At 33.5% G+C, this 138,994-nt stretch overlaps 1 protein-coding gene across 6 annotated transcripts; it reads right to left on the bottom strand.

Annotated features, from left to right (window-relative positions):
• Positions 1-24,145: 24,145 nt before the first annotated feature.
• Positions 24,146-98,938, bottom strand: LOC142334236 (uncharacterized). Of its 6 annotated transcripts, none has more exons than XR_012758806.1 (8): positions 98,574-98,938; positions 91,274-91,423; positions 83,302-83,573; positions 73,117-73,263; positions 60,356-60,496; positions 48,784-48,977; positions 35,847-36,013; positions 24,146-26,322 (listed from the first exon to the last, which is right to left on the bottom strand). XR_012758806.1 is itself a non-coding variant. In XM_075382097.1 (7 exons), exons 1-6 carry the CDS (start codon positions 98,706-98,708, stop codon positions 48,806-48,808), a joined length of 1,017 nt encoding a protein of 338 aa, XP_075238212.1. In that variant the 5' UTR covers positions 98,709-98,938; the 3' UTR covers positions 41,451-42,647; positions 48,784-48,805. The 6 variants fall into 6 exon arrangements, 2 of the variants coding, with proteins under 2 accessions (XP_075238212.1, XP_075238213.1); XR_012758805.1 differs by having other exon boundaries at positions 24,147-26,322; positions 35,847-35,977; XR_012758807.1 differs by lacking the exons at positions 24,146-26,322; positions 35,847-36,013 and adding exons at positions 41,451-41,621; positions 41,765-42,647.
• Between the last annotated feature and the right edge of the window lie 40,056 nt (positions 98,939-138,994).

Below are 138,994 nucleotides of genomic sequence, written 5' to 3'. Positions count from 1 at the left end.
TTATTTTTGTGCTGAACATCTTCTCTAATACTGTTAGTAACAAGGTTTGTTTTTGAAAAACTGAATTCTTATAAAAAAAACACAGGTTTCTTAGTTTCACCTTTATTAAATTTTATTATTTCTTGTTACACAGTTTGGAAAGTTGCTATGTACTGGAATTATGGAAGTGTAATGATAAAACTTTCTTAATTATTACTTTATATTTTTATTTCATTATTTTATAGAAATGGATATTTACAGTAACTGGAATACTTTATAAAAGGGTTGAAAATGACCTCCTCCAACTTCAGTTCAACATTGCACATGTTTCAATTTGTTTTCAAACATTTCAACCAGCTGATGTGCTGAAATGTCTTGTACATATGCTGTTATTATGGTTTTTAGTTCGTCAATCATGTGTGGTCTGTTGTGATACACCCATTGCTACCCCCATTGAAAGTAATTTGGGGATGTCAGACTGGGGAATCATGCAGGCTACAAACTCCTTGAAATGATTTGTTCACTAAAGACATTTCATAACACCAGACGTTTCACCAAAGATATTTCATAAAAAAGTCACTGACCTATTAGCTATGGCGCCATCTTTTTGGAACCAACCGTGATTGATTTCCACTTCTGTTAACTGACTAACTCCAATTTTAACTTTGTATAAAGATTGTGTAATTCATGGAGGTTGTCATGCACAGTTGTGTATTTTGTAATTTAACATATCTTCCTGGATGAAACCATTCTCTCTATCTGTAAAAAAATGTAATGGTTGAGGATAACTATGGAATTTTGTTCAATAAAAATGTTTAAACTATTGACAGTAATTTAGTCTTTTGGCATGATCTATAGGTTTCAGACTTGAACACAGATTACATGTAGAGAAAAAGTTTCAGTTGTTTTCTTACAGCTTTATGTGCGGTATCTTGCTGCTTTGCTAACTTGCACACTGATTGTGATGGACTTTCAGCCATAGCATCCCCAAAATATCAGCAGCTTCTATTTGAAAGTTTAGATGGTCTTTCACTTCAATCAGCATCTTCAGCAGACCCTGTTCCCCAAAATGTTTCAGTAAGAATTCAAATGCATTGCGGTGAGAAACAGGAATAACTGGTAACTTTCCACAAAACTTGTGTTTCACTAAATCAGTATTCTTGTCACATTCATGAAAAACATGTTCAGCAAGAAAAATGTGTTTCTCTACCGAAAGAACCATTATGTTTCTCACTACAATTTATTTATTTATTTTAACAGCGCAGTGGCGTAATATCAACAGTACTCTGCAGAGATGCTAAGGCATCTGTGCACAGTGTGGCGTGTAATTTTATATGTACCAGTAAACGTGTAGTCTTGAACAGACTCAGGCCAACCACTCCTGAGATGTCTGGTTAATTGAAACCCAACCACCAAAGAACACAGCTTTTACAAGGACTCGAACCTTTGAACTCTCAACTTTGAGAATCAGCTGACATTGGGATAAGAGTTTAACCACTAGACTAACTCAGCGGATTAATTCAATTGATTCCAATAAATGAAATGAAACAAAGCATGTTCAATCACAACTCAACAACTGACATCCTTAGTTTATTACTGAACAACGCACAACAAACCTACAGGGTAACCAACCTAACGCTTAAAGACCACAATTCATCTCGTAATTCTTAATCATCCTGCACAGTGATGTTCTGAACGCCTGCATAATATTATTGTTCAGAATAGATTTTGTTTAGGTTGATCACCAATTGCATAAAAATTTGCATTAGCTATTTTTCATTATCTGTCGTAGTACTTTTATGATACTCTTTAATTTGCATTATTCCTTTAATTTGCATCCATTGGTTTTTGACATTTTTTATTAACAGTCCTTTCACCCTTACTGTTTAATATACAGGGGATTTTTGTAAAATGGTGGGCTAGCTATACTTTTTCAGATTCTACTTGTAAAACTAAATAAAAATATTCTTAGGAAAAATAGCAATTTCTCCTTTGTTCTCACCGTCACCATTTTGTTATTTTTATATAAAATTGTTAACTGTTTATTTTAAAAAAAAGTGCATGTAATGTTCTACAACAATTAACGTAAGATTATCACAGGTAGTTGTTTTATTTTTTTAATTATTAGGTCTATTATTGTGAGAAAATTATTACTTAATTGAATTGAATGTAAAGTGTAAAAATGAAAACAGACAAAATTGCAACATCAGTTTTCTGCCATAACTCGGCTATTTGTTAACAGATTTTAAAAAATAAAATGTCATTTTGGTCAAAATAAAAGGCTTAATATTTTAGCAAGCACATGCATTTTGATAAAACTTATATTCATGGAGATATAAAAATAAAAATGGAGATTGAAAAATAAAAATGGCCGCTATTTTATAATTTGCAAAGATAGTCCTGATTTTTTTTCTAATTTTAAAACTGTATTACAAAGACACTTACAAAATATTAATGTGATTCCTCTATCTGAACGAGATATAAATTTTTATATAAAAATAACAAAATGGCAGACAGGGGGAAAACGAAGGAGAAATTGCCATTTTTCCTAAGGATATTTTTTTTTAGTGTTACAAGTAAAATCCAAAAAAGTATAGCCAGCCCACCATTCTAGAAACACTCTATATATTATTAATATATTATTGCCTTGATATATTTATGTTTATAATGATTCAGTTCTCCAATATTTTTCTGTTCTTTTTTTTTTAACTCATAAGCTGATGGGAGTTCATTACTGCAGCTTTCACAAGTACTAAAATCATCATCAACATTGAAATCACAAAATAATAATTATAAACTGAAGAAAAACTAAAAATAGTGAAAACTTAAAAATTTGTTAATCTCAGATGTAACAATTATATCAGTTAGCATGTAGTAGTTAAGTTAAACACACAGCTGGTTAGATTTCTGGTGTTTAATTTGAAATAGATATCAACATGAAATTTTGTAGCATATATTAACAAGAAGAACAAGAAAATTAGTTTATATGATAAAGAATATCTGTACACTCATGCCTTTCCTGCACCCAGTTCCTCAACTGTTTTTAAATAATTCAACTTCATATTCAGGTAATTTATACTATTAGTATAATTATATATGATATATGTACAACCACACATATATCGGGTTGCTGAAAAATAACTTACAACCCCCTGCAGCTTTTTTATAATTGAGATAACTGGTTGTGGTTTGCAGCATTCTTCCTTGTACTTAGCGGCTCCTTCATACACTCTTTGATTTTTGGCTGGCAGAAGGTGGGGAGGCAATCAAATATTTCAAATGGGACCAATGGTCATTTATTATGTTATTTTATTGTGATGAGGAAAATGAAACAATTAAAACTAAATTCTGATCGCCGAATCCAAGATAGCAGCCAACAATATGTTTGTTTCAAATAACTAGAACTACAGCTCTCCTTTAATTTTTTTTATTTGAAATATCCCAGTTCTTTCTTTAGTAATCTTTTTCAATAAGAGAGGTCAACACAGTAAGCCTCAATTTAGAGTATTCGGCCTTCAAGTCGGTGAAGAGCAGCAGGGGCAGCTCAAAAATATTAAATGGGACATATGATCATGTGATAAATTATTTTAAATGTCTTTGCAAGATAAGCAAAATGGTGTCAGAAAAATTAAATTGTGATTATTTAAATCAAAATTGCAACCACAAGTGTCATTACGTTAATTAAAAATTGAAAAATTTATACTTTTTTTAACTAAACTTGTGTTGAAGAATTTTATTTAAGTAAATAACAATTTGCAATTTAACTACTTTTTCATGTGTAATTAATTCTATATTTTATTCAAAAAAAGTTCTATAATTTCATGAATTATAAATACTACATAATAAAATTATTCCAGTTAAAAAATATTATTGCTTCTCATCTCATATTAAATTTTCAAACTGCCCTCCCTGTTCCTCCATGCAGTAATACAAACAGAATCTTCTCTCACACTGTGAAAAGTCGGTGGTGAAATTTCTCTACATTCTATCTCAATGTGTTCTCTTAGTTCTTCGATTTAAGTTGGCTGTGAGCTAAAAATGGTTTTATTTTAAATACTCCCACTGGAAGAAATCAAGGGGATTCAGATCAGGTTTGGCTGGCCATTCAGTGCTACCATGTGACCTACCCAACGATTAGGAAACTGTTTGTTCAAGTTACAAGCATAGGGTGGAGGAACACCATCTAACTGGTGCTCCAGTGAATTTGGAAAAACACATCTTTTCTCATGAATAAAGTTTTTTGTTCATTTGGTCTACAACTATCTCATTTGAATTGTTGAGAGCTGGAATTATCAGCTCATTCAGAAAAGCATAGTTCATTTGTGTAGTGTGTAGCAGTTCATCTAGTGTGTACCAGTGAGGGTTTTCTTGTGACTAGTATCTGCTTTTATGTTTTTAATAGCCCCATTTAAAGTAAATGCTTCATCAGTGAACAATAATTTGAAGTAATAAATAGTTCTTGCTGTTAATCACTCAGATTTCACTGAACTAATTGTAATTATTAAATTTTATATGGGTGGTATTTATGTTTTTTAATACTTTTTGCACCATCTAGATAAATTATTATTTCGTTAATTGTTCTTGCTGATTGTTGATCATTAACAGAAATTTTTCCTAATATTCCTTCTTCAATAACTTCATCTGTATTGGGTCGGCCAGATTTTTTATCATCTAAAAAAATATCAGTGCGTTGAAATCTTTCTATTAAGTTTGTGACTGCTTTCCTGGAAATTTGATGATTAGGATGCCGCACATTAAATACATAAGCATTATATATTAGCAATATATAATGCTATACATTAGCAATACATTTTGAATATATTTATTTCTCCAAATAAAAATACTGCTTCTATCCTTTCTTGAATTGAAAAAAAAATTGGTTTTTACCCAATTGTTATTTCGTAGGTTATGGTTTTTTAACTAAGTTAAAAAACAAAACAAGGTTATATAAGTCCTGTTAAACTTTTTCATCTAACTTCCTTTTTTTTTAATTTTGATCTTTTTAATTTTTTGACCTTTGTAATTTAAAATCTTTTCAGCTTACTAATACAAAAATACAAGCCTTCATCCAAAAATAACATTAATGCAGTTACAACATCTGTATGCTACTTATCACAAAATAAACAGTGAATATAAATTTCAAAAAAGTAGCTTAATTTTTTTTTTAATGTTTATTAGTTGTTGACATTGCCAACTTATGAAATAAAAATTACTCTCTTAAAAGTTTCTTATTAAATGAAATTTTAATGTTATAAAGTGAGTTAATTAATTATTTTTAAATTCAATATTGTAAGTTTTAATTATTTAAGAAGTATTTGAAAAATTGTAATAATTTTTTTTAATTTTTAATTAATGTAATGACATTTGTGGTTGTCATTTTGGTTTAGTCAGAATTTAATTTGTTTGATGTCAAGTATCTTGCATAACAAAGATCTTTGAGTTATCACATCACCATATGTCTCATTTAAAATTTTTGAGCTTCCCACCCTCCTGAAAGCCAACTATTCTAAATTGGGGATTACTGAGTTAGCCTCTCTTATCAGAAAAGATTTCCAAAGAGAAAACTGGGATACTTCAAGTAACAGAAAAATTAAAGGGGAGCGAGCATACAACTTAAGTTCTAGATATCTGAAACAAATACATTGTTGGCTGCCATTTTGGACTGGGCGATCAGTATTTACTTTTAATGATATTATTTTTCTCATTTCACCAAACTCTTTAAAATTATATATCAAATGATCATTGGTCCCATTTGAAATTTTTGAGTTGCATACATACATTGGAGGCAACTACTAATAAAAAAATGTATGTTAATTGAAGTAGCCCCTTGGTACAAAGAAGAATTTTGCAAACCGCATCCAGTTATCTCAATTATAAAAAAAAGTTCAAGGGGTGTGTAAGTTACTTTTCAGCCACCCATATATATTTTATACTTTATTTGAAAGATACTTAAGAGTTAAAGAGTCCTAAGATACAATGTAATAGTCTTTTACATTGCAAATTATAGATTTAAAACTTATGAAAGAAAAATTGCAATTAAATAGACTAAAGTACGTGTAACAGTAGGTTTAAATTAAAAGTAGTTCTTTATTGAATATTTGTAGGGGGAAATAGGAGTTACTAATCAGTACCTCGTTTTGATAAAGACTGTTTAAAGAGAGAAAAAATTATTTGCTACTATTACCTTTAGTCTGATGTAAATGCTATTGCCAGATGAATTTTTCAGTGCCCATTAATAAGAATACTTTCATTTCTGTTCTCTTTGAAAACTGTTTAATTAAGAAGTACATTTATTTTTCAGTATAATTATTCTTCCATTCACAAAGTATAATATACTAACTGTTTGCTAATGTATTTTTGCTTATAACTCAACAGCAGAACTTTTAAATCAAAACATTAAATATATATATATTTTGTGACTCAGGTTTTATTTAAAAAATATTGAAAAATTGCTACATAAACAAAAAAAATGTACCATATAGGTTTGTAATCTGTTCATTAAAAAAAAAAAAAAAAAAAAAAAAAAAAAAAATTAACTTTAATTTACTTTCATTAATCTACCTAAATACCTAAGATAAAGAATCCAATAGCTATTGTGTCAGTGTTAAGATAACATTTTAGCATTCTTCGCACAGATCTTTTGCATCTGGTGCCAAGTCAAAATATACTGTAAAATTCATTGTGCTTAGCAGGTATGTACTGTATAATCTTTTGAATGTCTAAGTTTTTTACTGTTTATGGGACCTTACTTGTAATGAATCTTTTCATTTGGCAATAAAACATTTCCATTACTTATAAATAAATAAAAAATAGCTTTACCCAAGATATTAATTATTTTGAAGCTTGCATATTTTATTCTCTGCCAAATACATTAAATGCCTGACTGAAAAATGAATCTTTTAATGTTTTTTAACAGATTTTTTATGGAAAAAAATTCCTCCTTGCAACTTTTAACTACAGCAAATATTGACTGCAAGGCAAAAATCTGTGCCTTTTACTGGATAATATTCATCTATAACATTGAAACAAATTATCATAATCATATTTATAAAAACTCTGATCAAAATGCTCTTCCTCCTTTAATGAACACAGACTCATTAAAAACATGAAGCTTTTGTTCCTGATTCAGGTATGTAATTGTTTAAAACAAGGCAGACTGTTCAGGACCTCTGTGTACTACTCCCACATTTCATGTATTAAATATAATACATCCATAATTATCAACAAATAAACATGAAATACACAGCTCCAATTTTGTACAAGTGCAAGTAAAATATTTCCTGTGTAGATAATAACAGGAGTGGCAAATTACGTGTGTCGTTGAATACTGTTTTGACTATATCATTCTATTCGATTGGCTTAATTTAACAATTTCATTCTTTTTATTGTAGAAAGTTCTTGGTCTGTATATTTGCACTAATAACTAGCCAACTGCAGATCCTCTGACATTTTCATTTACCCATAACCAACTTTACTTTTACATTTAATTCTTTACTAGTGGAGTATATAGTGACTTGAAGGAGCAGGCCAAAGCAATAGTCATTGTTTTCATGGAAATTTTTCAGGTAATATTCATATTTCATCTCCTCTTTAAGTTGTATTTTTTTTTTTTTAAAGATCATGATTTATTTTTATTTTCACAAGGGTAAAAAGATTAGAAACAAAATACAATCTAAGATGCCTGATGACATGCTGACACATTCAGTATTTTTCATAGCATAGTATTTAAACATAGAATATCTTTCTTTACTTATTTTATCTTTTGATTGCCCTGTTTCTTTCTACATCTCATCTTTCCATTAATTCTATGAAGAATGTGTTTTGTTTGTGTATGGTTTTGCCATTATAATAATGATATTATATGATCTTTTTCTTCTAATGAAAAAACTAATCTGCATCCGTCATTTATTTTTTATTTTTTTTTTTAAGGCGAAAAACGGTTGGACGTTATCATCGCCCGTAAAATAAATAAATAAATAAAAGTAATTAAAATTGTTACATAAAATTAAAACTTAAAACTCCTATCACAGGAAACAAAATCCGGAATGGGTGTAAAAGGCCCATTCTCGGATAACAAAAACACTAACATGCAACTTAAAACTACGTTAAAAACTATCATATTAAAAATAAATAAAACTTAAAACTAAAAAGAAATAAAACTTAAAACTATTATGTTTGAAGTCTTACAACTAATATCACAAAAATCTTACAACTAATATCACAGACGAATTTAAAAAACATAACAAAAAAAAAATTCCGATAGGGAGTGTAAACGGCTCGCTACTCGGATAACAAAAACAATACATAGGACAATATATACAATTACAAAACAATACATACTAATTAAATTTTTTGTATTAACCCTGTACTACGCAAAAACAGAAACGTCCGGTTTAAAACCTCTTTATCATTACACAAGATACCACGGATGTTTCTGGGTAGTTTAAATTTACGACGCAATGCCGCATAACATATGCAGTCCACGAGTATGTGGCGCACAGTCACGCGGCAGTTGCATCGTGCGCATAGAGCTGGTTGTCCTCTTGTCAGGTACTCGTGTGTCCTATCCGCAATCGACAGAGAACTACTTCCTCACGCCGGGGTTTTCTGTATGAGGAGTCCCATGGTAACACAGAATCTTTAATCTGACGGAGTTTATTATCAATGGTAGCCGTCCAATCACCTTGCCACCTTGTTCTTAATAATTGTTTTACATAGTTAATGAAATCAGAAGTAGCAACTCGGGTGGTGAAAGGAGGCTGGCTACATGCTTCTTTGGCAGCGGAATCTGCAAGATCATTACCTGGAATCCCTACGTGGCTAGGGACCCAGCAAAAACTTAATTCTGTGTTGTGATTATTCAACTCGGCGATTGCGTTGTAAATTTCAATGATGATAGGATGTTTGGAATAAAAGTTTTTTAAGGCTTGGAAAGCACTACACGAGTCACTGCAAATAAGAATTTTTCTATATTTAGGGTTAATGATGTTTAGAGCCTTATTTATAGCGTATAGTTCAGCGGTAAACACACTCGTAATACCGGGTAGACCAAACATATAAGTTCTTTCATTGACAGCAAATGCACACCCAACTGTATCGTTTTGTTTCGATCCATCAGTGTATACAACCGCGTCTGGTTTCATCTTGGAGAGAACACACTGAAACATTTGCTGAAAGACAATGGATGGTGTTGATTGTTTATTGTATGTAGTCAGGTCAAAATTAAAATTTATGAGGTTTATTCTCCATGGAGGATATGAGCAAGGATACATAGGAAAGAATGATGGTGTGCCAACATTTATATGCTGCAGCAGGCGCCAGGTGCAGTACGCCGTGGATGATCCTCATACTTTCCTAGATTAGGATTTCTAAAGACTGAGTCAAGAACCGGGTGATTTGGCTGTCCTCTGAGACGAGCAAAATAAGATAAGATCTAGTCTCGTCTATCCTAAAGTGATGGTTCACCACAGTCTACAAGTAAGCTTGCGACAGGACTTGATCTAAACGCGCCTGTGGCAAGCCGAAGGAAAGCATGATGTACACTATCCAGCATTTTAAGCATGGTTTGAAGAGTAGGCGACACAACCATAATCTAAACGGGAGCGAACAAAGGAATAGTAAAAACGTATCATACATGATCTATCGGCTCCCCAGTTGGTGTTAGTAAGGACTCGCATCATATCTAGAATTTTGGAACATTTTGTTTTCAATTCTTTTAAATGTTTGACCCAAGTAATACGGCCATCAAAAAATAAACCTAAAAACTTGACGTAAGTAGAGATAGAAATAGTCTCTCCGTTCAGAAATATTTGCGGAATAGAAGGGTTTCGTAGCCGAGAAAAACTACACATTTTGTTTTTGCGGATGAAAATGTGAAACCACTAATCCTGGACCAAGCTTCAAGGTGAGATATAGTGTTCTGCAGTAGTCTCTCTGCTGTAGGTGCTGAACGGCTTGCAATGTAGATAGCAAAGTCGTCAGCAAATAGAGAGCATGAGACAGGAGCGTGCACACATTTGGTAATATCGTTTATGGCTACAGAAAATAAGGTGGCACTTAATACACTACCTTGGGGCACTCCATTCTCCAAGATGACACTATCTGAGAGCGAATCATCCACACGAACACGAGCCGTTCGGTGATTTAAGAATCCCCGGATAAAAGCAAGCATATTGCCCTTGATTCCCCATTCTTTGAGAGTGTTAAGAATACCACGTCGCCAGGCTGTGTCATACGCCTTTTTTATATCGAAGAAGATAGCGACGAGGTGCTGCCGATTTAGGAAAGCGTTTTGTATGGCTGTTTCTAGTGACACTAAATGGTCAATAGAAGATCGTCCTTGTCGAAACCCACACTGTTCTGGAGATAGAAAGCCATGTTTCTCCAAGTACCATGTAAGGCTGCGGTTTACCATTTTCTCCATTATTTTACAGAAAACGCTTGTTAATGAAATAGGGCGGTAGCTTGAGGGGTTCGTTTGGTCTTTACCAGGTTTTAGTACTGGTATAATAAATGCTTCTGACCAGCCGGGTGGGAAGACTTGTTCGGAGAATAAACCGTTGAAAATATTCAAAAGTTGTTGTAGTGCCGAATTAGGAAGGTGTGAAAGCATGGAAAGGCGAATGTTGTCCGGTCCAGGGGAAGTGTCCCGTGAATTTTTAAGTGCATGTAACAATTCTTTAAATACGAATGGAGTGTTAAATTCACCAACCGAATCACCAATGTTTAACGATAATACTTCTATTTGTATCTTGTACCGTTGAAAATCGTTATTATATGATGAGGTGAGAGACACCGAGCGGAAAGATTTTGCTAGACTATTTGCCACTTCCGAGGATGATGAAAGGAGTTCTCCTTCATCAATAAGACCGAGAATAGATTGTTTCGGTGATCCGAAAATTGCACCGAATTTTCTTCCATACAGTAGACGTGGGAGTAGTGCGTGAGATAGTGCTCACATATTTCGTCCATGAATTCCTCTTAGCGTCCAAGAATACTCGACGGCACACCGCTCTAGCCCTGCGGTATAAATTTAGATGTTCTGTTGTAGGCCTACGATTAAATTTTCGTAGTGCCTGCCGTCGATTCCTAATAGCATTTTTACAATCATCGTTCCACCATGGAACGAAAGGACGTCTAGGATTACCCTATGTTTGTGGGATATATCTGTTTTTTTTTTGTTTTTTTTGAGGGCGAAAAACGCTTGTGCGTTATCATCGCCCGGATCCTTTTTTTATATAGAAAATTAAATGTTTTAAAACTATTCTAAATGATGAATAAAACTTATAACTAATATCGAAGGTAAAAACTAATATAAGATCAAAGTAAATAGAATTTTACAAAGTCCAAGATGGGTGTAAAGGGTCCATTCTTGGATAACAAAAGACTAAAAAAAAACTAAAAACCATAAAAGATCTAATATAAAACTGTTGGCATTCTCAAGTATCATGGACGTAAAAGAAGAATATTGGTCGAGGATGTTCGCTCCATCGTCATACTGAGATTGGAATGCTTTATGGTATCCGTTCCAATCTGCCAACCCATGCTTTTTCAGCTAAGTTTCAATCGAGGCAAGAGTTGTGTTTCCTAGGTCCTGAGTTGTGTTTCAGTTTATGCGGCAATCAGCACTGCCAAGTCATCAGCAAAAGCTATGCTCTGCGTCTGCAGAGGTAGTCAAAGACGATGTTCCAAAGGAGGGGCCCAAAACAGATCCCTGTGGGACCCCCCATACATCTCAAATCGCAGCCCACCCTCGAGTATGTGAACATGAACACACCTGTTCTTAAGATAGTCGCTAATCTACTTGAGCAGGTAGTTGCTAATTCCTGTTTCCACTAGCACCACCATTATGGCTGCCATAATGGTGTTCGAAGGATCTGAACCAAAAGCATTCTTGAATTCAAGGATAACCAGGGTCGGTATTTTCCTGATCCTCCATGTGTCACTCCTAGACTCGGTCGCCCAGTTTACTACGCTTGATAAGGCCTGTATGGCAGATCTGCCCTTCACAAAGTTATTCTGGTTCGGGTGGATGCCCGCGCCCACACTTAGCTCCTCCACAATTCTTGCAGCCAATATTCTTTCGACCGCCTTGGCCTTATTGTTTAAAAGGCATAGCGGCCGAAACTCTTTCGGGGAATCCTCCTTCCTTGTCTTAGAAAGAAAGACAAGGCGCGCCTCCTTCCAACAGGTGGGAAACGTCCCACCCTCCAGTTCCTGATTGACCGTGTTCATCATATCCCATGGTCTCTGGGAAGTTAGGCCCTTCAAAGCTAACGCCGGGATCCCGTCAGGGCCGGGGCTCTTGTCAGTACGAAGTCTGTTTACTGCTGGGGTAATTTCCTCCACTGTGAAACGTCATCTCCCGAAGTCGGAGGGACCTCGATGAATTGCTCGATGAATTTCAGCCCGACTCTCTGACAGCAATGGTAGACGCCTACCAAATCTCTCCATGACGACCCCGACAGGGAGTCTTATTCTTTAAGACTTAGGGGGTTGGCAACCCCACGAGCCTAGACTCTGCAGCTTTTCTTCCCACTAAACGCTAAACTGTAGAATACTTCACAATATACACAAATACTACACCAAGAACACTACATGAATTATAACATATACATTTACACAACAACATCCAACACAACTTTCTCTTTCATTTACACTCGATGGTGTTGCGACATCTTACGAAACGCAACCGTAACCTAAGGTGAGAACTATCGTGCCGATGGGTGAATGGCTCTACGTAGTGAGTCTCGAACGATGTCCTCTGGGCACCAGAGCAAACCCAGTTGTATTCAGCTAAAGGGCAGATTGTGATGGATATCATAAAGCCTTCCAATCACAATATGACTGACGTCGGTACGAACATCCTTGAGCAATGTTCCTCTTTTACGTCCATGATACTTGAAACTGCCAGCAGATATATCCCACAAGCAAATGGTAAACCTAAACGTTCTTCCGTTCCATGGTGGAATGATGATTGCAAATGTACTATTAAGAGTCGACGGCGGGCACTACGCAAATTCAATAATAGACCTACACTGAACATCTAAATTTGTACCGCAGGGCTAGAGCGGTATGCCATCGGGTCTTCTTGAACGCTAAGAGGAATTCATGGACGAAATATGTGAACACCATCTCACATACTACTCCCACGTCTACTGTGTGGAAAAAATCCATGCAGTTTTCGGATCGCCAAGGCGATCTATTCTCGGTCTCATCGATGAAGGAGAACTCTTTTCATCATCTTCGGTTGTAGCAAATACTTTAGCAAAATTATTCCGCTCGGTGTCTCTCATTTCATCATATAGTAACGACTTTCAGAGGTACAAAGCACAAATAGAAATATTGGCGTTAGACGTTGGTGAATTGAACACTCCATTCCTATTTAAAGAATTGTTGCACGCACTTAAGAACTCACGTGACACTTCCCCTGGACCAGACAACGTTCGCCGCCTTTGTATGCTTTCACACCTTCCTAACTCAGCACTACAACATCTTTTGGATATTTACAATGGTTTATTCTCCGAACAAGTCTTTCCGCCCAGCAGGTCAGAGGCATTTATTATACCAGTACTAAAGCCTGGTAAAGACAAACCCGATTCCTCAAGCTACCGCCCTATTTCTTTAACAACCGTGTTGTGTAAAATAATGGAGAGAATGGTAAACCGCAGGCTTACATGGTACTTGGAGAAACATGGCCTTCTTTCTTCGGAACAGTGTGGTTTCCGACAAGGACGATCTTCCATTGACCAGTCAATGGAAACAGCCCAACAAAACGCCTTTCTCAACCGTCAACACCTCGTTGCTATCTTCTTTGATATTTAAAAAAGGCGTACGACAAAGCCTGGTGACGTGCTATTCGTAACACCCTCAAGAGATGGGGAATCAAGGGCAATATGCTTGCTTTTATCCGGGGATTCTTAAATCACCGAACGTTTCGTGTTCGTGTAGGCGATTCACTTTCAGACAGTGTCGTTTCGGAAAATGGAGTACTTCAAGGTAGTGTATTAAGTGCCACCTTGTTTTCTGTAGCCATAAATAGCATTACCACTTGTGTACAGGCTCCTGTCTCATGTTCTCTATTCGTTGACGATTTTGTTATTTACATTGCTACAGAACACTATATTTCGCCTTGAGGCTTGATCCAGAACTACTGATTTCACATTTTCATCCGACAAAACGAAATGTGTAGTCTTTTCTCAACTACGGAACCCTTCTATTCCGCAGGTTTTTCTGAACAGAGAGCTTATTGCTGTCTCTCCTTACGTCAATTTTCTAGGTTTACTTTTTGATAGCTGTTTTAATTGGGTCAAACATATAAAGGAATTGAGGACAAAATGTTTCAAACTTTTGGATATGATGCGGGTCCTTAGTAACACCAATTGGGGAGCCGAGCGGTCATGTACATCATGCTTTTCTTCGGCTTGCTACAGGTGCATTTAGATCCGCAAGCTTACTTGTAGACTGCGGCGAGCCATCACTTTGGTATAGACGAAACCAGCTTTTGTTATCTTATTTTGCCCGTCTGAAATGACAGCCGAATCACCTGACTTTTGGGCCAGTTCTTAGGAATCCTAATTTAAGGAAGTATGAGGACCTTCCACGCTGTACTGCGCCTGTAGGTGTCCGTACCCGACGTCTGCTGCAACATATAAATATTGACACTCCCTCGTTCTTTCTGTCATGTCCGTGCTCATATCCTCCGTGGAGAATAAACCTTGTAAATTTTACATTTGACCTTACAACATACGATAAACAATCAACACCACCTACTGTTTTCCGGAAAATGTTTCAGTATATTCTCACCAAGACGAACCCAGACGTGGTGATATACACTGATGGGTCAAAACAAGGATATACACTGTTTAGCCAACCTGGTATTACGAGTGTGTTCACCGCTGAACTACTCGCTATAAATAAGGCTCTAAATATCGTTAACCCTAAATATAGAAACATTTGCAGTGACTCGTGTGATGCTCTTCAGGCGTTAGAAAACTTTTATTCCAAACATCCTGTCGTCATTGAAATTTACGATGCAATCGCTGAGTTAGGTAATCGCAACACGAAGTAAGTTTTTGCTGGGTCCCTAGCCACACAGGGATTCTAGGTAACGAAATAGCATATTATGCTGCCAAAGAAGCGTGTATTCAACCTCCTTTCACCAGCCGAGTTACTACCTTTGATTTTATTAATCGTGTAAAACAATCACTGAGAGGAAGGTGGCAAAGGGACTGGGCGATTACCGTCGATAATAAACTCCGACGGATTAAAGATTCAGTGTTTCCATGGGGCTCTTCTTGCAGAAAATCTCGACGTGAGGAAGTGGTCCTCTGCCGGTTACGGTTAGGACATACGAGGATCACACACGAATACCTAATGTCAGGAGAGGCCCCACCCCTATGCACACGATGCAACTGCCGCATGACTGTGCACCACATTCTCATGGACTGCATATGTTTTGTGGCGTTGCGTCGTCAGTTTAATATACCTAGAAACATTTTGGAATTTTGGACCGAATGTTTCTCTTTTTGTATAGTACCAGGTTACTGCAAAGAGTTTAATATTATCATATATATTTATGCTAGAAGAGTTGTTAATTTTTAACCTTTACTTTCAATTTTGATTTTTTTGGTTCTATGTCTTTAATATTAACCGAGAAGGGAGCCTTTTGCACAACCCATCGGAATTAAATAAGTTTTATATCGTTTCTTTATTCGATTATTTTAACTTTTATATTTTAAAGACTTCGTCTGCGGTATTAGTTTTGAGTTTATTTTACCTTCTTGACTCTTGTTTTAATAAATTGTTATTATATGATTAATAATAATTATACGACTTTTAAGTTTTATTATTTTGGAGTTATTTTCCCCTTTTATTAATAAAATTCCGGAGTATGATAACGCCCAGGCGTTTTTCGCCTACAAAAAAAAAAAAATCATGACGATTTGGTAGGCTTGTCCCCATAGATCGTTATCTAGATCTTCGCATAAATCATGTCATGTTTGGCGCTTGACGAGCTTAATCTCATAATTAGGGGCATTTCTGCAGTCCCTGTAGTGACGAGCAGCCTTCTCTTGGTCCTCACTACCCTTCGACGTAGCCTCTGCAATGTTCTTGCATCGTTGTAACTCGCTGCGAATTTGCGCCACCCACGGCGTCCACCAATAAACTGTCCTGTGACTCCGACGATTTCTAATTACTAAGAAAATCTCGTGTTTGACGACTGCTTGTCGGGTATCGGGTCTTAACTGGGGTACTTCTCTCAGTTTATCTCTCACATTTTTGATCACGATGTCCGCCTGATGTTTCGTCAATCTTCTTGGACCATTATCCCTAACCCTGAAGAATGAATCCTTTATCTCTAAGAGTGTGGTGAAATGATCTCTAGCTGAATCATCGGGCTATATTCTCCAAGTACATGTGTCCATGTAGCGACTGTCAAGAACAGTTAAATCCCGGATGGATTCATGTCCTCTAGCCGCGTAAGTGGCTGTCCCATCGTTGACACAGGAAAGCGCCATCTGGCGTATTAAGTCAGTAAGACCTCACCCCGTCTGTTTGTATAGCCGCTGCCTGCCTCAACGACTTTGCAATTGAAGTCCCCCATCAAGAGTTGCCCCAGCCAAGACGTCCTGGAGCCGGTCCGTGAAGCCTTCGAAACTAGCGGAGTCATAATTTGGTAATATATAGGCTGTTATGAGCACCACCCCAGTGGTCTCAATCAAAATTAGGCCGTCCCCTCTCTCGAAGAGTCGCCATCCTATTCTTCCTCTGACAGCCATTATGGCTACATCGCACCTCTTATTTATGCACCTCCCCTCACCAACCGCCTTATTTGGTTTAGTGGTCACAACGAAATTCACGCCTGGCGTGAAATTTCGTTGTCATAAATTTGGCGTGAAATTTATGACGCCTGGCGATCTCTTCCACCATATTGTGCGAAAGGGGACTTCTGTTGGTATTAGCTAGTACCAGCCTGATCATTTTGTGGATGCTTGGCACCCTAGGCCTCCAGTACGTTGTGTACTAATCTTGGTTTTCTCCGTAACATTGGCGCTAATGTAGCCATCTTTGCCGCATTTAAAGCCGGTGTTGCTCCTATCCGGACCATCACAGTGAGCTGCCTTATGCCCCACGGCCCAACATTTTAGCATCTATCGGAAAAAGTGCTGAGGGCGACTCGACAGGAGACCCTGCCGAACTTGAGCTTACCAGACTTGCACAAATAATCAGCTGCATTAGGTGGCACCAACAGCATGGCAGCCTTCGTGCTTCCGTACGCTGATCTAACAGTTAGTCCATGAAACTGTTCAAACTCCAGTCCCATGGCTGATCCATAAGCCTCTAGTATCTCGGCCTTAGTGGAAACAGCACCACAATATCTTTGATACAAGGCTTTTTACTCGCCCTCTGCTCATGCAGGTGACTTTCATCCCTGCGATTCCATCCGCTATTCTTTTTTAGAGTATCACAGGCCCTTGCCCCTCGTCCTTGACTCTAATGAGTACCTCTGCGGCCTGACATTTCCTTAAAGACAGTATCGAGAAGACCACCGCGGACACCGTCCTTCACCTGCTTAAGCAAGTCTGCAAAGGTTCTATTCTGTGTACTGACTGCGACGGTTTTTATGAAGGTGCTGGACCTTCTCAGTCGACTTCGACCTCAAAGGACTTTGCTCAAAATAAACCCCCATCTTGAGGCTTTTTCTTCTCTCGGCATATTCCAGAAGTTTTCTTAGATGAATACCCAATTTGTCTTCTGCCGCCTCAAAGACCAGTTTGTTGTTAAGTCCGAAGATTCTGCCTATGCCTTCAGATATAGGCAGAATTGTGTCTATGGCACAAACTGCAACTGAGCCTCGAACAGTTTGGGGACCGTATCCTAAATAGCTCCTAGAGCTTGCCTAACAGCGTGAGTGAACTAAGCGCGGTGCCATATACCACCGGCTTACGTATCCCAATCATTCACTTGTCATATATTTGCTAAAATGGGTAGGGGCACTCCGTCAACTACTAAAAATATATATGACATCCATAAATTAAAGTTTATTTCGTCTAGACAGCAATTCGCTGCCACGCTTGGGTCACTGAATGCCAGCAAGTACCTGTCCGTATTAAAGCGCTTGAAGCCTTAATTAGCTGGTGGTTAGCCATTTATATTTCTAGGTTAGCTTCCCACTGTAGTGTTGTAGGAGTCTTTTTCCTTAGGTAAACTACTGATGTCGGTTGAACAAAGCAATCGCAACAAGGAACTCCACACGGTCCGACAATGTAGCTCTCGCCACATTGACTCGCCGGCTTGTAAGTGGCCAATTTTCCTCTTGACCTCTAAGTTCCAGGGTGGCCCGGTCTCTAGTTTCCGCAAGAGCAGGGCAGTCGAACATCAGGTGTTCATTTGACTGGACCTCCCCGTAGACGCACAGCTCATCAACTGCCATCCGGAACCGAAACAGATATTGGTCTAAGTTAGTGATGTTGGCGAGCACCTAGGCACCCGTTGCTCTTAAAAACGGTCTCGAGGAATACCATCCCCCAGATCCTGTATAAACTTATACAAGGACTTATCTTCCCTTAGTCGTGTGGTGTTCCATTTCAGCTACCATGCTTCCATCGCGAGGCTCTGCAGCCTCTCCCGCAGGCGGGAGGTGAGCAACTGATCAAAATTTAGATCCGGTGCGTTGTGATCCCCGTTCCGGTTCGGGACTGGTCCGGCTCGAAATCGCATCCCAAATACCTCAGCCTCCCTGCCTCTTCGCAACTTCCACATAGCCGCCCGAACTTTCACCACTAAATCGATTGGGAGAGCCTTTCCCAATACGGTGGTAGCCTCGCAGGAAGTTGTTTAAAAACACCAGTGCATACTGTTAAGGCTCCGCGCTGGGCACTCGTTAAATTCTGAATAACTACTCTATTTCTGTCCAACCTATGCGCCCAAACGGACGCAGCATATGAAGCCATACTCTTGAAGAGACCTCGGTACACCATGTACAAATGACGGCCCTACAGCCCGTAATCCTTCCGAGCAATCCTCCTAAGCTTGTGTATCACAGAGACGGCGTCCACCGCTACTTGCCTAATGTGGTTATTTGCTATTTAGCAAAAACAGAAACTCCTCATCAAACAAAACACCTTGGTACTTATGAAAAACACCTAGGTACCTACGTCAATCCAACCCTCCGCGATCGACAAAGCCGCCTGCGCCCGGTCTTCTAACTGCGGTCGTGAATTACCACGAACTAACAGGAGATAGTCATCGGCGAAAGCGTGGGCCGTGGCTCCTTCCGGGAATGTCAGTCCCAGAAATCCGTCAAATACCAGGTTACACAGCAGGGGACCGAGAAAGGAACCCTGCGGACTTCCCCTGGTGACGGACGTTTCCATAGCCATGTGCGCATCTCTAAACAGAGACGTAAGGTTAGACATATAGTCACGCACTACGGCCTGCAGGGCTACAGGAACATTACGGTGTTCCAACTCATAAAGAACGGAAACATTTGGATATGCAATACTGCTTTTATGGTTTGAATTGAAAGGCTATGATTAGGTATGCTCATTTTTTTATTTTTAACTTAATACTTGATGCATGCTACATGTGGAGCCCAGGATTTATCTTGGTCTACATTTTACACGTTCTACTTTTTTTTTTAGGGTCACTAACAAACATTCCAACTGCAGCTTCTGCCATGTAATTAAAAACGTTATATATAATTTCTTTCTTTTGGCGCCGATTGTCTTTTCCACGTAAATTGGACATAATATTCAAAATAATAAAATCAATTCACTGCCATAAGGATAAAGCCGTCAAAATTTGACTAATTTAATGACGAATAAATTACTTTAAAAATTTCACTTAAGACTTAAAATTTCACAACTACTTCCATGAAGTAGTTGAAATCTTAAATAACTGCGGCCCGGTCTTCTAGCTGCGGTCGTGAATTACCACGAACAGGAGACAGTCATCGGCGAAAGCGTGGGCTGAGACTCCTTTCGGGAATGTCAGTCCCAGAAATCCGTCAAATACCAGGTTGTACAGCAGGGGACCGAGAACGGAACCCTGCGGGCTTCCGCTGGTGACGGACGTTTCCACAGCCATGGTGGATGATAACCTTACTCTTTGGATACACACAATTAACTGGGTAAGTTTTAACTTCAAATACAGTATAAATTAGAACGGAATCATTTACAAAAACAAGTTAGTTTCTGAATGAATCAGGAACAGTTTGCATAAATAGAGGTTTAATTTGTATGTTTAGAATGATACATCGTTCTATTATTTACACAAACCTGAATAAGGAAATTTTTCTTATGCATGACTCATAGTCTACGCTAGCGTACGGTTGTTCGCCACTCTCACAACCAAGGGCGAAGAACGTAGCATAGTAGACATCAATAGCAGCGTAGTAGGTGGACATCAATCTTGTGCGTGTTTGGCTTGGATATTTTATACAGTTATAAAACAATAAATAAATGCATTTAGGCCTAAACAGTAATCAATAACAGCCGATTAGTCTGCATAATGTTGTATAACATATCTACATCAGTATCTAAATAAATACTTTTACTTTTTAAAAGCTTTTATTTTTAGTCTTAAAAAAAAATACAAAAAAATTATTTTTTACTTTTTAGAGGGGTTTTCTAATTTGTTTCCTTTTTTATTAATGTTAATATTAATATTAAATAAAAGCTTTTTTAAAAAATAATTTTTTATATGTAATCAGATATATTTTTGTAATTTTGTTTGTTTTTTGTATTTTTTTTAAGACTAAAAATAAAAGCTTTTAAAAAGTACAAATATTTATTTTTACACATCGAAGTTACATACATGTACCAAATTTCAATCATTTCATACGATAGTTCATGAGAAATGAAAATTTTCAACTACATGCATGAATTTAGCGAAGGAGTAGCGCGTGGGGGTGAGTCATATCAAATTCTGATACCGTAGTGCTATATTGTCATCGAAGTTATATACGTGTACCAAATTTCATTGATTTTCATACGATAGATCAAAAGATATAGCAGTTGCAAGATTTGATTGTTCCTAAAGCAAGTTAAATAAAAGCTTTTAAAAAGAAATAGACTATTAATTTAATAATATATAAACTCAGGATTAAATAGTAACTAATAAATATAAGACGTGAATTTGTTCATTGATTGGAATAAACAATAGTCGTACCGTATACAAACTGTCTTTAATCCAGTAGTATTATAAACCCGTGCTCCTTAGGCAGCAATTTTATTCATCAGATCTGTGCCAATTCGGATTGGACAAGCTATATACATATCTTTTTTAAATTTAACATTATTTTACCATGCTATTATTGTTTATTTACATAACACATTGTGAAGACACAAATAAACATTGGTTACATTTTCTTCTTTTTTCTATAACACTCATTCATAAATAGTACTACATTTTGTAATAAATTTTTATTCTTTCACTATTGTACTTAAAAAAATGCATTCTTCTGTAAAAAAATAATTTTTATTTTAAAATTAGGTTTTTATTATCAGTTGAGAAAAAATATTGTGTTGTTAGAAACTGCAATAATATGTACAACAATGGCTTTTTGTTTTTCATCTGTACACAGCAAGTGTGTCATATAATCTACATGACTTAAATTTCTGTACACAAGCACATAACACATAACATATACACAAGAAAATTAACAAATATATTATTTCCAATTATGGTTCAATATTTTAAAAATACAAAGTTTTTATTTTCAAATTTAATTAATGTATGTGTCAGAAAAATTTTCTCCATTCCATTTAATCAGGTATTTATTATCGCTATTATTTTTATAGGTTGCTGGCTGACAAAGTTGTTTTGCATTAGTTATTAAATGGCAGTAAAAAAGCTTGTCAGTTATCCTGATTAGTGTTAATAAATTACAATAAGTGAGCTTAAAAAGCTTGCTTTTTAAAATAAAATTCTTCCTAAGGCTTCCTAGTGATTAAAAACTTCTTTGTTAATGCACTTTTAAGTGAAATGATATTTTGTTTATATTTCATTTAATTTGAAGTTGAATACATACTAATCATCTAACTTCAAAATACTACACTCGTTTGTTTTATAAAGAAAATTATCCTTTTATTTCTTTGATAATTCATCCAACAGCTTTTACGTATTAAAACTAACAGAAAATATTCTGAAAATAATTTTTCACGAATATTTGATTATTTATTAATTTTTTTTTTTATTACATGTTAAGTTTAATATATATTCTGCACATAAAAATAGAAAAAAAATCTATATTTCTAAACCATATACTTCAAGTTTGTTTGTTGGTAACCTCAACAATTACTTGACTGACATAAAAAATTGCAGCATAATTTTAAATCTGTTTAAAGTACTTTATTATAATATACTCATTATTATTATTTTTTTAAAATATATATAGATAATTTAGTGTCAAAACAGTTTTATCACACTTCACCAAATTTTGGACCAGAAGCAATCATCACCAGGAGTTGAAAAGATTTTGTCATAATCCTGATGTCCCAAGCCCTCAGTAAAATAATTTACATGTTGCTTTATCTAAGCCATTTAAAAAAATGGTTTACTTTTTACCTTCAGAAAATGTTAAAAAATGGTGTCAACAGAATTTGACCACCTTGTCTCCCAAAAGCCTCTAGATATCAAATGACATTTGAAATACTGTAGTATTCCTCCTTATATTTTTTAAAATGTGTACCATTATCAGAAAAAATGTATAAATCTCAAAGTGGGCTCTTAACTGCCACTCTCTCTATTAATATACATTAATAAATATTTGCCATATTTATTTTCTTTTTCAAAATGTGATTTAGAAAACATATTTTGCAAATAATGTATTTCTTTTTAAGAAAAACAATAAATATAATATTGCATTATATTTATTGCAATATCATTAATTTTCAGGTTCTGTTGTATCTTTCCACCCTCCTAAACTAGCCAAAATTGGAATAGTGGAATATCTGAACTTTTTCTTCAAAATCCTTTAAAAAAAAGGTCATGCAGGAGAACAAGTCATGCATTCTTGACTCAAAGTGGCTCAATCTTGCTGCTTACTAGCCACTTCAAATATACTTGCTCTTAAAAGGCCTCTAGGTCACTTTAATTTTATTTAAATTAAAAGATTGGGTAATCAAAATCCTCATTTTCAATGTCTCGTTCCTTTGAGGCCGGTAAAGACTTAGTTACCTTACCAGTTGCATAGATATTCTACAAGTTATAGAATGTATTTTCCGAGAACAGTAATTATTAATTGTGAGTGACAGTAATGTATGACCACCACCAAATACTTTTATAATTTTAATAATAAGACAGTCCCTCAATGGGGTTTTCATCTTCCTCCACAACTTTTCATATCCTTCATACCTTCTTTCCTGGTTGGGTGAAATAAAAATTCAGTCACCTCATTGCACTGGCTCTACTTTGAATCATCCTTGGTCTATTTTCTTATGGGCAGTCTGGAGGTTGAAAAAATCTTAAACTAAAAATGGAGGGCTATGAAATAAAGCTAATCTTTCTACTTCTAAATCTAAAACAACCCAAGATCTCTGCTATTAGAAGTCGTAAATTGTTTAAAATGTTGGTTTAAGTATTTTCTATTCTTTTCTGTTTAGTAGAGAAATGTTTGCAAGTAAACTCAGTTGTAAAGTAAATCTTGTATTCACTATAATTGTTAATGGTACAGATCTCTTAATTTTTGGCGATTAGTGTTTGGATAAAATATTTTAACCTTAGAAAATTTGAGTAACAACAATTTTTGAAAATTTCTGAAACTTGAGACAAATGTTATATAATATAAGTCTGCTTAAAATATTCCAAAATCATTACTTAAATCAACATGCATGTAAACAATATCGACAATCTTTTATATCAACATATGCATTACTTAGAAAATTAAGAAATTTATTAAATTTTCTTTTCACATTAATATAAATAATTTCTAAGTGCTTGTATTTTGTGTGCCATTGTACATAGATTTTAAATATTATTCTCACAAAAAATTTATAAAGTCAAATTTATATGAATACAATTTTTGTTAAATGTAGCAGCAATCATTTAAATACTTAGAAAATAATGTAAGCTGAAAATTAAGATAAAATCATAAAATTTCTTTTTGCTAATAAAGGGAGATAAGGATAACAAGATCATACTCATCATAAAGTTTCGTTAAGGTATTTTAAGGAGTGAGTGTTTTAAAAGTAAGAATAAACCTATTCTCCTAAATGAATTTTATTTTTTTTTTTAAGTAGAACAAATTGTGAAAAAGGTAAGTTTGAATATTACAATACTTCAATTTTTGTAATTTTGAGGAGATAAGAGTAGACATCCACAGACAAGAAATTCTCAACCACTGGGACATTATTATATATTTTAATATTTGGTATTAATGAAGTAGGCGACCTACCACTGTAGTTAATTAGTTCTTAAATGGCGCCACAGAAGTGCTATATTGAAATAAGAAAATAAATAAATAAAATTATAAATGTAATCTAATCAATCTGATTTCAGTAATTAATTCTTATTTCAGTATAGAGTTTCAGTTGCGCTATCAAAAAGCTAACCAACTAACTACGTACAGAAGTAGATCACCTAATATTTTTCTTATGGTAGGAACATTTAAACACAGATTAGTAATAGTGCAATATTTCAAATTTTGTTCGTTGAAGGGCTTGGGGTGCTAAAGCCCAATGAGGTAAGGCATAAAACATGAGGTTATTTTAAAATAAAACTGTTCATGCACAGTCTTGATAACTGCGGTGGGGTAGGATGCCAACAGACTTTGAGAGACAAGTGGCAAATGGAACACCTTTATTTTTTTTTGTAATGTAAAATCATTTTGAAATACTGTTTGAATTATTATGATATTTCAGGTTTTGTTAACTGAGGGGCATTAGGGCAAATGAAATTAAACCCTTGTGACATGATTGTGTGAATCTCTTCTACATGTTTTAAATTTGTTGTAGGTACAAACATTTTCTAAAAAGAAACTTTGAATATCATAATACTTGATTTTTTTAATTGGGGGCTAAACATGGATATCAGATAGGGTACCTGAATTTCTCTTTACTAGTATGGTATTCCTATTTTTCTCAATCTAAATACATTTTTAGCTTTACATGAATTAAGGAGGGAACTTTAAAAGAGCAAAGGAATTTTACATACTGCTTCTATGGTTTATGAGATTATGATAGAATTTCATAAATCATGGTTGTCTTTTTATTTGTGGAGAATAACAAAAATTGCTATTTTAAAAGCATAATCTTTCATGTATTTACAATTTACTTTTTCATAAAATTTAAGAGTACTTCTAAACTATGATTGTTTTTTTATTTTCAAAGAAATTTTTGATCAGTGTTTAGTCAATTGACAAGACAGATTAGTCTGAGGAAAACTTTACATAAGTTTTGAAAATGTAATTAATATTTATCTTAAATCACTACACACAGTGCAAATGATATATTTCCACACACATTACACTGTTTAGTAAATGTACTCATATTAGCTGACGACTACAATTATGAACATACACAAGCAAGCAGAACATGAAAATGGCTACAGATCTGTGTTCAGAAAGAATACTTTACATAAAATATAAATAAAAAACACATAATTTATAATTGCAGAAAAATATAATGATGACTGAATACTGCAAATCATCTCATAAACTATGACATAAATTTAAACTCAAATTTTAAAAACAGCGCATTAAAGCCATGAACTCAGCATGCTTAACAATATGGAAGTTATTAACTCATTAAATTTAACACATCACATATATTATTTTTGAACACAATATTAAACAACAGATAAAAGTATATATTTTACAACCCACTGAAGTTTTCTAACTTCTACATTGTCATTGTTTATCACTGATTACCACTGTTGAAGGTACATCATAGTTCTGAATAGAACTTATGGAAGCATATTCACACATATATAACAATTTTTAATAGAATTTTTGGAGAAATTTAATTAAGTTGTTTATTTTATTTAATTTTTAAGTAGTAATTAAATTAAGATTCTATGCTGCTTATGTAAAAAGTATGTATACTTAATTTAACATACAAATTTTGTGAATATGCCACTAAAAATAGATATTTTTAAGTACAATTTGGGTTTTGATTATATGAAAATTTTATTTGCTTAAAATATTTAGAAGGTAATGTAAAAATAATATTTTTTTAGTTCATTTTATCATGAAAAATCATCAAAAAGAATGTTTTCTGGTTTTTATCTAACCATATTCACTCCTTGACTCCTTTGAATTGTAAAATTGTGCAGAGCACAAAATATAGAGATTTTCAAGGCTGACTTACTCCAATCATTTTACTTGCCAGCACTTCAAATCTGTAATTAAAATCATAATGACACCTGTTATAATAAAAGATAATAATGTAATAATCAATACAAAATAAAAGCACAAGAATAATTGTGTAATAATTATATCTTCAAATATTTTTAAGCTATAATTTGATATTCACTTCTATTTTGGGTACTTAAGTATTAGCCCGTTGTCCGATAAATTGTAAACTTTTGGGTTATTGTTAATATCACCCGATATAACCATTTTAATATTTATAAATATAAATATTTATTTATTTTATAAATATAATTTAATCAAACTTAACCTACGCATGCTAGATTAATTAATAGTTATGTTTTGAGTATTTAAATAATAAATTCAGTAATTATTGCAATTATTCATTATTTAAATAATTAAAACATTACTGTTAGTTGAGGTTAGTGAGCGAAGCAAACGCAGGTTAAGTTTGCTTAATTTATATCTATAATCAGAAGCAATATTGCTTATATTTTTAATAAGTAAAATATGTCAGTGTAACTTTGAAGAATTTTCAATTATGGTCAACAGGCTAATACATAAGTACTTATTTTGTAAACATCTGTAATACAGAGATGATCTTTGTAAATAATTCTTATTTTAACAAGAACTAATTTTTTCAGATTCGATGCCTTTCTCAAGCAGAGAGATCTACCACTTTGAACACCTCGCAGTCTTCATCTCTTCATTCCAGAACAAGTGACATTGTTCCAAAAGTTCCTGATGAACTTTCTGTTTATCCTGAATCTGCTGTACAATCTCTGAATCACCGTCATCTTTCAAATAAGGGGCTTCAAATTCATTCAAAACAACTTCTCAAAAATGTGCATTTTAATACCTACCTACAGACATCAAACTTTTCAACATCTTCACTAAAAGCTAAAGAAAGTATTCCGGGATCAGATTATGCAGCAGCTACCTTTATAAAATGTGGAGAAGAAGAGAGAAAACGAATTAAAATAACCAGGTGTCCAGTTTTGCCACCATGCCTAAAGTTTGTTCAACCACCAGGCAGAAAAAAAACTTATGATGTAGATAAAATTAGATGTGGTCGAATATGTATGCCATGTTGTCCATTAGCAAGATATCCACCACTGTGTTTTGATATAAAACCAAAATCTGTGTGTAACAGAAAGCCAAACCCAAGACCATCTTATTCAGAATGTGCAAAAGACTGTATTAAGATGAGAAGCGTTTGTGATTGTTGCAGCATAAAACCCCCTCCCTGTAGACTTTTACCGGAGATATTAGATGAATGCAAATAAAATTAATTAATGATGGATAAAACAAAAAAATTCACATTACTAATTTCCCTGACTTATTTTTAAATCTTTCCTCAACAATTAAAAATACCCACTTCCCTTCCTAATAAGATTTTATCACTGGTTCTTATATCAGATATATTTCCTAAACTATGACTGTACTTTGCCAAGTATAATTTATATTTCTAGACATACATTCTACTATGTAGTCATTTTCAAAAACTAATAAATAAAAAGGATAAAACTAAGAGGTTATTCTAAAGTGAATTAATTGGATATTTATAAAACTTTTCTCACATAGAATCACATTCATTATTAAATAAAAAACGTTTTACCACATATTTTCATGTTTTTTTTTTTTTTTTTTTGTAATATGCAGTGAGTAATTTTGCAATACTATTATTATTAAATTAAATTATTATAAATTTAAATTATTATAATTAAATTAAATTATTAGTATTTGGTGATCAATAATTTACTTGTCATTACATGACAAACACTTAACAATTTAATTTAAGTGATATAAATGCGAAATATCAATTTAATATTCCAGAGATTCAAAGTATCTTCTTCACTTATCCATTCTGATATTTGTGTTATCATATGAACAGATGTTCAGTACTTTCTGGCAAATCAACAGCATGGTAACAAGATAATAGAATAATTTTTTTCACATAATTTTTCTGTCACACTGACATAAACTTCTTGGTCATTCATTATTAATACTATTCTTGCATTCTCATCTTGTGTCAATATGCTGCATTTTTCTGACATATTTTTCAATCTTTCCTCACTAGTTTACACCAAATCCAAACTGAAACTACCAGTTTCTTCTTCTAATGCTTTCAGTATGGTTTTGTATAAAGATTGGTAGTTTACACCAAATCCAAACTGAAACTATGGTTTTGTATAAAGATTGGTAGTTTACACCAAATCCAAACTGAAACTACCAATTTCCTCTCCTAATGGTTTTGTATAAAGATGGGTTAAAATTATATTTTATTACCGGTTCTTTATCAGATGTGGTTTTCTAAACTATAGTTTAGAAAACTATAGTATGTATAGTATATATAGTATATATATTATATATAGTATATATATTTTGCTTAGTTTAATTTGTACTTTTATAAATACACTACACCATATTAAATCATTTTCAAAAACTAATAAATACAAAGGATAAAACTTGAGAGTGAAGAGTAATTCTGCAAGTGAATTAATTTTATATTTATAAAATTATCGCCCACAGAACTTACCTCTTTCCTTACCTTTCATTCATTATTTTTCATTCATTTGTGATTGACATTGTTAGTTCACATTCAGGGTAATAAAAATCAATAAAGATTAGATTGGGCAAAAATTGAAATTTGTTGTGCAGTATAACTGCAGGATTGACATCATAACAGTAAAAAGAGAAATATTTTCCCTGATATTGTTTTGAAAGTTATTCATTGCCTATCTTTGCCTTAACATAGTTCTAGAACCAACCCAGATTGAAAGTAGAAATATCACTTTGTGATGAATAAGTCTGATTATATTTCTGAAATCTGAGTGTCTATTTTACTTAGAGAAACAGAAAGGATGATACAATTTAGTAAAATGTATTAACAAATGCAGTAATTTTTCTTGATAAGATGACATATACCTTTAATCGGCTGTATTCCTTATCTACTGAAAGGGCTACTAATATTCAATCCAGAATCACTCTTTAATTGGCCTCTCTACTGACACCCATCTAACAAGGTCTCATGACTATAAAAGAAAGCTGTAATGAAAGTTTGTTCAAACACCAGACCAAAAAGAGACTTATAAATGTAGATAAAATTAGAAATAGTCGCATATGTATGCCATGCTGTCCATTAACAAGATACCTACCACTGTGTTTTGATATAAAACTGTGCGTAGCAGAAAACCAAACCTCATGATGTTATAAACAAATACATACTCTACATTATTTATATATTTGTTTTATGCTTTATATGTCTTCGCAAATCAGCTGATTTCAAAGTCAACAGTTCCAACGTTCAAGTCCTAGTAAAGGTAATTACTTTTATACGAATTTGAATATTAGATTGCGGATACCCCGGTGTTCTTTGGTGATTAGGTTTTAAAACCATACAACTCAGAAATGGTTGATCTGTGACGATACAAGACTACACTTTCACTTACACTCGTACATATCATCCTCATTTATCCTCTGAAGTAATATCTGACAGTGATACCCGGAGGCTTTACAGAGGAAAAGGGGGTACATGAGTTTAAAATTTTACACCTACAAAAACACACTTTGCAAACTATGTAAACAAATTGTACCAGCTCTTTAAACTGGAAATTAGCTATCTGTGTCTTTATACTTTACTTTTAAAAGTAGTTGAAAAATTAAAAAAATAAATTAAATTTAATTTTAATTAAAAATTAAAATTAAACTTAGTGAAGGAAATAAATTGCCAACAAGAATAATATTTGGAGAAAATGTTAATAGTAGCAAGTTTAACCTTAATTTGTTTTTTAACAATATTTTTTCCTGCAGTATTATGTACTTGTGGGTATACACAGAATGTTTCTAAAATGGTGGGCTGGCTATACTTTTACTTAACACCTAAAAAAAATCCTTAGGAAAAATGGCAATTTCTCCTTCGTTATCCCACTGTCCATAATTTTTTTTATTTTTATATAAAAGCAGATCTCAAGTTAAGATTTTTTTTTGTCTTCAGTCATTTGACTGGTTTGATGCAGCAGATCTCAAGTTAAGATTTTTTTTTGTCTTCAGTCATTTGACTGGTTTGATGCAGCTTTCCAAGATTCCCTATCTATTGCTAGTCGTTTAATTTCGGTATACCCCCTACATCCTACATCCCTAACAATTTGTTTTACATATTCCAAATGTTGCCTGCATGCACAATTTTTTCCTTCTACCTGTCCAATATTAAAGCGACTATTCCAGAATGCTATGATACCTATAAGTCTGTCTCTTATTTTAACTATATTTTTCCAAATGCTTCTTTCTTCATCAATTAGCCACAACACCTCTTCATTTGTCACTTTATCCGCCCATCTGATTTTTAACATTTTCCTATAGCACCACATTTCAACCACATAGCACCACATCTTTTCTTCTCAGGGACTCCAATCATCCAAGTTTCACTTCCATATAAAGCGACGCTCCAAACATATACTTTCAAAAATCTTTTCCTGACATTTAAATTAATTTTTGATTTAAACAAATTATATTTCTGACTGAAGGCTCATTTCACCTGTGCAATTTGGCATTTTATATCCCTCCTGCTTCGTCCATCTTTAGTAATTCTACTTCCCAAATAACAAAACTTTTCTACCTCCATAATCTTTTCTCCTCCTATTTTCACATTCAGTGGTCCATCTTTGTTATTTCTACTACATTTCATTACTTTTGTTTTGTTCTTGTTTATTTTCATGCGATAGTTCTTGCATAGGACTTAATCTATGCCGTTCATTGTTTCTTCTAAATCCTTTTTATTCTGGGCTAGAATTACTATATCAGCAAATCGTAGCATCTTTATCTTTTCACCTTGTACTGTTACTCCGAATCTAAATTGTTCTTTAACATCATTAACTGCTAGTTCCATGTAAAGATTAAAAAGTAACGGAGATAGGGAACATCCTTGTCGGACTCCCTTTCTTATTACGGCTTCTTTCTAACATGGCCGCCATTTTGTAATTTGCAAAGGTATTAAGTCCTGATTTTTTGCTAATTTTAAATGTTTTTTAATTTTAAAATGTTTGCTAATTTTAAATGTGATTCATCTATCCGAACTTGAGATATAAATTATTATATAAAAATTTAAAAAAAGCGGACAGAAGGAGAACAAAGGAGAAATTGCCATTTTCCTAACGATATTTTTTGTTTAGGTGTTTTTTTAAATGAATATTATGTTTCTTTCAATCAGTTTTGATACAACTTTTTTTAAATCAGAAATTTGAGAAATAAAGACAAGGCATTGCTTGTACCACTTTCACAATGTCTTTTTTCATTTCATAGGCTTATCCCCATGTTCCTCAATGAAGTTTCTGGCACCTAACGTTCTGATAACAGCATCTAACTCAAAAACATTAAACCACTATTATGAAATCTTATGATATTTTCTAATCAGATTATGTTCTGCTGTTCATTTAAAATGTTGTGTTTGTAAAATTTCATACTCATGTGTGTTGGGATCTAGATATTTAAGTGGTACGTATTGTTACATGATTACTAAAAATGGGCTAGATTTAACATAAGAATAAAATAAAAGTCAAAATAAAAAAATAAAATAATTAATGAGCAAACAAAAATGTATTTTGTTTTAACAGAAATGGCAGTCTGCTTGAAGAACTTAACATAAACATCTTCCCTATAATTAAAATATGTCTTGTGTAGAACAATGATTACCACAAATTCATATCTACAAATAACAAAAGGAAAGGAGCTGGAACTTAACTGAAAAAAAGAGAGAATAAATTGTCTTTTTCAGGGCAGAATTAATGTTAAGTTCCAGTCAAGATAAGAATCAACCTTGAGAACAGTTATGAGTCATTAGTGCTGCTATTAAATTTCCATTGAAATTTAATGAGAGGTCATGATGAGGGTGCACTTTATTATGTTTTTATGGAATGATAAACAGAAATTTGGAATTAAAACAGAAATGAAACAAAAAGCATTAAAAGTAGAATCAGTGTCTTTAGCAGGACACAAGCAGGTTATTTATAACATTTGCATTTCTAGTCTACAATAACCAAATAACATACAGATACTTTGGATTAAAATAATCCAATTGTTAATTTTTTGGGCTGGTTTATAGACAATATATGATCTCTTAATGTAATTTTAAAATTTACTGTTTTAAAGAAAACAAAATGCCTTGCAATAATTGAGAAATAAAAGTAATTATTTTCTCAACAATTAGGAAATTTAAAATAATTTAGTATACAAGATTATATAGTACACAAAATTTAAGTCACAAAGAATTTAATTTTACCATCACTGAAGAAAAACTCTCAATCTTTAATTGAAAATTTTCATCATCCTGTTAATTTTTCAAACTAAAAGTTAAAAAGTAGATTGCATTAAACATTATTTTCAATATCAAACATTCACAACAGGGAATAGGGTTTCTGCAAGATATTTTTGAATTAATTTTATTTATAGCACATTACATTTTAAAGTAAAATGGAAAGTCTGAATAAGACTAATCTAAATAAGATTGTGTCTTCTTAAAACAATGAAAAGGACTTGGCTGTTTTTTTTTCTAAAACAAATTCTTAAGATTCCAGACAATGTCCAAACTTTTTCTATTATGAGTGTGACAGCCAAGCATTTAGCACATGAGCTACATAGCATTTATTTCCTGGAAGGTTATAATTCAACAGTCATGAAAGCTTTGAAAAGAAATATCCGAAGGATTAAGAAGAATATGGAAATTGGTACTGCTTCCTCTTACACAAAGCCCATAAAGAAATAAAAGATATACATGGAATTCTGGTGTCATAATATATTATTCTCTGGAAGAAAGATGCCAGTAGGATTGATTGTGACTGCTATTCTCACAGTCATAACTAATCAAGGAGTGCTGTCTTCTCTGTCATAATTTTCTACTGCCACATATTTTTGGTTTGTATCCCTAATCCTTGCCAAAAACACTTTCCCTTCTTAGATTTTTTTGCTCAAACTATTAGTCTTTCACCCGATATTCCTAATAATGCTATCTCCTATTTTCAAAAGTAGTTGTGAAACTATTTTTTGAAGGATGATTTTTTTTTAAGTATGTTATTATTTTTTAAGTATTATTAAAGAAAAACTGCAGTTCATCAATCTCTGAGGAATTTTATAAATCCTGTGGCCAAATTATATTGTATAAAAACATTACTTTTTAGTTTCAATCTTTGTAACTAAATTTACTTTAACTATCAGAAGCATCAGAGTCTATGGTGCTGTTGTTTTTCACTGTTTTATCAGTTGACATATTTCTGGTGTTCGATAAAATGTGTTAAAATTGAAGATTATTTAGATATATTTTATGCAAGTTTTATCATTTTTAAGTTTATAAATACATATAAGTTAGTGGTTGAATATTTGTCCATTTTGTTTATGTACAGAATAACATAGTACTCTTGAATGTTAGGAAAAATTATACATACATGTGACAAGAGCAATGCCAAATGACTGGTGTAATTCATATCAAATTAAATAAACCAAACATATTAGTGAATATAATATATATATTATGTAGGAAACAACAGCCAATACCAAAGTGTAAAACTAAAGTGTCACTGTAGATTTATGCCATTTTACCTATACAGTTAAAAAGCATTAAGTGAACTTGTTTTCTATGACATTTGCTTGAGCAAATACATAAAGAACGGTGATATGTTTTTATACAAGACATACTCATTATTATTAGCTGATTTTGTTGTTGTCCAAGTGAAAGCTGACTACTCTGTCGAAATGCTTATTATTGGGCTAAAAGTGAAAATACCAATTATGCCAATCTCCATGGTGGAATGGAAGAGTCTCGCTCGACCTTTCACCTGGCTTAAAACCTAATCTGGCATGTTATTTTTCATCTGCTACAAAATTTACCATGCACAGCGCCATGTGGTGAATTATTCATTAAAAAAAAAAAAAAATAGTTTTTTTAAGATGAATGACAAGTCCAGGATCATGCACAAGGATGTTTGTGTCATCCTGGTGGTTAAAGAATAAACCACTGAATCGTAATCCCAAAGTACATATTTTTATAAAAAAATAAATATATTAAATTTAGATTTGAAACAAATGTGGATTGTTTTTTCTTTCTTCAAAATAGGCAAAATGTATTATACATCATGTCTAAAATTATTTCTTCATAGCAGCTGACAAGAGAGAGTGCAGATAAATTTTTTTTTATAAACAAACTGAAAAATAAAAGTTACAATTACAAAGTAGGATAGGCTCCCTTTGAGAATCAAACACAAATGAATGGCATTGGAATTAAAAAGTAAAAGTGTTGTAGATGCCTAGAATTTTGATTGACTATATAATGTAAAATGGAAATAAGTAGAAGTGAGCCCAGATTGGTGTAAACATGACATTTGAAGAAAAAATCCAGATTGATATATTATCTCAGTTTTTGAAAAAAGCTATTTTTGCCACTTTAAGGTAAAAAAAAATGAGCTGCTAAGTTTTGGGATAATTCTACTATTGCACAAAAAGTTACATAGCATTACATTAAAAACCAATATGATAGCTGCTGAAAATGCCCAGTGAATAATTTTTTTAAAGTTGTTTATGTAAGATGATAGTTTTTGTATAATTTTTTTTTGTATAAAATTTTTAAATTAGATTAATACAATTTTTTTCTGCTAAAATCATCATAATTTATAATGAGTACAATTATCTACCTTTCTAAGCTTCATCGTAATTAAAATACATGTTTGACGTATTTCAGATATATTTGATTTTCAAGACTCATTATACTGACACTAATATCATTTTGTAAGGTTTTACATAGCATTATGGGGTGATGACCCCATTCAAATTATATACTTTATCTGGCTAATTAATGAATTAATATTATTATAACTATTGACTTACACTCAAAAGATGTCACTCATGATGTATGGCGAGTTAAAACTGCATTATATATTTACTGAACAATTCGTAAAAAGATAATACTCACAACAATTTCTTTATTACATATTTCAACATATGATTAACACAATGTTCTATTAGTTCATCTGTAGAGCACGGTGTAGGTAGTGCTCAGTAATAGTGTCACATGAGATGTCAGATACTATTAATTTAGTGGATGGAGGAATTCTACTGTGTCTGCATATTTCAACATGTTATGTCAAATTAAACAAAATTCGTCAAGTGTAGTATGTTATTGGAAGTACATGTATATAGAATGTGGAAGATGCATCAAATAATAATTTTACAGATCAAAGTTGTGATATGAACTGTATGTCATCATATCATTCACAGTTTACACAACTATTATACTACAGACTTAGTCAGAAACACTTTTTCTTTTTCTTTCTTGTTAATTTGAAATAATGAAGAAATTACATCTTTCATATTATTTCATATCATAACAGTAATATGCTATAATATGCCTATGCATATCATACTAATATAATATGCTAAAAATACCTACAAGATGGTAGTATCTAATTCCTCCCAATTTCTAAAATTTACATTGAACACTTTATTAAAGTTTTGCAATCTCTGAAATCATATGGAATTCATGTTGGAATTCCTGCAACCAGGAACTTACCTGTAGATAACCTCAAGAGAGCTGTCAAGAGATAATGTCTCCAAAACTCTTTTCAGGGAATCGTTTTTACACTCTGTCCACCCACATCAAGGTTTTCTGCAACTGGTAGTCTTGTAAACAAAGCCTTCTACCTAAAATTGAGACCATGTTGCACTTAAATCAAAAACCTGCAAATTGGTATACTCTATTTATATATGAACAAAACATTTATATTAATAAAAATTGATTATAACATTTATAAAATAAAGATAAATTTACTAAAGTTCAATTAACAATTAAAAATAAAATTCATTTGAATTAGGAAAATTCAATACTTAACTGAAATAAAAAGCCACCAAAATCATAGTTTGATAAAAACTATATCACTAAACTATGTTTTGAATAAAAAAAAGCATACTGAAAAATATAACGTATTTTAAAGTGTGTTAATATGTAGTGAAAACTACATAACTCCATAACTTAAATATTCAAAGAAATTAAATGTGCACTGCATGATAGCAGAAATGCACAAATAAACACTTGTAAATAGATAAATATACATGTACTATTTTGAAAGTATACATTAAAAGTAATATTTTTACTGCTTATAATGATTGTCCAACCATTTTATATTTTATATATATATATATATATATATATATATATATATATACATATATACACACGATCTAAAACGAAAAGATCATAAGATCTAAAAAACTAAGTTGTAGATTACTGGTCCAACACATTAAAACGTCCATACTAGCATTTATTGAAAAAAAGGTTAAATAATCTCAACATTTTTATATAATTTCAGTTACTCCTTCCTCTCCAGTAACAAAATTTAACAATTTATTAAACTTTATGACTATTATTTAAAGAAAAATCACGAAAAGAATGTTTTAATTTTACATTTCATTACTACATTTTATACCTTATAATCCAAATAATTTATCATGGGAGTGAATAAAAAATTAATTTTTTTCCAAACTACAATTTTTTGGCAAGTTTGAAAACTTAAAAACTATAAACATTTAATTTAAATAAGTTCACTATATGAATCACTTCAGGAATGATTACCTAATCCAAGGATAATAAAAAAGTGTTTCAACCTTTACTGGAAGGATCATCAAGGAAACCTGAAGGAAAAATATAAGTAAATGTAAGTATGTATTAGTATATAAGTATGTTATATACTAAATGTGGATTCAAATCCAGACAAATTTATTTAATAACGTATAGACAAATGTTATTTATTTTTTCCTAATGAGATGATGTAATTTAAAAAAAAAATTGATTAGAATTACTTTCTAGATGGTTTAGTAATTATTAATAATGGCAATTGAAACAAAAATATCTTTCTTACAGAGAGTAATACCATTCTTAAAAGTAAACCAGAGTGGATTTAAAAAATATATATAATTTATGAATATATCCATACAGAGAAAATCTATATTTTTTACATTTTTCTGTATTTTTATTGAGTATCGTAAAATTCAAGAAAATAAAAAATAAATGGGCAGTAAGTTTTTACACTAATACTTTCCTACTGTTACACATATAAACTACAAAAGATTAAAATGTTATAACTTATTCATAAATGAATAATAGTAATAATATAACTGAAACATATGCTATCCTAGTAAATAAATATTACTTTTTCTTATTATTTATTTCCTGTAACAAGCAACAAAAATGTTTTAAAAATTATTTGAAAAATTATATTTCTTAAAAACATAAAAATTAGTTATTGAAATCATTTACATGTTACTGAACAAATCTTACAATATTATAAATTTAGGAAAAATATATATTTCTCTAAAAAGAGACCTTTTTTTATTTAAGAAGAATACTATATTTTTAAATGAGAAGAAAAAGAATTGATGGCTTAATATTACAAACTGCACAACAATGAGTTATTTAAAATGATCAAATTCTCTTAAGTAGGATTACAAATATACAGAACAATAACACTAACAACATATTTACATATACACTACACAAATTATAAACATGTCATTGTCTAATATTAAACTAATAAAATTATGTATGAATACAGTGTACTTTTCAAAAGTAAAAAACTTAGATTCATATCAACAACAAAAGGTATTTATCTGTAGCAAATAATTTATACTTTTTTAGATTATATGTACAGTCACATGAAATTTTTGAATCAATACTTCAAATAATATTAAATTCCTATTTATTTTAGTTGCATAATCTTTAATGAAATTTAATTGTATTGTAATCTTGAGGATAAATCAAGATTTATAAATGTATTTAAGAAATTCAGTAGATTTTAAGATGCAGAAGCTACAAAAAATATCTAGTTAGATTTTTTTGGGGTAGTCTTTGTTAATGTTTTGGGTGCAATCAGTAAATTTTTTTTTAGCACTCATTGATGGAAAGCAACCTCTAATCGTCATATTGCATGAGATTTAAGGTTCCATCCCTAATAAATCATTGCATTGAAATCTATTGATCAATTTGTTTAATCCACATTTGTGGTTTAATTCATCTACTGGGCCTTTGGTTTTGTTATAAAAATTAATCTTTTCAGGCTTAAGTCTTCTTCTCCAGGAGTTGGGTGCATTGTCTGTTCCAGTTCTTCTTTTCTGCAGGGTACAGACATATGTTAGCCCTCTTTTTTAAGGTTTTAAGTAAAGGAATACAAGAAAACCTTTATTTGGTTTTCAATGCATTTACAATTTCGGAACAGCTTGTCCGGGAACATAGTTTTTCAATGCTGTCTGTCAATGGCATGATTTTATGCCATTTTCCTGGCTTATTTAACCTCAAGTCTGAAAATGTGTGAGGCTGTTCAATAATAAAATCTGCCTCTGTGTCTGAGCAGTTGTGGAATGGAAAAAGTGAAGTAGAATCATTGATGCTATTCTTGTCCTCACTTAGAACATTACCAATAATTGAGAAATTCGGATCTGTCCTATGACATTAAGGAGGACCAAATAACTGAAAAACAAATTAGTTGGCCCTAAAAATTAAAAAATTACCCCTAATAATGCATACGGGTAGTTACTGGTCTCATACCTGTATACTTCAAACAATCATTTGGAAAGAAAGAACCTGAAGGAGAGCCTCCACAACTGGGAGGGAACTGAAGGTCTGAGACCTTAAATGCAAACTGAGCAGAAACCAATTACTTCTACAAAATACACTGTTTCTTCTCTTGGAGATGTTACAGGCTGGTGTCATATTGGCAATATGCACTGCATGATTGCATACCCTTGATTGCCATTGCCATTTTAATTTCTCTCCTTAGAATTTCACTCTGCAAATCTGTTTTGTACAATATTGCCTAACTTTTCTTAACATTGCTATACAGCAAATTTATCAAATTGCATGTACTTGTGAAATATTCACTGGCATTACATGTATGAATAAAATAATAAAAGAAATATACTCTTAATTACACAAGTTTTACAAAAAACTAGCAGTAATAATCACAACTCATTTTCTAACCTAGGGGTTTATCGAGACTTGAAATAAAAGTTTTAGAAAAACTGCTGGACATACTCACTGCAAGTTTTATTAATACTCAATGCAAGTTTTATTAATACTCAATGCAAGTTTTATTAATACTCAATGCAAGTTTTATTAATACTCAATGCAAGTTTTATTAATACTCAATGCAAGTTTTATTAATACTCAATGCAAGTTTTAATACCACATTAAAAAGTCTTTACTGACTAGGGAGGACTGCATGGTCAAGGAAAAGTTGTTTTTTACATGTCTTGAAACTGACTGGTTTAAGTATTTTAAGGCAAGGGTCCAAAAGACATGCATAGGAAGTAAATTGACTTACTCTAGCTACTAAGTAGCTAAGTATTAGCTGCTGCTGCTTGACTGTGTACCACATCCTATCTGCATCACATTTTAATGTAGTTTTTTCCTTTACCTAGCTTTAGTTTTTAGCTTAATTTCTTATATTTTAATAAATTAACAATGAATAAGTTGCACGAAAGAACCATGTAACTACTCATTGGGTAATAAGTAATAATGTCAGGCTGTCATCTTAATGCTATATCAAAATTGAAAATAAGAGCATATATCAAAATACATATGCTCTTCATATATATATCTGCATATATATATCAGGGCATATATATATGCCCTTATATATCTAAGGGCATAGATTGGTCACATTGCAGTATAACTAGAATATGAAGAAACTTCATATATTGTCTTAAATAATGTCTTAATAATCATGGTTATAGTTAAATATTTGAAATCCATTAAATTGGCCTTTAGTAATAATCTTTCATATAATCTCAATTTACATCTAGATTTAGAAGGTAATCTATAAATGTCAAAAAAAATTAACTTGTTTCAGGGAAATCAGTCTCTACAGCAGTCGCATCAAAATGCACAGTTTTCAACATTCAGAACACTGCAAGGTATACAGGGATCACATGGTACAACCCGAAAAGGCGATGAGTGTCCAGTATTTGTAGAAAAAGTAGAAAAAAAAATACCTTGTCCAAAAATGCCACCGTGTCTTAAATTTGTTCGCCCACCAGGTGCAAGAGTAGAATATGGTTCAGTAGAATGTGGTAGAATATGCATGCCTTGTTGTCCACCAGCTCGATATCCACCATTATGTTACTTTCCACATGAAAGAGCTGATTGTATAAAATATCCAAATCCAAGACCTGCATTTTCAGAATGTCCTAAGCAGTGTTATAATAATGGAAAAGAAGTGTGTGATTGCTGTTCTATCAAACCACCTCCTTGCAGATTGTTACCAGATGTGCATGATGAATGTGTATAAAATCAATCATGATGAATGTGTATAAAAATCAATCACGATGAAAAAGTGTATGATGTAACTGTTGTATTTGTACATTAAGAACAAACATAAAATATATTTACTCTTTTACTTTCACAATTTTTTTCTTTACATAAATCTAAATTACATTTACTTATATACTTATATATGCTATATCCTGAGGATAGCGGATAGTATAATCCTCAATGCAGTGGTGCCATGAGAAGAGTATATTATAATATATTTAATGTTTATGGTTTGTCATGTTCTGAATTCAAACAAAGCATTCAAAACACTCCAAATGATATCCTAATAAAGATTTTTGAATTTTTCATATGGAAAGCAATATAGAAAGAAATAACATTTCTTACTATACGCTTTGAGCATAGAAAATACTGTAAAATCATTGGCTGATTCCTTTGAGTAATACTAAATGTATACTAAAAATCCTTCACTGGGTATAAAAATTTAATGTGACCTGCTGTACTACTGGTTGCTCCAGCTTTGATGTTATTTCATACTTACTGTAAGGATTTGTAATAATTTTTACATTAGTAAAATATTTTACAATAGTAAAATAAATTTTATTGGAATAACAGGATTGCAATTATCTATAAAAAAGTTGAAAGGCAAGTTACATATGCAGATGTTACATTCAGATGTAACTGAATGTGCTGTTGAATTGATGTCATACCAGACAAAATTTAAATAAAAATGTACATTATCCCAGTTTTAAAAGTTAAAATCTCCAAAAAAATGAAAGTGAGGTTAACTTCAAAAGATGCAAGAATACAGCTAAATCAAGGTAACAGAAATAAATATTTAAAACTAATTTTTAACTTATGGTGTTTAATAACCAGAAGGATACAAAAAATCATAAAACATAAATCACAATTTTCTTAGATATAATTGCCAAATGTCAACAAATTCTTTATTTAGAATAGTCAGAGATACCAACATGTTCGTTAAGATAACTGTTTATAACAGAAAAAAATTTTCAGCAGCACTGTCTCAATTTTTAATCTATAATTTTTGCTCCAGAATCACTTCGAGTACAATTTTATTTCTGAACAACCTGTATGTAGATATGGATGGAATTACTCAAGATGAGAAACATTCTAGATGGGTGGAATACATTAATAAACTTTTGAACTAACACAATTTTTTTTAAATTGATTTAAGAAACTTCTTGGCTGTAAAAAGGTTAACAAAAAAAAATTTACAAAGAGGTTGATAATTAAACAAATAATACAATAATTTGTTTTTATTAATAAATTATTGTATTATCGGACTTAAACCGATGTGTGCATTGTTATGGATCGGACATGTTCACCACATAATAAAATGCTAAGGAAATTTTCATGGCTATTCTTCAGTATAATTGAATATTGTGCATGATCTTGAAGTTTTACTTTTACACACTGTCAAATAACTTGACAGTATTCAAGTAATAATTTAATAATTAATTTTTTTTTAATAATTAATACAATAAGAAATGATTAATTTTACAATACTTAACTTAAAAGTATAGTACATGAAGTTCAGCAAAAAATGTGTATATGTAATTAAATAGGGATGCAAGGAAGTCTGTTGTGTCAACAACAGATTTTATTTATAAATATGATACACGATGTTGCATAGATACAATATCATTACTAACTTTCAATATCATTACAAAGTTACATTCTATCTCTTACAACTGTACATAAAATTTTTGTGTTCTCAATATTGCTTACATGTGCTACATTCAAATTTTCAACATTGTTTGGGTATGCCAAAAGCAATATTTGCAAAATATAATGTTCTCATTAAACTCATTATTTTGCTCATTAAATAATCAACTGCTCATATAACTGCTCAATAACAATATGGTAGAGAATTTACAGAAGCATACAAATTCAATGCAATTCAATAAATACTGTAGAGTAAAAATATATGTATACAAGTTTGTAAATCATCACATTATGAAGACTCATCAATCAACTGAAGACTTGAAGAAACAATAGTATGAAATGATCATCTATAAACAAAAGTTTCTGCAAAGACAAACCATAATTAAAGTTTAATCATTAAAAGCAGATAAAGTACTTATAAGCAATATATAGATTTTTTTCTTATGTTACAACTGGTTCTATAAGGGACATGCCACATCAAATCAGTGAAAATAATGCACTTTCAGATTCATGTGTAGGACTCTATAAGAAACAGAGAGCTCAGTTTGGTGTCATTTTAAAGCTCTTGGAATGGGCTTTCATATTATATATAACTTAGCACGGTTTTGTGATATAGTTCATTTTTTGATAATTTGAAAAATATATTTTTTTGCTTCGTAATGCCTTATACATGTGGTAAACATTTTATAATGGAATCATGATAAAAAATAATTTTGTAATAATTAGATACAGTGGAATATTCTTATTATGTGGCAATTGCTAATTGAGATACAACCAATGAAAACCCTTCCCTTCCAGTCTTCCAGACTGGGTCACTTGATGAGGCAGAAGAGTAGCATGTCATGACATGCACTCCTAGTGCCAGCAAAAGAATGTGCATGTTTCATCCTGTTGAGACAAGTAAAGTAATAATCAGTCTGGATCATCTGTTTTAACAGAAGGTTCAGTGGTGTACTCTCCAAGAGGGCTGATCATATCTATAATGTGATAGAAAAAATATTTTTCAAATTTTTTAGTCACTCTTTGTTGACCGAGCTTGCCTTTCTCTACAGGTTTGGAGTTTTATGACTAATTCATCACAGCCTTGGACAAGAATACAGTGTCCATCGGAACCATCAACTTCTACAGCTTCAAGTAAAATGTACTGTTGCAATCCATTTGAAAAGTTAAGTCATAATCCCTGTAAGAAAAACCTGAGAAGTTTAAGCAAGAACTTTGTGCAAACATTTACTTTTCAACAAGGTTAAAAAATTTGTGATAGTCGCTGCAAACAGAAACATCTGTTAAAAATAATGCTAAAGAATCTAATTCTGATGAAGAATTTCAACAATTAGATCCTTTCTAAACAAAAGTTTGTCTGTTTTAAATGAATCACCTATTCAGAAAAAATGACTATGAGAGAAAATACCTCAGGAAAAGCTTAAGAAAGCAGCAGTAGTGTTCAAAAGCAAAATACTGAACATGGATTCAGATTCTAAACAAGATGTCTCTCTCCTCTCTCCTCTGACCGTGAAATTATCAACCAATTGAAGGAAAAATTTAATATTACAGATGATAAGAGCATCAGGATGGAAATATTGACAATGCTTCCTAAAAGCTGGACTTTAAAAGATATTCAAGATGAATTTGCAGTATCAGAATTCATTGCAAGGAAAGCTAAAAGCCTGGTTAAAGAAAAAGTGTCATGTCATGTCCTGATCCTAAACCTGGTATAACCTTAGATTTTGAAACAGCAAAAAAGTAACTGATCTGTATGAGAGTGAGGAAATAAGTAGAATGACGCCCAAAAAAAAAAATTATTTCTCTTAAAGTAAATGGAAGATGAGAGCATGTTCAGAAAGAATTAATTCTGTGTAATCTCCGTGAAGCTTTTGCAGTGTTTAAACAGAGGTATCCATTGCTGAAAATAGGATTTTCTAAGTTTTGTGAACTCAAGCCTAAGTACTGTGTTCTTACAGGTGCAAGAGTAAACCACACAGTGTTTGTGTATGTACAATGCACCAAAACGCAAAACTTATGGTTATGTATTGTAGAATGAAAGAACTGATAGAAGGTGATAGATCAATTAAGTCTATACAGATATTATGACGTATGTAGTGTGTGCTAATCCAACTGAAGCTTGCTACTTTGGAAACTGCAAAAATTGTACTGGATTTGAACAAGTCAAGGAAAGAATTGAGGAAGCTTTCGAGCTCAACTACATTGAAAACATCACCTACAAAAAGTGGATAGAAGTTGAAAAAAGAAAAACTCTTGAGACATTAGTCAAATCTAAAAAATATAGTCAAAATAGTAGAATTCATCAGCATACTTTTTTAAAAACTTCTAAACTTCTTCAGCACTCATTTCTTGCTAGTCAACAGTCCATTTACCTCACCCATCTGAACCAATCTCTGAAAGAAGGTGAATATCTTGTAATCTGCAACTTCACTGAGAACTATTCTTCATTCTCCAAGATGAAGCCCAAGGTTTACACTGGAATAATGCACAGGCAACAGTTTACCCCTTCACAATCTATTTCCAAGATACAACAACAAAAACACTGCTGCATACATCTATTGTCACAATTTCTGACTGTCTCACACAACACAATAGGAGTGCACCCTTTTCAAAAATATTTAATTGGTTTCACACAGGTCTCATTTTATCACAAAACCAAGCCTGATTGCTCTATTACTATAGTGATGGTGCTGCATGTCAGTACAAAAACAGACTCAATTTTCTCAACCTGTGTTACCACGAATCAGACTTTTTTTGCCAAATCTATGGCAAAAGTGCATGTAATGGTGTGAGAGGGACTGTTAAAAGACTTGCAGCTACAGCAAGTCTTCAAATGTCATACAATGACCAGATCATGACTCCACAACAGTTGTATGACTGGGCAAATGGACACATTGAGTCGATACATTTCCATTACAGTACAATTGAACAGCATAAAGGAGAAGGTTTTGAAGAGCAGGACAATCACAGCAACAACTATACCAGCTACTCAGAAACTCCTCCACTCTTTTGTTCCACTGATAAGTATCAGGTGCAAGTGAAGGTTCATTTTCTAACTTAACAGTAGCAAGCACAACAAATATTGAGGGTGAACTTGAATTCACAGAAATGGTTGGATTCTTGGTCTGCAGATATGATGGACACTGGTGGTTGGCGTGTGTTCTAGACACAAAGAGGAAAATCAAACAGTGAAGATGAAGTTCTTACATCCACATGGACCTTCACCTTCCTTCCACTACCCAGACTTTGAGGATGTTCTTAATGTACATAGGAGTGATGTTACTTCAAAAGTAGATTCCAGGGTAAATCCAACAGGAAAACTTTATAATCTCTCAAAGCAAGAAGCGAACAATGCTAACCAGAAGTTACAAACAATATAAGTGTACACTGTGTAATTCCTCTATAAATATCTTTGAAAGCTATGCGAATTGCAGTTAAGAGGTGAGTATGTACAAGTTCATTATTGTGTTTCACCATGATCACATTGCAATGCCATTATGAAATGTTTACCACATGTACAACACATTAGGAAGCAAAAATTTATTTTTCAAATTTAAAAACATACTGTTGGATATATTCAAGGTCAAGTAACTTTTTTGGTTACCATGAAGTATTAATTCACAAAATCTTGCCAAAAGGTACATCACATGACATGAAAGCCCATTCCAAGACCTTTAAGAAGACACCAAATTGAGCTTTCTAGCTCTTATAGGAGCTAAGAAAATTAATTTTTTATATTACCTGAACGTTGCTTTTTGCAATTTTTTCACTTTTTTATGGGGCCTACACTAAAACCTGAGCGACGAAAATGAAATTGGTGAAATCCTTTGTTGAAATTGGTGATGGTCAACTTGTGAGGCTTGTTGATTTGACATTGAATGACCCATAACACAGTTACTCAGGTAAGAATTACAATGAGATATAAATCCTATAACATCTCGGTGAGCAGCATGATGAGAATAACAAAATGCCTACACTTACAGGATTAAGTTATTAAAAGGTAATTTTAAACATCCAGTTTCCACATACTACTAAAAAAAAAATTGTCTAGGTTCAGTTTCATTGCATGCTACTAAGTTTATTGGTAGGTAATAACTGTAGAACTCTTAACTCCACTATGGTTTAACTTATAAATTATAACCAAGCAATAATAAAACATCTTTGCAGAAGTCAGAATTTCTCTATTGACTTCAATTTTAAATAGCTGCTTTTTTTTATTTATCAGCAAATCCATGCATAAACCCCACATTCTAAGTATTAGGGGATTTATATTAGAGCTAATATTTTAAGTAAATAAATTTAGTTTATTTATTGCAACCAAGTTGATAAATCAAATGGCAGAGTTAGATTAACATTAACCATCATTATTGTCACTGTTAAGCTAATTGAAAAGAATATGATTTTATGATTTTTTACTTATTTTTTTCGAAAGGAAAACATTTCATTGAATCCTGTTTATCTTTTTATTTCTGCACAGTGACACAAGATGTAGAAAAGTACATTAAACAAGAAACTACCACACAAGGCTAGTTTTTTGGCTATCTTATTCAAGTGTGTAAGACTATATTATTTGTAAGATAGTTTTACAAATCTATCTTATCTTATCATAAAGACTATCTTATTTGTCTGTGTAAGATTCAGTGCTGTAGCTAGTTTTTTATCTATTTTTCGTAATATTTTTTATAAACCAAGTGTGTGTGTGTGTGTGTGTGTGTGTGTGTGTGTGTGTGTGTGTGTGTTACAGTAGGATATATTTTTGAAATGTCAGTTATCATATGTTCTTAGCTGTTATGAATTTACAATACCTCATAGTTGCATCAATCATCTAAACAGTCTCTGGATGGTCTGTGGTGAGGGCAATATTAAAGTTTCAGAAAAGAAATTTGACTTCACTGATATGATAACCATATGATTGGAATTTTGGATATAAATTAGGTAAATAGTTTAAGTCTTGTGTTCCTCATATTTTGCTAAGCTTCATGAGTAACAATGTTAACTGATTGGATCTCATTATATGTCATCTGTAATTCCAATGATTTGGATTTGAAGAGAGCTAAAAGATCACTCTGAGACTGTTATAATTTTATAACAAAAATATCTGGCATAACAGTTCGTTAAATCTAGGCATAATCTTAAACACCCTGATATTCCCTCTGCTACAAGCCAGTGTCAGATGGTATAGAGCTTTCAGTTCAATTACTGCTAGAAACATGGAACTAAGATGAGGATATTGATGTTACTAATGTTGAAGCCAGCATGTGAAGACTTACCACACAATGAAGAAAGGAGAGATTGACATTTTCTGAAAAAATACACATACTGAACTCTAATTTAATTAATTAGTCAGAATTAAATGATCACATTCATGAACTAAATTTATCAAAAATTAAGTTCATTAAAATAATTTATCATTCAACTTTGACACCAAGATTGAAAGGATAGAATATTTTATAACAGAATACAAAAATAAGCATCTTCATGACAGGCAATCTGAATTTGAACATTTATTCTCTACATATGAGAACTTTGTCTATTGTGATTTAGACTCTTTAGTGAAAGCTTTATAAGATATATGCACCCTGTAAAATCATGTCCTATTAAAAACACTTCAAAGCTTAGTTTAAACACAGTCCTATTTCAAACTTGAAAAAATAACCTCATTCCCTAAGCTTATGCTGCTCACATGGAGGAATCAAATGAATCTTTTACATAGGGTAGGATTCAATATGAGAGATATTCATGGCATGTTTATGAGGATGTGACAGAGACTGTGTTTTACTTGAATTGCAAATTGGTTACATTAAATTTTGTGCCTTCTTTAGGAGTGAGACAGGAGGAATACATAAAAAAAAACCACTGCCTAAAGAGAGATATATTACTCTCATAATCATATCAGGCAACAATAGCACATGAAAAAATTTAAGCATTAAGCAAATCTGCTAAAAAATCTTAAAATAATTATTCGCAATAGTGTAGAATTACAGTTTCTGAAAAGTAAGTTCACAGACATAGATCGGTATACAATGCATGTAATATTCTGTAAAATTTCATACCTTTTGTTGCAATAATGTTAATTACTAAAAAAAGGCTATGATTGAAAAAAAAACTGTGAAAATATTTGAAATTAGTGTAAAATTTAGTATAAGAATCAGTTATTCATGTTCATTTAACAAACAAGAAATTAAAATTTCTTACTGTGTTAATAATAGATTGAGTGTTTTAATTGTATAATGTTTGGTTAAATTCCACTTAAAGGCAACAGACAACCTTTAGACAACTGGTTTACAGTCCAGCATTACAAATTATAAAGCCTACATTTCCACTATAAGGTAAAAAAAAATCCATAACATATTTTTCTTTATTTGTTCAATTTTCCCCCAAGCCATCAGATTAGACATACTACAAAGTATATAAAGGGGAAACAATCTATTTCTCCTTTATTTATTATAACATTATTAGACAAGAATTAAAATCAATAACATATAAAAAAACTCATTACCAGATATTAGGGAAGTATTTCATTACATTTTTCCACAAATATGAGAAGACAAATCAAGTTCAGTACAGAAATTTTTGCCACAATCTACACAACTATAAAGTCTTTCTTTAAGATGCAAACGTCTATGGTGCTGAATTATATCTTTCGCAAAAAATTTTGAGCAAATTCCACACTTCATTTTAATTTCTGAAACTCTGTAAAAAATCAATAAAAAAATTAAGAAAAGTAAAATAAACCTCTTTCTCAATTTAAATTGATTTGGAAGATAAAGAGCCTCAGTCTTTCATTTTTTAATTTAAGTAATTAGTTTATTCTACTAGCTTTTTGTACAATATGAAAATATATCTACAATAAACTCATACACTTTACACATTCATTTAAAAAGTCCTAATTACCATTTCCACTTAAAAAATTCCAAACTTTTTCCAATCATGTTTTATGAAACTCAACTGTCACTTACATGTACATTTTTTACCAATTTTAAACTGTTATAATAATAAATAAAAATGATTTTATCAGTTAAGAAATCAGTATTATTATTATTAGATAACATGTTCATTATTAAAGCTTATAAAAGTAGAGAGTAAAAAGTTAGATAGTTTGAATAAATAGCTTTAATCCATTGTTAATGTGCTAAAAATACTTAAATTACAATGATACATATGTTTAAAAAATTATAAAATGCAAGGATAATTCCTTGAAAACTTTATTTAATATGAATGGATGAAAAAACTTCCAACATTAACATTAACTTTACCACATAGTCACAATTTACAACACATTTCTCCCAATGGTGAACCAATTTTCTCATTCCATCAATGAAGAATGCTTATAGTCTTTCCTTGATCTTGATCGCCTACTCACTGCTTCCAGCAGTTCATTATCCATTGTGAAATGAATACAGTTAAAATCCCTCTTTAATTGTAGAAAGAAGTGAAAATCACAGGGCACCAAATTTGGTTAGTATGGAGGGTATGGAATACGTTCAAATTTCAACTTCAGAAGAACTTGGCAGTAGCATGTGATGTGTGTGGCCAAGCATTATCGAAATAATAACTTCCATGATTTGTTGAATACAACTTCTAAGGAATTGTAACATCTCTATATACGTATGCATAGAATTTAAAATTGATCCAGCTTCCAGGTATTCAGTCCATACACATGTTTGGAATTCCATAACACTATCAAAAAAATTTTTTTGTAGAGGGTTGTGTTCTTATTTTTCTTTAACATGACAAACTATAGTGCCAGTATTCCATGCTCTGCTGATTTTCTTCTGGGTCATAATGATACACCAAAGTTTTGTCTCTCATCAAAGTATCAAAATGAAAATCATATTTCTCATCAACATGTTTCAGAAGCTGTTCACATTCCTTTCATTGTTTGTTCTTGTCCGTGAGTGTGCATGGCACACCACAAACAGATTTTACAGTAGCCCAGATGTAAAATAATGTGACCTACTCATTCTTTCAATATGCCTAACTGGGTAAAGATGTGTTGTATAATGTTGTATGGTCATTTTGAATTGATTTATCCATCTTTCTTAAACTGGTCAACTACTGGGAGGTTCAATATTCACTTTACCAACTTTTGATGCACAAAATTGTATTGCCTATCTACTCACAGTTCTTCAATCAACAGTTTCATCTGTAAATTAATAAAATGTGTTTAATGAATGATAATGAATATCTCTTGCACTTATTTTTCTGTTGTTAAAGATTCAATTACTGAATGTGGTTTTTTGCATTGGACAAGCAGGCATACTTGATTCCAAAATTATGGTGACCGACAAAAAATGAGAGGACTGGGTCAATCAGTTTTGGAATGTTAACAGTAGGACCATTAAACTACAAGATGGCAGAATCTCTCGCTTTGTACAAGATTCTGCTCTTCTGTTACGTTTCAGCCGTCTCTTATAAGTAAAACTATCAATAAACAACTAAAAGCAATAAACAATTAAAGAATCATAAAACTAGCACAGAAAACCAGAAAGTTCTGCTATGACATCCCCCTTGTGACAATTCTAACTGCCACCACCCCCCATTCCAAGCCCCGATGGGCTGTAACAGAGGTCATCTTTAGACCCTCTAGACCAATTAATTAGTAATTAGCCAGGTGTCAGTTGGGATGCCACCGATGCAAATGCCTCAGTAGACATTTATATCAGTGATTTTAAACTCAGCCTTCACCTTCATTATAGACCTCTTCTGGACATCTTGACTATCCTACATCGTTGCCCTTTGAACTAGCTATCCGAGTTCATGGAAGCATGAACCCCGCGCCTAGTTCTATAGTTTAAAAAATCTACTAGTAGTTGTTGTAAATGTCTTATAACATACAAGTCTGTTTGGTAAATATAATGCATACCACCAGCAATGTTGATCGCAATAATGGAATTTAGTCCTAGTTCTATTAATGTTCTTAACTTGCTCAAGTTTAAGCCTTCAATTTATTTAACTACAAACTCCAGTCTGGTCTACCAGGGAAAGGAGGAAAAACCTCCTACTCCCACTCAACTCCATCGCAGAGTCTGCATGACATTTACTTTACCACATAAAACTACCATTGTCAAGATGCTGCTACACCTCACAACTGCATGGACAACCATGCCCTCAACAGTGAAGTCACCATACTGCCGACAGTGATATTACTACTCTTCTATATTCTACCCTTGTCAAGACAGTGCTACACTCTTGGCTGCATGGACTACTATATCCTTGACAGTATAGTCACCGTCCTGCTGACAGCTATTCTGTTAATTAATCCCCAATATGTTTCTGATAATCAAGGCACAATGTCAATGTGCCTACCTCTGGCCAATCAACTGTCCAGGCGACACCTTACCTTAGCCACCTGGGGTGGCTAAGGTAAGGTGATCTGCTCAGTGTGAGATATTTTAGGAAGATAGCCACTGTTAACCATTCTCTGGAGGTCTTCCAATTGACCCGCAGGTCCAGAAAGGAATTTACTCTCTCGAGTTTCCTAACAACTCGATATGTTCAGCCTTGTACTGGGGAAAAGAATAAAGGTCATGGTCCACAGTATCTTCAACTCTTCAGTTCGGGCAGAGGCCCGAATCAACCAATCTAAACCTAGTCAAACTTGTCCTAAAGGCACCACGTCCTGAAAGAAATTGTGTAATGTTCCGATTGGGGAGACCCACCTAATCACTTACATCCGGGAATATACCATGCAGATAATGACCTGTAGAAGATTCATTCCACCTAACTTGCCAAGATTCAAAACTTTGGTCTTCAATCTAACGCATATGCTATGAAGTAAGAAGGCCTTCCTTTTTAGAAATATAACACTTGCTACGTTCCGTACCTACAATATCTATTGGCTGTGCCAGCAATTACAGAGACTGCCTCTCGCAAGACATTTCTGTAGTCCCTGACAATCGCAAGATTGTCAGGGACAACAAGAGAAGACGTTGGGCTTGTAATAGAATATCCCTATATTTCTGAAATTGCATATGATGAGCCCAGACAGGCGTAGTGTACAACATTATGGCCTCAGACACCTCTGTAAAAAATTCGCATGGTATGTAAATTCAACTCCCAATCTGGATGGACTATTCTTTGAACACCAAAGAAAGCATCAATAGTCTTCCTTGTGACAAACTGAAGGTGCTCCTTGAATTGAAGACTCTCATCGAGGACTACACCCAGATGTTTTTGAGCAGTGACATACCTAATGGGTAAACTCATAGGTGACGAGTTTCAGCTAAGCGGCCTTTCAAAAACATCATCATGGTCCTTTCTGACTAAAGACCATCTTATGCTAAAGACTCCGCGACCTGAGAACTTTGCATGCCTGAGTTGCTCTGCACTCTATCTTCTGCAAGTTTCCCTCAACCAGCAGCAACCCATCATCGGCATAAGCAATGATGCGGCTCCCACTGGGGAACCTCAACAACATCAGAGTCAAATTCAACAATCTACATAAGCGGACCTAAAACACTGCCCCTGCAGTGTTTTACTTTTTCCTACACAAGCCTTGACAGGGCCTTTCCTACTTCCAAGCCATCGTCATGAAGGGCAACAGCCCTGCTGCTGAAATAAGCCGAGAAAGTCTTTATCTCATTTTGCAAGCAATCACGCCACTGCAATTGAAATAATGCAGAGGACAACCACAAATTGTTGAAGGACCTGGATATATCCAAAAAGATACCAATAACATATTTACATTCACTAGTTGAAGCTACATCCATCACCTTGAGAGTAGTGTTCTCTGTGCCCTTGCCAGGGCAGAAAACCATATTGGTCATCCATTAGCAAATTATTAGAAGTTACTCTATTATATATGCAGAGGTATAAAATCTTCTCAAAGACCTTACCTATTACAGGTAAGAGCATCAAAGGCTGATAAGAAGAGCTTACGGTTGGATCCTTGTTGCCACCTTTGAAAAGTAACTTTAACAAATCATGTTTCCAACAAACTGGAAAATATCCAGCAAAAAGGATTCTATTAAAAACCCTAGTAACAGGATCAAGAATTATAGGCAATGTGCAAACAAGGAGCTCCACCATGATACAATCTTATCCGGGGGCTTTATTTCTAACTAGATTGCAGATTACCTGCCAGACTTCCGGCTCAGTAATCTCTGAAGACTGAATCTCAGAGTCAAAACCTGCAACTTCCCTTTGGACATGATACAAAGTTTCACCAACCTCAGTATCATCAGGAAGTAGAATGTTCATCAGAAGACTGGAACACAATCCTTATCTATTACAACACTGTCCTGGGTTGAGAGAGCTGACAGAAGTCTTTTTTTTATGTCCAAGAACTCTGATAACAACACCCCATTGGTCCTTACTTCCCTGCTCTTGTACAAAAGAGCGCCAGGAATCTCATTTAGAAGACCTAATCTTATAAAAGTACTCGGTCCTTACTCGACGATAGTCTACAAGCAGAGCTGCATGCCAATCAGGATCACCCTCACATTGTGCGGCTCTCCTGAGCCAACCCAGTCTCCTTTATTGCAGTCAAGACCTGAGTCCACCAATCAGCCACTCTCTCTTGACCTGTACCTTGGGGAATAGATTGATTGGCAACTTAATAACCGCTGAAGATAGACCATCTGCCAGGTCCTCTAATGGGAGCTCGTCCAAGCTTTAAGCAAATACCGAAGCCTGACCGTAAGAAGATTAGAAAATCTAGGCCAATCTGATTTTCTGTACAGGAAGCGTCCCTGCTGAACAGGAATGTACCTCCTATCTATATTGCACAGCCCGCCTACTAAGTCAAAAACTATTAGCCGATGATCACTTGCACAATCATCAACTACAAACCAGTTCTGAATCCTTCCAGGGATATCCTTGCCAATGGTAAGATTGATGTTGGTACCACGGAAGGCCCTCTGTCCATTAAACGGGCGGGCGTAGATAGCCAACTCACTTGCAACATTAAAAACATTAAAGTATGCTGCATGATGAAACCTTCGACCAATTCAACATCTTCATCTGTGATCCCACTGTGCCAAAGAGTCGATTTGGTACTTGCATCGACACTATCAGAATCAGACAACCTTGTACCAACCAAAGCATTCTATCCCATTTTTCCAAATGCTGTTCAGTGAGATCACTGTACTGAAATTACAAACTAACAACTACCAGGTCCAAGCCATTTACAGCATGCTTGACAACATGATGTGCTTCAGAGGCTTGCTGTATGAAAACGCTGTCTAAAGACTTCCTACACAATCATGGACTTAATGTCTTATCCAACAAAAAACTTTTTCCACTCTTGGTCATGTATGGGTTGCAGTAGAAGTATGATATCAAGACTCTGCTGTTCGACAACATAACCTCGCTCAACTTGGACAACATAGGCACCCTGGGCATTCAGTTGACCGAATCTAACCATCCAGTGAGTTGAAATACATCTCAGCTACTCTCAAGTAACAACTGCACTTCTTACTTTTGAGACGGAGTGCCTATGGTTCTATGGTTACAGTTGACACAAGAGAGAGTCTCTTTCTTCTGTGGACAGTTGTCACACTTGTGGCTTTCCTTGCCACAGTGCATGCAGACCAACATATATTTACAAAACCTGGCCCTGTGGCTGAAACAGCAGCATTTAAAATATCACTGCACATCAAGGTATTCCTTGACACAGCAGGACTAAAAATCCAAGAACAATCTACCCTCTGACATAAATGTCTTGTGGAGACCAGCACCTATTTAGAATACTCTGTGATACCGTTGAGCATCACACTTCCCTGTTTTGAAGACCAGTCTACATTCCTTGTTGAACGTAGACTCATCTAAGTTAGTGTTCTGTTCTCTGATGAGAGACAGCGCATCTGCATCAGACAGGCTCCGATCAATGTCATATACTATCATACGGGACCTACGCTTACATTTCAGATCAACTATCATCTTGAGCTCCTTTACAGCAGGAGAGTCCGTGATGACTCGGACTATCTCTTGTTTTCAGTGACAACTATCATCAGCCCTTTGCTACTTTCCTTAATACCTTTTATCTTCAGGTTCTTCCAGTTGTCACAAAGGGCAACCTGAAAATCCCAGTTCAATTCTTTGTTTCTCTTGGTGGAGTCCTCCACCTTGTTCATAAATACAATCTTGGGCTTTTTAGCTGGGCTTCTTTCCTACTCTTCAGTACTTCACCATAGCACCTGGGCTATGCTGGGGCCAGGACCAGTTTTGAATGACTTTCACCTTCTTGGGCTGGAAGGCCAATTTTTCAAACCCTTCCACCAAAGCAGACAAAATCTCTTTGAACTACTGGAGATGTGGGATCAATTTCGCTCTCACCTTTGAGCAGTTGTGGGGTTTTTCAATGAAAACTAGCAGACCATCTAAATCCTCCTACATGGAGTTGACTATTAGGGCAGAACTACCAGGTCTACCCAAAGATTTCTCTACCAGAGAGGTTGGCTTTACTGCCCAGGTGGGAGTTCCTGTGTCCAGTACTAAACCCTCATCTTTCAATGTCAAGGAGGTAGAAGAAAAAGGTTCCAGCCTCCTCTTCCATCTGACATTTCTAACTTCTTCTTGAAAATCAGCCATGCTGTAGATTTCCTACTTTGACTTTCTAAACTAAGATCTCACTGTCTTCCTCCTATCACCTGGTTGGGCAAGCCCAGAGACAGCCAGAGACCTTGAATATTCTCCTGTCATACTTAGTACCGCTTTAAAGCTTCTGGCAGTTTGTAGTAAACCACAGATCACAGCCATCGTTCTGAAAAGAATGCAAGCAGGACTACAGAAATTTCCCTTGCTTGATAAAGGTCTTACAATCAGAAGTCGTTGCCACCCTCTTGCCGCACTGAGGCGGGTATGCATCATATAAAACTGCACCTTTATTCCCTGTGTCCTGAGGAGCACAATATGTCAACAGTCGATGCTTGGCTATTGCCGCAGTATAACATCCAGAAATACTCGAAACTAGCGGAAGGTACACACTCAACTGCTAGTTCAAATCACACTGAAAATCAGATTCAAAAGCAAACAGAATTTTCTGGACGCATGGACCAGAGAATTCATCATAAGTAAAAGTCCAAGACATGAAAATAAGAATAATATTATTATACTACACAAAGGATAAGAATAATAATAAAAAAAAGTACAGTCACATTGTACTACTGAGGACAGCTAATAAAACATTATTATTTTTTGTAAATAATTTAATTAATTTAATAATGACTATATCTTAAATTAGTGTCTTTTTATGTTTTCTTTCTTTTTTTTTAATCTCTGAACTTCCTTCTATAACCAGATTTGTTACACTAAATACAATGGAGCCAATGTATGGTCCATCAATTTTTTCCTTTACATACTATTCTGCCAAAAACTAAATTTCATTTAGTGACTGTCAAACATCAAGCAATCTTTGTTGTTTCAGCTTAATCTTGTTGATTAAATAATTCTTTCATTATGGTGTCTATAATTAGCATAACTACTGTCACACTTTCTTTATTCATTATTACTGCAGTGTTTCCCCTACCTAATTATATATAATTATTTTTCTCCCTCTATGAATATGAGACTTTGCGAATGGTGAGGGGGCTTGACTGCTCAGTGATACAGAGTAGCTGGACCGAAGGTGCAACCATATCGGAGAGATATCTGTTGAGAGCCAGACTAAGGAATGATTCCTGAAAGAGGGCAGCAGCTGTTTCAGTAGTCCTTAAAAAATAAAATTCCACAAATCGTAGCGTGGAATGTTAGAAGTCTAAAAAAAGGTTGATAGGTTAGAAAACTTAAAGAGGGAAATGGGTAGGTTAAATGCAGATGTAGTAGGAATTAGTGAGGTTCAGCGGAAGAAGAAAACGACTTTTGGTCAGTTGATTTTAGAATAATTAACTTAGCTTCAAATTAAAGGTAGGCAGGAGTAGGTTTCCTAATGAACAAGAAGATAGGGAAGAGAGTTGAGTATTTCAAAATGCGTAGCGATAGAATCATTGTAATAAGGATAAAATCAAAACCTAGTCAACAACGATTGTTAACGTGTACATGCCTACAAGTTCCCATCATGATGATGAGATAGAGTATGTATATGAAGAAACTGACAAAGCATTTAAACACATGAAAGGGGATGAAATTTGAATAATAGTTGGAGATTGGAATTTAAGCACTGAAAAATGTAAGGAAGGAAATATAGTGGGTGAATGCGGCTGGGTAAAAGGAATGAAAGAGGGGACTGACTCATTGAGTTTTGCACGAAGTATAATTTTGTAATTGCCAACACACAGTTTAAAAATCATAATAGAAGAATATACACATGGAAAAAGCCAGGTGTTAGTACAAGGTATCAGATAGATAATATCATGGTTAAACAAAGACTTAGAAATCAACTCTTGACTGCAAAGCTTATCCTGGAGCAAACACTGATAGCAACCATAATTTAGTGATAATGAAAAGAAGATTGGGGGTTTAAAAACCTGAAGAAAAGGTATCAGATGAATTGGTGGAATTTAGAGAAGCTTGAGGAAGAGGAGGTAAACATTTTTGAGGAGGATATCACAAGAGTTCTGAGTAAAAAAGATAAGGTAGAAAATGTAGAAGAATGGGAGAATGTTAAAAAGGAAATTCTTAAATCAGCAGAAGCAAACTTAGGCAGAACAAAGAGAACTGGTAGAAAACCTTGGATTTCAGAGATATATTGCAGCTGATGGATGAACATAGAAAATATAAGAATGCTAGTGATGAAGAAAGTAAAAGGAAATATAAACAATTAAGAAATACTATAAACAGGAAGTGCAAACTGGTGAAAGAAAAGTGAATTAAAAAAAAGTGTTCAGAAGTGGGAAGAGAAATGAACATTGGTAAAATAGACGGAGCATACAGGAAAGTTAAGAAAAATTTTGGGGTGCATAAATTAAAATCTAATAATATGTTAAACAAAGATGGTACACCGATTTATAATACAAAAGGCAAAGTCGATAGGTGGATGGAATACATTGAAGAGTTATATGGAGGAAATGAATTAGAAACTGGTGTTATAGAGGAAGAAGAAGAAGTCAAAGAGGAAGAAAAGACAGATACATACTGCAATCTGAATTTAAAAGAGCATTAAAAGATTTGAATGACAGAAAATCTCCTGGGATAGACGGAATATCAGCAGAATTACTGTACAATTCAGGTGAGGAACCAATAGATAGAATATACAAACTGATGTGTAATATTTACAAAAAAAAGGAGAAGTTCCATCAGGCTTCAATAAGAGTGTTATTGTCATGATACCAAAGAAAGCAGGAACAGATAGATGTGAAGAATACAGAACACAGTTCTCATGCATCAAAAATCTTAACTAAAATTCTGTACAGAAGAATTGAGAGGAGAGAGGAAGAGGTGTTAGGAGAACACCAATTTGGTTTCAGGAAAAGTATAGGGACAAGCGAAGCAATTTTAGCACTCAGATTAATAGTAGAAGGAAGATTAAAGAAATACAAACCAACATACTTGGCATTTATAGACTCAGAAAAGGCATTCGATAATGTAGACTGGAATAAATGTTCAGCATTTTAAAAAATTTAGGATTCAAGTATAGATAGAAGAACAATTGCTAACATTTACAGGAACCAAACTGCAACAGTAATAATCGAAGAACATAAGAAAGAAGCAGCAATAAAGATGGGAGTCTGACAAGGATGTTCCCTATTCCTGTTATTTTCTAATCTTTACCTAGAACTAGCAGTTAATGATGTTAAAGAACAATTTAGATCCGGAGTAACAGTGCAACATGAAAAGATAAAGATGTTACAATTTGCTGATGATATAGTAATTCTTGCCGAGAGTAAAAAAGATTTAGAAGGAACAATGAATGCATGTATGAAGTCCTACGCAAGAACTATCGCATGAAAATAAACAAGAACAAAACAAAAATAATGAAATGTAGTAGAAATAACGAAGATGGACCACTGAATGCAAAAATAGGAAGAGAAAAGATTATGAAGGTAGAGGAATTTTGTTATTTGGGAAGTAGAATTACTAAAAATGGACGAAGCAGGAGTGATATAAAATGCTGCACAGCACAGGCAAAACGAGCTTTCAGTCAAAAATATAATTTGCTTACATCAAAAATTAATTTAAACATCAGGAAAACATTTTTGAAAGTATATGTTTGGAGTGTCACTTTATATGGAAGTGAAACTTGGATGATTGGAGTACCTGAGAAGAAAAGATTAGAAGCTTTTGAAATGTGGTGCTATAAGAGAATGTTAAAAATCAGATGGGTGGATAAAGAGACTAATGAAGAGGTGTTGTGGCAAATTGATAAAGAAAGAAACAATTGGAAAAATGTAGAAGAGACAGATTTATAGGTCACATATTAAGGCATCCTAGAATAGTCGCTTTAATATTGGAGGGACATGTAGATAAAAAAAATTGAGCAGGTAGGCAATGTTTTGAATATATGAAACAAATTGTTAGGGATATAGGATGTAGGAGGTATATGAAACACTGGCACTAGATAGGGAATCTTAGAGAGCTGCATCAAACCATTCAAGTGACTGAAGACAAAAAAAAAAAATTTTTCAGGATAAATAATTATTCTTGATTTAATTATTCTAGAATTTCCTAACTGACTTTCCAACTTTCCTGCTTAGCTACTGATGCTTACAATATCTAATCTCAACTCTCTAACTAAAGAATTTCATTATATTTTCTGATGATTCCCTCATAAATCACTTTTGCTGAAAGATTTACCTCAGGGAATATTTTATCCAAAGAGCATACAAATAAATTCTATATTAAAGAAAACTTTTAAAAAGTAAAATCTACTGGAATAAAGTAAAAAGCCCCCCCACAGAAAAAAAAGCTTTTTAAATTACACCAAATTAAAAATAACCAACTTAAAAACCTTTATGCAGTTATTTTTTAAAGGTAAAGGATTCTTTAGTTTATTCTAAATTAAAGTATGGGTAGCCAACACATATAATGGCAACTACATGAAGGCAAGCAATCTGCAAGAGACTCAAAGACAAGAAGTTTGCATCTTTATAAAAATAAGAAAATGAGTAAATAAAAATAAAGGGGAAACCTTTTCACTGACACTTCAATTTAAATATAATTGAATGACTAAAAACCAGAAAAGAAATACATACCCTTTATCCAAACTAGCCTTTAGTTTAATTCTATTTTGTTTAACAGCATCTGATTTAACTTCAACAGCTGAAGACTGCTCAACTTCACAAGCTTTCTCATCCTTGCTATTTCCTCCAACTTCAGGCTTTTCTAATTTAACACTTAATTTTAAAAACACAATGCACTATGTTAAACAAATAGCTATCATCAATATAAAAAAGAACAATCAATTAATTATTATAAGACAGGCAGATAAATAAGTTAAGTATCATATAATTAATAAGAAAGGGGGGTGGTATTTGAAATGTTACTAATTCACACTGAAAAAAAAATTTATTAATTTTATTACACATAAAATTTTTTCCCTGTATTTTTCAGCATATCCAACATAACTGAAACAGCAAAGTATTTACACAAGCTTTTTAAATTCCTTAATCACTTAATTAAATAAACTACCTGACATTTAAGTTTCACTAATACTCCATCTCTACCAAGTTAATGCACAATTAATACATTTTAAGGAGCATTGCTAACTACAGCATAAAGTCATTAGCCTTTAAAAAGTGTTAACATCATTCACTGAAACTTCACTCAATACTGCTTAATTTTAATGATTTATGAGAGCTGGTTGATTAAACGTTTATAAGGATAAATTCACACCTTCAGTTTGCAAGATGTTATTCCTTAAGGTCTTATCAAAATAAAAATTATTGTCCAGGAATAAAAGGCAAATATAATTTATTTTTTTACATAGTTTCCTGCTTTAGAAGTAAATTTTTCGCAACAAGAAGGAATGTTTTTTATCGCAGCATTGTAGAATGAAGCTGGTTGTGTCAGTAGCCAATTGGGCATGAATCCCCCTTCACACACTTGTCATCTTCAAATCGTTGCCCTCCTAGAGCTTCTTTAAGTGGCCCAAACAAATGAAAATCATACAGTAATAGATCCAGGCTGTAGGGAGGATGATCAAGTTGAGTCCAGTGCATTTCTTCTAGTTTTGAGACCATCAGAGCTGCAGTATAGGGCCTGGTGTTGTCGTGGAGAAGTCAGCCACGACGAACGAAGGAACTGCCTTTTGAATCAGTTGGTCTTGTCTTTTGCTGCGATATGCAGCCCTCACCTTGTTCAACCAGGGTGCTGCCTCCCCTTTCCACCACCACTCCATACTGGTTTGTTTTGACTGGGGAGTGTAGTGGTGGACCCATGTTTCATCGCAGGTGACAATCCAGTTCAAAAATGCATAACCTTCTTTCGCAAACCTTGCAAAGGCTTACAGCAAGAATGGCCAGCTCTTCCCACTCCTAATGACCCCACCCAAGCATACTAGAGGCATGGGCCCAGTTCTACCAACCATAGATGCTCAGAACAAAAACCCCGTTTATATTTATTTACTCTCTCGTATGTCTTTAAAGGCTCCCCAGGCTTCAATATCGTCAATCTGTGGAAAGAAAAAGTTTGAGCATATCACAGAAAATATTCCCATTAAGTGATTAAGTGTGCTTTCTACAAAAATGAACAGGCCCACAATACAGTTACTCATCAGTCTGCATCACACATTTACTTTAGGAGAGTCATGCTGATGTTCAATAATTTCATGTGGTGGCTCTGATCCCCAAATCCTGTACTTGTGTTATTCTACAGACCTACCAATATGGAATGTTGCCTCATCTGAAAACATGACATTTTTCAGGTAACCCTCATTTTCATCAGTGTTGTTAAGCATTAAAGCTGCAAACTCCTATCTTTTCATTTTATTATTGGGTTTGATTTTATGTAAAATTTGTTGTATCTTATATACATGCAATCTAAGCCTCTTGGACCAGTTGTAATCTAAGCACCACTTTGTACAATGTAGGTTTAGGTATTCCTAACTCTAAACTATATCTTGATAATGATTTTTTCGAGCTACGCACACAAGATGCTTGGATTCGTTCCACATTCTGTTCAGATACAGATGGCCTGCCTGGTGATTCCTCCTTTAAGACACTGTCCGTTTTCTTAAAACTGATTAAACCATTGGAGAATTGTTTTATTCATAGGTGCAGTATTGTCAAATTCACATGTAGGTGGTTGATGTCACGGAGTTAAAAGTAAAATGTCATGGAGTGTTTCGCTGAATTGTGATAATTGATCTTGTTTCGATAAACCACATTATGCAATGAGCTTACTGCTGTGGTGTCATCATGATTGAGAGTGAGACTGTTGACTGGATACACAGTGAAGGTCACACAATGGTGCCAACCACAATGAATATTTGGGAACATAACGAACATAAATATGAATACTGGATGCTTTTAACTGATTCCATTATTTCATTACGATTTTTGGAACAGAGGTTTTCTTTTATAAAGACCCTATATATACGTAAGAAAACCTATGAAAATACAATGTTAATTTTTTTCAGAGTAAATGTACTTATATTCTCTGTACAACCTAAAAATATTTCTCTTACAAACACAATAAAAGCAAAATGTTCAAAATACTTATTGGTATTAAATCTAACAACCTAGAACTTTTTATATAATTTTTTTCTCAGGATAAATTGCCAAACCACGCTGATATAACAAATAACATTACAAATTCTGAACACTCATCTTACCATCATTAGGTAAAGGAACTGAGGAATGAGTTATTTCACATCAAGTGGTCCAGTTTTAAAAGTCATCCCCAGTAAACTATCTCAAAATATCATCAAATTTTTGGTGGAGATTCCCCACGGTCTCAAATGCCATTTTATCAAATTCCAGCTTTTTATCTACAGTGGTTGTTTTTTGTGGCCTCTTGAAAAAGGGGTACTTACTTATAGTTTGTGGATACATAAAAATTGTTATCTGACTAATAATTTTGACATTAATAATAAGGATACAGATTCAAATTTCAGTACTGTTAGTTAACTTTTTATGCTATATATAAATATGTTAGTCATAAGTTTCTTTTGGAAATTAGTTTTGAGATATAGCAGCTGAAATTCAGCCAAAAATTTGTCACAACACTTTGGAAGTCAAAGTTTGAGCTTATGTATTTCCTTATCTAATTCTTTAATCGGAATGAGACTTTGTAATTTGAAAAATAGAATAATTACGGGTAGAACCTGGAGTTTCAGGAGAAATCCATCAGCAAATTTGGTCAAAAGATTTTTCTCATGATTTTTTTTTTCTAAACTTTTACAGGTATACACTTTTACCTCAGGTACACCTTCTCAGATTTTGTTAGTTTTATAATAGGTGGGAAGGGCAGCTGTCAAACAACATAATCCTTGCATTTTCTTTTTTGACCCGTATATTATAACAGTCAAAAAAGCTTTTCTAAAATTTTTTGTGACAGATTGTTAATATGTGGACATTTCTAGTTAATTAAAACAATTAAAGATGGAAAAACATTCAATGCTTCAGAATATTATTAAATTTTTTTTTAAATGTTCTAAAATTTTCAATATCTTGAAAAAAATTTGCAGTGTGCCAGAAAATTTTGGACTAACAAGCTGATCTGAAAAAATCCATTTTCTGAAATGTTCTAGACATTTTTAGAACGTTGTGAAAAACTCCATTCTACAGAACATTATAGAAAGTTCAGGAATATTCTGGAAAACTCCATTCTCCAAAACATTCTAGAAATTTCTGGAAGATCCCATTTCTTCGAGAAAATTCCAGAATGTTCTTTATTTTGAAGAAAGGGTATATAAGCATCAATGTTTTGTGAATTAGCATAGTTATTAGCGAATAACTTTTATAATCAGTTGTGACATTTATTGTTATCTACAACTGTGTTTTAAATTTTTGTAAAATGAGTGAAGTTCTTGGCCCCTCCCATTTTGGCGAGGCTGATGGGTCTGAATGCCACAAGTCTTTAACGTTTAATTATGGAAAAGCTTTTTTGTTGCCTATGATGATAGAACTATCAACAATGGACAAAGAACTTTTACAGCAGTGATCTGGAATTAGCTTTAATGAAGATGCTGACATATTTTTCTATCATAAAGTTGTTTTGCTAATGAAGTTTGAATTCCTACAGAAGGACTGCTGTATCCATTTGGAAAAATCACACAAAGCCAGAAAAGGATTGTGATCGACCTATTGATATTCATTCTGTTGACCGATTAAAAGCTTTAACAAATTATGACTCAAGCTAGGTCAAAAGTTATCCCCACTACATAGGCAAGAATTGGCTAAAGAGAGATTAAGTCAAAGGATGATCAACCAGAATCAGAATCTAGTGACGAGGAAATGTTGGATGCTGCTGGAAGAATGGATGCCTCACTATCACCATTTGGAATTTCTCCTTAGAAGCTTAAATATGTCAGCAAACAAAATTCAAAAGGCTACCTGAACCAGAAGGTAAGAAGGGCAAAAGATGCTATTGCTACAACAGCAGCAGCTGCTGCTGGTTTGAGTGTTACTTTTTTTTTTTTAATGCGAAAAACGTGCGGTCATTATCATCGCCCGGAAAATAAATAAATAAATAAAAATAAAAGTAAAGGTAATTAAAACTTAAAACTAATATCACAGTAAGCAAAATTCGGAATGGGTGTAAAAGGCCCATTCTCGGATAACATTTTTTGTATTAACCCTATACTACACAAAAACAGAAACATCCGGTTTAAAACCTCTTTATCGTTACACAAGATACCACGGATGTTTCTGGGTAGTTTAAATTTACGACGCAATGCCGCATAACATATGCAGTCCACGAGTATGTGGCGCACAGTCACGCCGCAGTTGCATTGTGCGCATAGAGCTGGTTGTCCTCTTGTAAACAGGTACTCGTGTGTCCTATCCGCAATCGACAGAGAACTACTTCCTCACGCCGGGGATTTCTGTATGAGGAGTACCATGATAACACAGAATCTTTAATCTGACGGAGTTTATTATCAACGGTAGCCGTCCAATCACCTTGCCACCTTGTTCTTAATAATTGTTTTACATAGTTAATGAAATCAGAAGTAGCAACTCGGGTGGTGAAAGGAGGCTGGCTACATGCTTCTTTGGCAGCGGAATCTGCAAGATCATTACCTGGAATCCCTACGTGGCTAGGGACCCAGCAAAAACTTAATTCTGTGTTGTGATTATTCAACTCGGCGATTGCGTTGTAAATTTCAATGATGATAGGATGTTTGGAATAAAAGTTTTTTAAGGCTTGGAGAGCACTACACGAGTCACTGCAAATAAGAATTTTTCTATATTTAGGGTTAATGATGTTTAGAGCCTTATTTATAGCGTATAGTTCAGCGGTAAACACACTCGTAATACCGGGTAGACCAAACATATAAGTTCTTTCATTGACAGCAAATGCACACCCAACTGTATCGTTTTGTTTCGATCCATCAGTGTATACAACCGCGTCTGGTTTCATCTTGGAGAGAACACACTGAAACATTTGTTGAAAGACAATAGATGGTGTTGATTGTTTATTGTATGTAGTCAGGTCAAAAATAAAATTTATGAGATTTATTCTCCATGGAGGATATGAGCAAGGGTACATAGGAAAGAATGACGGTGTGTCAACATTTATATGCTGCAGCAGACGCAAGGTATGGACACCTACAGGTGCAGTACGACGTGGATGGTCCTCATACTTTCCTAGATTAGGATTTCTAAAGACCGAGTCAAGAACCAGGTATTTTTGGCTGTCCTCTGAGACGAGCAAAATAAGATAATAAGATCTAGTCTCGTCTATCCTAAAGTGATGGTTCACCACAGTTTACAAGTAAGCTTGCGACAGGACTTGATCTAAACGTGCCTGTGGCAAGCCGAAGGAAAGCATGATGTACACTATCCAGCATTTTAAGCATGGTTTGACGAGCTGAAGAGTAGGCGACACAACCATAATCTAAACGGGAGCGAACAAAGGAATAGTAAAAACGTATCATACATGATCTATCGGCTCTCCAGTTGGTGTTAGTAAGGACTCGCATCATATCTAGAACTTTGGAACATTTTGTTTTCAATTCTTTTAAATGTTTGACCCAAGTAAGACGGCTATCAAAAAATAAACCTAAAAACTTGACGTAAGTAGAGATAGTAATAGTGTCTCTGTTCAGAAATATTTGCGGAATAGAATGGTTTCGTAGCCGAGAAAAAACTACACATTTTGTTTTTTCGGATGAAAATGTGAAACCAGTAATCCTGGACCAAGCGTCAAGGTGTGATATAGTGTTCTGCAGTAGTCTCTCTGCTGTAGGTGCTGAACGGCTTGCAATGTAGATAGCAAAGTCGTCAGCAAATAGAGAGCATGAGACAGGAGCGTGCACACATTTGGTAATATCGTTTATGGCTACAGAAAATAAGGTGGCATTTAATACACTACCTTGGGGCACTCCATTCTCCAAGATGACACTATGTGAGAGCAAATCATCCACACGAACACGAGCCGTTCGGTGATTTAAGAATCCCCGGATAAAAGCAAGCATATTGCTCTTGATTCCCCATTCTTTGAGAGTGTTAAGAATACCACGTCGCCAGGCTATGTCATACGCCTTTTTTATATCGAAGAAGATAGCGACGAGGTGCTGCCGATTTAGGAAAGCGTTTTGTATAGCATTTTCTAGTGACACTAAATGGTCAATAGAAGATCGTCCTTGTCGAAAACCACATTGTTCTGGAGATAGAAAGCCATGTTTCTCCAAGTACCATGTAAGTCTGCGGTTTACCATTCTCTCCATTATTTTACACAAAACGCTTGTCAATAAAATAGGGCGGTAGCTTGAGGGGTTCATTTGGTCTTTACCAGGTTTTAGTACTGGTATAATAAATGCTTCTGACCAGCCGGGTGGGAAGACTTGTTCGGAGAATAAACCGTTGAAAATATTCAAAAGTTGTTGTAGTGCCGAATTAGGAAGGTGTGAAAGCATGGAAAGGCGAATGTTGTCTGGTCCAGGGGAAGTGTCCCGTGAGTTTTTAAGTGCATGTAACAATTCTTTAAATACGAATGGAGTGTTTAATTCACCAACCGAATCACCAATGTTTAACGATAACATTTCTATTTGTATCTTGTAACGTTGAAAATCGTTATTATATGATGAGGTGAGAGACACCGAGCGGAAAGATTTTGCTAGACTATTTGCCACTTCCGAGGATGATGAAAGGAGTTCTCCTTCATCAATAAGACCGAGAATAGATTGTTTCGGTGAACCGAAAATTGCACGAATTTTCTTCCATACAGTAGACGTGGGAGTAGTGCGTGAGATAGTGCTCACGTATTTCTTCCATGAATTCCTCTTAGCGTCCAAGAATACTCGACGGCACACCGCTCTAGCCCTGCGGTATAAATTTAGATGTTCTGTTGTAGGCCTACGATTAAATTTGCGTAGTGCCTGCCGTCGATTCCTAATAGCATATTTGCAATTATCGTTCCACCATGGAACGAAAGTATGTCTAGGATTACCCGATGTTTGTGGGATATATCTGTTGGCATTCTCAAGTATCATGGACGTAAAAGAAGAATATTGGTCGAGGATGTTCGCTCCATCGTCATACTGAGATTGGAATGCTTTATGGTATCCGTTCCAATCTGCCTTCTCAACAATCCATCTCCGTGGCCTTCTTTTAATCTCGCAGTCTACACCGAAACCAATAATAATTGGTCTATGATCACTGCCGTGAAAGTCATCACAAACAGACCAATTAAAATGAGGGAGCACATTCGGTGAGCATATGGAGAGATCAAGCTTAGATACAGTACCAGTTGATAAGGACATAAATGTGTGTGATCCATTATTCAGTAGGCAAAGGTCAAAGTCTTGTCTCAATCTGTTTATCATATTTCCTCGAGTGGAGCAGAAGGTTGAGCCCCAGGAAAAATGATGGGCATTGAAGTCTCCTACTATTAACGATGGAGATGGTATTTGCGTGAGGAGATTTGAGACATCTAAAGCACTGAACTCAGTGTTCGGTGAGAGATACAGATTGCAGATATGCAATTTGAAGGGAATAGAGACCTTTACTGCAATAGCAGGAATGACAGTGGTTAGTTGAATTCTTGTAGCTGACACCCCATTCTTCATGAAAATCGCTAGTCCACCACTCTCCCTACTGTCTACTAGGCAGTCGCGTCTCTCACAGAAGTATCCTCTGAGTGTAATTGGATCATGTTGTAGAAGGTGAGTCTCTTAGAAACACATGATTAGTGGATCATGTGTGTGCGCTAGTACCCTAATATCTTCAATGCGGGACCGAATACCTCTAACATTCCACTGAATAATGTTCATAAGTGTAAAAAAATTAAATTTCGAAAATTATATAAAAATTAGTTGTAACATTTGTAGGAATTTTATTAGATGTAGCGGTGGCAAAAGATACGTCTGGTTTAACCAGGTTCCGTGAATTGTTTATCTTTTTATATTCCCTACGTGCAGCCGGAAAAGATAGTTTTTGTTCCGTACAGATTTTGAGAATTGCCTTTTCTTCTTTAAAAGTTGGGCAATCTCGGGAGTGGGCTGTATGTGGACCACTGCAGTTTGCACATTTTTCACTTTCTTCGCAGTTAGTGTCGTTGTGACCTTCTGTACCACATTGAGCACAGATCTCAGTTTTCGTGCAAGATGTTGTAGTGTGAACAAAACCTTGGCATCTGAAACATCGCCGTGGGTTGGGTATGAATGGTCGTACCCGAACCGAGGGGTAACCCACTTTAATCTTTTCTGGTGGAACAGGGAGATTGAATGTTAATATAAGAGACGGTGTCGATTCTTCTGTTCCTTTTTGCCGTTTCATTATATGTTTCACTTCAACAACGTCTTGGTGGCAAAGCTCATCAACTATTTCCGAGATATCTATATCTAAAAGGTCTCTACAAAAAATTACACCCCGGCTCGTATTTAACGTTTTGTGGCATTCTGCACTTATATTTATATCACCCATATTACGGAGACGTAAGATAGATCGACTCTGTTCATCGTTGAATGTTTCAACCAGAATCGATCCGTCGTGTAATTTCCTGATATTCTTCGGTGAGCCACTTGCACCTGTTATGGTTTTGTTAATTAAGAAAGGTGAAACCTTTTGAAGGGAGCCACCTTCCTGACTATTTCTGAGAACAACGAATCTAAAATTTTTATATTTCGATTCTAACGAGTTGTGGTTCTCTTCAGTAGGACTTTTATTCTCGTCAGACAAAGCTGACCGAGGTCTCTTCACAAGACTGTATTTGGTGTTTTTTTCAGATGGACCACCAACCATCATTGTGTTTATTGTTGGAACTGAAATTTTGGTCCCACGAGTACCGGCGAAAAATGGACCACTCCAGCAGAGCGCACGCGTACTGGAGCTAGAGGTAAATACAATTGGGTTCGCCCTGGTGCCCAGAGGACATCGTTCGAGACTCACTACGTAGAGCCATTCACCCATCGGCACGATTTGTTCCCACCTTGGGTTACGGTTGCGTTTCGTAAGATGTCGCAACACCACCGAGTGTAAATGTAAGAAATATCAGTGTAGGTTGTTGTTATGTATGTGTGTATGTTGTAATTTATGTAGTGTTCTTGGTGTAGTATATGTGTATAATGTAAAGTGTTCCGCAGCTCATTGTATAGTGGGAAGGACAGCTGCGGAGGCTAGGCCCGTGGGGACGCCAACCCCCAAAGTCTTAAAGAATAAGACTCCCCGTCGGGGTTGAGTGTTACTGATGTACTGCAAACATTAAAGAGTAAGCAGTGTCAAGTATGTAATGATCTGGATAACCTGATGTGAGGAGCTCAAAGCCAAACTTTTGATCTCAGCTCGCCCACAACAAGTTCATATTTTGACTTTGGCACCCAGTAACTGGATTATTGATAAAACAGCTGATGATTCCATGTTTAAATGCGAATGGTGAAGCAGGACAGGAAGCTCAAATCTGAAATTGGTATTTTGGAGACACCAGAAAAAAGTAGGAAAAAACTGTAGGATGATATTAGACAACGGGTACTCAAATTTTTTGAAGATGATGAATTTTCCCGAATCTGTCCAGAAAAGAAAGATTTTGTTTTCAGTTAGGATCAATAGTGAAAAAGTCCACATGCAGAAATGTCTAATTTAAAAGAGAAGTTCATAGTTTACTGCACATAATATGGCTGTGAAACTGTCTTCTCAAAATTTTGTGAACTTAGGCCAAAATGGTGCATTACAGTTAGTGCAGCTGGCATACATTCAGTTTGCGTTTGTACCATTCATCAAAATATTAAGCTCATAATAGCTTCAATATCCATCAAGGATGACTACAAGGTATCAATTGAGAAAACTGTCTGCAGCTTAGAATCTAAGGATTGCATGCTATAACATTGTGAACAGCGTCCTGGAAAAACTGAATTAGAGTCCTATTTATTAGATAAGCTTAAAGATTATGACTTGGAAGAACTAATATAAGCAGTGGATTCATACAGACAGACACATTGGAGATACAACAGGCAACTATGGAAAATTTTATTTAAGAGCTTTCCTTAAAGGTTTTTTGCCTGACTAGCCACCATTTTGTTTCAAAACATCAAAGTTCATATTAAAACAACTGAAGAAAAATTTAAATGACAATCATATCATTACCCTGATGGAGTTTGCTGAGAACTGTTTGTTTATTGTGCAAGATTCTATACAGGTATTCCACTGGGAATACAGCCATGCTACACTGCATCCACTCACGGTTTATTACAATAAAAACAAGCTTCAGAATCTTAGCATTTGCATCGTCAGCGATTGTCTGCACCATAATACCATTGCTGTTCATATATTTTTGACTGAACTGATCAAATACTTGAAAACTGTGACTGAAGTAAATCACATACACTACTTCAGTGATGGTTCAACTGCTCAATACAAAAATTTAAAAACTTTTATCAGTTTGTGCCACCTTGTAGAAGATTTTTGAATAAAAGGAGAACGGAACTTTTTTGATACTAGCCATGAAAAATCACCTTGTGATGTAATTGGAGGTAATACAAAACAATTAGCAGTATGTGCCAGTCTTTAGTGATCCATAGAAAATCAGATATTGACACCAAGAGATTTATTTGTATTTTGTAAAGAAAATATACCAGGAATCAGGTTCTTTTTTATTCCAAGAGAAGAAGTTGAGAGTCCGACCTGAACAGGAAAGCTGGTTTGGTAGTGGTCACACAATTGGTGAAACAGTTATGAACCACCACTTTAAGCCAGTTAGCAAAGCTAAAATCCAAGTTGTAGAGTTTTAAATGATATTTCAGTATTTGAAGCTGATGTTTATGAAACTGATAATCCTACTCAAGGCATATCAATTACCAGCTCGCAAACAGGCTAATATGTGGCTAGCATGTATGACAATACTTAGTGGATTGGTATATCTTTTGAAGGACATGATGCCCTGATTAGCTTTATGCACCCTCACGACGCAGCTTGTTCTTATCATTGGCCTCCTAGGAAGGACACTTGCTAGATTCCAGAATAGCACATCTTTGCTACTCTTGAAGTGCCATCGACATCATCAGGATGACAATATATGAATCCAGAATACATCGACTATGATTGAGAAACAATTTAAGCTGAAGTGGAATTAAAAGTATTGTGCCAAAAAATGTCTGACTACTTTAGATATTTTTATTTTATTCTGAAGCTACTGTGTTCTATAATATTGTAATATTTTATTGCACTCTGTTATTACTACTATGACTATATTTCATTTTGTTTATGATTTTTAGTATTTTTATGCATGTGTAATAAATATTTTTATAAATTGTGCTTACTGTAACAGATATAATTAGTTGAAACTGTCTTCTCTGCATTCAATAGGAGGCAAGGTGCAGCTAATACAGTTAATAACTTTGTATTAACAGGTAGCAAAACGAATGGATGATATTACTTAATAAAAAATTACTTTCTACTAGAGAGTATTCATTTAATCTAAAAACATTACGGAACAAAGTGCATAGATTTTGTAGTTTAAAAGTTGCTCTTTCTAAGTTTCTTTTGTTTATGAAACTAACAAAATCTAAGAAGGTATACCTGAGTTATAAGCTTTCAAAGGCAGATAAAAATCGAGCTAAAACATTTTTGACCAAATCTGATGATGAATATCTCCTTACATAAGTCTCCAGTCACTTTGAAACTTTAGGATGTTGCACATAATTTTCCCCTTTTTCAGGTTACTAAGTTTCATTCCGATTAAAGCACTAGAAAAGGATTATATAAGCTCAAACTTTTGACTTACAAAATGTTGCAACAACATTTAGCTGAATTTTAGCTGCTATATCTCAAAACCAAGAGTTAAAAAAAACTTGTGAATAACATATTGAATTCAGCATAAAATTTTAACCGAAAATATTAAACTCAAACCTACAGCTTTATTATTGCCTACAAAATTATAAGTCAAAGTTAGAAATTTTTCCATGTATGCACAAACTACCAGTAGTACCCTTTTTTCAAGAGATCACAAAAATCAGCAATACCAGATATAGAGCTACAATTTGGTAAAATGACATTTAAAACCACAGAAAATGTGCATGCAAAATTTGAAGTTTGGAGATGATCAACTGGGGAACCCTGGTCCACCTGACATGGAATGACCTGAAAATTTTACTTTAATTTTACTAAATTAGTAAATCAATAAAGTTACAGCTAAGACTTTTCTTTATACAATGACAATCATTATGTTCTAGAAATAAAGGAATAATAAAAGAAATAAACATGTTCTCTCAAAAAAATAAAATGATAAAAATGCTACTTTTCATGCAACATAAAATAACTTTTTTTTATTAACAACATACTCGGGTTTTTGAGGGTTGATAAATAATTAATATCATTTTAAGGCAATAGAATCTAAAAATTATTAAATTAAATTTTACCATTCGGATGAATCAGGTTCTTCCACTGGTACTGAACTAACATTACTTTTCATGACATCACACTGAGGCGACGAAGTAAAAATTACATTATCAGATGGCACAGCAGTCAGTGGTGCACCATTTATATCTGTAACGACTATATTCATCCTACATAACAAGAGGAAAATAATTTGTTTTAGATAAATCATAAATAAATAACAATAAAAGTATTAAAGAAACAAATTTCAAAAAAAAGTTCCAACCAAAAAAGTTATCACTTTCTCACAACCAACAGTGTATGTAAATATCTAACAAATTAAAAATAGATATAAGAACATTATAATAAACATTAAAAATATAAGTCAATTATAGAAGTAAAAAGAAAATATTGAGAAAAGCAAATAATACTGCTAAATTGAAGAATGGGCATTTCATTCAACTGCCTTATTTTATTCATAGCAGATGATTTGAAAAGACAAACTAAGATTTATATGTTACCTCGTAAAACATAGTTTGATAGCTTACAATAAAACTTCCGAGTTACATGCAAAAATATAGAAAACAAAGAAAAGATAAATAAACAGATACCCAAATATGAACTTAATAGGATAACACTTTTTAAGGAGGCAATCCTTTTCGTAAAATATAAAAATTTTTTTCGTAATATATAAAATTTTTATATCCAGCCGATATAAAAATTTTCATAACATAAACTCATGCTCTCATTCACATGTCATACTAAACTCGCTGCCAGACTGAAGATCAGTAAATCAGTTCCCTCAGTTTAATGTACTAAGAAGAAATGGAATGGATTAATAAGATGATGTCATTGAAATAAAAGAAGCCTGTCAAGAGTTCAGTCATAACAAATTTGCAAATAATGGAAATTTAAATAGTCATTTGCGTCTACGTGATTTTGGCAGTGCAGATCATATATATATACAGATGAATATGTATAAAAAATATTATATGAAGAAGGAAATCACAAGAGGAGATCTCTTTTGTCTCTTTATTTCATCTATTTTCACAATAAATAGCTTCACTCTGTGAAAATGGAATATTTAAATAAAGGCATTTGATCTTTGTGTGCTTATTATTGTTTGTGTATGAACACCAGGGCTACACTGAATTTAATTCAACACACTTTCAATTACCTACTGAGTAAATAGATTACGTGAGAAAAGGTGATACCTGTAACTTTTAGAAATAGTCAGACTTTAAACTAATGTACTTTGTATCCTTACTTGTCATTTATCTAGTTGTTTATAAACAACATAATAAATTCTCTAAAAGTGAGAGTAGATAATTCAATGGGTTAAAACTACAGGCTGGATTTATGTTATGTGTGTATTGTACATGAGAATTATTCTTTTTCTTTCCTAACTCATTATTATTATTACTACTACTATTACGAGGGCTGTCCAGAAAGTAACTTACATTTTTAAATAAAAATAAGAAAATTTCATTATAGACATTTGAAAGGGACAATCTTAAACTATTTTTCTACATAGTTGCTATTTAGATTGATTGATTGATCATAACAATGCACAAGCTTTTCAATTTCTTCTCTGTAGAAATCGACTGCCTTAGATTTTTGGCACCCATCTTGCACAAAACTTGTGATAACCAGTTTCCCCGATACAATTTCATGCAGTAAACTTCATGAAATTTGGGAAAAATGAAGTAAGAGTTCCGTAATCGTAATGTGGCAATTTTCAAGAATTTTATTGTTGATTTTTATTGTCAGTTCATCAGTCACAAGGCTAGGCTGACCACTGCAGTCCTCATCATGAACATTTATATGGCCACTTTTATATTGAATGCACCACTGCCTCAATCTACCTTCACTCATTATTCCATCTCCATATACCTTACAAGGCTGCCGATGAATTTCAAATGGTTTGAGGGTTTTTGCCAGTAAAAACCTAATCACTGAATGCACCTCACAACTCGTGGGATTTTCTATTGAAGCACACTTTTCAATAATTCACAACAAAGTAGAAAAATCACAGTCCACACGCTACAACAGCTTGATGCGTACTGAGTGTAAAAATGTTTTGACGCCCAGGTGGTGGCTCTATCCCCACCCAACTCCCATGCTAGGCACAAATTTAAGTTACTTTCTGGACTGCCCTCATATCATTATTAATATTATTACCTGATTAAACAATCTAATCTTTTCCCATTATTAGACTTTTTCTTAATTTAAAATTTTTAAAATTATCTTTGTGCTGAAGTATTTTGTTGCTAACTACTACAATTAATAAAAAAATAATTGAATAAATTCAGTAATAAACATATTTACCACATTTTACATGATGAACATGAATGTTTTTATTGAAAAAACAGACCCAAGCATGGAATTTACATTTTATTTTCTCTTTTCAGAATAAATCCAATAACAAATGTATTTACCATGTTTTAGGTGATGGACATGATTGCTTTTATTGAAAAAACAAGCATAAAATTTACATTTTATTTTATTTTTTCAGAAGATCTTAAGGGCAACTGATAACAGTATGATTAAGAAAAAAAAACTTGTTGTGATACAGACTGTCAACAGGTCATGGTAGTCAATGGGTGAAACTGACCATTACCATAAAACTTTTAGAAAAAAATATGGTATTCATTTTTTTAACTGAAATAATACATCTGGCCAATCTAGAAGATGCAGATTAGCAAAAGGTTTAGAGTTGCCAGTTACACCACTCTAAAACTGTCATAGTATCACAAAATTGCAGTCTGCCAATATATCTATAACTTCCAGCATGTTAATTTTTCTTACACATATAAGAAAATTATGTCAATCCCAAGAAAAAAAATGTAAAAAGCATTTTCTATCTGGATTTATATGCTGAAATTTTTTCTTAATCTAAGAATCAGGAAAATGATAGTATGTAATACATTCAACTTAATGGATCTACATAATCATTTATTGTGTTTCATTTGCCCTATCCTCTGCAATCAATCATTTATCTTTTTTTTGAAATTCCAAATAGCTTTGTGCTTAATGGGGTAAATTACCAGTTAGTACTATATGTGTAAGATTAACTTTTCAGAATTCATATGTAACTAAAGTAATTCATTAGTATCAAATATCATTTCAGTAAACTGCCCAGCTGCAAAATTACTTCAAGTTGGCCATAAGAGATATTCTAAATATGGAAAAGATATGAAAAAAGAGTCGGGCTACTCAATCTCACAAACTGTCAGTTGAAGGTAGTCAACACACAGATTATATCATTTTGATACAAGGTCCAAATATAATAAGCATTTAAAAACCTGATTGGCCTCTTTAAATCATAAGAATATTTTTATGCAATTATGAAGGCAAACAATTAGGGAACTTCTTGATTAAAAAAAAAAAAAATTTAAAATTCAGATAATTTATTAAGATTAAAATTTTGTGGATGCAGAAAAAGTGTGGTGAAACTTATCAATGCACAAATACTGATCTGTAGTGTCTCTACATAGAGTGTAAGTATGAAGTATAAGTTGGAAGATTTTGAAACTTCTGATTGGAATTATGCAAAAGGTATTTTCCCAAGATCAGCAGAGTAGTTTTCTCCTAATCAATAAAGAACTCAGAATCTTACATGGTGCCTTAGGGATGGATAGTTTTGGTTTATTAGGTTCCAGAGTGTCTGGATTGTAGTCACTTTGGACCGTGCTTACTGCAAAGCTGAATATACCATTAGTCAATGGGGACATCTTTCACTTTGAACGCTTACGCCTGGGGCAGATTAATCTGCATCATTCCCAGGCAGCCACGAGCGAGGCCATGAGGCTCCTTGAGGAGTACAACCTTGAGGTCCTCTTGGTCCAGGAGCCGTACGCAGTCACGGATAGGATGGTCGGCTTCCACGGGGTGAAGGTTATTCATTCTCGTGGGGGACGGTCGCTCTCTGCGGTTGTCTCTGACGATTTGGGTGTATTCTGGATGCCCCAGTGGTCTGATGAGCAATTCACTGTCGTGCGAATCACGAGGGGTAAGCTCGATGTTGTACTCGTGTCGGGATACTTCCAGCTTGGATGGAGTATCGATGACTTGTTGGCGAAGTTGGGCGGGATTCTGGACAGTCTCCCGGGCACCAGAGTGCTGGTTGCCCTGGATGCTAACGCCAAGTCTATCGCCTGGGGTTCACCACTCACAGACCCCAGAGGCGCTGGTCTCGAACAGTTCGCAGATGCCAGGAACCTCTACCTGATTAATGATGCGGAGCAGCCACCAACTTTCTCCAGCGAACTGGGGAAAAGTTACATAGACGTCACTTTGGTGACGGGTGACTTGCTTCGAAGGATAGGTAGTTGGACTGTCTGGCCCGAGGCCAGTGTGAGCGATCACAGGCTTATAACCTATGAAATTGCTTACGGAGGCGGTCCAAAGGCACCAAATCCAGGTCGCTACAACCTAAGGGGCCTGGATCGACACAGGCTGAGGCGGGTATGCGATGCTGCATTGCAGGGATTGCAGTGGAGCATGGAGTCTAGGGAGGAGGTGGAATTGATGGCGGAGCTAATCGGCCGGGCCATCAAGACTGGCTGCGACGAGGTCCTACGGCGGCCTAGGCCAATGGAGGGACCCGTCACAAGCAGCCAGTCCGCTGATCTGAGCGTGTCTGGAGCCGTCATGACCCCATTTTCCGGGGTCGTCTGTGGAAGGCAGACGGAGGCCCGGCAAGAAATGGTGGTCCTCTGACCTAAGCGTGCTGCGCGCAAGAGTGAGGTCCGCGCGAATAAGGTACCATCGTTGCCCCCCAACGGGGATTATCGTTAACCACGTGCACGCTGAGCGTCTTGGATCTACCGGCGTGCCCGTAATACATATGTTCACGCCATCAAGGAAGCCAAACTCAAGTTTTGGAAGGACTCCATGCGTGAGTTGCAACGCGATCCCTGGCAGCTCGCGAAGACTTGTTACCGACCGAAGCCATTGCACGTGTTGTCCAGTGTTCGGTGCGGGTTAAGTGGTCGTGACCACACTTTAACATCTGTGGCGACTTACCGGGCGTTCCTGGATACTCTGTTTGCAGATGCTCCGGAGGGTGAAGCGGAAATCGGCGTTAGGGCGGGTGAAACACCATTCCCTGGCGTTCGGACCGTGGAACCCGAAGATATAGACCGAGTGGTTTCTCGAATGGCACTAAAGAAGGCACCGGGGATTGACCAACTTGACCCGGATATTTTCCATCATTTATTGCCTGTCATAAGAGAGCCACTTGGCAAACTGTTCACGGGATGCCCAAGCTGGGGCTGCTTTCGGGCTTGCTGGAAGGTTGCTTTGGTAAGGGTACTCCTGAAACCTGGAAAGGATCCTGGTGAGGTCGGCAGTTATCGACCCATCAGCCTCTTGCCGGTTCTCAGCAAGTTGCTAGAAAGGCTGGTTGTGAAACGGCTCAAAGAAGGCATCGATATGAGCTGTATTATAAATCGAGGCCAATATGGCTTCATGAAAGGGGTTGGCATCGAGGATTGCATCTTAAATGCTCTTACCGAGGTGGAAAGCGCCGACTGCAAATATGTTTTGGCTATTTTTATTGATATAGAGGCAGCATTTCCTTCCTTGTGTTGGAGTTCTGTCTTCTATGCTTTGGAACGCCGCGATGTTCCCGAAGCCATACAGGCCGTGGTATGAGACTACTTGTCTAACCGTACAGCTCTGTTTAAAGATGCGCACCTAGTTGTGGAAAAATCTGTCACCAGGGGAAGCCCGCAGGGTTCCTTTCTCGGTCCCCTGCTGTGGAACCTGGTGTTCGACGGATTTCTGGGGTTGACATTCCCAGAAGGAGTCACGGCCCAGGCTTTCGCCGATGACTGTCTCCTTTTAGTTCGTGGAAATTCACAACCACAGCTGGAAAGCAGAGCGCAGGCGGCCTTGTCAACCGCCGAAGGCTGGATGGACATGCAAAATTTAATGATTTCTGTGTCTAAGAAGAAGTTTATGCTTCTAAAGGGCGCAGACAAATTATCATGCAGTCGAAACCCCCACATTAAGTATAAAGGCTGTGTAATCAGCCGAGTAAGGGTTCATAAGTACCTAGGTGTTTTGTTTGATGATAAGTTGCTTTTTAGCAACCACATCAAACAAGTTGCGGCGGACGCTGTCTCTGTGATGCACAAACTTAGAAGGATTGCTCGGAAAGACTACGGGCTGTCTGGTTGCCAAATGTACTTGGTGTACCGAGGTGTCTTCAAGAGTATGATCGCATACACGGCGCCAGTTTGGGCGCATAGGTTGGACAGAAATAGAACACTGCTTCTAAATTTAAGGAGTGCCCAGCGCAGAGCCTTAATTGTATGCACTGGTGTTTTTAAAACAACCTCCTATGAGGCTACTACCGTATTGGGAAAGGCTCTCCCAATCGATTTAGTGGTGAAAGTTCGAGCAGCCATGTGGAAGTTGCGAAGAGGTCGGGAAACCGAGGTATTTGGGATGCGGTTTCGGACCGGGCTAGAACCGGAACGGAACGGCTATCACAATGCACCGGGTCTAAATTTCGAACAGTTGCCCATTTCCCGCCTGCGGAAGAGGCTTTGGGGCCTCGCGATGAAGGCATGGCAGCATGAATGGCACACCACGACTAAGGGAAGATCTCTGTATAGATTTATACAGGATCTGGGGGGATGGTATGCCTCAAGTTCATTTTTAAGGGCGGCGGGTGCCCAAGTGCTCACCAACCACGTGAATTTGATGCAATATCTGTTCAGGTTTCGCCTAGCGGCTGATGAGTTGTGTGTCTGCGGGGAGGTCCAGTCGAACGAACATCTAATGTTCAACTGCCCTGCTCTTGGGGGGGCCAGAGACCGGGCCACCCTGGAACTTAGAGGTCAGGGGGAAAACTGGCCGCTCATAAACGGCGAGTCAATGTGGCGTGAGCCGCATTGTCGGACCGTGTGGGAGTTCCTCGATGAGGTTGCAATGTTCAACCGTCATCGTTAGATTGTTAAATTAATTGGGATTTATTGATTCCTGTGGCGTGTCGGTGGGAAGCCTTCCTAGAATTAATGGCTGCCATCAGCCAGTAATAAGCTCCAAGCGCTTTAAATGGTGGACAGGCACTAGCTGGCAAACAGCGACCGAGGCGTGACGGCTTAAATTGCCGTCTTTTAACTTGCAACTTTTATAGTTTTAAATTGTAACAAGGGGTGCGCCTCCCCGATTTAGTTTTAATGTGACAAGTGAGCGTTAGGGACACATAGGCGGGTGCTGTACGGGACCCAGCTTAACCGCTCACGCAAGATAGGAGCTCATTAGGAGCATAAGGTAACGAGGTCGCAAATCTGTTTTGAGGTACAGTAGCCGTTTTTGGTAAGGTACATTTGGTCTATGCTCTAGGGCGACCGAATGGGGTGGTGGCGGGAGAAATGCCAGCTAACCAAACAATACCATTAGTCAAGGGTCTGGAAAGCATTCTTAATCTGCAGGTCAATTGCAAGACTTGCAGAGAATGGCTTGTAACAGATGACTTCCAGATACTCTATCAGTAATCAGATACTCAAATAAGTGAAAAATTGTTTAAAAGATGCTGAGGATATTTAAAGCATGATAATAACAAATTAGAAGTCCTCCTTGGATGCTTGTTGGTCAAGTTAGATGTATTAGAGTATGAAGTTAACAGTTAGATCAATGTATTTTAGTAATTAAAAAAAATAGCAAATTAGAGTTATTAAAATCAACAGTGAAAGAGGAATAGTTTAGTGATTAGTTTTGGGGAAATACCTTGAGATGAAATGTACCTTTATGGAAAAGGGTTCTCAAGTTAGTGTACATAGTTAAGAAGTTAGCTATAACAATACTTTAATGCAGATTCAATTAATTAGATATTTATAAACAGTTACAGTAGTAAGAAGAAGACTTAGTACTAGGTGTGAGGAACAAAAGATGATCCATGAAGCCTATCAGGGGTGGAACATAAGCGGGGATAGTGTGGTGACCAGAATCAACACAAAACGGTTCTCTTCCCCAAGGAGATCAGGACTTACTCCAGCTTGCTCAAGCTGCAATGGACAGGATTGTTTAAACTGTCCATCATCTGAAGTTGTAGTAAAAACGAATACTGATTTAAAAAATTATGATAAAAAATTTATAGACATAATTGCTTGTAATTATATAATAGAACTAAAAAAAGTTTTATTATTTAAAAATATATGACAGACATCCAGAAAGTAAGTCTTACTACTAAACATTGTTGCTGCAGTGCTATGATTGCAATTGTACGCACGCATGCTGAGTTGCCTGATCTCTTAGGAAGGGACTGACGTCATTCTTAATCAGTCATCAATATAACATTCTTATTCAGTTGTCATTATATTGTTGCTTATAACACTAAAAAGTGTAAAAATTAATTTAAAAAAATACACCCACCACATATGAAATTCAATCTGTGATCCACTTCTTAAATTCAAGGAACTGGTTGAAATTCACAGTCATATTTGCAAAATTTTTGGAGAAAATGTTATGTGTAATTCCACGATACAGAAATGGGTATATTCAATGTTTTTCACTTGGAAGATCATATTCACAGTGTTTTGTTTTGTGCACTAAAAAGGAGTTCTGTTTGTCGGTTTCTTGCCTTGAGACTGCATAGCCAATAGTGATGTCTATTGTGAACACTGAAAAAATTGCTTTGAGCTACTCAGAAAAAGTGACTTGGCTGCTTACCCAGGGTGTTGCATTGACCACAACAATAATCTTGCACACTGATGTCTCAACACAATATCTTCTCATGACCTTTGACTGGGAACCTGTTCCTTGCACAAAATGACACCTGTTCCTGTTTTAAAATTCTCCTTGCTGGTCAACAGTTCCACAACAATGAAATCAAACAAGTTGTTAATTAAGTTATTAATCGCAAGTGGCATCATTCTATGATGAAGGAAGCAAGATGCAACAGACAGAAAATACAATTCTGGAGCCTCACTATGATAAATGCCTCGACAATGGTGCACACTATGTAGAAAAATAAGGGTAAGTTTTGGACTTCAAAGAGCAATAAAAATTTTATGCAAATATGTTCTTGATATTTTTTAATAGCTCTTCAGAACTACTTTCTGGATAACCTTTCCTGTATTTAACTTATTTCATGTATTCACATGTACATTTCATGTATTTAACCTATTTTATTCAATCATAACTCTTATTTTATTCACATTTTGTATAAGTTTTAAATCAGCCAGTTTAAATGTTATTATTCTACTATTAAAACTTTAATAAAAACCTCTAAAAACTTAATTTCCAAAAAAATACTTAACATGATTCACAATCTTGTATGAGTTTTATATTTTAGAATGCTGTAATGAATTTGCGATTTTGAATTTCACAATCCTGATTTCATAATCATTTTCATCAACTTCAAACATCCCAAGTTACAAAATTTGTACAAATATCTCATCATTTTTTTTAACCAGTTCTATATATATGTTTTTATGTTCTGGTCAGTCAATGAATCAGCCATTTGAATTTAACATTGCGGTTTCATATTCACTTTTAGTGAATCTGGAAACCTATTATCCTAAATACGTTCCTATTGATGGACTTTATTTTAAAACAATGCATTTTTTATGTCTAATCAATCTTCCAGTAGAATTTCAACTAATAAACCACATACAACGTTTTCAAACAGATATGTAATAAAAATGTATTAAGTCAACTCTATTATCTAGAGGTAGAAAAGAGCTTTTTCCTTTAAGAATGATGAAAAAAGAATATCACAACAAATAATACAGATATCTTTACTTAGGAACTGTTTGACTTTAAAGGTGAAGGAATTTTTTCACCTTATCATAATTTTTACACATTTTTCATTAAATATTTCATGTATTCAGCATTGTTTCAGGGTTTAATTAGGAAATGTTTTAAAAAAATCAATGGCTTAAATATAATCAGTAACCTTTAAGATTAATGTTACTTTTGTATTCAAAATAATTTTCTTCTGAGCTTTATCTTCATTTTTATTTTAAATTTTATATTAATATAAATAGTTTAGATATATTTAAAAAGTTTGACTTTCCTCATCTACTGTAAATTATTAGCAGAAACCGTGCCACCTATTATGGCAGATAATTGGGAGTTGACTATATCTGAAAAGAAAAAAAAAACAGAGGTTAACAAATACAAAAGAAAATGGGAAAAAGTTAAATTTTCTGCTCACATAACTTTATCACATTGCAGAAACAGTAGTACTAACTGATAAAAATGAAACTCACATTCCAGAATCTCCCTCAGCAGGTTTATCAGCACCAAAAACTCTAGTCATGCTTGGCCGATTCAAATTATCAGACTCTGAAGATGTTAATCTCACAACTACATCTTTTGGTATTACAGATGTGTTCTGAGGGTCATGGAGTACTTTTTTATTCTTCTCATAAGGCATACTAGCTTGCACTTCTATTGTAGTTAATCGATTACTTAAACTTTTTGATGGGGTTTCTGCTGCACATTTAAACTGAGCACCATTAACATTGCCGAAATTTCCTTCCTAGAAGAAAATAAAATGAAAATAACCTAGAAAAAACTCATGTTTGTCCTTAAAATTTTACGTTTTAGTAACTTTCAAACCTTTTATAGGTGTGAATTCAACCCAATGAATACCAAACTCCAACAAAAAAATCATAATGAATATCAAACTCCAAACATGAGTCACAGTTTCAAACCATTACAAAAACTTAATTCTAACAGTGACATAAAAAATACAGCTACTTTGTAAACTATGTCTTGTGTACAATATCTGACTGCCAAAGGTTAAATCAACTGGGAGGAGATTTCTAAAGAATACTTGCTGGTCACATTAATAACATTACAATAATTTTATCAGAATGATTATACTTCAAGAACTTATTTCCCAACTACAATGGCTGGGCTTTCCTTTTATTAAATTAGAACATTAACACAATGTTTCACAGCTTTATCCAACAATTCATGGTTCAGGTAATTGAATACCCTTTACAACACCAACAGGATAGGCTTTGAGTACTACATGGCTGAATATAAAGGAAGCCAAATTTAATAACAAAATGTACCCATTACCACTTCTATTTTATTCAACATAATAGCATCATTATTTATTTTTTATTGGTAAAAGTACAATTAAAACACTTTATTGTTCTAGAATATAGGATAAAAAATTAAATAACAGATTTTTGTTTCTATAAAACACATTGGATTTTTATGGGAAAAATGTTTATTGAACTTGTCTTCCAGGGCTAACCTCAGCTACTGAGCAAGTTCCCCTCCCCAAATAGAACAGTTAGCTTTGTTTGGTAAGGTTTTGCCAATTAAGTAGCTGCATACTACAGTGGCAGCATTATCAGGATGTAGTTAGAATACTCTAATGATTGGGATATTTAAATCAAAATCTTACATATGTCCTTTTATTCAAGGTGACTGACACAAATGTTTGTTTCCTTTGTAATTGTCGGGAAGAGTTTTAAGATTTATATTCTGAAGAAAACATTTGTGTGCTGTAGCAATATTTGTGGTGTCATGTTGCACTTCATCACTAACATAACTTTACAGATTAGTCTGTTCATTGATTTTTTGAAAATTAGTTTAAAGACTGCCCTTTTGCATGATATCTACAAATTTCCTTCTGTGCCATTAGCTTATGTAAGTAAAATGAAAGAAACATATGACAGTGCAAAACATATGAAAATCCTGTTAGAAAATAATTCAGTTTAAGTACCACTGGGCTATATGTTGCGATCTAAAAGTTATTACATTATTAATGGGTTTGCAACTACGCTAGATTTTATTATTATTATTAATCTTTACACTAAGGTTTATTGCCTTTTGTGTGACTGAAACAGCAGGGATGAGGTAAATCATTAAAACAGGAAGGAATGACCAAAGCATGAGGCACTTATGTCTGGACAGAAAAATATTCTACATTTCCCACTAGTTAACAAGAAAATGATTCTTGTACTGCTACTCCATATAAATTAGGGCTTTTCAAAAATTTTTTGAGGCAATGCATAAAAAAAAATCATTGAAAAAATTGTCTCACGTTAGTGACACTAAAATCAAAGAGAAGAACAAATAGAAGAATAAATAATGGTTTTTCTCATAATAGTTGTACTTTACCATTACTTTTAGCCACACAGTAATAAGCAAAATCTGATGTGGACACATGATTTCCTTGTACGCTATTAAATTACATATACACATTTTTTTTTTTTAAATTAAAAGTACATAAAATTTTATTTCATTAACTTCTGATATTTTTTCATTTTTTTTATTGTTATTGAATTATTCAAAACCTCGGCTTATTTCTCCCACAAGCTGAAATCCTGAACAAGGTCTTTAAATCAGCTTGAGTTATCACAAGTTCATGAGAGGAGGAATCTGCTTCAAAATTAAGATCACCTTGCTAATCATTGCAAACTTCACTGGCTATCTCATATTCAGATTCTTTGTCTAAAGATGTGTTGTGGGATGCAGTACAGTTAAGTCCTCATCATGGAACTGGCCTCATAGCAGATGGTAAATTTGAGTACTGCACATGTGTTTGGATTTACTACTTATTTTTTTTATCTTTGTAATAAGGAAATAACAGTCTGATAAGCGACTCTTGTGGTTCACGCCACACCATTCACATGGAAAAACTCATGTGCCGATTACCCCTAGCCCAAACTATCAGACATTTCACACAGGTCAAACAGCAGACATAAGGGGCCCAGTTGTTATCTTGATTTCCTACTTTACAGCTGAAATATTGTCCATAACAAAAATCACAAAACAGAATTAAACCATAGTCATCCATACAAAACAATAGTTTAAACATTGCTGATGTGTTAATTGTATGAACCAGAAGAGACTGCTCTGTTTTGACAAGACAGAACCTACAGTAAATAAATCATCATGCATATACAAATATTGCCTTCATAATATTATGTTTGTACCCCCCCACCTATGAGTGGAATAAACGGTTTCAAAACAAAGGGTGTCTGTGTTAAAATAAAAGTGCTGGAAGACCTCCTGTTTCAGAAGAACAAATTGATCGTGTTTGTGATGTGTATCAATGTAGCCCAGGAAATTGACTAGATCAGCAAGTTTAGAATTGCAAATTTCTCAACCAACTGTGTAGAAAATTCTACAGAAACATTTGGAAATGATGCCTTATAAATTACAGTTAATAAAAAGTTTAAATATCAATGATAAAGTCTTATGTAGACATTTTTGCGTGGAGTTGCAGAAATGTGTTGTAAATGAAGATGACTTTTTTCATCGCCTAATTTTAAGGATGAATGTACATTTCACATAAGTATAAAAGTTAATAAACATAATGTAAGAATATGGGGTACAGAAAATCCAAGAGAAAGTTTACAACATATATGCGATTCCCCTAAAGTGAATGTGTTTTGGGCTGTATTTCATGAAAGGGTGTACAGGCATTCTTTTTTCACAAAATGACAGTAACCGAAGTAATTTATCTGGACATAAGTGAATGGCTAACGCCATTCGAGGAAAATAGTGACAACTTCATTTTTGTACAGGATGAAGCTCTGCCTCACTGGCACTTACAGGTCAAGAATTATCTGGATGAACACCTTCCCAGATGATGGACTGGCCGTGGAAGTGAGGAAAACATGGTGTTTAAGAGTTGGGCACCAACATTAAGTCAGACTTAACACTTTGCAACTACTTTTTATGGGGTTATGTAAAAGACAAAGTTTTTGTACCACCCCTTCCTGTTGATATCAATGACTTAAAACAATACATCACAAATGTTGTTGCTAAAGTTGACCAGCACATGCTTGCATGTGTTTGGGATGAATTTGACAACTGTGTTGATATCTGTCGTGTTACAAATGGTGCACACATTGAACATTTATAAATAAAAACTTAAAAAAGATTCTTCTTCATAATCATATAAGTAATTATCTCACTTTTAAAAAATAAATTTTTAATAAGCTATCAAAAGTGTATTTGTAATCACCCTGTGTAATTAATGCAATATATATAAAGAGGCTGATTCAAAACTACACGGCAGTCTCTCAGGAGCTGATTCTATAACTAAAAATAGGAAAAAAACTCATATAAAAATAGGCCCACAACGCTTCGATAGCGAGTTACTGCTGGCGAAAGGTTTTGCCTAGATTTCAGTTTCTCTGGGAAAATGAAGACTTACCAAAATTCTGGGAAGGTAAATTAAGGGCGAATTTAGTTTTTTCTTATGGTTTTTGACTTGAAAAAATTTTTTAAATGGGTCCCAGAACTGTACCTCCATTAGTTTAAAAGATATCAGACACAAAACACAAAAATTGAGGGTAAAAAATAACACATTTTTGGGTCTACCATAAGAAAACTTTGTTAAATAGTTAATTAAGTTGTATTTTGTTCAATTAGAAATGTAGAAAATTTAATTCTGTAAATTTAATTTAATTTAAGTAAATTACTTAAGAACAACAAATTGAATACAGGATACTGAAATTTAACTTTATTAAAAAACAAAACAGACAGAATGATGAAAAAAAAGATTTAACCGAATGAATAATTAATTTTGTCCATTTGTGGCAGTTATGGTTACTATAAACTGAACTCTGTGGTTTATCGTTGGGTTTAATTTCATGGAGTAGCAGCAGTTAATAAACGCAAAGTTTCAATCACTTGTAAAAAGCATTATGGGCAGTGACTTTAGGAGTGTTTAGTTGATGACCAATAAACAAACACTTTGCACTTCGTTGGAATGATGGTCAAATTCTTTCTGTTTTGGCACTTGATTTAGGCCTACCTTGGTGAGTGTTTTTTCAAAGCATTTAAGGTTTACAAAAACTTTCACACTTCTTACTTATGTACACTTTTGTCACTCATATAATTTCTTTGTCACTGATTTTGTTTCTGTGAACCAGTGCATGCACTGTCCTTTCTCATATGGTGATGCTATGGTACTAAAGCTCCAGCTTGTAATAACTTGGCCTGTGCAGCAGTCTAAGCAGCTACCATCTACAGGTAATGCATAAATATTAAGTAAATACAGTCAGTACAGAGAATGTGTAAATTAAAATTTAATTGTTGTTGTTTCAAGATTATACACATGTAAATCAAAATTAAGTGCTGCAAAATAAATTATAATTATTCTTGAAATCCAAGAATTCTTATTCAGATACCTAATAGATTATCTGAATAATATATATACATATACTAGCGGACCCGACTGACATTGTCCTGACGTGGCATTGTTCTGTAATAAATGTACAACACATAAATATAAGTAACTTATTTAAGTTAAAATTAGCAGGAATGTGAATGAAATTTCATTAATATGACTATTAGTATGAATATTATAAGTTTGTGATTGTTGTATTATTTTAATGGGTTTATTGATTAATTATGTGTAATATGGTTAATATTTATTTTCACTAAATATTGAGATGACTGATGAAAATTGAATTAAAAAATCAAAATGTCGTAAAATTAATAATTAGTGTGATAAATTTTCATCCACATTACTGATAATTTTCACTTAAGATCATTCTAAAAAAGTACCTCCTAATTTTTTTTTTTTTTGTTTAATAATTTTGAAGTTCTATAATCATGCTTAATTAATCAATATACAAATTAAAGCACTGTAAAAAAAGCAAAGTAGTTAAAATTTCAGTAGAAATTTTTCTCATTTTTTATTTTAACATCTATTTTACCAAATTTTAGATAATTCTAAATTAAAAACAATTTTAGAAAATTTTTTATAAAATTAATCAGCTACAAAAATTATAATTTCAATTTTTTAAATATACTTTAAACTATAATTATTATAAGTAACTTTTTTTTTATTTTATAAATGTTATAATTTATTTTACGAACTTACATTTTTATTTTCAAAGAGCTGTTCAATATTCATAAGTTGCATAGAATCAAATGAGAACTGACAATTTAAATTTGTAGGTTAAGTTGATTGTTATTGAATGCACGTTATTCATCATTAAAATTAAATAAAAATCATGTAAAATACTCACTTCAATATTGCACCTTGCAAATTTGCATGATGTATATTTTTTAATTACACTTTAAAGCTCTCGAACAGCATTGATGTTGTCAGCTGTGAGACTTGACCTTGGGTGTCAATCATGACTTTTGTTTTCTACACTTTTTCGCCTGCTCTTAAATTATCTAGCCCATGTATATACTCAGTTATGGGGCAGTGCAGCATCCCAAACCTTTTGAGAAGTTAAAGAAGAACCTTTAAAGAAGTTAAAATTAAACGCACGGATTTAATGCCTTCATTAATTAAAAACTTCATGATTATACATTGCACAACAGATGATGGAACTTCTTGCTCACTCATGGCTGTACTGTCAACAGAACAGAGCACAGGAGCTAACCAACACAGGTTGCCCTCTCTAACACATCGAATATTAACCCCCCTGACACATTGCCATCCAACTTGAAACTGCTTGCTGCATAGAATAGCAAAATTACCATTTAAATTTGATTCACCATCATATATATGAAATGTAGATGATTATTCTATACATAAAAGATGACAATTTTAAATCAATAGAAGATAGAATGCTATTCTATATATTCTTCATTCCTACAAATTTTTTTCTCTCTTATTCAACAATTGAGTAATGTAATGTAATCTATGTATGTAATGTAATGTGTTAAAATTCAATCTGGCTCAATTCTTCCCACTGGTATCATCCCCACAATCATTCTTGGCCTTTTATCCTTCCCATTTTAAACACGGCCAAATTATTCCAACACCCTCCTCTTAAAAACTTGTTCAGTTGTTCCTGCTGTAGTTTGGATTCTGCTGGAACTATGACGTTCCTAGCTTTACCCTGTCTTGTTTTCTCCTCTATTTTCTCAGGTATCTCTTTTCAAACAATACCATTTTGCTCTTCACCTCTGAATGTGTTCATTACCTTGTTCTGTCATGTATGTAATTTTACTTTCCTGTGAACTTAATGTTAAATCTTTACTGACAAAAGTATAAGCACATTCTGTTACTGCAATCTGTGAATCCTTTGGGTTCAAATCAGCAAAGCTATATAATTAGCAAAGGCCACTGATTACATATATGCAAGTTATGCCCTCTAGTTACCAATTTGTCTTCTCCTTATTCCTAGTTTACACTCTTTTATTACCTGGTTCATAAGAGCCAAATGGACGGAGGTTATCCTCTACCTTCACCTGTATCATTAAATTCAAATATCCTTTCTCCTCCTATTCTAACAATTCCTTTGATCCTGTACTATATAATCTTAGTTTTTTTTTTTTTGTTATAGAAGTCAATTTTTTTATTTCCACCAAGGCTTTCTATAATTCCTTATGTGGGATCATATCATATGCAATTCTTAAATCCAGGAAAGCAATATGCATGTCTCTTCCTTGGCTAAAGGCCTTATCCATAGCATGCCTTAATATGGATTATCTATAGCGTACCCGTTTATTCCTTTCAAAGGTAATTGACTGGTTCTTTAAATTCCTTCTCAATCTCATTTCTGTTTTTTTCTGAAGACACAAATAGATTTCTTCAAAATAACTGAAGATATATTACCCTTATTTTAGTTTCACCAATGTTAATTTTTGTCCTGGATGAGTACCTGTATGTGTATGTGTATGTGCCAAAAATATCTAAAGAACTATCTGACATGGCAAACAAGATGTCAAAAATATCTGAAAATTAACACTATTAACAAAAATGTGAAACCTAAAATTATCTCACAATATTATAAAAAGGTGTGGCATTATAAATAAACAGAAAATCCTATTCTGTAATTGATGTTTATTAAATAATATAAGGCATATCGACAAGTGAACTTTATACTACCATTAAAAAAAAAATGGAGACATCTTTTTTTTATTTAGACAAAATGGGATCAACATCTGCCATTTTTCCCAAACCAATATGTATCCAACATTTCATGATCTCAAATTACAGATTTTTTTACTAAATTCAGCACTTATGTAACTGAAACAAAGTGTTTGTTTGACGTCATATTAATGAAAATTAGTTCAGAAATTTTGTCATTACCGTGACACAAATATACATCATTAAAAACACATTAATTTCCTAAAAAATTATTAAACAGAAATATATGCACCTGCTAAACTGTTTAAACAAAGAAAATTTATTTGAAAAACTGAAACTATTAACGATTCCTACCTTCACAAATTAGTTATGATAAATAAATAAGCATGACCTAAAAGTTAACCACTTTCAAGTATAAATCATACCTTACTTTGCTCCTCACTAATGATGCTCTCTAGTTTACTTTTTAATATGTTTTGAGCAGTAAATGATGAATGATAAAGCTCATTGCACACATCTAGCTTATTAAGGCATGCAACACAAATTTCTTTAGGAAGCTTGTCATCTTCATCAATCTGAAAATATTTCAAGTAATAAGTTCTAAACAATTATTTTATGTGGAAGTAAATAAGCAATTATTTAAAAAATGTACATTAAAATTAAATTAAATTCAATTTAATTAATCTTGAAACTCTTGGATTACATGAACCAAATATAAATGTACTAATCCTAATATCTCAATAAATTAGAAGTTCTGAGAAAATCATTAAAAAAGAAAAAAAAAATGAATGAAAAAGAATTTAAATCAACATTCTTGAACTCGAATTAGGCTCCACTTATATTAAAGCATAAAATATCAAAAAACTGCACTTGTAAGATATAAAATTATTCACCAGAATGATAAGTGCTGGGAAAGGGGATTAAGCAGTTAAAATAATAATACTTAGTAGCTCATAATGTTGAGCAGTGAAAATTTACACTTGCAAGAACATGAATATTATCATGACAAAAATCAAATAATTTTGAAAATAAAATGTAACTATTTATTACAAAAGAATGTTCACAATCAACTTTCTTTGGTTATAAGTGCTATTATTTTATATTAGTTAATAATATTCCTGCACTAGCTTTTAGTGAAAGTTTATTTGGGTCATAAAGTAATATGATTATGATGCGGTCAGCTAATGTGTTACATCAGAACATTTACTGGTGGCTCAAGGGCAAGAAGGATCCCAATGGTGGTGCTCCTGGATATTGGGAATGCCTTCAACAGTCTGCAATGGGAAGGCATCTTCTGTGAGCTTACGTCCTGGGATATCAGCCTTTATGGCTTAACACTAAGGCCTCTGGGATATCAATAACATGGCTTGTGAGAAATAGGCTTTGTTCAACTAGCAGCCAAAAAGACTCAAGAAACTGTCCTCTCCAGGAGAAGGTGACTGTTGCCGATCTGGGTATGTGAAGGTAACCTACATGTCCACACATCTCAGGAAGTCAAATTTGGGTGTTTAGCTGGAGAATCGCCATAGTTTCCAGTGCCACATCAGGAAAGCAGTTGAACACACAAGTAGGGCGGTTGTAGCCTTAAGCCATGTAATGCCGAATGTAGATGATCCACATGCATCCAAGAGGAGTGCTAGCGAGTGTAGTGTGGACCACAATGTTATTCGTAATCCCAGCCTGGGAGAGGGCATTAAAATCCAAGAAAGCCCAGGTCACATAGTATGTGGCCTATAAGTCTGTCTCTTCTTTTAACTATATTTTTCCAAATGCTTCTTTCTTCATCTATTTGCCGCAATACCTCCTCATTTGTCACTTTATCCACCCATCTGATTTTTAACATTTTCCTATAGCACCACATTTCAAAAGCTTCTAATCTTTTCTTCTCAGATACTCCGATTGTCCAAGTTTCACTTCCATATAAAGCGACACTCCAAACATACACTTTCAAAAATCTTTTCCTGACATTTAAATTAATTTTTGATGTAAACAACTTATATTTCTTACTGAAGGCTCGTTTAGCTTGTGCTATTCGGCATTTTATATCGCTCCTGCTTCGTCCATCTTTAGTCATTCTACTTCCCAAATAACAAAATTCTTCTACCTCCATAATCTTTTCTCCTCCTATTTTCACATTCAGTGGTCCATCTTTGTTATTTCTACTACATTTCATTACTTTTGTTTTGTTCTTGATTATTTTAATGCGATAGTTCTTGCGTAGGACTTCATCTATGCCGTTCATTGTTTCTTCTAAATCCTTTTTATTCTCGGCTAGAATTACTATATCATCAGCAAATCGTAGCATCTTTATCTTTTCACCTTGTACTGTTACTCCGAATCTAAATTGTTCTTTAACATCATTAACTGCTAGTTCCATGTAAAGATTAAAAAGTAACGGAGATAGAGAACATCCTTGTCGGACTCCCTTTCTTATTATGGCTTCTTTCCTATGTTCTTCAATTGCTACTGTTGCTGTTTGGTTCCTGTACATGCTAGCAATTGTTCTTCTATCTCTGTATTTGAAACCTAATTTTTTTTAAATGCTGAACATTTTATTCCAGTCTACGTTATCGAATGCCTTTTCTAGGTCTATAAACGCCACGTATGTTGGTTTGTTTTTCTTTAATCTTCCTTCTACTATTAATCTGAGGCCTAAAATTGCTTCCCTTGTCCCTATACTTTTCCTGAAACCAAATTGGTCTTCTCCTAACACTTCCTCCACTCTCCTCTCAATTCTTCTGTATAGAATTCTAGTTAAGATTTTTGATGCATGACTAGTTAAACTAATTGTTCTGTATTCTTCACATTTATCTGCCCCTGATTTCTTTGGTATCATTACTATAACACTTTTTTTGAAGTCTGACGGAAAATCCCCTTTTTCATAAATATTACACACCAGTTTGTATAATCTATCAATCGCCTCCTCCCCTGCACTGCGCAGTAATTCTACAGGTATTCCGTCTATTCCAGGAGCCTTTCTGCCATTTAAATCTTTTAATGCTCTCTTAAATTCAGATCTCAGTATTGTTTCTCCCATTTCATTCTCCTCAACTTCCTCTTCTTCCTCTATAAAACCATTTTCTAATTCATTTCCTCCGTATAACTCTTCAATATATTCCACCCATCTATCGACTTTACCTTTCGTATTATATATAGGTGTACCATCTTTGTTTAACACATTATTAGATTTTAATTTATGTTCCCCAAAATTTTCCTTAACTTTCCTGTATGCTCCGTCTATTTTACCAATGTTCATTTCTCTTTCCACTTCTGAACACTTTTCTTTAATCCACTCTTCTTTCGCCAGTTTGCACTTCCTGTTTATAGCATTTCTTAATTGCCGATAGTTCCTTTTACTTTCTTCATCATTAGCATTCTTATATTTTCTACGTTCATCCATCAGCTGCAATATATCGTTTGAAACCCAAGGTTTTCTACCAGTTCTCTTTATTCCGCCTAAGTTTGCTTCTGCTGATTTAAGAATTTCCTTTTTAACATTCTCCCATTCTTCTTCTACATTTTCTATCTTATCTTTTTTACTCAGACCTCTTGCGATGTCCTCCTCAAAAATCTTCTTTACCTCCTCTTCCTCAAGCTTCTCTAAATTCCACCGATTCATCTGACACCTTTTCTTCAGGTTTTTAAACCCCAATCTACATTTCATTATCACCAAATTATGGTCGCTATCAATGTCTGCTCCAGGGTAAGTTTTGCAGTCCACGAGTTGATTTCTAAATCTTTGCTTAACCATGATATAATCTATCTGATACCTTGCAGTATCGCCTGGCTTTTTCCAAGTGTATATTCTTCTATTATGATTTTTAAATTGGGTGTTGGCAATTACTAAATTATACTTCGTGCAAAACTCTATAAGTCGGTCCCCTCTTTCATTCCTTTTGCCCAGCCCGTATTCACCCACTATATTTCCTTCCTTGCCTTTTCCAATGCTTGCATTCCAATCTCCAACTATTATTAAATTTTCATCTCCTTTTACGTGTTTAATTGCTTCATCAATCTCTTCGTATACACATTCTACCTCATCATCATCATGGGCGCTTGTAGGCATATAGATGTTAACAATCGTTGTCGGTTTAGGTTTTGAATTTATCCTTATTACAATGACTCTATCGCTATGCGTCTTGAAATACTCCACTCTCCTCCCTATTTTCTTGTTCATCACGAAACCTACTCCTGCCTGCCCATTATTTGACGCTGAGTTAATTACTCTAGTCACCCGACCAAAAGTCGCCTTCCTCTTCCCACCGAACCTCACTAATTCCTACTATATCCACGTTTACCCTATCCATTTCCCTTTTTAAATTCTCTAGCCTACCAACCTTTTTTAAGCTTCTAACATTCCACGCTCCGACTCGTAGAATGTTATTTTTTACTTTTCTGGTGACCCCTTCCTTAGTAGTCCCCACCCGGAGATCCGAACGGGGGACTATTTTACCTCCGGAATATTTTACCAAGGAAGGCGCCTCCATTATTGCTTTTGAAAATGCAGAGCCACATTTTCTTGGAAAAAAAAACAGCTGTAGTTTTCCATTGCTTTCAGCTGCGCAGTACTCAGAGGACTGAGTGATGTTGATATGGCCGTTTAAGTCATTGTGACTTACGCCCCTAACAACTACTGAAAGAGCTGCTGCCCTCTTTCAGGAATCATTCCTTAGTCTGGCTCTCAACAGATACCTCTCCGATATGGTTGCACCTTCGGTCCAGCTACTCTGTATCCCTGAGCACTCAAGCCCCCTCACCAACGGCAAGGTCTCATGATTCATAGAGGAGGGAATATTAACACTAAAGGAACTAATCAGTCCATCGTGCATTTTTATGTGCAGGTGTTTACTTCTGAACAAGAAAAACTGCTGGTGGAGTATTTGAAGTAGACTTAAGATATTTATTTTAGACTCAAAGTTTGCAGGTTTGCATACACTTCAAACACTTATGCCATAGCTTGCCATCATACAGTTCTAGATTCATGGCTGAAATGTGAGATAGCAGATCCCAACTAGTTTACCTCATTCATGCAGAGGAACCAAAGATCACCAGAAGCCACCAGTCTTGCTTGTGCTTCCAGTTTTAATTGCATTAATGTTATTAATGCTACTTTTTCTTTATAATCTAACAAATATTATCAAGAGATTAAATATTGGACCTGCTGATATCATTACCACCATGCTAAGGTAATGAATGTGAAAATCGTATTTTGCAGATTTGTCAGTTTACGACTAATCTGAACATCCTGCATCTTGTGGTAAATTATCCAATGCATATCTCTTTTACGAAGGCTAAGTATAAACCTTTTCACTTTTACGAATTATGCATTCCTATTTAAAATTTAACATTGAAACTGTTGTTTAGCTCTCCTGAAAAATTGAGTTTTTTCACATTCGTTACTTCAGCATGCTGGGTGTGATATATGGAATGTCAATGAGACTGGAATTACAACAATGCACAAGCCAGTGTGAACATGACAATGAGATTTGAAACAAATTGGAAAAATTACATTTGCAAAGAAAAAGATCTCTTGCTATATTGGCTGCTACAGTAAATGCAGCAGGAAATAGTATCTTCCTTCCTTCATTTTCCCAAGAATCAAATTTTAACTTAATTTGTTTGTGATGCTCCTGTTGGCCCATAAGTCTGGTTGGATAACAAAAACCAGTTTTTGTAAATATGCTGAACATTTTGTTTCACAACAGAGGTGCTCACCAGAATGTCCTTGCCTTTTGCTGCAAGATAACCATGACTCGCACCTATCAGCACAAGTATTAGATTATTTCAAAATAAATAATGTTACTTTATTATCATTCCCTGCTTACCGTAGTCATAAACTGTAACCCTTGGATCATACTATGTACAAAAGAATGCACTTAAAGAAATCTATTAACACCACTTATGACTCATGGCTACTAACCAACAGACAATCAATGACTATTTATGATATTCCTAGTACTGAATATTACAGCTGGATTTGAGGTTGCTAAGATTTTTCGTTTAAACACACAAATTTTTAATTGCAGATTTCATACCATCTTATGTCACCAGATCTCTCTAGCACCAACACAGAACAACCCTCTTCAGCAATAGCCATTTTTTCTCCTCAGCGCCCTCTATTTCTAATCAATCTGACCATCTCAATCCATTTCTGCCAACAATGAATAATCCCACCTTCACCATAATACCTTTTTTCTCAGCCCTCTACTTCTACTCAGTCTGATAGTCTCACATTCAAATTTATTTCCACAAATGCTAAACAATCCTCGTTTGCAACAGCATTCTTTCTATTCATCCTCTACTTCTAATCAATGTGACAGGATCTCAACCAGTTCTGTTCAAGTTCATTAAGTGAGGTGGCCTCACTTCACCAAAACAAGTGAGGCCATTCAAAAAAGCATCACCACAAAAAGAAACTGGAAGGGAGAAATAAAAGAAAATCTGCCATTTTAACAGACACACCTATAAAGAATGTAAATGTTGGTAAAAATATAAAAAAACATAAACTAAAAAAAAAAAAAAAAAACTTTCTTTACTGAATCTGATAGTAAAAATGAGGCCTATATCTTTGTATTTATTGTCACAAACTAAATCAAACATAAAATACAAAAGGGCCAAAAGCAACAAATATAAGATTTAGGCACATAAAACCTGTATTCCAGCAAAACTAGGGTATCACAAAATAAAATTTTTTGTTTGTTTTAAATGTGAAAATGACGATGTTCCCATTTAAATTATTTAAAATTTTTATTGTCATGTAATATGACAAATTTTTGCATTTTTTCTTACCTATTTTCTTACCTATTCAGTATTTTTGTAAGCAAATTTTTATGAACAAATCAGCCATACTTAATCAAATGCCGAATTAATTTACAAAATAATAAGTCATTAAAGATATTGATAAGTGACAAGATAATGGATACATTAATCATCAATTAATATTGATAAAGAAAACACATGAGATCAATTAACTTGGAGTGATATTATTACATGTGCATTCCAGTTAACTAAATTTAGCACAGTGAAATTGTAGTGCAAGTTATGCTAGTTATATTCACATCAACATATAGAAGAACAATGTATATGAAATTAGTATTAAATAGAATTACATAAGTGTGTCAAAGTCCCCAGGTTTCCCCTAGTGTATGTATTCAATGTTATAAATTAATTTTTATCTGTTGTTTGTCCAAGTACAATTATGGAATTTAAAAATAATGATTATTATAAGTCAACGATGTATTCTATTATTCGGTTGTTTAAGCCTACTTTAGGCTAATAAATTTTAAATAAACTTTAGCAGTATGGTTCAAGTTCTACTTGTAATCAACTTTCCTCAACAATGACCAGCCATACAAGGCAGCAAAAATGTAAATAACTCTGGATTAAGTTAAGCAGTCCTTGACAAGTGAAATGACCACATCACTTTATTATTTATTCGACCAATTATATTATTATTTAACTACCAAACTATTAACAAAGAAATCAAATGTACCACTCTAATATTCTGCTTTGATACCAGTGTTTCATAGAGCTAAAATTCAAAATAAAACCATTATAACAAAAGCGAGATTTGTTAATAAAAAATATCCATCCACGGGACAGTATGACAAAAGTCCTGCTAGATCTCTGAGTTTACTTAAGTTATTACAGTAAATTATGTAACTATTTAACTAAGCAAAGTAACATTGCATAACCTCAAATAAAAAGTAATTAAACCAGCCTTACTGTTATGGGCAGGCAGAGTCGAACTTTATCAGGTAACTGATGTCTTTTTCCAACTTCACTGAACATATTAACTGTCACTTTTGCACTTTCGCAAGCGCATAATCTACAGATTTTATAAAATACGTCAAAATTCATTATTTTTAATTCTTGCGATTACAGGTTTGTACAAGTTTATTAGGTGTCAATACTAAACGTTCCACAGTTTCAAACAAAAGCAGCTTACAATATAAACAAAGGAGGGCAGAGTAAAATACATCATATCAATGTCAATACGTCATATAAACATACGCCCCAAAAATTTACAATCAATCAAATTAAAAACGCCGACTGAGATCAACTACTGAAATCACGCTCATACTGTTCTAAACAAACCAACCAGTAATGAGAAGAATCGTGAACGAGTCGTTCCTTCGATTCGATTCTTTATAATGAACGAAAGAGTCGAGAATTGATTTGCAGGACAAAAAACCGACTCTAAACAATGAATTAGATAGTCGACAGGAAACCAAATCTTTCTCAATTACGATTCGATTCGATTCACAGCAATATTTCTTATGCACAGCTTGTGTGGGTGATCCTCCTACTATACCAAATTCTAGCTTGCGTTTTTCTTTATACCCATACCTGATGCATAACTTATTACATCACTATTACTAATGTTTATTGAACATTCGGCAAATTTATTACTTCTGATTATAAAATATTTTCATTAATTTGCTGTTTAACTGAGTTAATCGTAAACAATTAAATTTTATCTGTAAGCCCCATAACACATCCTTTATTTTTTATCACCAAACTACATCGAAATGAGAGCCAAATTTTTTTAAATTTCAACTCATTAAAAGTATTTATACCTTTTTTCTTTTCTTAAAAAGAAAAAAATTCAGGAATTACTTCAGAGGGTAAGTAAGGGTGATATGTATGAGTGTAAATGAGGTGTACTCTTGTACAGTCTCAGTTTGAGCACTTCTGAGATGTGTGGTTAATTGAATCCCAACCACCAAAGAACACCGGTATCCACGATCTAGTATTCAAACCCGTTTAAAAGTAAAGGCAGTTGCCTTTACTAGTACTTGAATCTTAGAACTCTCGACTTCGAAATCAACTGATTTGCGTAAACGCGTTCACCACAAGACCAACCCAGTGAATAAAAGTATTTATAACTAGAAAATTTTTCTTAAACTAATTTCTCTAAAGTTATAAATGGCAAAATGAATAAATTAAAATAATATAGCTTGTACCGTACCTTATTTTTGAGCAAGCCATTGATTCCGTCTTTGTTTTTTTTTATCACATAGATGTTATGATTTTATATTTACTTTGATGTTTTTACTAATACGTGCACAATTACTTACACAGACACAAACATTTTGTTTTTAAAAATTGTTGCTTCTATTATCACAAAAAAAAGAAAAATAATAATAAAAAATTAAGCAAAATAAATAATTAGTTAATACCTTTCAAATAAACTTTACAGTATTTTACATATTTACATGTAAAATTTTTTTTTTTCAAAATTCTTTGATGTAAGTCTATTTCGCCTTTTTATTATTAACTGTCCCGATTTTTAAGAAATTCGTTCACAGGGAACAGGAGGTTGCAGAAATGCAAAGTCTAGTTTGCATTATTTTGAATAATCTTGGATAAATTAACCGCCTTTCTTTCCACCAGGAGAGAGGATTTGGTGTTCTTGAGATGAGCGGTTCATTTATATATTTATCTAGCTCTAAAATGCCTGCTACTGTTGGGTTTAAATTAGTTAAAATTGACATTACTTTTTTATCAAAATCTTCCCATGCAGTTGAAATGCAGGGTTCAATCATTTCTTGTTTGGTTTCCAACCTATTGCCTTGTTCGAAGCTGAAAACTTTGAACTTTCTGTGAAAGTTTTGTGTAAGCATTTTGGTAAGATGCTTCATCTTTAAAACCTTGTTTTTTAAAGCGAGGATCTAATAGCATGCTTTCAAGCAAAATATTATTATTTTCAACATCCTTAAATCTATGTTGCAGTTGGTCTAACATCATGTTACATACTTAACAATTTCAGTATTTTGAATAGGAGATTTCATCTTAAGTACATGTTTTGTCATTGCCTGCGCCAATAAACAGTTTGAAATAGAGACAGTTTTTTGAGAACTTATTTCAATAGTTATCTCTTCAAACATTTTCAATAATTTGCATATTTCAGACATAACTGCCCATTCATCAAATGCAATATTATTTAGAATAGGATTCACCAAAGCGATACTCGAAATTAGTGGTTCTTTTGTTTCTAATAATCTATTAATCATGTGCAGGAGTGAATTCCATCAGGTAGACACTTCCTGTTTTAATTTTAATTCTTTAAAATTCATTTGTTGCTGCATGTTTTGCAGTTTGGAGGCAACATGAGAATTTCGTTTAAAAAATTTGACAATTCCCTTCGATTTTACCATAATTGTTTTTACTTCTGACTCAGACAACAAGAATTGTTTTGCTCCTCGGAAAACAAAAGTAATTGGGTGCGCTAAGTAAGGTATATGACGTAGCTGACAACTGGGAATAGCAGCTTTTAAATTTGCTGCATTGTCACTAACAACTGCTCCAATTTTGTCAGTAATAGCCCATTCATTGAATTTACCTTGCAATTCAATGGCAATTTTTTCAGCCATGTTGACTACAGATTTCCATACAAGTAAGTAACTGGGTTTTTTAATTACAATATGGTCAATGAAATGGATAGTTATAACCGTATAATTATTATTTGAAACTGATGTCCAACTGTCAGTGGTTATTGCGCATGCTTCTATATTATATAATGACTTACGAATCTCACAAGAAATTCTATCATATAATTGTGGAATTAAACTAGTTGTAATTGTTTTCCAACAAGGAAGCGAATACCCAGGGTTTAACATGTGAACAAATTTCTTGAATTCTTCATCCTCAACAAGTGAAATAGGTTGATATTCTTTAGTTATTAACCTAATTAATTGAATATTTAACGCTCGGCTTTTACTCTGAAGGACAGATTTTGTAACAAAGAAAGTAAGTAGCTATTGTGTTTTTATCAGGACAAAGATGTTATTGGATGCACAGAAGAAGGATTAGGAAATTCAACAAGGTTTTTAATTTAAGAGCTAATTGCTGTGATTCATTTGATCAGTCACAATAGATGTAGTAGGACTAAAATTGTAATGCATTTCTGAAACATGATAATCAGAAAAACAAAGATTTTTTTGTCTTGAATATTAACTCCTGGGTGTTTAACTTTAATATGACGAGATAGATTATTAGTCGTCCCACCAGCATAGGATACTGAACTACGGCAAAGATTACACAAGGCTTTTCCAAGACTTGCTTCGGAAAAGCAAGTCCAGATGTGACTTCTTTTTCTGCAGCTCATGTTTATAATATTAAAAACAAAATATTCTTTTATAAAAGTACTTATAAAATATCTACTTATGTAAAAACTAATGATTTAAAAAAATAATACCGATAAACATTTAGAAAAAAAATCGTCTTCTGTTTATGTAAAGTAAAAAAATCTTACGAAATTGTGTAAGCCCAAATAAAAAAAATATAAATAAACTAAAAACACAACTCTAAATAGAACATGCAAAGATTATGCACCATGAAAACAGAATCGACTGTCGTCTTTTATCCGTCTACTAAGAATAATTGTAAAATATATCTTGATCATGACAGTATGCGCTAAAAGTACGACAGTAATTAATATTGTGTAACATAGCTTCCCGCCCGAATGAAATTAAAAGAAAAAAGAATAATGATGTCATTTAGAATGCGTGCGTAACAGTTTAAATTTTCCCTTCTCTGTTTAGCGATGAGGTTGTTGATATAAGCTTGTTTTCGTAAAGGAATCGAATAAGAGATGAAATAGGAGAATCGTTGGGTAGATAAGGGAATAGAGCATGCGTATTAAGTGCGAAGTGATGGCTACTAAGTTTACTAAAAATCGTATTCAACTGAAAAAGAATCAGATGTTTGTTTAAGAGTCGAATAAGAGTTGAAAAGAGAAAAATTGAAGACATTTAGTATATATGCAACAGTTGAGGTGAACAGGAGTATGAAGAGATGAACCGCTAAACTTGGCTGCAGAAGAGAAAAAGAGCATGCGCATTAGAGTTTACAGTACTGTTACAGTACTGGAAGGAAAAGAATCATTGAATCGAACGAACGATTCTTTTTTACGAATCCTTTCTGAGAATCGAAACGAAAGAATCGATTCCTGAAAAAGAATCATTTATCCCATCACTATAACCTACACCACATCGCTATTTACTTGATCACATCAACACTAAACCTCTCCATGTAGTCAAACAACTAGTTCTTTGTAGAGCGTAGAATTTTTTTTACAGACAAATAAGATTAACTTATTATTAAGATGTACTTTATCAACATTCGTGTTTTATTATATACTCTTTGCTGTTATTATTATAATATAAACTGAAATTACTCACGCTAATGAGGAATTTGATTATCAGTTACCTAAAAATGAAAAAAAGATTAATAGAATATCAAATTACAGCATTATTTTTATGTCTAATTAAAAAAAAAAATGAAAAGTCAAAAACATCAAAGTAACTAGTGGGCTCGTTTTCCTGTGTCAAAAAGTACCAAAAGACCAAATCAAAATTTTACTAGGAGATTTCATCATAAAAACTGGCAAAGAAAAAATATACCAGACTATAGAAAACTTCCCAGCCAATAAAAGAACAAACAGAAACAAGAAAAGGCTAACTTAAATTATGCAGTCACTTGAAATTAATGTCCACTTCTTTTAAAAAGCTTAAGAGAAAACATAATTTCAAATCAACCATTTTACCATTTTCTTTAAAACACAGAAAGAAATCCAAAATGTCAGTCAAAAAAGGCACAAACATTAAAACTGATCTCTACTTCACAACAATCAAGATGTGAATCTTGATTGCCACACTTGGTTTGCCACACCTCTTCCAATTTTGAATTTTATATTCACAAAGACAAATGATATTTTCAAGAATAAAAGTATATTATGAGATGCTATTCTTTTCTTCAGTTAAGCCTAAATTAGTTTGATTTTGTTAAATTCTAGGCGATTCAGAGGAAGACTGATTCATAATGTTATGTGCTTTCACAGCTAACATTTCATCAATGGCTTAACAAATATACAATATTATTAGTTAGTCTACTCTGTTTTATTGGTTCATACTCGTACAATTCAATTTTTATCATTTTGTCTCTGAAAGAATTGTTGTGATTTTGGATAACTACTTTTTTTAAAGATGAAGTTAGAGTTTCATCTACCTTAGTGCTTTGATAGAATGTGTTGCTTATCACCAATACATCTTTATCCATCACATTGAGTAAAAGTTTTTCTTGCAGCTATTTCCTTCATTAAGTATATTCTTTGAATCCACTTAACATTTGATTTCTACATCATGAAATAACCCATTTCACCACCTGCATAAAATATTATAATTATTTATCCTTTTTATTAAGGAGCTTATTTCATCAATCTCAAGCTCTTCTTTTCCTTATGAAGGGAAAATAAGGAGAAGTGAAACTTAACTACTAATTTTTAAACCTGTTTCTGAATTCTGGGAACATACCCATAAAATCAATCATCCTTTATGAAATTACTATTACATAGTTGTAACAAGATTACATATTACGAGAGATTATCTCTAAAGTAAAAACCATTTCATTGTAAAATAATTTATTCTAAAAACTTTATAAATATATTTTATTTCTCTTAAACTACATAACTTCTACTACTTCTCTATATAATCGCCGCATGAATTAAGACATTTATCGTAGCGATACACCAGCTTCAATATACCCTCGTTGTTTTCTTCTACTAGTCCATTTTGCCACTGATTAACACCATTTTTAAGTTCATCGTCACCCGTGAATTGCTTACCGCTCAAAAATTCTTTCAATTTCCCAAACAAATGGTAATAAGAATGAGCTAAGTCCGGACTATAAGGTGGGTGATCGTAAATTTCCCATCCGAATGTTATCAGTAAATCACGTATCGGACCCGCAACATGTGGACGTACATTATCATGCACCAGAACGACGCTGTCGGTCAGCCGCCCCCGTCGCCGATTTTGAATGGCGTGTCGTAACTTAAGTAGAGTTTCGCAGTAGACTTCTGCAGTTATAGTCGTTCCACGTGGAACGAGATCAATCAGCAGTATGCCAAACCGATCCCAAAAGACTGTGGTCATCAGTTTGCGTCTAAATGGCTGTGGTTTGACCTTTGTTAGTCTGGTTGGCGATTGAGGATAATGCCGTTCACTTGACTGCCGTTTTCTCTCTGGCGTGTAATACGAAATCCACGTTTCATCGCCGGTAACGATTGAATTAAAGAACTCATCACCTTTTTCTGTGTAGCGCATCAAAAATTACAAAGCAGATCCCACTCGAATTTTTTGTGACGTTCCGTTAAGACGTGCGACACCCAACGTGCACACACCTTTCGGAAGTCTAAATGGTCGTGAACAATAACATATTAACAATAAATGCGACCAATAACAGATCTTGAAACATCAGGAAAAAGAATGACCATGTCGGAAATCGTTTTTTCCGTTTTCGTCGATGATTTCATCATCGACGCGTTTCAACAAGTACTCGATAATTATCGAGGGCCTCTCCGAACGTTCTTCATCGTGCACATTAATTTTGTTATTTCTTAACCTTTCAAACCATTTTCGGTCTTTTCTTTCATTCATTATATTATCACTGTACACAACCAACTGCCTATGAATTTCAGCCGGCTTAACATTTTGATGATTTAAAAAAAACGGATGACTCTACATATTTCATAGTGCAAAAAAGTGCAGTCTTGACTTCACTGTGTATAGAATTCCTGTGAAATTTTTGCTTGTCAGCTCTGCTGGTTCATGTTGAAGAAACTCCACTCTCTTCCCCTCTGTATCCAAAATAATCAATTGACCCTATTAATCACACAACTCCAATGATTTTTTTTTTTCACAAAAAAAACATAAAGGCTTGCATTAACCTTGCAAATTCATTATTTATTTATAGTTTTATTTATTTTGTTGTATTTAATTACCATAAATATATATATATAATATTTAGGGTCTGCATAATTACTTTTTTCTTGCAGAAATAGTTATTTTCTTGAAATGTACGAGTTGTAATCAATTGTTTTTTCGTAATTTTTTCAAACTTTATGAATACCTGTTAAATTATTGAATATATTTCTTAAATGTAATCTTTAATTATTATCATCACATCAACCTTTGTGGTAGCATCTTTGTCTTTCTTCTGGAGGTTTTGGGCTCGAGTCCGTGTCAGATATGAATAGGGACATGCCAAAAAAATATACATTGTCATACATCAGCAGCTATTATAGAGCATTAGCCTGTTGTAAAAGTAATTATTATTACTATTTGTAAGTTAATTGTGTAGAATTTTTAAACTTGTTTCTGTGGATAGGTCTTAGGAATTTGCTCAGTGTATAAATTATGAGCATTTAATTAATTATACAAAACAATTGTGGAAATAAAAATTACTGCCATAAGCCTGTTATAACTGATAGAAAATATCTACACTTCATCCAAAATGGTGATGGAAATTATCAGATTTTTAATTATAGTCCTTGCAGGTCACCTTTAATGACTTTTGTGCTGTTCTCACGCTGGTGTCAACTGATGTTATTGCTAGTGATTTGTTTTTTTTTTTGTGTAAGGCAACATGTGTACAGAATTTGGTTGAAAAGTATTACAATTTGAATTACGTCTATTAATTTTGTATTATACACAAAACAGAATCACATAACATGACTAGGTAACATAAATTTTACTGACCTGACTGCATAATGTAAACTGAATGCAGTCTTGGAGGAACAATATGCAGAGTGATTCAAGGAAACTGTAGTAAAGGTTTAGGACATGTTCTATTGAAGAAAATAAAGAAGAAAGGTAGAATAGAGATAATAGAAACAGATATAGAAACAGAGATTCAGAAATTGTTTGTTTGTGAATGTCGGCTAGTGAAAGATTTTGTCCTGATTTCTATGCCTTCGGTAAAATTAAGCAAGCTGTAATTCTTGGGAATTAAATTAATTATAAATTTAGTGGTTTTAAATTGAATTTGACCTGAAAAATTGAAAAAAAAGTAGGTTCCAGAATTGTATTTTTAGTAGTTTCAAGAAATTTGGAGTAAAGACAAAAGTCTGTGGAAAAACACTGTACTTTATGTTTTTTTTTTGTTTTTTTTTGTCTTCAGTCATTTGACTGGTTTGATGCAGCTCTCCAAGATTCCCTATCTAGTGCTAGTCGTTTCATTTCAGTATACCCTCTACATCCTACATCCCCAACAATTTGTTTTACATACTCCAAAAGTGGCCTGCCTACACAATTTTTCCCTTCTACCTGTCCTTCCAATATTAAAGCGACTATTCCAGGATGCCTTAGTATGTGGCCTATAAGTCTGTCTCTTCTTTTAACTATATTTTTCCAAATGCTTCTTTCTTCATCTATTTGCCGCAATACCTCTTCATTTGTCACTTTATCCACCCATCTGATTTTTAACATTCTCCTATAGCACCACATTTCAAAAGCTTCTAATCTTTTCTTCTCAGATACTCCGATTGTCCAAGTTTCACTTCCATATAAAGCGACACTCCAAACATACACTTTCAAAAATCTTTTCCCGAGATTTAAATTAATTTTTGATGTAAACAAATTATATTTCTTACTGAAGGCTCGTTTAGCTTGTGCTATTCGGCATTTTATATCGCTCCTGCTTCGTCCATCTTTAGTAATTTTACTTCCCAAATAACACAATTCTTCTACCTCCATAATCTTTTCTCCTCCTATTTTCACATTCAGTGGTCCATCTTTGTTATTTCTACTACATTTCATTACTTTTGTTTTGTTCTTGTTTATTTTCATGCGATAGTTCTTGCGTAGGACTTCATCTATGTCGTTCATTGTTTCTTCTAAATCCTTTTTACTCTCGGCTAGAATTACTATATCATCAGCAAATCGTAGCATCTTTATCTTTTCACCTTGTACTGTTACTTCGAATCTAAATTGTCCTTTAACATCATTAACTGCTAGTTCCATGTAAAGATTAAAAAGTAACGGAGATAGGGAACATCCTTGTCGGACTCCCTTTCTTATTAGGGCTTCTTTCTTATGTTCTTCAATTGTTATTGTTGCTGTTTGGTTCCTGTACATGTTAGCAATTGTTCTTCTATCTCTGTATTTAAACCCTAATTTTTTTTAAATGCTGAACATTTTATTCCAATCCACGTTATCGAAAGCCTTTTCTAGGTCTATAAACGCCAAGTATGTTGGTTTGTTTTTCTTTAATCTTCCTTCTACTATTAAATTGAGGCCTAAAATTGCTTCCCTTGTCTCTATACTTTTCCTGAAACCAAATTGGTCTTCTCCTAACACTTCTTCCACTCTCCTCTCAATTCTTCTGTATAAAATTCTAGTTAAGATTTTTGATGCATGTCTAGTTAAACTAATTGTTCTATATTCTTCACATTTATCTGCCCCTGCTTTCTTTGGTATCATAACTATAACACTTTTTTTGAAGTCTGACGGAAATTCCCCTTTTTCATAAATATTACACACCAGTTTGTATAATCTATCAATCGCTTCCTCACCTGCACTGCGCAGTAATTCTACAGGTATTCCGTCTATTCCAGGAGCCTTTCTGCCATTTAAATCTTTTAATGCTCTCTAAAATTCAGATCTCAGTATTGTTTCTCCCATTTCATCCTCCTCAACTTCCTCTTCTTCCTCTATAAAACCATTTTTTAATTCATTTCCTCCGTATAACTCTTCAATATATTCCACCCATCTATCGACTTTACCTTTCGTATTATATATTGGTGTACCATCTTTGTTTAACACATTATTAGATTTTAATTTATGTACCCCAAAATTTTCCTTAACTTTCCTGTATGCTCCGTCTATTTTACCAATGTTCATTTCTCTTTCCACTTCTGAACACTTTTCTTTAATCCACTCTTCTTTCGCCAGTTTGCACTTCCTATTTATAGCATTTCTTAATTGCTGATAGTTCCTTTTACTTTCTTCATCATTAGCATTCTTATATTTTCTACGTTCATCCATCAGCTGCAATATATTGTCTGAAACCCAAGGTTTTCTACCAGTTCTCTTTATTCCGCCTAAGTTTGCTTCTGCTGATTTAAGAATTTCCTTTTTAACATTCTCCCATTCTTCTTCTACATTTTCTACCTTATCTTTTTTACTCAGACCTCTTGCGATGTCCTCCTCAAAAATCTTCTTTACCTCCTCTTCCTCAAGCTTCTCTAAATTCCACCGATTCATCTGACAACTTTTCTTCAAGTTTTTAAACCCCAATCTACATTTCATTATCACCAAATTATGGTCGCTATCAATGTCTGCTCCAGGGTAAGTTTTGCAGTCAACGAGTTGATTTCTAAATCTTTGCTTAACCATGATATAATCTATCTGATACCTTGCAGTATCGCCTGGCTTTTTCCAAGTGTATATTCTTCTATTATGATTTTTAAATTGGGTGTTGGCAATTACTAAATTATACTTCGTGCAAAACTCTATAAGTCGGTCCCCTCTTTCATTCCTTCTACCCAGCCCGTATTCACCCACTATATTTCCTTCCTTGCCTTTTCCAATGCTTGCATTCCAATCTTCAACTATTATTAAATTTTCATCTCCTTTTACGTGTTTAATTCCTTCATCAATCTCTTCGTATACACACTCTACCTCATCATCATCATGGGCGCTTGTAGGCATATAAACGTTAACAATCGTTGTCGGTTTAGGTTTTGATTTTATCCTTATTACAATGATTCTATCGCTATGCGTTTTGAAATACTCCACTCTCCTCCCTATCTTCTTGTTCATCACGAAACCTACTCCTGCCTGCCCATTATTTGACGCTGAGTTAATTACTCTAAAATCACCTGACCAAAAGTCGCCTTCCACTTCCCACCGAACCTCACTAATTCCTACTATATCCACATTCACCCTATCCATTTCCCTTTTTAAATTTTCTAGCCTACCAACCTTTTTTAAGCTTCTAACATTCCACGCTCCGACTCGTAGAATGTTATTTTTTAATTTTCTGGTGACCCCTTCCTTAGTAGTCCCCACCTGGAGATCCGAACGGGGGACTATTTTACCTCCGGAATATTTTACCAAGGAAGGCGCCTCCATTATTGCTATGTGAAAATGCAGAGAGCCACATTTTCTTGGAAAAAAAGCAGCTGTAGTTTTCCATTGCTTTCAGCTGCGCAGTACTCAGAGGACTGAGTGATGTTGATACGGCCGTTTAAGTCATTGTGACTCACGCCCCTAACAACTACTGAAAGAGCTGCTGCCCTCTTTCAGGAATCATTCCTTAGTCTGGCTCTCGACAGATACCTCTCCGATATGGTTGCACCTTTGGTCCAGCTACTCTGTATCCCTGAGCACTCAAGCCCCCTCACCAATGGCAAGGTCTCATGATTCATAGAGGAGGTAATATGAGATGATTCATAAACAAACTTTATGTTTGTCGTAAAATATTTTTGTTAAATGGGTAATAAACACAAAAAGGTTATAAATAAAACTTGTAGAGAATTTGATTCTCAGTAAAATGGTATGAATAAAGTTCACAGAAACTTAATATAAATATAAGAATTTTGAAGTTTAAAAGAAAACATCAAAATGTGTCAAAATTTAACTAGGTATTGTATTAAATGAAACAAAACATTATTACAAGAGAAATGAATAAAATACTTTATTTTAGAAAAAAATAAACAATCAGAATTTTAAAAAAATTGAAAAATCAAATAAAACAACACATCATTATACTACTGAAACGCAAGAACATACTGCGGGAGAAGAAGAAAGCATAATTCAGTATACTGAATGTCACCCGAGCATCAGTGTATCTGGGCTAGATTTGAGAGGAAGAAATTTCTTACTGCACTGGTTTAACATAAAGTACCGTATGGAATGATGAATACTTTGAAAAAACAAATTCAGTCCTTTTAATCTACAATGATTTAAAATTTACTTCCTAGAGATCTTTCTGTACATTTAAATTTTTGTCACTGGATTCTGGACAATGTTAATGTTAATAAAGTATATTCCAATTTGTTTACCAATGAATCCATATTTATTTGAAATGGAATTTTTAATTAAAAAATAAAAAGACATTTATAGAGTCATGAAAATCACATGGCACTGTCAAAACTGGATGTCAACACAAGTTGCACATAAACGTTTGGTGCGGTATGATAGGCAACAAAATATTGGGACCATTTATTTTCAATGAGAATGTTTTGATGCTTATACCAAAACTTTGCGCAGAATAATTCGGCAGATCTATTGAAAGATATTCCTCTCATAACTTGAAGGAATATAATTTCCAGCACAATGGGACATCACCACACTTTTCTTTAGGAGTTAGACAATACTTAAATGGGACTTTTTAAACAAGTGCATCAGACGTTTCCTTTTCAAAAATTTACCTATCAACTGCCTCTAAGATCTCCTGACTTAACACCTCTGGATTACTACTATCTCTGAGGCTATTTGAAATCATTAGTATATGAACAAAAATGTAATACAAGAGAAGAGTTAGTTTTTAGAATTCTCAGTATGGTACAATTAACACAAAACAACCTTGTTGAAATATGGAAAGCCACCAAAAACATTGTTCATTGGACAGAGTGCTGCATCCACTGTGGCAGAGGACATTTTAGATGGTGGTGGAGTTTATTCACACCATTTTACTCAGAATCAAATTTTCTATAAGTTTTATTTAAAACTTTTACAGTTTATTATCCATTTAACAAAGATATTTTATGACAAACATAAAATGTTTTTCATCCATAATCTTTTGTCTTTTACCCCAGATTTCTTGCAAAGTACTAAAAATACAGTTCTGAAAACTACTACTTTCAATCTTTCAGATTAGATTCCATCTAAAACCACTAAATTTACCCTTAATATGGGTCCAAAGAATTACAGTCTGGCTTAATTTTACTGAAGAAACAGAAATCAGAGCCAAATCTTTCACCAGCCAATACTCACTGACGAGGCGTTTCAGAATCTATGTTTATATGACCTTTCTCTTTATTTTCCTAAGTAGAAAATGTATTGAAATTTTTTTACATTCTTTGTGAATCTCTCAATATACATAAAAGACTTCCATCACAACAAAAAGTCAGTATTTCCCAGTCATTCCTTAAATGCAAATCACAAATCATCCTATATTAACCTTGATATTCTACATATGCATAGAAGGACAAAATCTTAATATAAGTGAATATTATCAAAAATATTAACACCCAACAACAGTATACTTAATGAATAAACACAACCTAAATCTAGTTTCTGAACATGTTCTAAATTCATGTCTGCCTAATTAAAAGAAACCTCCAGCAACACAGGCCTCCAGCAAACAATAACATCATTCTTTGAAAATGAGTACAACAGTAACTGAAAGCACATTTGCACATAATTGTTAATAAATTTGTTTTGGTTAATAAATTAAAAAAATTAATAGTTTTAAAAAGTTATGGGAATTGATAATAGGGCTCTGCATTTATCTTACAAGAGTAATCCTTCACTATTGCTTCAAAAAAATTAATTATAATTAACAGACAAAACAAATTAGAAATGCTGCAGAAAATACTGCTATCTAAAAATTATTTTATGAAATGGTGCAATATACCATACTTTTAAACCAATGCCACTTTATTAATTAGTTAAATACATTGAATTATATAAAAACTTTTATAAATAAAAGGAAGGTTGCTGTCTATTCAGAATTTTAAATTATCAGATGTAGAAATAAAGAATATGAATCATTTATCTAGGTTTAGAAAAAAATTGCCTTCTTAAAAAGAATTTTTTTACAAAAGAACTACCTGTTCTTTTGAAAATAATACCTGTTTACAAAACATTTGAGGTATTCATATTTGTTTAAAAGAAACTGGTAATTTTTCTAACATAAAAGAAGTTTTATTGACTGAGATATGAAGTTTGAAGAATTATTTCTTAAATTAGTTGAAGAGCACCCAGATACAAGCGTCTGAAAAAAATTTCAGTACTGTTAGAGTGAACTACATGAAGATACAGTTACTATTCATGAACATCCTAACACCCATACGGGAAGGCCTTGTGACAATCCCGGTCTATACTAATTGTATCCTTTACTCTTAAGATAATTTTTCAAATTTTTTTTGAATTTTGACCTACATAATAACCTTGCTAAGATATGCCTTCACATTACATATCAATTTAAATGGAAAGGTAGAAGGGATCTATTTCTCTGGCAAGCAATTTTTCATATTTGAATCCAGTGGAATACTTCAAAGGGTGTCATCTAAAATGATTGTGTATGAGACAGAAGTACTAGTTATAGAAGAACAAGTACCGTCATAGAATATTACAGAGATGTACATACAATCAACTGCAGGGTTCTTTTTGAACAGGATGAGATTTTTTATTGCAACATGCTGAGGCATTCACTGAAAATAAAGACTGCCACTTTTTAAAATTTAAAAAAAAATAAGTCTTTAAAAATAATGAGTATAAAAAATTCCTAAAAAAAATCAATTCTATTAAACCTTTATTTATTTATTTATTATTTTTTTTTAATTTGATAATTTTTTCATGAGGATAAAATACTCTGTCATTGTTTGAAAAATACTCAATTATGTTAGGTCTGTAATGAAAATCCATTTCTACAACAGAAATAAATGATTGCAGCTTTTTGTTAATAAGCAATATTTTTGTAGCGAAGAAAAAAAATTGCAGAATTCATTCTGGCATTTCCTTGTTTTGAATTGGAGCATAAGCAAAATGTAACAATTTCAACTTTCTCTCTACCGAGTTATAAAGAAAAGTTTAAAGTTATATTTAAAAACTGAGATGTCATTAGATAAAAAATAAATTTCACATTTACCTAAAACCACTGTTTGATTGATCTAATAGTTGAAAAAATATTAAACTAAAACTGGAATAGATACCATTCTGAATTTTTAAACATGACAAAGATATTTATTTATTTTGTGGGTGTTGTTTAATTAAATATGTTTAAACATTTTAATAGAATATCCTATTTATCCTTTATTGAGATGCAAATTATTATCTTAAAAATGTCTAATTACTCACTTTCAAATTACATAAAAAAGAGCTAGTTCCTTTCTTAATGGAGTCAGTGAATATGACTATAATCATGTGTAACAGAAAAAAAGGATATGTATAAACATATAATTATGAGACATTTTTTATTTACATATACCTACCTCATTTTCAAGACTATCCAGGTCACCCTTTTTGGTCCTGAAAATGTTGTCGACGAATCGGGCTACACTTTCCCAGCTGCTCAGGTTACGGAGCATCATCGCAACCACTTTGTGGGGGCTCAGTGCTCTGAGATCCGCCTCTAGTGTCCCTCAATCTGCCGCCCACCGAGCACAAAAAGGTGTGCTCAGCGACGTCCCGTACACCGGGACAATAGCGGCAGTCGGAGGACGGCGGTTTCCCTATGACATGGAGGTAAGCGCAGAAGTACCCGTGACCCGTTAAAAACTGGGTCATGTAGTACTCCATCTTTCCTATGCCGCCGCTCCGTCCACGGTCTGAGTAGAGTGATAAGCCTTTCGGTCCATCGTCCTCTGGTTTTGTGGTCCGAGGTCTCTCGTCATGCGAGGAACGTGCGAGTGCATTCCTCGTTGGCAATGGTCTCCCGGTCTTCGCCTGCCCGTCGCTTCCTGTAGGTTACCTGGTGCTCCCTTGACAAAATAGCAATGGATATGACGCCGGCGACCACCAGTACTGCAGGCTCGGAAACCGTCCGATACGCGGAAACGACTTGCAAGGCTGTGGTGTGTTGCACCTGCGTGAGCCACTTCCGGTTTCTTGCAGCTCTTAATACCTGGGCCCACACTTCCGACCCGTATAACAGGATGGAATGCACTGTAGACATCAGCAATCGCCGTCTGCTGGCTTTCGGTCCGCCGACATTCGCCATTAGCCGGCTGACAGCAGTTACGGCTCTCGCAGCTTTGTCGGCGGCTCTCTGAAGTTTCTCAGCTAAGCTGAGTTTCAGGTTAATCATCATACCGAGGTACTGGCTTAGTCTCGACAACCTCCACTCCGACCCGCAGGGAGAGAAGGGCGTCGATACGCTTTTTCGTTAGAACCACGATCTCAGTTTTGCTGAGGGTTAGAGACAACCCATGGTCGTCCAGCCAGGCACCGACTGTGCATGGCTCGACTGAGCCTCAGTTGAGCGCGCTCCACATCGCCGTCTGCGACAAGTAGCGCAACTTCGTCAGCGTACCCAACCAAGACAGATTTTTCAGGCATCTCCAGCCTCAGCGAGCCATCATAGACGGCGTTCCAAAGGTCGGGACCGAGAATCGACCCCTGCGCCGTCCCTGACGTGATCGCAGTTCTACGCCAGCCTGCCGCGGTCTCATTTATGAGACCGCGATTCCTCAGGTACGTCCACCATTCTAAGGAGGTATTGAGGCACATGGAACGAATGTTCCAGGACCCGAATCATATCGCTCCACCGTGCAGAGTTGAAAGCGTTTTTAACGTCCAACGTAACGAGGACCACATGTTGCGAAAAATAATTGTGCTCCTCTACTCGACGCACTGTCTCAACAACCTCTTGAATTACATGCAGGGTCAACCAACCCTGCCGGAAACCGTATTGGTTGGGTAATAGGCCACCTGCCTGATTCATTTCCGCAACCAGTCTTTTCCTTAACAGCTTCTCCAATACCTTCCCAGCTGTGTCAAGCATATAATTGGGCGGTAGGAGGGCAGCGACTCTGGGTTTTCTTTGACCTTGGGAATTAGCGCAAGACGCGCGGTTTTCCATCTGACGCTAAAAAACCCTGCCTTCAGATATGCATTATACATTTCTAGAAGAAGACGGGGCCTGCAGCGCCCCACAAGTTTGAGCTCCTCGGCCGGTATACCATCGGGACCAGGGGTGTTTTTGCCTTTCAGCGACCGTAGGACTCCCTCCAGTTCCTCCATCGACAAGAGGGGGAAGTCGCCCACGTCGCCGAAGTCCCATTCAGTACGGACCGAGTGGACCGGGAACAACATTTTAACGTCGTGCTCCGCTTTAGCCTCGTCTAGTGGAGCTGGTGACCGCGAGACCCCTAATTCCCGACTTACTATCTTGTAACCCAGCCCCCAAGAGTCTGCATCCACGGTCTCCGTCAGTTCTTTGCAGCAGCGTGCCTTGCTCACGTTGATGGCTGGACGGAGCCGCTTCTTTGCCGTCTTATACTCAGCTGAACTGGCGTTTGCGTCTGTGCGATTCCCTGCACATTGTGCCACTTGTCTTAGTTGAAGACATGCGGCGCAACCCTACAATCACCGGTGACCACCAGTACACGGGTCGCTTCCGGTGCCTCGGCCCCCCGTGGGGCATGGAAGCGTTGCATGCAGAAGCGATCAGCAGCATGGTCGAAGCAACTACCGCTTCAGCGCCAGCATTCCCCCCACCCCCTCACAAAGCCACCGCCCCACCACCTTCTTTGGTGATGTTTTCAGAGGCTACCACCCGTGAGGAGATCTTTTTTTAGAATTTCTTCTTGTCGATTTTATTGATGTTGTATCTTTTCTTCAGCCGTGGGGGCCCCGGGCGCTCTCGTGCAACATCTACGACTCTGATATATCGCTACCGGTATAATTCTCGAGAACTTTCCATTCCTGGACGAGCGTGACCAACTCTTTGAAGGCGAGGGAAATGTCGGAAATGGTTTCCAAATATCCTGGGCGGCAGAACGTTGTCATGTTTCCTGTATTGAGGATCACGAATACGTGCCACCATGTCCAGAATATACAAACAGTTTGCTTTACAGCATGACAGTATTACCAAAAGCCCTTCATCCAATATAAATTATTTTCTGGAATATTATATCTAGGTAACCCTTGGAGTGACTTCCCTGTACCAAGCGCTCAAGCTTAGACTGAAGGAATACATATAAAAAATAAACATGTTCTGTATATACGAACAGGAGTGAAGATGTAATGTTAACAATTAATCACGTAGCACTTGTCTGACTATATTCAGAATGATTTTTAACTGAATTATTTCCTAAAATGGGATATTAAATCAAAGGAAATAAACTTTTATACTTAACACTAAAGTCATTTCGGGAAATCCTTAAATTATCTGTAGCAATAAATTGTTGCAGACAATAGTTAAATTGTCCTAGTTATATGGATATCATAAAATAAAATGTAATTATATTTTAACTTGTTACTGCAATGCATACAATTAGACTGAAAGCAATCTAGGATTCCCTGTCAGGGAAATATCAAGAAGCTTCTTTTATGTCAGAAGAGATAGAAATTTCTTTTAGAGAGGTCTTTTGAGGAAAACCTTTTTCAGTAGTTAATTACTCAGAAGTTTTTTATTTTTTTAGATTTAATAATACAAACAAATTTTAAATAAATGAAACAAATTTTTTGCAAAACATTTTTACAAAATTTCACGAAAATTTTATCAAAAAAGAAAGAACAATTTAATGAAATAGAATTTTAAATCTTCAGATAAAAATGTTTTTAGTATTTTGATAGTACTCTGCAAACTGCACTTTAAGATTCACATTTTTCAAGTGCGCTTTAGCAAAAAATGTTAAGGGACAGATTAATCGTCAAATATAATAGTTACATATTAAAAACAATTTGAATGTTAAAATTAAAAAATATCAATTGCAGGAAAATTCAAAGTGTAGTCATTTTTTGTTTAGTTATTCGATAAAATGGCATTTTATTAATCTTTTTACCTTTTCTAAGTAAATGAATTATTATTATTACAAAATCCTATACTACATATAATTGTAAAATGTTAATCGTGTAGTTGTGTAAGTTTATGTTATACCAGTTAACTATTTTTTCTATCTACTGTAGAATTTTCAATGATATACAATCATTATCTAGGGTAAGTTTTTAATATTTAAGAGTAGAATTTTCATTTAAAAATAGAATTTAAAAAAAAATATCAAAATTTAAACATATACTTTCGTGATTTAACTTCTTAAGAAATTAATTTTAAGCACAGAATAATAATAATATTAAGCACAGAAGAATAATTATTTAAAAAGGACTGTCTTGAATGAGGTAAAAATTAAAATAAAATATTATTTTAAAGAAATTATTAGAAGAAGTAACCATTTTGTTCATTATTTCTCATTTTGATAATATTGATTGTATATATGTTTTTATGCGTGTTCATCTTCAGTCCTTGTTCTACAGTTTCCATTCAAATGTTTTTTCGTTGATTTACTACATGATCTCAGAATGAAGTTTCTATATACATGCAACGGGCTCAACAACTACGACAACATTTCCATCAGAACTTCTTTAGAAGTACACCGATTTGTATTATAATCTACTGCAGTATTAATTGATTTCAATCTGTAGAAAATAACTCATTATAGGAAGTAATTACTTTTAACTGGAAATCATAATGTTCAAAATTATTATTTTTTACTTTTTCGCATAGTTTAAACTGGAAAACGATTGTTTTTCATGCCTTTCCATTATTAATCTGAATATTTATATTCTACTTCAGAATTAGTGATGTAAAACTTAACTTAATAGTTGAGCAGATGATAAACATATACATAGGAGGCATTACAAATATATTATACATCAAAGTATAAGAGTATTTGATATCAGATAACTTGCAAAGTTACAAGGGATCTGAAAACAACTCTTATGAAACATGTTCTTTTGATAACATTGCCCTTAAGTTACTTTTTCTAATTGCACTTTCATAACATTTCCAGTTTTTGTAGTTATCCCATAATGTCAAATAGAGGAGTTTCACTATAAAGTAATAATAAGTAAAAGCATAAGTTCTCATAGCTGGCTTACATATAGTAATTTCATTATTAATTTTTTTATCTGATTATAGATTCTATTATTAAACTTTGTTGAGTTAATTATTTTTTAGATTTTCCATTGTTTTTCCATTTTATTGGGTTTTTTCATGATCCTGCAAGTTATTTGTCATTTGTTTATTCCAGAATAACTGTCTTTGTTCATTCCAAATTAACTGTAGAGTGAAAACAGTTATTTGGTCCATGGTGTTGTAAGCGTGTTGAAAGTAAAATTCCAGTAATGCAAATGCAATATGGAACATCCATATTGAATTGATGGAGAATACAAAAACACTCTTGAGTAGAAAATATATTAGCAGCTATCTCTTAACATAAAGGGCTGATTTATTTATTTTTACTCTATTAAAACAAACAAAAAGTTGAAGATATAAACCATCTATATCTTTCATTACCTTTTTTCCATTTATTTTGTTCTTAAAATCCAGAAGAAGATCCCCACTCTCTTTACCTCCTATAGCCCCGTTTAAGTCAGATTTTCTGATCTTGTTTGAAGTCCATAATTAATATCGTTTGTGGATGCAAGCTGATATGAAATCAGACCACATTTTCAGGTACTTACAAAAAAATAGCTTTTTTAAAAATATATAATACAGATCTGTGTATTCTCTTTTTATGTATACTAGATCTTAAGTGGTTGAACTTATATTAGCCTTCATAGTATTGGTGTGTTCAGTCAAAAACAACAATTTGTTTTTTAATTTACTTGAGCATAAAAAAATTTAAATATCATACCACAAAAAAATAGCACCTATTAAACATTTAAAGTGTAAGTTAAAAACTACATATATATATATATATATATATATATATATATATATATATATATATATATACGGGCGATTCAAAGAAACGGGAAATTTTAAAAATTAAATAACGTTAATGAAATTTTTTTTTAGAAAATGAATTTTATTTCATGTAATTGTACAAATGTTGCCATTTTAGCATACATACATTTTAGTTTATTTTGTAAAGATGACATCTTGCAGGTGAACTCCTCTTCTACGTAAACATTCACGAAGTCTCTTCGTTAAATTGTTCGTGGTTTGACGTAACATCTCAACTGGAATTTTCGCAATTTCTTCTCGGATCTTTACCTTCAGTTCTTTCGTTGTAGCAGGTCTACTGTGGAACACTTTGCTTTTAAGGTGACCCCACAAAAAGTAATCGCAAGCTGAGAGATCAGGCGATCTCGGAGGCCATCTAATGTCACCATTTCGTCAAATGACACGTTGTCCAAACAATCGGCGTACAGCTGCCATCGATATTCGTGCAGTGTGTGACGTTGCTCCGTCTTGTTGAAACCAGGCTGTGTTAAGAATTGGTGAAAATCTCTTTTGTTGTTCCACAACAAAGGTTTCAAGGATGGCTACGTAACGAGCCGACGTCACTGTAATCGCTGTCATCCTCAAAAAAATAAGGGCCTATAACACCGTAAGATGACATAGCACACCACACGGTCACTTTCTGGCTGTGAAACGGACGCTGGTGTAGCTGCGTAGGATTTTCTTGTGCCCAGTATCTGAAATTTTGCTTGTTAATAAATCCACTGAGGTGGAAATGCGCTTCGTCTGACATCCACAGTTCGTGAACAAACTCTTCGTTATCATTTATCTTCTGAAGCATTACATTACAGAATTATGCTCGCACAACTGCATCGTTCGGTTTCAGTTCCTGGACGATCTGCAACTTGTATGGATGGTATTGCAAGTCCTTCACTAACATTCTTCGAGCACTTGAACTATGCAATTGTAAAGATGCTGAGAGACGACGGATTGATCGATGTGGACTTCGTGTGACAGCATCTTGTAAAGCTTGAACATTCTGTGGTGTACGGACGGTTCGCTCACGGCCTGGAGGTTTTTTTCATTGCCGAACCAGTTTCCTCAAAATTAGATATCCATGTTTTAATTGCATGTGCTGATGGAACACGGTCGTGCCGTCCCAGATTAAAATGACGGCGAAATTCTCTACGCGCTCCCTCCACACTGTCATTGTTTTTGTAAAACGCTTTGATAGCAAATGCACGTTGCGCACTACTGCAAGGATCCATGACAACTAAATGGCAGGTTAGGTTAGAGAGGCTGGCGCCACTTATCAAGTGGTACCAATCGCCCACGGCTACCAACACAACTTTCAAAATTTCCCGTTTCTTTGAATCACTCTGTATATGTTAAGTTTTTAGAGCTAGGATGGACTGCATTGATTTTTGGATGAACGAATAAAACAATATTCTTCTAGGATAGTTGAATTAATTCGTAAAAGATACTAAATAACATACTAGATAACTAAACCACGTAAGTCACATTAGACAAAGAAATACATGACCGCGCCAGACGGGATTCTTAACTCGAATGAACATATGAACTGGCTCGCAGGCCAGCACTAATAGAAAACACAGACAGCAGCACTAGCTGGCTCAAACTAGGAATGGAGCAATATACACACACATATATATATATATATATATATATATATATATATATATATATACAGAGAGAGGGGGGAAGAAATTTCAGTTCTTCCTGTTCAATCAGAGGGCTGTTATTTTTCCGAAATACTTCAGTACTAATCTAAGAAAATTTTTACATCCATGTACCTAGATACTTTTTTCCTTTATATAAGTATTGAGTAATGTGTAAATATTGCATTGGGGAGATTAATATATTCATAATAATTATGCTAAGTGACATTTAAAATAGAATAGTATTTGTTAAATTTTGTAAATAGTTTAAATTGTAGAAATAGAGTACAATAATACACGTTATTGTATATGAATAACACCAAACAGATTTGAATAAAAATAAATAAGGGATACATATTTAACTTCCATTCTGTGAAACTTACTTGACTGTGTTGGCAAGTAGCAATATTCTTAACTGATACGTGAAAGATTCAGCAGTCAGTTTCTAAAATAAATCTCATTTTAGTACGTGTCAATACGTACTAAAGTTTCAGTTTTTTCAGTAATGATTTCCAAAACCAAAACAAAGTTCTCTTAATTAATTTTTTTTTTCTGAGAAAAATTATAAACCATAATGCGATTTCCCAATTTTTAAAATAAAACTCCTTCCCTTTCCTCTTTGATAAGTTAAGATGGATTTAGTTAAAAAAAATGGAGCAATAAAGAAAAAAATTTAGAAGTGTGAATACTCTTCCTAAATTTCATCAAAAATGATATAAGATAATGTATCTCAAGAGTATCATATTCCAAATCATAAATAGCTATTGTTAATAAAATGATTGCACACCTCTCATCGTTAAGATGTAAAAATTAGCAAATTAAGTTTTTTAGTGTTAAAACTGAACTGTTCGATAATATTCGTGCCATTTTTTCTTTTCAAATGACTGACACGAAACGTTGAATACTCCCATGAATTTCATGATGATGAATTGCTATAATTGTCAAAATGACAAAGAAATAAGAAAAATAAAAGACCAAACACGTAAATAAAGTATTTAAAAGAATACATCTATTGGGAATTCGTAGAGAAATATCAACCGTATGGTAAAAGAGGTTTGGTATGACCAGAGAAGAAATGAAAATTATGTACTGGACTATCTGCTGCTGCAACAAGCTCTCTACAATACACAAATACATCTGTAAATATACACACAAATCCGTGAGCGTGAGTGTTATAACCGCTTGTTTATAATTTTTATCACATCTAAAATAAGCTTCAATCTTTAAATAAAATTTAAAAAATATATATATAAAAAATAGTTTAATATGCAGCAATGCTTCATTTGCAAACATTGTTCTGAACATCTCATGTATATAATAGACACATTAATAAATTTTATATCCTTTTTTATGAACTCCGGCGCACTGGAAGCGAAGGTGTAGGTAGTAAAATGTATTTTACGGTACGCGCAGTGCCAGTGAAGAGAAGCAAGCTTAGCAACCTTGAATTTCTTCTGATACAGACTGTACCAGCTGCCGCCGGTCTGTAATTACGCCGCCATTAGTCGCCTGTACCCCCTAATTTTCGCAGCTCATTGTCGGTTGGCTGCGCCTAGGGCAGCGAGATTCCTCTACTTTATTATCCTGCCGGGTCCGAGTTCATCATAGTCATTACATTACCTGGTCGAGTTGGTGCGGTGAGAACAGCGCTGCCCTTCACGCCGTATCGACTAACTTTTGTTTTACCAACACCTTTGTCACGCTGATGAAACCTCAAAAAGATTCTTAGATTTATTTGTAACGATCACAATCGATTACTATTATAACCGAATTGTTTCAGAAATAGTCCCAAAATACAGAAAAATATAAATTATTTATCCTTTTATCGTAATAATTAATAAGACTCTAAGTTAACTAAGAGTTTTGCGGACGTCCCAGCACAATTATTCTTAACGAAAAATCTAAAAACTGTGAAGCTTAGTGAAAAGCGGCCAAATCGTTCGCAACACTCTTCTAGACTTTCAAATAGACACCACTTAAATAAGGCAGACAATGAATCCGCTATTAAAAAAACATTAATTCTGCTTCTGTTATCAGTATTTTTAGTGACACTGCATATTAAAATAACTCTGCTACAAGGAGCAATGCTAGCATAAAACCGATCTGCATTTACGCAGTTTTACTTTAAAACCACTAGCCTGCGTACGTTTCGGGAGGGAAACAATATTTCATAAAGACTACATTGGATTAAAATTTGTTTTTTTGTACGAGAAATAGGAAGAACATAAAGTCGTAGAATAATGCTACAGAAACAAATAAGAACTCATATTTAACCTGTTTATAAACACGTGTGAATGTAATTAGATCTAACGATAAAAATTTCCCAAAGAGTATTAAATTAATTTAATAACAACCCTTTTACAAATCAGAACTATCAGGTTTTAAAAACTTGCCTTCATATCCGAACAATTACGATTTTTTTGTCAATTCATTGATGGTTGTGTAATTATTCTTTTACTTTATATTAAACAAATTAATTAGAGAAAAAAAATCTTTAAAAAATTCAAAGATTTCTGATTATTGAATAGTAAAAATTTCAGTGTAGTATAAAGCGACGTAGACTATCGCTTTAATAAACTGTCACAATCGCTACTTATTTTATAAAGTTGCAAGACTATTTATTTTACACCAATCATTTATTTTTTCATAAGCGATAGATAAATATTATTTAAGAACTGCAGAGTAAAATATTTTTAAATGGAGTCTTACATTTCATTTACGATAAATAGGATCGAAGGTGGAATGAAAGTATTTTTTCCACCAACCGATCACATTTTTTAACTGTAACCTGATTTAAAAGAACTGCTAATAAAAACTATTTTAAGACCTCCCTAATACTTAAGTGTAAATATTAAAAACAAAAATGTATCTACGTACGAGTAAAAAATACTGAACGTACCGTACTTATAATATAATATTTAATTTTTCTTAAATTATTCACCAAAGTCTTACTGAAGAAGATATAAAAAATAATGACACGGCTTTAAGAGGAGTGTGATGATCTAAAATTACGAAACATTACTCACGATATACATGTACAGTAATATCGACTTTTCATATACAAATATAACATTTCTAACTTTTCTTGAAAGTCATACTATTAACAAATTTTCAGCATAGTTGTAGGAAAATACTGTCTATTGACACAATCATTTCTCAATTTTTGGAAAATATTCTAAATTCCGTAGATAATAAAAAAAATTCAATTTTCAATTGCTTGTGATCTCAGCAAAGCATTCGATTTTGTTTTACATTCTTTACCGATGAAAAACTTAATAGCTAGCTATGTTATTAGTGGAGCTGTTTACAATCAGTTAAAGTCATATCTTACTAACCGTAAACAAGAGAGGTTTAAATTTCTTCTTTTGATAAGAATACTCATATTATATTTACGTCTTCACTTCAATATATAGAACACGAAGTGCCTTAAGAGGTGTCCTCAGCCCCTTGTTTTTCTATCGTTTATTTACCACCTGCCTCAAAATCTTGAGTCATTCATTGTAATCCTTTTCGCAGATTACACAACTGCGTCTTTTAAGTCAATAACCGTATCTGAAAATAGCTATTTAAAAGGAACTGAAAATTGCACGATAACAGATCAAAAATTAATCTTAGGATGGTTACAACTGTCAACTTTACATGTGGATATAAAACCGTTGCATTGTGCTTCTCAGATACTCGTAACATCGCTATCAAATTCCCATGAACGATAACGATTGTGTCGTTCATGGGAATTATTACGATAATCTGTTGTCCGTAAATTTCTGGGTGTTTTATTAAACAAGTTCTAGTGGAATGATCAAATTGATTTTACTTGTTACAAAATCAAGTCGTACTAATTTGTTCTGAAGCGCCTTAATAAAAAGCTTAGCTTGTCATCATAATTAAATATCTAATAAGCCTGCATATATTCTAATAGAAAGTAATTAATCTCTTGAGGCTCCTTCAGAAAGTCAGAAGGAATTTTTAAAAATACAAAAATGGACTGTCAGTTATTTGGCGCCCATAAGTATGAATCGCGTAGAACAATATTTAAAAAATAACTTATCGTTGTGTTTATATTTATGAATGTGTAATCGTCGCTAAAGAGAATGGTCTTTTAGTCTTAAAAAGATAACTATATCCACTTTTATCAAAGTAGACAATGGAATTGTTTTCGTATAACTCAACACAATACTTTGGCTTTCGAGAAAAAGCCTTAATATTCTTCGTTTGCCATTTTTAATAAACAGCCGAACCATTTGATAAATCTTCCCACTAATTTATTTAAAATATAACTAAAAAATTTTCTTTTACGGAAGGTGTACATCACTCTGTTGGTGAATTTTAAATAATACTAATTAAAATAATAATAAAAATAAAGAATATTTGCATTCCATTGAACGTGTACATAAATATGTATAAAAATATTTTTTATACAAGAGCGACTTCTAAATTGTTTTGTAGTAATTCTTTTACGTTTAATGTCTTTACCTTAACATTATTTAAATGTTTATAATTAAACAATTAATTAGGACTTTAATCACATCTATTTTTTACTTTTAATTTGTAATTTATAATTTACTTTTATATTTATAATTTATCTCATACTGACGTGTTCTATATAATGTATTATGCTCGGAACAGAATAAAGATTTATTTTTTTACTATTAATATCACTATTTTTTTCTTTTCAAGGTCAAAGAGCAATTACCGCTTTAAAGTTAATTCAACTCGTATTAATACCAATCATTCGATGAAAAAACGATTTTATAAAACTTTTAGAGAACGATTTTTTAAAACTAAATACTCGCTACACTAAAAATAAAGTTTTCTTTTCTTCCCGTGAACGTATATCTACGAGTACACGAAGGAAAAAAGTGACCGAACGAATGTACTTCTTTTGAATAAAAAATGTAACGCTGAACTTTTCCGAGATTATAAGCCTGTGAAAAATAACATGAATACAGGAAGACTGACAACAACAAAAAACTATTACATGTAAATTGGATTTCTTACGATCTCTGTTATGATACTGGATTCAATCACTAAATTTATTGGATATAATACTGCAGTTAAAGTTTGTTAAATCAGTCTTTCGTTGGTTCTCTTCTTCTTGAGCGAATCTTTTTTTGTTCATTTTGTCAGGGTTTTGTGATTTAGGCGGAAGTGATAAAGGCTTTGTGCAATTTAAGTATAACAAGTATTTACATGAAAGGAGTATAGAGAAAATTTTACCGATCGGATACCCTTTCCGAAGCAAATTTACCCAGGAATAACGTTCTGCATACCGGTTTTCATGACATGGACGTTATCAAAGTCACTTACTGGTCTGATATAATTTCCATCCTTTCAACACAAGGCTATTCGTTTGATCTTGTGTTCGCAATAATAAAAATAATATTTTATTTAAAATATTATTAGTTTATAAGTGGCTAGTTTTTATTCACATGCCTTAGTTGAACTTAAATACAAAAAAAAAACTATTTCGTGTTTGAAATATTCTACTTCTCCATTCATCAGCTATTCGTTTATCTGAGTATATTTTTTCTACGCAGATTGGCAGTAAGGTTCTTCTTTGTCTAATTTTTTTTTTTATAATTTCATCATTCAAGATTTAATAGATCGATCTAATTTGCAGCATTCTTTTATAATACCAAATTTCAAAAGCCTTTATTCATCGGTTTTCTGGCTTTCTTATCATCCAAGCTCCAATGCTATTCTACAAAAGTTTTAGAGATAATTTTCGTTTTCAAATTTTCTTCTATACAAAATGATGGAATACAAATATTTTTATGTAGATTTCTATTTTTGCATGAAAGCTCTTCTTACTTAAAGCAATAATTTGCGTTTGATTTCTTATTTACTTAACTCCGGTAACTAGATCCTTCAGTGCATTACCCATCTTTTGTAATGTAGCGCCAAAATAAAACATTTTTTCAAATTCTGATTCATTTTGTTTTCGTACGTTATATTTAACTCTTCCTTCCAGTATTTTTCATTAATTTTGCAGCAAAACCGTTTTACTGCCTCTAAAATCGGTATTTTTTTTCTATTTAAAATATCTTCATTGAACAGTCCTTTTTTTAAATGTTTAAGGTCGTACCATCGGTCACGTCTTTCTGGGTGTTTCATATCTTAAATAACGAATCGAGATCCGTGTTCAAATCTTCTTTGGAATTGACAATTTTTGTAAACGGTCATACCATGTTAACTGCCGTTCTCGGTATCACAAACACTATTTCAACGGGTTAATAAGTTAGGCAGGCTCTCGCCACTCGTAAAATATACGACTGCTAAATTTTTAAAAGCAAAGCCTCGGATTTCGGTCACAAATCTTTTTTTACTAAAATTTTATTTTTAATTTATAGGATTCATTTCTAGTACCCTGACACCAGGACTAATTTTCCGAGAGATAGATTCTAGCCGTTCGTTATTTCTTAGTCAATTTTTAAATTTCAGCTAAAAAAACAATATCGTCAGCAAATCCTTATTTTTCTTCTTCTGTTGTTACTCTGCGTTTAAAATTTTCCTGAAATTGTCTATTGCTACTATATTCAAATTGAAAAAAAGAGGGATGTATTGCAACTTTGTTCACTAATCGTTTTATTGATTTTATATCCATTGATTTTATGTAATCATTGGAGCCTCCCAAAACATACTCTGATAAAGATTATATAAAACGTCTCTATGTATTTTAACCTTGCTTTTCTAAAAATCGTACACGTTTTTCTTCATTTCACGCCTTTCCCCAATACCCGATCAAACAAATACGTGGTCAGATTTTTTTTTTTTGGTTGGAAAAAGAATCGAAAAAATGAAGGAAGAAACTCCTTCGTTTTTTCCTCAAGTAAATTTCTTTATTCCTTTATCGGTAAAGACTCTTTAACTTGCTAATTTTAAAGATACAAAATGTAACTTTATTGTACAGATGTAATAAAATTTTCATTCGATTATATTAAAAACGTTGAAGTTTATAATTGTAGCACAAGTATTAATGTAAGGTGTGGAGATTTATTTTTATCAAAGGAAATAAAATAAATTATTACATAATTAATAATTCAAGATTCTAACTTACAGTTCAGCATTTTATTTATGATATTCTTGTCATTTATGTTAATTTTTTTTTTTTGTTTTTAATTACCAAATAAAATTATTTGTCTTTACTCATTTGTTCCTGTTTTCTTTGTAATCGCAACTTTTTAGTTTTATTCAAATCTGAGAACGATTCTCCAGATTCCTAAATTTTCTTATACTCAATCCTACTTCACTCAAAAACAAAGCATTCTATTGGCGTACCATCCATTCCTGTCACTTTTATTTAATCTTTCAGAGATTTATCAAATTTGATCGTAATTAATCTTTTACCTAACCATCGTAAATCTACTTTTCTTTTTCCAACAGTTCAATATATAATGTGCTTATTTCGTCTGCCTATTTTTTCCTCTGTGTATTTCTGATTTTTCTCTTCGTATTTTTGCCATCTATTAATTTTCTTTCTGAACCCTGTTAGTGTTGTCTACAGTCCCTAAATCAGATATTTAGAGAGAGAAAGTGTGTGTGTACTCCCTAATTGTCTAGCTTAGTGTACAAATGTACTAAACCATTATATCACAACGAGAATAGGATCATAATTACTGGTCACACGATATCTTTGCTGATGAATTCTCTTAATAACAATAAAAATTGCCACTAGTCTTATTTTTTTCCGAATTAGTTTTTTTTAACCTTTGTGGTTTCATTTCAATATTAAAATTTGTCTTCAAAAAACTGAAAAAAGAAACGATAGAAAATTTCTCTTTTAACTACTTTTTAACAAAACACGACTTTACGCCCTTGTGTAATGAGCAAAGAATTAAAAGAATAACTTCTCCAGTTTCTAGAAAATATCAGTTTTTTTTTAATTTTGTAAAAATTCATTCCTGATTGAAGTAGTTGTTACTTGGGATACAGCAATAATTGGAAAATTATTAGTCTAAAATCAGCCACATTGAAGGACAATAAAAAGGCATTTTTTATAGTTAGCTGTTAGGAAGTTAATATGACATATTTTTAAAATTTTTTGCTCGTTTTCACAGGTAAAGAATTCTAAACAACAATAAAAAACTAATAATGTAATAATGTTTGGTTAGAAAGTAATGAAACTATACTTTTCTTTAATTTTCTTCAGTTTTAAAAACAAATTTGATTACTGAAATGAAACTGCATAGGGTCAAGGGATAGCTGATATTGGATTAAAATAAGATCACCCACGATTTTTTATTTTTCGTATGAAGTTAAGTTATTAATCTTCAATCTCATATCGACACAAATAGTACTTATAACTGTCGGTCATTCTGTTCTGGCGTTGCACTACAACACATAATTTTATTTTCACTGGGTACGCAAATTTTACTCAAAGCTTTTTTCGCTTCGATTACAAATCGTGCATTGTAAAGACAGCTTGTGTGTTGTGGTATTAAAGTGTTTTTTGAAAACACTTTAAAAAACGTTTTACGAAATCATTGTATCATTTTAAACGAATTGTCTCCAATAAAATAACAGCATCATCTCTTCAGCCGACCATTTTCCAGCTCATTTGTGTAACTTATCTCTGTAAATTCTACTTCTTAAATTAATTCGTTTCTTTGACTTTTTCAATAACGGCTTTCATAAGGTCATGTCTGACAAAAGTTTCCATAAAACAAGCACAGTTTGCACGCTAACTGTTTGCTAATCTGAGGTGATTTAAAACAAATCTCACAGCAATTAACACCAAACAGCCCCAGAACAGTTTATAAAAGTAACAGTACTGTCACCGTTCGTACACGCTTGTACTGTACAAACACAGTATCAATCTTTAAGTTTCACTCTAGCTTTCCTGAATTAGTCTGTTTTCTGTTTACCTACATTTCCTCGATTATCAGTCTTAGTGGTGTTGCATCATCTATATATTTCTCAAAAGCCTTTACGTTTTCCGTGAATATATTTCTTATTTTTTTTACATTTACCCTTTAGTACTGTAGAATATAGCCTACATTCGCTATTTAGAATTTTATACGATCGGACTTCCACTACCTTAATATCTTTCCACCTAAATGTCTTCTTCCATCTCTAGTACTTTTTTCTTCTATTGTCTTAATTTTTTTTCTCTTTTCATCGCATATTCAGTTTTTAATCACCTGTATACTAATAAAAGTACATCATTTTTAAAGCTTCAAAACCGGTTCTGTGATTTGTTCACACATGAACTTCATAAGATTTTTTTTTAATCTTATTTCCAATCTCATTGTTACTACTTTCTAAAACATCTTTTTATTTAATCATAACTGAATCAATTATGTTCACTATCCGCGTTTGCTACTCAATGCCTCGAAGACATCGTTTAATTACGTGATTACAAACTCCGTCTCAACTTTTTTTAAAAAAAAGAATGTAATTTTGTTCATAAAGTGATATTTCTTTCCCGGCTATATCAATATATGCTGTTCTGGCAGCTATAGTTATAACGGGAAAACGGGAAAATGTACAGATCGGTAAAAAAAATCTAAAAAATTTATCTTTTTTTAAGTTTGAGCCTTACGAGACATATATGAAAAAAATTTAAACAAAAAATTAAGATTTAAATAAATTGTAAATAATCTGCGCAAAAAGTTTTATTTCAGCGCTCCCAAGTCTAAAAAAATCTATTTCTGTCAGACGGACCTTTGTACATTGTACGTATTTGGCCTGTATTTGGTCTTACAGCTCTGGACATCGCTGACCGATTTTCTTCAAACTTTGCTAGACAGGTACTATCTTCGAGGGAAAGAATATATTAAACTTTTGCAAAATTTTTTAAAAGGAGTGGGGGTGTTTTGACCGAAATAAAGTTTTAAATCTTCATTGGAACACTTTAGGAAAAAACTTTCAAGCAAAAATTGGATTTTTTTTAACAAGATCACAAATAACAACCATTTTTGTTTAACATTCACCACCTCCCCATAAATTACTTTATATAATCTTCTTTTTTTTATTTATATATTGCTTCAAAAAATGAGTTAATGGGAAGTTTTCGAATCTATATTTTCTACATTAACAGGTTATCAAACCACTATAAAAAATTTGCCTATTCCACTTCTATGGTCTCTGGTAACAATTTTTTTCTAATTAAAAAAAAAAAATTTATATTTATATTCATCTCGAGAGTTACCCATTGCATTTAAAATGTAAAAATCTTAATTTTTTGTAGCTCTTATTCTTTATTATTTCTTTAAAAAATTAACCAAAAAATTTTCACCCCTTTCTCTTTCTTTCTGTTTAGTCTCTGGCACCACCGTAAGGTATTAGTTCAGAGGATGAATGAGGATGATATGTATGATTGTAAATGTCTTGTACAGTCTCAGTTTGACCATTCCTGAGATGTGTGGTTAATTGAAACCCAACCACCAAACAACACCGGTATCCACGATCTATTCAAATCCGTATAAAAGTAGCAACTGCCTTTACTAGGATTTGAACCTTAAAACTCTCGACTTCGAAATCAGTTGATTTGCGATGACGAGTTCACTACAACCAGGTGAATCTTCACCCCCTTCCTATAAGATTACAACTTTATTTAGAATTATGGCTGAAACGTTGTATTTTTTAAACAATTTAAAAAATTTTTTTTACATTTATCACCACTTAGGGATTATTTTCTTAGAAACTAATTGTACCCGAATGCTTCCCTTGAGTATCTGAGTACCCAAATTAAAACATTTTTTTCACAATTTCCAATTTTTAACGCTCAAAAAGTTTTTGTTAAACAAAAAAGTCATAAGTAACATTTCTTCCGCTGTAGAAGGAATTCCCAACTAAAAAAAAAAAAATCGAAAAAATGTATAATTTCGATTTTAATTTATTTAAAATCAGTTTTAGTGAATATTTTAATAGTTAAAAAAGTACCCTGATGCATGAATCCCCAAATTTTAAAAACGTCGAAAACATATTTTTCGAATTTGTGATGCAAATATAATATTAGTAAAAATGTTTGTTGTTGCTTTTTTTGTTCACCGTCTTGTTTTGGTTTCAAAAATTTAATAAAAAAAAATGTATATCAATAACCTTAAAATTGAAGCTGAGTTATTAAACATCTTTAGTTGATATTTTGTAACATTCGTACTTTGTAAAAGGAATACATAATTTTGGTTACAGTTTTTCAATAAAAAGGGATTATTATATCGTAAACATACAAATAGAACCTAAAATACTTAAATTAAAAAAAATTAATCGCATAAGTTGACTGGCGTAGCCGTGAAAGTTACGCAATTCATTGCCATCTTTTCTTCTTTTATAAAATATAAGTGGATTTTCGCTATGGCTAACATTACAGTATTATTTTAAATAAAATTCTAAAAGCGCACTTTTCATTCGTTTCTCTGGGCGAGCCAATTTCCACTGATAAATTTACCTTCTTTTAATACCCCCTTACTTGCAGCGTAATTCCGATCCTCCGTTATTATCTTTGCTTCACCATCCCGCACTAAAACGGACAAACTATCGCTTCACTTTCTCCTCGTTTTTAGTTGAAGTTATCGGTAGCCTCAACATTTTCATCGGTTCGGGTTTTAAATCGATCGTGTCTAAAATAATTATCTGACATAGATAGCCGTTTGTTTAAAATACATTTATTATTCTATCTTCTAATCATTCTTACGCCTAATGGCTAGTTTCTCTTGCTTTAAATTGCATTAACAATTTCCTGGCCGTAAATATTAGTCTTGTTTACAATTTTCCTCGCTACTGTCTTCCTTTTTCCTGTTTAGCCTCCGGTAATTACCTTTCAGATAATACTTCAGAGGATGAATGAGGATGATATGTATGAGTGTAAATGAAGTGTAGTCTTGTACAGTCTCAATTTGACCATTCCTGAGATGTGTGGTTAATTTGAAACCCAACCACCAAAGAACACCGGTATCCACGATATATTATTCAAATTCCTGTAAAAATAATTGACTTGAACGCTCGACTTCCAAATCAGCTGATTTGAGAAGACGCGTTCACCACTAGACCAACCCGGTGGGTGCCTCAGTAATGTCTACTCCATCTGATCTTAACCTACTTATTTTCCTTTTTAAATTATTTACAGATTAGAAAATAATTTTTCACAAAGGAAATAACTTAATTTTTATTTTTATTTTTATAACCGAATCTGTACAACTATTATAGAGTATCTGGGCATCATGAACTTCATCTACCTCGATTCTGGCGTTCCCGTTCCTCCAGGTATTTTTCTCGCATATCTCTGAGAACTTGCTCTTGCCGTCTACTTTTTGACTTTCCTCTGCCTTTTCTACCGGTCGGCTGCCATCTACGCATGTTCTGATTATTTTTTTACATAAAAATTATTTTTTCATTCCTGATATGTTGTAAACGGCTCGCTTCACAACATCTTCTAAAATAGTTAATTTCTAAGGCTAATAAACTTTAGAAATCTTAAGTTCACGTCAACTGTAAATCTCAACTTATTAATTCTAAATCTTACATCAACTCTAAATCTTTTGATGGTATCTGTTGCCACACGTCACGCAGCTCTCAAGGATCGTCTTAATACATATATATATTTTTTTTTTGTGTCCCGTGAAATGAATTTTGTTTTCCCTTTCATTATTTTTGTCAATCCTGTTTTTTTGCCATCTGATAAGAAAATCGCTTCCAAATACCTAAAATTTTCTTTACATGTCGGTTTCCCATCTTTAAATGTATATTATCAGTGACAGGGGATGGACATATACTTTGTTTAGAAAATAGCTTAAATTTTTATGAAAAAAGCTTTAATATAAATAAAACAACACTGTTTATTATTGATGTTGTTAGGTTAGTTTTATCGAATGAAATAAATACTTTTTTATTCTTATACTTTTTATAACAAAGACGTGAAAATTGGAATAAATAATTATTTTTCGGTCGATTAGATTATTTCAGTCTTTTTATTTTCATTAGTTTGATTTTTTTAAATTAGCGATTAGATTTGAAGTCGATCATATCTTTTTGAAAACTGCGTTTATGATATTTATCTTTTGGCAAAAAAATTTACAAGTATTTACTTTTAAAATCACAAATCGATTTCTGAGCAGACGCTAACAAAAATGGTTTATTATTTCAAACAGGTTGACGTTTTATTTGACGTTTCAAACAGGTTTTCAGATTAAAACAATTCAAATTTTAAGTAGGGTTCCTGAAAAATTACATATTTCTTAAAAAACTGTTACTTTCATGACCGTATTAGTTTTAAGTTCAATCAAACGGTGAGCGGAGCATTTAATAACAGAACAAAAAAAACTCTACCTGCCGTAACTTTTCAAACCTACATCAAAAGACAGGTCTTTCGTTAATCTTTATTTACGTCACTGCTTGAAGCATTTTGTTGAGATATAAAATCCCAAAATTTATGCGTGTAGAATACGTTATTGTAAAAGGAGAATTTATTTCAGTTTTCCTGATTATACCGTCGTACATTCTTCAGCAGGAACATTGTAAGTGAGGCGTAGACGGCTAACCCGAGGTAAGTACTACGGCAGCAGAACGACAATCTGAAGGCGAACCTTAACGCCGATCAACCGACCCTTACCCTTTAATATGCGGTCAGTCAAGCGAACGTAATTGAATGTGAAATCGTATTAAAATAAGCTACGGAATCCGGTTATAGTCTGTACAGTATTAATCGATCTTCCTTCTTTTACACTATTAGTAACTAATTAAACCGTACAGATAATCAAAAATAAAGAACATCATCGTAGAAATTTACGTTATGCTTTAAGTGTTGAACTAAAAAAAGATTCGAATAATATACATAATAATTAAATTAATAAATATTCTACGTCCGTGGTATTCATAAGCGACTAATTTATATTCATGAGTGTAATTCGTTGAATGCTATTATAATAGACTATTAGTATTATCCCATCAGCTTGTGTATCTGCAAACGCAAATGCACGGAAAATAAAGAATATTAATGTACTTTTATTACTTAAAATCGAACCAAAAAAAGGAAATATTACATTTTTTTTAAAGTGTAGACCTATATAAAATCTGCTGTTTTATGTAGGCCTGAATCTACCATAAAAACCGTGACTCTTGACTATCACAAACAAAAAATTACATTTTTACATAATAAGAAGTAAAAAAATTACAAAAAGTTAAAATCACAATAATAAAATTTCTTTTTAATTGGAAATTAGTGAAACTTTTAAAAAAAAATTTTTTAAAACTTGATTTCCAGTTTTTCAAATAAGCCTTTTCATTCAATGATATATTTAACTTCTATCAAAGAAGAGTTTTGTACAATCCAAAAACAATGTTTTTGGTTACAATCTACATGTGAATGTTAGATAAGACTCCTTAAAACGTTATGGTTTTTAATTCATCAAATTCGGATTCTTCGTTCCCCAAATAGCAATCTTACAGCGATGTAGTATAAATTTTTATCTTAATTATTCATTCATATATTATCAAAGGGATGACATTCAGTTATAATTACTATTCTCTTCTTTTTATAATGAATAAGAAATTAATTTTATAGCTAGTTCAAAAGCAAAGACTGATTGATTCGAAAGGTTCTGGTTGAAGGGAGAGACGCTATCACTTCACCAAGGAAATCGCATAACTTATAGCAGCGTTAATAATTCCTGTGAATTAGTTATGTTTGTTTTTGCAATATTGTTCATATCAAAATAATCGATAGGCCTAGCATAAAAATGCAAATTCTCTTAGAGTAAGTAAAATGTATCTTTAGTGTAACTGTAACTTTAATTTAATGTTAAAATTAAGATAATCAGATTTCAAGTGATGTACTACTCGGTACTACGCTTTAGTTTTTTTAGGATTAGACAACCAGATTTTAACAAAACTTTCAGTGATTTTGAAACGTTTTAAAATATTTATTACAGGTCCGAACTTAACAAATAATAACCTGTTGGAAAGAAAATTCCTATTTTGCTTTGAATAACTTCTACTCGTATTCGCTGTATCATCGATCGAGGAAAGCGGGGCTGAATGTATATCGAACGGAATTTACATCTTCCCTTATCATCATATTCGTTTGCGATTAAAACCAGTAAAATTAACGTTTGAAGCATAATATAGATTTTAAAACGATTTACACACTTTAAAATAGATTCATACTTTTTGTTTTCCCAGCTATAAATTTATACAGCTAGCCCAGAAATATTATAAAGGTAGTTATTATAAAGGAAAAGAATAGTAATCGGCCAAAATTTTGGGTATCAGGGTTTTTGCAAATGTGAGATTTCAAGGTTTCTTAGTCCAAAAAAAATACAAAAAGAGCTATAGAAATTTCCGGAAAGAGTATGTATGTACGTACGTGTGTTAACCTGTATTTTTATTAATACCTCTGAATTGGCTTAACATAAAGTCTCTGATGAAGAGCTCAAAACATTTCTGAGGCAATGATTGCACAAATTTTGAAAATGAAACATAGCTTTTGCCATTTTTAAGTTTTGATTTTTTTGTACAATGGTAGCAGAAAATTAAACCTTAGTACGATGAAATTATTTTTTAAGCTGTTTAAAATTCCATCAGGTAATTTTTGTCAACCGGATATAAGGTTGCTCGGCATTTTTTTTTAGTAAGCTATAATTTGTTTACCCCCTTATTGAATAGCATATTGCACCAAATTGGGCTAATTTATTTAAGTAAATAATCTCTCTAATAAATAAACTTGTAAACTCCCACAAAAAAAGAAAGGGAATGAATGGATCAGTATTTAAAATAATAACCCACCGGGTTGGTCTAGTGGTTAAACTCGTCATCGCAAATCAGCTGATTTCGAAGTCAAGAGTTCTAAGGTTGAACTCCTAGTAAAGGCAGTTACTTTTACACGGATTTGAGTACTAGATCGTGGATACCGGTATTCTTTGGTGGTTGGGTTTCAATTAACCACACATCTCAGGAACGTTCGACCTGAGACTGTACAAGACCTACACTTCATTTACATTCATACATATATCATCCTATGAAAAAATACCTTATGGTGGTTCCGGAGGTTTAGCAAAAAAAAAGAGAGAGTGTTTAAAATATTAAATTTGTTAACTTTAAATTTTGAAGATTGCAAAATCAGTTGTATCTAGAACTATATTATACGAAGTTCGGTCGATAAAGGGGTCAGATGGGATGTATTTATTTCTTCTAAAAATTTTTTTTTTTTTTTTAGCAATTATACTATAATGTAGCACAATTTTGAAGGTAAAAATATCATTTGGTCAAGGGCTCATCTGAGACCCCAAAATGTTTTACTAAGAATTTTGATTTTTTTTTCTCATTAAACTTTTAATACTGGATAATTTTTAAAGTAAAAACGGTCATTTGATCAAGGAAGTCAAATCGCACCCAAATTTTATTTTGCCGAACATTTTGATCTATTTAGCAATTGTACTTTAAATTTTGCAAAATTAAGCCACTAACATTGAAAAAATCTATGGTGAATTTGAAATAACATTTTTTAAAGATTTTTATAAAAAAAAAATATTAACATTTTTATTTCAAATAAAAATGCGTAATTTTCCCGGTTTTGTCAAGAACAAAACCGGGAAAATTATGCAGCACTTTGACGGGTTTTTTCTGCACACAGCATTAAAAGATTTATACATATTTTGGTTTAATTTCGAGTTTAAATAAAAATCCGAATTAAATTCAACTAAATTTTTTCTAGCGAAGGCAGTTTTAGTTTTTATAAAAACTTAATTTTTAGCGTACATAAAAATTGAGTACTGCAGGCAGTATATAGCACCTGCATTCGAAATTTAGAATGTCCATATTTTATTATTTTTATGATTCGTTGAACTAACTAGTTTTACACAAAGTTAACACTTTTAATTTTTTCAAGCAAAATATATCTAACTTCATTGTCACGTGCTTTTCGATAAATATTTATTCAGTATTTCAGCTAAGTTTTTTATTAATCATAAACATAACGTGCGCAGTTCAGAAACGTAACGAAAGTAATTAATTCTAATGAGACATGTATCATCAGTTACTGTCTGGCTCGACGTAAAAGAGTGGGGGGAATCTCCGTGCAGCACACCTGATCGCGTATACAATACTTGGCTAGAATTCATTCATTTACATCAATGATTAGATCGATTTCGACGACTGCACGAGATTTTTAAGACTTTTAGAAAGTCTTTTCTAAGACTTTTCTCTTTTTTAAGACTTTAGAAAGGTTGAGCAAGATATATCGTAGTTAGATCAAAAGTCTGTATCTATTATAGAGCTTTATTATGTAATGATTTCTATATTAGTATTCGACATTTACAGACGTGTAGATAATCTTCTACTACTAATAGTTGGACCACACTATTCCAAAGGGAAAAATTGTTCATGATCATTCTTTTCTCCTTTCTGATGTTACTATAAATAATTACCTTTTCCGTAGTTATCGGACTATTAATAAATATTTGTTTATTTGGAATTTTCGGCCGAGCGATCATATTCTTCAGCATCTTGTAAAGTAATACCATTGCATTAAACACAGATGAAATGAATAATTATATATTTTATTTGTGAAGTGATCTGGCATTTTACTTTCTTTGTATCTTACCTATTATTGTCAAATGTGAAAACAAGGAACTATTTAATTTACAGCAAAATCATGACATTGTATGATAAATCATTTTTTATTCACCTTCAACAGTAGAGTGAATATTACCTTATCAACACAGTAAAGTAACATGATTTTATCAATCGCTATTACAAAAAATAAATTATTAATGTATATTAAATTAAATTATAAATAAATAAAAAATATTGAATAACAATTGTATTCCGATCTCCATGGCGAAGTGGTAGCGTCTAGATCTTTCATCCGGAGGTCCCCGGTTCGAATCCCGGTCAGGCATGGCATTTTTCATACACTAAAAAATTCTATTGAGCTAAACGACCAAAGCAGTTGATGTTCGTAACTCATAAAAAAACAAAAAACACAACTGCATCTCATTGTGAAATAATGAAGATTAACAATATTGACTGCTAACTGCATAGAACTATAACACCATGGCGTCACTAACAAAGCAGTGCGTTAATAAGTAATAGACAGTTATTGCAGACAGA

This window comes from Lycorma delicatula, chromosome 1 (genome assembly GCF_047948215.1).
Source record: "Lycorma delicatula isolate Av1 chromosome 1, ASM4794821v1, whole genome shotgun sequence".
NCBI classification, from domain to species: domain Eukaryota; kingdom Metazoa; phylum Arthropoda; class Insecta; order Hemiptera; family Fulgoridae; genus Lycorma; species Lycorma delicatula.
Note: the sequence above shows the minus strand (reverse complement) of the source record. Positions and strands in the feature narration are given on the sequence as shown.

Excerpts from the sequence above, each read along its gene's own strand:
- LOC142334236 (XM_075382097.1), bottom strand. The coding sequence starts at position 98,708 with ATGAATTTTGACGTATTTTATAAAATCTGTAGATTATGCGCTTGCGAA. Across the intron at positions 83,574-91,273 it reads TTAGTGAGGAGCAAAGTAAG|GAAGGAAATTTCGGCAATGT; the intron begins GTATGATTTATA and ends ATTTTCTTCTAG. Across the intron at positions 60,497-73,116 it reads GAACCTGATTCATCCGAATG|TGTTAAATTAGAAAAGCCTG; the intron begins GTAAAATTTAAT and ends TTTAAAATTAAG.